The following is a 112,419-nucleotide window of genomic DNA, read 5'->3' on the forward strand; positions in this document are numbered from 1 at the left end:
TCCACCAGTTTTGTGCATTTTCCTGGAAATGACGTTTTGCCTGGTTTTCAGATCCAAATTTGTCACAAAGAATCAAGTTGTGTTTTGTATCTGCTCGGAACCTCTAATCTCGGATCTGTCGGATTTCTCTGATTCTGAACCGAGAGAGAAGAAAAGAGAGAGAAGAGAAATAAAAGATAAGAGGGAGACGAGAAAGAGAGAAGAGAAATGAGTGAGGGAGGGAGAGAGAAGGGAGAGAGAGAAGGGAGGGAGAGAGAGAAGGGAGGGAGAGAGAAGAGAGGGAGAGAGAGAAGGGAGGGAGAGAGAGAAGGGAGGGAGAGAGAAGGGAGGGAGAGAGAGAAGATAGGGGAAGAGAGAAGGGAGGGAGAGAGAGAAGGGAGGGGGAGAGAGAAGAGAGGGGGAGAGAGAAGGGAGGGAGAGAGAAGGGAGGGAGAGAGAGAAGATAGGGGAAGAGAGAAGGGAGGGAGAGGGGAGAGAGAGAAGGGAGGGGGAGAGAGAAGGGAGGGAGAGAGAGAAGGGAGGGAGAGAGAGAAGGGAGGGAGAGAGAGAAGATAGGGGAAGAGAGAAGGGAGGGGGAGAGAGAAGAGAGGGGGAGAGAGAAGGGAGGGAGAGAGAGAAGAGAGGGGGAGAGAAGGGAGAGAGAAGAGAGGGAGAGAGAGAAGGGAGGGAGAGAGAGAAGGGAGGGAGAGAGAAGGGGGAGAAAGAAGGGAGGGGGAGAGAGAAGGGAGGGAGAGAGAGAAGATGGGGGAGAGAGAAGGGAGGGAGAGAGAGAAGATAGGGGGAGAGAGAAGAGAGGGGGAGAGAGAAGGGAGGGGGAGAGAGAAGGGGGAGAGAGAAGGGAGGGAGAGAGAGAAGGGAGGGAGAGAGAAGGGAGGGAGAGAGAGAAGATGGGGGAGAGAGAAGGGAGGGAGAGAGAGAAGATAGGGGGAGAGAGAAGAGAGGGGGAGAGAGAAGGGAGGGCGAGAGAAGAGAGGGGGAGAGAGAAGGGAGGGAGAGAGAAGAGAGGGGGAGAGAGAAGAGAGGGAGAGAGAGAAGGGAGGGAGAGAGAGAAGGGAGGGAGAGAGAGAGAAGGGAGAGAGAGAGGGAGAGAGAGGGAGAAGAGAGAGAGAGGGAGAAGAGAGAGAAACGAGAGAGAGATAATCTAAACCTGTGCTGTGTGATAACTGTGCACTCGCATGTCTGCAGGGACTAAGGTTGCTTTAATTACCGACAACACTTGATGGACCCCAGGGATACATAAAGCTCAGATCAACTGTATTCAGTGGAGACTTTTCTAGATAAATTATAGCTACACCTCTACTTCTCATATATATATATATATATATATATATATATATATATTTATTTTTCCTTCTCTCCACTGGCCTCCTCGATGGCCATATCAGATATCTCCCCTGAGAAATGACTCCATGTGCAGATAATGGCCATCTACCAGACACAAGTAGGTTAGATGGTGTCCATTTCACTGTTAATTAACTAGTGCTCCTGTCTGTTTTATTGTTTGTTGTGAGTCGTTTCCTGCTGCCGGAGTCCAATTTCCAAAACATTGCCTGTTTCCATCCCGTGTTCAGTTCCCCCCCTTGAGCTCAGCCTTCGTCACTCAAACACACAGACAGACAGAGAAAGGGTCAAATTTGATAGGAGCCAATTAATCTACCAGTATGTTTTTGGACTGTGGGAGGAAACCGGAGCACCCGGAGGAAACCCACGCAAACACGGGGAGAACATACAAACTCCACACAGATAAGGCCATGGTCGGGAATTGAACTCATGACCCCGGTGTTGTGAGGCAGAAGTGCTAACCACTGAGCCACCGTGCTGCCCAGAATCCTTTCAGAAAGGCTCGAAGAAGCCGCTTGTTAAACACTTACAGCTACATTAAAGTCCTCACAATAATGTGTTTACTGAACTTTGTTATTAAGGCAAATGTCTTATTTTAAACCAGCATCTTCAATAATTATGTATAAAGATTTGTCCCTACTTTCTGATATTGACTAACTGATATTGACCAACTGCACTCCTCTTTTCCTGTATGTTAGATGTAATAATGATCAGGGCACTTGTCTCTCGAAATACTCAATACTCAATAATTCACAAACACATAGAGCCTGAGTCATTAAGAAAAGTAAGACAAAAAAAGGAATAAATGTTCAATGGGACAAACCATGTTACAATACAAGGGGTGCTAATTAGTTTACTCTTTTGCACATAAGATAAATACTTTCTGTCTTTTCATGTAGCACACAAAGACTTGATAACTTTATTTTTACACTGAAATTGATCCAGGACATGGCCTACCCCAACTATAAATCTTTCCCCACATGTTAAATTTACCACCCCCTCCAATGCAACATGGTTTTGCCCAGGTGCAAAGATGCTCCTTTTTTTATGCTTTGCTCTCTTTATATCTCTAATGACGCAGGCCCATAGAGTCTAATTCATGTCCGAACATAACTTGCATGTAAATTTCGTGCTTTTGTGCGTAGTTACGCCCATATTCAAAGCAAGGCGTGTCTCAAGATACATTTCCATTTGAATCTAGGTGTAAGTATGCTCTGGCATAGCATTCTGAAGCTGTGGAAGGCTACTTTAGTAGAAAACGCTGTTCTCACCTCACATGTCAGCGCTTCAGCTGTTTTCCTGTGTTGCGAGTGCTTCAGCTGTTTTCCTGTGTGTTGTGAGTGCTTCAGCGGTTTTCCTGTGTGTTGTGAGTGCTTCAGCGGTTTTCCTGTATGTTGTGAGTGCTTCAGCTGTTTCCCTGTATGTTGTGAGTGCTTCAGCTGTTTCCCTGTGTGTTGTGAGTGCGTCATCTGTTTTCCTGTGTGTTGTGAGTGCTTCAGCTGTTTTCCTGTGTGTTGTGAGTGCTTCAGAGGTTTTCCTGTATGCTGTGAGTGCTTCAGCTGTTTCCCTGTGTGTTGTGAGTGCATCATCTGTTTTCCTGTGTGTTGTGAGTGCTTTAACTGTTTTCCTGTGTGTTGTGAGTGCTTCAGCTGTTTTCCTGTGTGTTGTGAGTGCTATAGCTGTTCTCCTCTGTGTTGTGGGTGCTTCAGCTGTTTTCCTGTGTGTTGTGAATGCTTCAGCGGTTTTCCTGTGTGTTGTGAGTGCTTCAGCTGTTTTCCTGTGTGTTGTGAGTGCTTCAGCTGTTTTCCTGTGTTGTGAAAGCTTCAGCTGTTTTCCTGTGTGTTGTGAGTGCTTCAGCTGTTTTCCTGTGTGTTGTGAGTGCTTCAGCTGTTTTCCTGTGTGTTGTGAGTGCTGCAGCTGTTTTCCTGTGTGTTGTGAGTGCTTCAGCTGTTTTCCTGTGTGTTGTGAGTGCTTCAGCTGTTTTCCTGTGCGTTGAGTGCTTAAACTGTTTTCCTGTGCGTTGTGAGTGCTTCAGCTGTTTTCCTGTGTGTTGTGAGTGCTTCAGCTGTTTTCCTGTGTGTTGTGAGTGCTTCAGCTGTTTTCCTGTGTGTTGTGAGTGCTTCAGCTGTTTTCCTGTGCGTTGTGAGTGCTTAAACTGTTTTCCTGTGCGTTGTGAGTGCTTCAGCTGTTTTCCTGTGTGTTGTGAGTGCTTCAGCTGTTTTCCTGTGTGTTGTGAGTGTTTCAGCTGTTTTCCTGTGTGTTGTGAGTGCTTCAGCTGTTTTCCTGTGTGTTGTGAGTGCTTAAACTGTTTTCCTGTGCGTTGAGTGCTTCAGCTGTTTTCCTGTGTGTTGTGAGTGCTTCAGCTGTTTTCCTGTGTGTTGTGAGTGCTTCAGCTGTTTTCCTGTGTGTTGTGAGTGCTTCAGCTGTTTTCCTGTGCGTTGTGAGTGCTTAAACTGTTTTCCTGTGCGTTGTGAGTGCTTCAGCTGTTTTCCTGGGTGTTGTGAGTGCTTCAGCTGTTTTCCTGTGTGTTGTGAGTGCTTCAGCTGTTTTCCTGTGTGTTGTGAGTGCTTCAGCTGTTTTCCTGTGCGTTGTGAGTGCTTCAGCTGTTTTCCTGTGCGTTGTGAGTGCTTCAGCTGTTTTCCTGTGTGTTGTGAGTGCTTTAACTGTTTTCCTGTGTGTTGTGAGTGCTTCAGCTGTTTTCCTGTGTGTTGTGAGTGCTTCAGCTGTTTTCCTGTGTGTTGTGAGTGCTTCAGCTGTTTTCCTGTGCGTTGTGAGTGCTTAAACTGTTTTCCTGTGCGTTGTGAGTGCTTCAGCTGTTTTCCTGTGTGTTGTGAGTGCTTCAGCTGTTTTCCTGTGTGTTGTGAGTGCTTCAGCTGTTTTCCTGTGTGTTGTGAGTGCTTCAGCTGTTTTCCTGTGCGTTGTGAGTGCTTAAACTGTTTTCCTGTGCGTTGTGAGTGCTTCAGCTGTTTTCCTGGGTGTTGTGAGTGCTTCAGCTGTTTTCCTGTGTGTTGTGAGTGCTTCAGCTGTTTTCCTGTGTGTTGTGAGTGCTTTAGCTGTTTTCCTGTGCGTTGTGAGTGCTTCAGCTGTTTTCCTGTGCGTTGTGAGTGCTTCAGCTGTTTTCCTGTGTGTTGTGAGTGCTTTAACTGTTTTCCTGTGTGTTGTGAGTGCTTCAGCTGTTTTCCTGTGTGTTGTGAGTGCTTCAGCTGTTTTCCTGTGCGTTGTGAGTGCTTAAACTGTTTTCCTGTGTGTTGTGAGTGCTTCAGCTGTTTCCCTGTGCATTGTGAGTGCTTAAGCTGTTTTCCTGTGCGCTGTGAGTGCTTCAGCTGTTTTCCTGTGCGTTGTGAGTGCTTCAGCTGTTTTCCTGTGTGTTGTGAGTGCTTAAGCTGTGAAAACACTGCATGCATGTTTCACCAGCCCAGGAACATGCGTAGTTCAGTTTGACAGATCGAATTGGAAGCCAAACATGCCTGTCTAGGAGAGTGCATGGTGTGCTGGATGTAGTTTCATCTCCTGGGTGAATGGGTATCCAGTATAAACAAGTAATAAAACAAGAAAATAATTCTAGAAGACCTAGTGATGGATCCGCTTTAAATGGGAAATAGTATTTTCCTTTCATATGTCACCACCAGAGGTGTAGCGTTGGCGGAACAAGTGGAAAATGTTCTCTGAGCGACAGATGCGCTAAGAAAATGGTCGCTGCTGGTCAACACTGGTTTATTCTTATATATATGTATATAAAGGGGCTCCAGTTATGGAAATAGCATCCACTATACCTGCACCAGTGTCTCTGCGTTATACCAGCACCAGTGTCCCTGTATTATACCAGTGCCCTTACATTATATCAGTGCCCCTGTATTAGACCAGTGTCCTTACATTATATCAGTGTCCCTGTATTATACCAGTGTCCTTACATTATATCAGTGTCCCTGTATTATACCAGTGTCCTTACATTATATCAGTGTCCCTGTATTATACCAGTGTACCTGTATTATACCAGTGTCCCTGTATTATACCAGTGTCCTTACATTATACCAGTGTCCCTGTATTATACCAGTGTCCTTACATTATATCAGTGCCCCTGTATTATACCAGTGTCCCTGTATTATACCAGTGTCCTTACATTATATCAGTGCCCCTGTATTATACCAGTGTCCTTACATTATATCAGTGTCCCTGTATTATACCAGTGTCCTTACATTATATCAGTGTCCCTGTATTATACCAGTGTCCTTACATTATATCAGTGTCCCTGTATTATACCAGTGTCCTTACTTTATATCAGTGCCCCTGTATTATATCAGTGTCCTTACATTATACCAGTGTCCCTGTATTATACCAGTGTCCTTACATTATATCAGTGTCCCTGTATTATACCAGTGTCCTTACATTATATCAGTGTCCCTGTATTATACCAGTGTCCCTGTATTATACCAGTGTCCTTACATTATACCAGTGTCCCTGTATTATACCAGTGTCCTTACATTATATCAGTGCCCCTGTATTATACCAGTGTCCCTGTACTATACCAGTGTCCTTACATTATACCAGTGTCCCTGTATTATACCAGTGTCCTTACATTATATCAGTGCCCCTGTATTATACCAGTGTCCCTACATTATATCAGTGTCCCTGTATTATACCAGTGTCCTTACATTATATCAGTGCCCCTGTATTATACCAGTGTCCTTACATTATATCAGTGTCCCTGTATTATACCAGTGTCCTTACATTATATCAGTGCCCCTGTATTATACCAGTGTCCTTACATTATACCAGTGTCCCTGTATTATACCAGTGTCCCTGTATTATACCAGTGTCCTTACATTATATCAGTGCCCCTGTATTATACCAGTGTCCTTACATTATATCAGTGCCCCTGTATTATACCAGTGTCCTTACATTATACCAGTGTCCCTGTATTATACCAGTGTCCCTGTATTATACCAGTGTCCTTACATTATATCAGTGCCCCTGTATTATACCAGTGTCCTTACATTATATCAGTGCCCCTGTATTATACCAGTGTCCTTACATTATATCAGTGTCCCTGTATTATACCAGTGTCCTTACATTATATCAGTGCCCCTGTATTATATCAGTGTCCTTACATTATACCAGTGTCCCTGTATTATACCAGTGTCCCTGTATTATACCAGTGTCCTTACATTATACCAGTGTCCCTGTATTATACCAGTGCCCTTACATTATATCAGTGCCCCTGTATTATACCAGTGTCCCTGTACTATACCAGTGTCCTTACATTATACCAGTGTCCCTGTATTATACCAGTGTCCTTACATTATATCAGTGCCCCTGTATTATACCAGTGTCCCTACATTATATCAGTGTCCCTGTATTATACCAGTGTCCTTACATTATATCAGTGCCCCTGTATTATACCAGTGTCCTTACATTATATCAGTGTCCCTGTATTATACCAGTGCCCTTACATTATATCAGTGCCCCTGTATTATACCAGTGTCCTTACATTATACCAGTGTCCCTGTATTATACCAGTGTCCCTGTACTATACCAGTTTCCTTACATTATACCAGTGTCCTTACATTATACCAGTGTCCTTACATTATATCAGTGTCCCTGTATTATACCAGTGTCCTTACATTATATCAGTGTCCCTGTATTATACCAGTGTCCCTGTATTATACCAGTGTCCTTACATTATACCAGTGTCCCTGTATTATACCAGTGTCCTTACATTATATCAGTGCCCCTGTATTATACCAGTGTCCCTGTACTATACCAGTGTCCTTACATTATACCAGTGTCCCTGTATTATACCAGTGTCCTTACATTATATCAGTGCCCCTGTATTATACCAGTGCCCTTACATTATACCAGTGTCCTTACATTATATCAGTGTCCCTGTATTATACCAGTGTCCTTACATTATATCAGTGTCCCTGTATTATACCAGTGTCCCTGTATTATACCAGTGTCCTTACATTATACCAGTGTCCCTGTATTATACCAGTGTCCTTACATTATATCAGTGCCCCTGTATTATACCAGTGTCCCTGTACTATACCAGTGTCCTTACATTATACCAGTGTCCCTGTATTATACCAGTGTCCTTACATTATATCAGTGCCCCTGTATTATACCAGTGTCCCTACATTATATCAGTGTCCCTGTATTATACCAGTGTCCTTACATTATATCAGTGCCCCTGTATTATACCAGTGTCCTTACATTATATCAGTGTCCCTGTATTATACCAGTGTCCTTACATTATATCAGTGCCCCTGTATTATACCAGTGTCCTTACATTATACCAGTGTCCCTGTATTATACCAGTGTCCCTGTACTATACCAGTTTCCTTACATTATACCAGTGTCCTTACATTATACCAGTGTCCCTGTACTATACCAGTGTCCTTACATTATACCAGTGTCCCTGTATTATACCAGTGTCCTTACATTATATCAGTGCCCCTGTATTATACCAGTGCCCTTACATTATATCAGTGTCCCTGTATTATACCAGTGTCCTTACATTATATCAGTGTCCCTGTATTATACCAGTGTCCCTGTATTATACCAGTGCCCTTACATTATATCAGTGCCCCTGTATTATACCAGTGTCCCTGTATTATACCAGTGCCCTTACATTATATCAGTGTCCCTGTATTATACCAGTGTCCCTGTATTATACCAGTGCCCTTACATTATACCAGTGTCCCTGTATTATACCAGTGCCCTTACATTATATCAGTGTCCCTGTATTATACCAGTGTCCCTGTATTATACCAGTGTCCCTGTATTATACCAGTGCCCTTACATTATATCAGTGCCCCTGTATTATACCAGTGCCCTTACATTATATCAGTGTCCCTGTATTATACCAGTGTCCTTACATTATACCAGTGTCCCTGTATTATACCAGTGCCCTTACATTATATCAGTGTCCCTGTATTATACCAGTGTCCCTGTATTATACCAGTGCCCTTACATTATATCAGTGCCCCTGTATTATACCAGTGCCCTTACATTATACCAGTGTCCCTGTATTATACCAGTGTCCTTACATTATATCAGTGTCCCTGTATTATACCAGTGTCCTTACATTATATCAGTGTCCCTGTATTATACCAGTGTCCTTACATTATACCAGTGTCCCTGTATTATACCAGTGTCCTTACATTATATCAGTGCCCCTGTATTATACCAGTGTCCTTACATTATACCAGTGTCCCTGTATTATACCAGTGTCCTTACATTATATCAGTGCCCCTGTATTATACCAGTGCCCTTACATTATATCAGTGTCCCTGTATTATACCAGTGTCCCTGTATTATACCAGTGCCCTTACATTATATCAGTGTCCCTGTATTATACCAGTGTCCTTACATTATACCAGTGTCCCTGTATTATACCAGTGTCCTTACATTATACCAGTGTCCCTGTATTATACCAGTGTCCTTACATTATATCAGTGCCCCTGTATTATACCAGTGCCCTTACATTATATCAGTGTCCCTGTATTATACCAGTGTCCCTGTATTATACCAGTGCCCTTACATTATATCAGTGTCCCTGTATTATACCAGTGTCCTTACATTATACCAGTGTCCCTGTATTATACCAGTGTCCTTACATTATATCAGTGCCCCTGTATTATACCAGTGTCCCTACATTATATCAGTGTCCCTGTATTATACCAGTGTCCTTACATTATATCAGTGCCCCTGTATTATACCAGTGTCCTTACATTATATCAGTGTCCCTGTATTATACCAGTGTCCTTACATTATATCAGTGCCCCTGTATTATACCAGTGCCCTTACATTATATCAGTGCCCCTGTATTATACCAGTGTCCTTACATTATACCAGTGTCCCTGTATTATACCAGTGTCCCTGTACTATACCAGTTTCCTTACATTATACCAGTGTCCTTACATTATACCAGTGTCCCTGTATTATACCAGTGTCCTTACATTATATCAGTGCCCCTGTATTATACCAGTGTCCTTACATTATACCAGTGTCCCTGTATTATACCAGTGTCCCTGTACTATACCAGTTTCCTTACATTATACCAGTGTCCTTACATTATACCAGTGTCCCTGTACTATACCAGTGTCCTTACATTATACCAGTGTCCCTGTATTATACCAGTGTCCTTACATTATATCAGTGCCCCTGTATTATACCAGTGCCCTTACATTATATCAGTGTCCCTGTATTATACCAGTGTCCTTACATTATATCAGTGTCCCTGTATTATACCAGTGTCCCTGTATTATACCAGTGCCCTTACATTATATCAGTGCCCCTGTATTATACCAGTGTCCCTGTATTATACCAGTGCCCTTACATTATATCAGTGTCCCTGTATTATACCAGTGTCCCTGTATTATACCAGTGCCCTTACATTATACCAGTGTCCCTGTATTATACCAGTGCCCTTACATTATATCAGTGTCCCTGTATTATACCAGTGTCCCTGTATTATACCAGTGTCCCTGTATTATACCAGTGCCCTTACATTATATCAGTGCCCCTGTATTATACCAGTGCCCTTACATTATATCAGTGTCCCTGTATTATACCAGTGTCCTTACATTATACCAGTGTCCCTGTATTATACCAGTGCCCTTACATTATATCAGTGTCCCTGTATTATACCAGTGTCCCTGTATTATACCAGTGCCCTTACATTATATCAGTGCCCCTGTATTATACCAGTGCCCTTACATTATACCAGTGTCCCTGTATTATACCAGTGTCCTTACATTATATCAGTGTCCCTGTATTATACCAGTGTCCTTACATTATATCAGTGTCCCTGTATTATACCAGTGTCCTTACATTATACCAGTGTCCCTGTATTATACCAGTGTCCTTACATTATATCAGTGCCCCTGTATTATACCAGTGTCCTTACATTATACCAGTGTCCCTGTATTATACCAGTGTCCTTACATTATATCAGTGCCCCTGTATTATACCAGTGCCCTTACATTATATCAGTGTCCCTGTATTATACCAGTGTCCCTGTATTATACCAGTGCCCTTACATTATATCAGTGTCCCTGTATTATACCAGTGTCCTTACATTATACCAGTGTCCCTGTATTATACCAGTGTCCTTACATTATACCAGTGTCCCTGTATTATACCAGTGTCCTTACATTATATCAGTGCCCCTGTATTATACCAGTGCCCTTACATTATATCAGTGTCCCTGTATTATACCAGTGTCCCTGTATTATACCAGTGCCCTTACATTATATCGGTGTCCCTGTATTATACCAGTGTCCTTACATTATACCAGTGTCCCTGTATTATACCAGTGTCCTTACATTATATCAGTGTCCCTGTATTATACCAGTGTCCTTACATTATACCAGTGTCCCTGTATTATACCAGTGTCCTTACATTATATCAGTGTCCTTACATTATATCAGTGCCCTTACATTATATCAGTGCCCCTGTATTATACCAGTGCCCTTACATTATATCAGTGTCCCTGTATTATACCAGTGTCCCTGTATTATACCAGTGTCCTTACATTATACCAGTGTCCCTGTATTATACCAGTGTCCTTACATTATATCAGTGTCCCTGTATTATACCAGTGTCCCTGTATTATACCAGTGCCCTTACATTATATCAGTGCCCCTGTATTATACCAGTGCCCTTACATTATATCAGTGTCCCTGTATTATACCAGTGCCCTTACATTATACCAGTGTCCCTGTATTATACCAGTGTCCCTGTATTATACCAGTGCCCTTACATTATATCAGTGTCCCTGTATTATACCAGTGCCCTTACATTATATCAGTGTCCCTGTATTATACCAGTGCCCTTACATTATACCAGTGTCCCTGTATTATACCAGTGCCCTTACATTATATCAGTGTCCCTGTATTATACCAGTGTCCCTGTATTATACCAGTGCCCTTACATTATATCAGTGTCCCTGTATTATACCAGTGTCCCTGTATTATACCAGTGCCCTTACATTATATCAGTGTCCCTGTATTATACCAGTGTCCTTACATTATACCAGTGTCCCTGTATTATACCAGTGTCCTTACATTATATCAGTGTCCCTGTATTATACCAGTGTCCTTACATTATACCAGTGTCCCTGTATTATACCAGTGTCCTTACATTATACCAGTGTCCTTACATTATATCAGTGTCCTTACATTATATCAGTGCCCTTACATTATATCAGTGCCCCTGTATTATACCAGTGCCCTTACATTATATCAGTGTCCCTGTATTATACCAGTGTCCCTGTATTATACCAGTGTCCTTACATTATACCAGTGTCCCTGTATTATACCAGTGTCCTTACATTATATCAGTGTCCCTGTATTATACCAGTGTCCCTGTATTATACCAGTGCCCTTACATTATATCAGTGCCCCTGTATTATACCAGTGCCCTTACATTATATCAGTGTCCCTGTATTATACCAGTGTCCCTGTATTATACCAGTGCCCTTACATTATACCAGTGTCCCTGTATTATACCAGTGTCCCTGTATTATACCAGTGCCCTTACATTATATCAGTGTCCCTGTATTATACCAGTGCCCTTACATTATATCAGTGTCCCTGTATTATACCAGTGCCCTTACATTATACCAGTGTCCCTGTATTATACCAGTGCCCTTACATTATATCAGTGTCCCTGTATTATACCAGTGTCCCTGTATTATACCAGTGCCCTTACATTATATCAGTGTCCCTGTATTATACCAGTGTCCCTGTATTATACCAGTGCCCTTACATTATATCAGTGTCCCTGTATTATACCAGTGTCCTTACATTATACCAGTGTCCCTGTATTATACCAGTGTCCTTACATTATATCAGTGTCCCTGTATTATACCAGTGTCCTTACATTATACCAGTGTCCCTGTATTATACCAGTGTCCTTACATTATACCAGTGTCCTTACATTATATCAGTGTCCTTACATTATATCAGTGCCCTTACATTATATCAGTGCCCCTGTATTATACCAGTGCCCTTACATTATATCAGTGTCCCTGTATTATACCAGTGTCCCTGTATTATACCAGTGTCCTTACATTATACCAGTGTCCCTGTATTATACCAGTGTCCTTACATTATATCAGTGTCCCTGTATTATACCAGTGCCCTTACATTATACCAGTGTCCCTGTATTATACCAGTGTCCTTACATTATATCAGTGTCCCTGTATTATACCAGTGTCCTTACATTATATCAGTGTCCCTGTATTATACCAGTGTCCCTGTATTATACCAGTGTCCCTGTATTATACCAGTGCCCTTACATTATATCAGTGCCCCTGTATTATACCAGTGCCCTTACATTATATCAGTGTCCCTGTATTATACCAGTGTCCCTGTATTATACCAGTGCCCTTACATTATACCAGTGTCCCTGTATTATACCAGTGTCCTTACATTATATCAGTGTCCCTGTATTATACCAGTGTCCCTGTATTATACCAGTGCCCTTACATTATATCAGTGTCCCTGTATTATACCAGTGCCCTTACATTATATCAGTGTCCCTGTATTATACCAGTGCCCTTACATTATACCAGTGTCCCTGTATTATACCAGTGCCCTTACATTATATCAGTGTCCCTGTATTATACCAGTGTCCCTGTATTATACCAGTGCCCTTACATTATATCAGTGTCCCTGTATTATACCAGTGTCCCTGTATTATACCAGTGCCCTTACATTATATCAGTGTCCCTGTATTATACCAGTGTCCTTACATTATACCAGTGTCCCTGTATTATACCAGTGTCCTTACATTATATCAGTGTCCCTGTATTATACCAGTGTCCTTACATTATACCAGTGTCCCTGTATTATACCAGTGTCCTTACATTATACCAGTGTCCTTACATTATATCAGTGTCCTTACATTATATCAGTGCCCCTGTATTATACCAGTGCCCTTACATTATATCAGTGTCCCTGTATTATACCAGTGTCCCTGTATTATACCAGTGTCCTTACATTATACCAGTGTCCCTGTATTATACCAGTGTCCCTACATTATATCAGTGTCCCTGTATTATACCAGTGTCCCTGTATTATACCAGTGCCCTTACATTATACCAGTGTCCCTGTATTATACCAGTGTCCTTACATTATATCAGTGTCCCTGTATTATACCAGTGTCCCTGTATTATACCAGTGCCCTTACATTATACCAGTGCCCCTGTATTATACCAGTGTCCTTACATTATATCAGTGTCCCTGTATTATACCAGTGTCCTTACATTATATCAGTGTCCCTGTATTATACCAGTGTCCCTGTATTATACCAGTGTCCCTGTATTATACCAGTGCCCTTACATTATACCAGTGTCCCTGTATTATACCAGTGTCCTTACATTATATCAGTGTCCCTGTATTATACCAGTGTCCCTGTATTATACCAGTGCCCTTACATTATACCAGTGTCCCTGTATTATACCAGTGTCCTTACATTATATCAGTGTCCCTGTATTATACCAGTGTCCCTGTATTATACCAGTGCCCCTGTATTATACCAGTGTCCCTGTATTATACCAGTGTCCTTACATTATATCAGTGTCCCTGTATTATACCAGTGCCCTTACATTATATCAGTGTCCCTGTATTATACCAGTGCCCTTACATTATACCAGTGTCCCTGTATTATACCAGTGCCCTTACATTATATCAGTGTCCCTGTATTATACCAGTGCCCTTACATTATATCAGTGCCCCTGTATTATACCAGTGTCCTTACATTATACCAGTGTCCCTGTATTATACCAGTGTCCCTGTATTATACCAGTGCCCTTACATTATATCAGTGCCCCTGTATTATACCAGTGTCCTTACATTATATCAGTGTCCCTGTATTATACCAGTGTCCCTGTATTATACCAGTGTCCTTACATTATATCAGTGTCCCTGTATTATACCAGTGCCCTTACATTATACCAGTGTCCCTGTATTATACCAGTGCCCTTACATTATATCAGTGTCCCTGTATTATACCAGTGTCCCTGTATTATACCAGTGTCCCTGTATTATACCAGTGCCCTTACATTATACCAGTGTCCCTGTATTATACCAGTGTCCCTGTATTATACCAGTGTCCCTGTATTATACCAGTGTCCTTACATTATATCAGTGTCCCTGTATTATACCAGTGTCCCTGTATTATACCAGTGCCCCTGTATTATACCAGTGTCCTTACATTATATCAGTGTCCCTGTATTATACCAGTGTCCCTGTATTATACCAGTGCCCTTACATTATATCAGTGTCCCTGTATTATACCAGTGCCCTTACATTATATCAGTGTCCCTGTATTATACCAGTGTCCCTGTATTATACCAGTGCCCTTACATTATATCAGTGCCCCTGTATTATACCAGTGTCCTTACATTATATCAGTGTCCCTGTATTATACCAGTGTCCCTACATTATACCAGTGTCCCTACATTATATCAGTGTCCCTACATTATTCCAGCACCCGTCTCCATTTTTTCCACATCAACTTACCCCAACACGCTAGCCATGGACCCTCCCCTGGCACACTTCAGTTCTGGGGCACGCACTAATTTCCTGTAAGCCACACCCAGGTTTCGCCCAAACTCCACCCCCAGATTGACACATTTGTGGGGATACCATGCCCACTTTTCTGTCAAGCCCCGCCCCAGTTGTGGCCTATGAATCGGCGTAAAAAATGGAGACAGTTGGGAGGTATGTCTGATGCTTCCTTTTTAACTGCACATTATATGTCTCAGCGAGAGTTAATTACTAACAAAGTACAACCAGCCAATCACACGTCTTCTTTCATTGTCTTACTCAGTGATGGGGGCGGCTCTAGGTCTGAAAGTGGCCCTCCCAGCCTCCTGCTGATTAAACATATTGCTTTAACTTATTACTGAGGTTAAAGGTAACGTGTGGCCCTTTTGAAGGTGAGAGGGCCCCACCACGCGGCCCTTGAAGGGTGTCAGGTTGCCCGTCACTCTGACACACCTTTTTGTAAGTCAAGGGTATAATTGGTTGCTAGAGGTTACCACACTGTTGTGTTTGTGTTTTTAAATATCCCTGTTTAACAATACCCCGTTTTTTAATCCTTGTCCCAGGAAGATGTGTAACTTTAGTAATATTCCCCGGTGACCCGACAGACAGCACCTGTCAGTCATGTGGGTAGTATTTTGGTTTCTTTTACCACATGATAGCATGAGTAATAGCTGTGCGGATAACTGCTGAAGCCAAGGGAAGATATATAATTATGGCATAAGACTCAGAAGTATATATTATGTATAATTATTCCCTGTGTTGTTTACAGATAGACGGCAGTCTGGGTTAACCCCTACCTGAGCAGTGCATTGTGGGGAACTAATGATGGTTTAGAACCTACAGGTTGATCTGAAACTTAGCGTAACCCAGGACCTGTTCAGCTTCGGCTGTGCAGGGCATGCTAGGACTTGTAGTTCTGCCACAACTAACGTTGGTGTTACGTTTTATTCTGTTGTTTTGTTCAGGGTTTTTTTTATACTTTGCTGTAATAGGCTAATACGTAGTTTATTGCAAACTGTTGGGCTCTGTCTTAAGCCATTGTCTCCTAAAAAAAAACAGGTGTATAGACTGCGGTGGGAGGAGAGTGCACAACACTGTTTCCTGTCCAGCAGGCTATTGAGTGTTAGCAGTAGTATCTTGTTATGGAGAACTATAAAACAGTGTTACAGCAATCCCATGAAAGAAAATCAGGTGCTTTTTATTTTATTTTTTTTAAATTTTCCTTTTTTTTCTTCTTTTGTCTTCAGGCAACTATTAATGATTTTTTTCTGTACTACCATGGCAACCACAGTCACATGGCACATCATATAGTGAGCAGAGAGGCTTTGGAATGCCCCTCTGAGCTCCGTCTGCACTGTGACATCCTCCTTCTCCCCCCTCTGGCATCACATGACATGCTGAGAGCCTGTGTCTGTATCTGGCAGCCATTTATGTCTGCCCTCCAGAGAGCTTTTGAAAAGGAGATAATAATTTGTAGAGTCAGTCCCGATTTTAAATGTCCTGATTTTAAGTTTTGACGTCTTTTCCACAATCCAGATCTGTCCTGCCCCCCATGTACGTGGTGTTTTCAATCCATTCTATTTGCCACTATTGACCGTTCCCTGTGTTTGTGTATTTCAATCCTGTATTTCCCCTACATAATTCTAGTCTGTTTTTGCAATCTCAGTACCAGGCTTCCTGGCCATTGCTTTTGATCTCTGTGTGATATTTCATCCATTTTCACTTAGACCTCTCAGATATCCGATTTACTGCTGTTTCTTTCTTTCCTGCTCTTATTCTTTATACGTTTGTGAAGTCAACCCATCTGATTGGTTTGTATTTCGCTTAAAAGCAGTAACTGAGCGGTAGGCAGATTAATTTCGCACTGTGATACTTTTATATCTAGTTCTGATTGGTTGGCCTGCCTCCTCCTTCACTTTGATTGGTCCTGGTGGCTGAGAAACAGGCAGGGGATAATAGACATATGTAACGTGCTGCTAGATGGGACGATTGCCCGATAATTTTATATCTAATTCTGATTGGTTGGCCCGCCTCCTCCTTCACTTTGATTGGTCCTGGTGGCTGAGAAACAGGCAGGGAATAATAGACATATGTAATGTTCTGCTAGGTGGGACGACTTCCCCGAATGCCACCCCCCCCCCCCCCCCCCCCCCACCCCGCCAGGTACAGTTGTCAAATATACATCCTGGTATCTGAAGCCAAAATGAGTTGAGCAAACAATACCACATACACAAGAAACACGCGTACAAAGTTTGGGTGTTACCGAATTTTCTTTCTTTACCATTCAACATTGTGGGACTTTTTACGCATGTGTTTTTTTTTTCTCCCCCCACAAAAGTCACAGTAGAGAACTGTTTTTAAGACCTTGACAGTGATACATGAATTTATATACTGGATTCTCATGAAACTTAACATTTTTTGGTTTATCAGAAATAAAATTTTGTGCAAATGTCCAAAAATAATATTTTGTGCAAAAGTCAAATGTCCAAATTTGTATCTACATTGGAGGTAAAGGATTTTACATGGGATATAACGTATTAATAGCTGTTCTCGTATGGCCTCGATCGAGAAGGATTAACATACCACTGTGAAGTGTTAAATTACCCGCATATTATATGCAAACAATATGGCCAGCCAAAAGCTGGGATCAAAATAAGATGGGCTTTCAATGTTCTGTTTTCCTGTGCATTTTTGTAGCAGTAAAAAATGGTTGGATAGAAGTCAACGTACGTACTTGTCAGCCTGTGCTCATTGGGTTTGTAGGACATGGGATCAGAGGTTGTTTAGATGGCTTCCATTATCTATGCAATTATGAATCTAACATGGTTATTCATTATAGTAGGAAAGTACTTAATTAAATACTAGACTTACTCAATAAATAACCAAAAATGTTTAGTCTTGAAAACCAATTTTTGCAAATTTACTTCGGCAGTTTTCTGTAAATTGTCTTGAATTAAATGTTTTTGTATATGTAAGTAAGTCAGATTATCGAAATAGGCAATGAACATGGATTTCGGGAGGCTAGATGGGCGTCAAGGGGTGACTCTTATATTTTACAGAACCCATCCTGTTTTAGATGCTCTTTGTTTGTCCAGTGCTCTGGATCAACCATGTTTTTTGCGTTTTAAGGTTTTCAAGATTGGAAGCAGGGGTTAATCTATTGGGATCTGTTTTAAAGAGAAATTAGCTTTCAAGAATTCATATAAAAATATGTAGTTACTAAAGTCAGATTTTTGACGTGTGAATAACGTATATATAATCTAGTTAGATGCTAACGACTTAATCAATGACTGTTTAGTCATCGTCGTCATCGTCATCGTCGTCGTCATCGTCGTCGTCATCATCATCATCATCATCGTCATCGTCATCATCATCGTCATCATCATCGTCATCGTCGTCATCATCGTCATCATCATCGTCGTCATCATCGTCATCTTCGGTGTTGATATCTCCGTCCAAAACATCTTCAATCCAATCTTCCAATTCATCCACTGAAGGCAAGTCCTCTTCATCATCCATATCCATCCAGACACTATCAGCCTGTGGGGAGAAATATGAGATTTTGTCGTTTTTCCAAAAATGTGGAAATTAAACTTAACTATCAACTTTGAGGCATTATACTGCATGATAATTATGCTGAAGTCCTATTCTGTTTATGGAGCTCTTAATCCACATGACCTCCACTGGATTCTCAAAAACAACGTGGCTCTGAAGATCCCTATTGAATATACTGCCCAATTTTAGACCAATTTTCAGACCCTTATGACACTGTAAGCCTCTCGTTTTATAGATTTCAAGATTTTATTGTGTGCTTTATGAAAATATAGATCAATCTGTCCGAGGAACTGCTTTAAAACCATGTTGACCCTCGACACACTTCTTTTTCCATCTGTTTAGGGAATTTCACAAATAAGCCACATTGTCAACCGTACGTCATTAATAATAACAAAGATTCATGGCGGGTAATGGTGTGTCTGACTCAAATACCAACCCCTGTGTGACAGCCGAAATTTTAAATTGAGAAAGGAAGACATTTTGTTAGGTAATGGGTTTAAGCTCGTAAATGCATTCTTGGTGCCTCTGAATTGGCGATTCCAGGCATAGATTACTGGTAGGTAATTATGAAGGTCCGAAAGAGAAAGAATTGAAGCATTGGTTCTTATTTTTGTGGAGTAGAGGGTAGCTTGTACTGCTGAGTGTAGAAGTCAGTACTCAGTCTTTGTAAGTGAATAATAATTATTATTATTATTGTTATAATTTATATATTTCCAGCATTTTCTGCAGTGTTCTTCAGTTGGGACAGTAATAAAATAAGACTGGATATTAACAGACAAAAACATAAGAGTGTAATGCTTGCAAGCTTACAATCTATAGGAAATTAGGGGGTAAATGTATCATACTCCGATTTGTACAAGTCGCCGGAAATTGCGAGTTGACAGCTAAAATTTAAAGCGGCGCTGCCTTGTAAAGGGAAGCTTCAACTCGCAGATTTCCGGTGACTTGTACAAATCGAAGTATGATACATTTACCCCTAGATGTTTGTTATATGAGCAAGTGCAATATAGGACATATTGGTCCAGCTAGATTGCAATGGGAGAAAGTACTAGGCGGGGGTTTATGATGCAGTCACACAGCAATCTTGGTCAGGGGGTCCGCTGATTGTTTGAGTACAGAAGGAGGATAAATGTAAGTCTGAGTGAACTGTGTAGAGGGATGGTGAGTGTGTAGACTAGGCTATGGAGGTTAAGAAGGTGGTTTGGAATTTGGTAACCTTGCCTAAAGAGTTGAGCTTGGAGGTTGGGGTAAAATCTTGTCCTACGAGGGAGTGGGTGCAGCCCAAGTAAAGTTTAGTAATCGGGATTGGCAACGAATAATGAGCGTGGAGGAGAGGCGATGGTCATGACCTTGAGTCAAGTACGATTTTGTGCATCAACGCTACAACCACATACGTGTCTTCATTTTAAACATTTCCTTTCTCAAATCAAAGAATCGACTTGAAGAGGTAACTGTACGGCTGCAGTTTTATTGTTACACGGCAGAGCTGTTTGGTCTTCAGATTACGAGCGCTCGGCGTTGTCACACAGCATTACTGAGGGACAAGAGGCAGCAGGAGAGAGCAGCAATTATATTGCGAAGAAAGGGCGCAGTGTTTCCATTGGGATGAAAGGGCCGCTGAAATGGAAATGATGAAGGCAGAGGGAACAAAAAGGAAAGTGAGGATGCTTTTATCTGCACAAAGCCCGAGATACATCAAATTTAAAACCTTGCTGAGTAAATGGGAATTAAAATGAAAGAAGCAACAACGTTACTGATGGTAGGCTTAAAAGAAAAGACGGTACTTGGGGTGTTGGAGCGGCTGCTGAATTAGGACACGTGCATAAGCATATCTGCATTGGTCAAAAATGGACCAGCTACTTCAGTGATGGACAACAGGAGGAACTAGGTGCAAATGCCTTCACCTGCGGCTACTAGCTCCTTCCTGCTGAAGTGTTTGTTATGTCACGTAACACTAATATGTTATTACAGATGGGTGTCTCTTTCTTTTATTATATTCTTTGTTTTTAACGTATTACTGAGATTAAGGGGAATGTGCGGCCCTTTTGAAGGTTTCTGGGTATCACCACGCAGCCCCCCAAGTGAATCAAGTTCCCCATCATTAAGCTAGTTCATTAGATGTCTGTACTGAAGTATGACATAGTACAGGTCTCATTGCATGTGATCGTCTTTAACCAGATGGTCAACTCATTCAAAGACAGCAGTAAGAGTGACATGCAAGTACATTTTGCCTCACTAGACGACATCCGTGAACATTGCGAACCGTGATTGTAGCTGTAACAAGTAGACCTCTCTGAGTGGGAAGCCGAGGGCTGTTATTAGTCTGATGGATTGAACAATGGTCATGGTGACCTGTTGTGTTAGACGTCTACGAGAATGGGTTGACATATGGACATCCACTTGAAATGATCTCAAATAGTTTTGGGAGAAGATGTGCGATCTCTGGAAAAGCGGACATCTTCTTCAAGTGAGTTTTTCAGGGGTTGTATTAAATAAGAAAAGGTTGTACTCATTGGATGGATGTTGTAAAGTTTATGTATATTTGTTTTATTAACTAGGGGATTCTTCTGGTCTTCCAGGACCGGTTTTATATTAACTTTTGACATATCGACTGCGTAGAGCCAAGAACTAGCACAGGGTCTGTGATCACCAACTCCCCAGAGCCAGGAACTAGCACAGGGTCTGTGATCACCAACTCCCCAGAGCCAGGAACTAGCACAGGGTCTGTGATCACCAACTGCCCAGAGCCAGGAACTAGCACAGTGTCTGTATCCACCAACTGCCCAGAGGCAGGAACTAGCACAGGGTCTGTATCTACCAACTGCCCAGAGCCAGGAACTAGCACAGGGTCTGTATCTACCAACTGCCCAGAGCCAGGAACTAGCACAGGGCCTGTATCCACCAACTGCCCAGAGCCAGCAACTAGCACATGGTCTGTGATCACCAACTGCCCAGAGCCAGGAACTAGCACATGGCCTGTCATCCCCAACTGCCCAGAGCCAGGAACTAGCACATGGCCTGTCATCCCCAACTGCCCAGAGCCAGGAACTAGCACAGGGCCTGTATCCACCAACTGCCCAGAGCCAGGAACTAGCACAGGGCCTGTATCCACCAAATGCCCAGAGCCAGGAACTAGCACAGGGCCTGTATCCACCAACTGCCCAGAGCCAGGAACTAGCACAGGGCCTGTATCCACCAACTGCCCAGAGCCAGGAACTAGCACATGGTCTGTGATCACCAACTGCCCAGAGCCAGGAACTAGCACAGGGCCTGTATCCACCAACTGCCCAGAGCCAGGAACTAGCACAGGGCCTGTATCCACCAACTGCCCAGAGCCAGGAACTAGCACAGGGCCTGTATCCACCAACTGCCCAGAGCCAGGAACTAGCACATGGTCTGTGATCACCAACTGCCCAGAGCCAGGAACTAGCACAGGGCCTGTATCCATGAAACGTATCGCCAAATTTACAATTGTTATTCCGCTACCTTATGTATCAATTGCTCTTCACACCTTCTAGATTACAGGCTCATTTGGGCAAGGCCATCTTTACCTTGTGTTTCATGTCATTGTATGTTGTTTGTATCATGATCCCTCAATGTATAGCGCTACATAATATGTTATTTATTTTATAAATAAAATGTAATACTAATAATTATGTATAAATCACGGGGAGACAGATCTTTATTAGATCTCCAATTTTTGTTGAAGCAGAAAACTGGAACTAGCTCTATCATGAAAATTAGGACTGTTTTGGAAGGGGGGGGGGCTTGATTACAAGCTATAGTCTAGGACGGAATCGGTGCTGTGACTAGGTGAATCTGTGTCTCCACGGTTAGTGCCGGCCACTGAGTTTAATGGACAAAAATTCAAATTTATAAAGGAGCCCAGTGGTAGCTAGTTACATCCCTGCCGAGAAATATATTCTCCTTTTGGGCTTCAAGATAATTTGAGAAAACTGATTGACTTAGCAACACTTATAAAAGGAGGAGAAAAAAACTGTGTGTGGGAGCAAGAGTGTCTCTTAGAGTCTTCGATAGGTTATTTAAGGCAGAAGTTCTGTTTCAAGTATCAGTAGTGTTCCAATAAATTGTGGCATCCAGAATAATCATTTTAATTCAGCAGCAACATTTTAGAGTGGAGTTACCCTTTAACAGTTGGATTAGCCATTAGAACTCTAGTAGTTGATGACCGATCTCTTGGTTCTACTTACGTCTGTCACATTCACCACGCCGATATGAGGTCGAGACAAGTCAATGCCAAACTTCTCCTCCCAGTAGGGAATAAGCTAAAAGAGGGGAGAGCAAAGAAACGGGGGAAGGGGGTTTAGTAAATGGTTCACTCAGGAACAATTTCGCACATGTCTTTTTCAATGCTTCACTCTTTACCATTCCATTGCCCGTTCACAGTGTTCCCACACTCTGAAAAACAAGCAGAGCGTGCCAAGATCGTGAAGGACACGTCGCTCAGCTATTCTGAGTGTGCAACCAAGGTTTTGTTGTCCTGTATACTATTTAACTAGAATGCAGTCTTTGTTATCCTTGCAACTCTCAGTCCTTGTGAGCAAGGGAATGAGATTACAGCTTGCCTGTAAAGGATACAATTCGGTCATTCTCACAGTGCTAATTATATGAATTTATAACGCCATGGACTCAAGCGTAAAGTGATATTATAATGAATTCTGTTGACACAAGTAAAATGGCATTAGAGAAAGCCACTTAATTATTCAGCATGATTTAGTTTATTGGTAAGTACCAATGCAATACCCCTGTATGCAACTATGCTTTCTGAAATAAATGCAGATTTTTAGTTAACATTAAAATATTTGAAATTCTATATCTGGCTGCAGCTTCCTTTGCACCTGCTAAACACTGAGCTCTGCCCAGAGCTTTTAAAAACAGAACGGCACTGTAGATACTTTCTCCTCCATAAGGAATCCTCGTTGAGTAGCAGTCGCAGAGGAAGCCATTCCCCGTAGGCCCCCACCCGAGTCACATTATCACCACTGGTGCCTCTGCAGTTTTTGAGTCTTGAAGGGTTTAGAAATGCTGGAAATCATTAAAATAGAGTTGTGTAATGAAGGCAATACCTGATGTGACCGGTGCATTGGTCACCCAGGGCCGGATTAACCCGAGGTCTAACTGGGCTATAGCCCAGGGGCCTCGGGCATCCAGGGGGCCCTTCAAACTCCTCAGCAGCATTATTGATCGGTCGGGGGCGGGGGCGCCCCCGGCCCGATTGATGCTGCTGAGTACTGTCAGTGCAGTCCTCCGTCCCGGCGCGCTGTAGTCTGCTTACTGAGGATATCTCGCGAGAGTTCATGAACTCTCGCGAGATCTCCTCAGTAAGGAGGTTACAGCGCGCCGGGACGGAGGACTGCACTGACAGGTAAGTGCTTGGGGGGGTCCTCGCGGGGGGTGGGGGGCGGCGGACGGCTCACATTGGGGGCCTCGCGGGGAATGGAGGGCCCCTTAGCCCAGGGGCCTCCATTCCCTTAATCCGGCCCTGTGGTCACCCAATTGTGTAGGACATACAACCCAGGTTACCTTCGACAACCATTTTAACGGTCCCAGCATCTACAGTTCTCCAGTGCAGTCGTCCTAATTTTGAGATCATTTAAGGAATTAGTAACCATTAAGGACAAATTTAACCTGTTTTTCTGGGGGGAAAAAAGTGCTTCCTGGGCAGCTTAATTTAAATCCTGATTGGTGAAATCATTTGTTAATGGCTAATTTGGACACTGAGGTCTATGCAATTCCTAGGAGTCTACTGTTATATTCATATTGTTACGAGCCGCAGCGGTCCGCGGCTCGCTACTCCTCGCGTTTCGGCTGTCATAGCAACAGTCGGGACATCACTTCCAGTTTTCTCATCCCGGCCATCACCATGACAGCGGCCAGGATGCTCTGCACTCACGACTGCGACCTGATTAGTGCATGTTAGTATATGTGGCTTAGCCTCCCTGACGGTTATTGTGTTCAGTGTATTACACAAATTGCTCACCAGCTTCCCTGTATCTATGGATACTTGGCTATCTGTGACCTGATTTTCATGTTGTGACCTTGGCTTGTTTTTGGACTCTTGTATTCCCCTGGCCCTTTGACCTCTGCCTATTTTCTGGAAATTCTGTGTCTGCAACCTGCCCTGACCTTTGGCCTGTACCTCAACTTTCCTGCTTGCTACTGACCCACGACCTAGGCCTGTCCCCGGTTCCTGCCTCCAGTATTCCGGTTTCTCCACCATGCACCGCGGTTATACTGAAGAGCTTCTACTACCATAGAGTTAAGTCCTGGTGGCATCAGAGTACCTCCGAACATTTCTAGTTCTACGGGAAAAGGTGGCTGCTAAAGGTGAAGAACTCTACTAGTCCAGTTCTGGAAGCTCATTAAATAGCCGTGGTCCTAACAAGTATCAAATATATTTGGCTTGAACATAATACAACACATAAATATAAAGAGATGTGGTGAACAAACAATGCAAAGAACTGAGGTCCAGGTTTTCTACAGTTTCTAAATATCGATTTGATCGCCTAACGTTCTACATTTTTTTTCATATCATTGCATTATGGGTGAGATGAAGGAATTATAGAAGAAAGAAAACGGCTAGTTTTGGGTGGTGTACACCAAGTTATGATAAAATAGGGTGTGGTAGTATTCCAAAAAATAGAGGTCCTTTCTGCTGGTAAGGTGCGTCTGCTTCTAATGCTCAACTGTGGACCATTGAAGCCTACCAGTAGAGTCTCCAAGATGGGTTTAGGACAGAGTCCAAGAAGTAGGAGTCTGGATTATCATAAGTTAGTGAACTCCATCCGAAACTTCAGTTTTAAGACAGCTCACAGCAATTAATGGATTTATACGATCTATTTTCAGCTCTACTGTATCTTTGTGTCAACCCTTACATGATCTTAACATCCTATCACGGTAGAACCTCATTGAACAGCAGAAGGTACCAGAGAAGATCACTAGTACGTAACACAGCTTTGACTATGAAACCAGTGGTCATGTTCTACTTTGAGATGTTTCGTTTTCTCACCAATGGGAAGTCCTCTGGGTCGATCCAAATAATGCTAAGGTCTGGGTTATCGGTATTGTCTTCTGCAACCTCTTTGATGATCTGCAGGAACTCATAACCATCTGTTTCAAAAAGAGCGGTTGATCAGTAAACAAGACCTTTCGACAGAAACAGTACTTTCATTTCCTCACAGTCAAAACCATGTCTAGTAAATTCCGAGATGTGTCTACAGTTTTGGTTCCTTTATTTGTCTATATATTTCTTTGTTTTACATGGTTGTACAAAACTATTGGTTCGCAGTGTGTGAGGAACTTAAATCAGGAGTTCACATATTTAATTTCTAATGCTAATTTAAAAGCTTCCGTTCATTTATGAAGATTCTACTTACGTTATGAGTAATCATGGATTATAGTTTACAGCTACTTTTTGTGTTTTGGAAAAACAGCTTAAAATCTGAAACATTACCTGGGTCATCCTCTTCTGCAAAAGCAACAATGTGGATGCCATCCAAATCATCTTCCTGTAATTAAAGAGGTAAAAACAATTTGTACGTCAGTCTAGTATCCTCATTTTCAAGGTCAGACAAAACAGGATTGCGTCTTGACGCAATGATTGGTAACTCTTGGATTCGGTTCAAGATTCCGATGAGTCCTAAAGGTTTTTTTTAGGCAAGATTTAGGTGGGACAACTTAGCCAATTACCATGACTAAATGTAAAGATACCATTTTATCAATTGGGTTCCTGATACCAAAACCCTTTGTAACAGGATTTGGTATACGACTGGACATTAAAATACTGGTTCCGTGCATCCTTAAGTAAGATACATTATCCCGATATTCCAGATAGCTAACATTAGGCTTATAAACACAGCAAAAATCTTTTTTATTTGTCTTCCTAGTGGACTGCTGAGGAACAAATGTGCAGATTAAGGGTGAGATTCAATTGCTGGCTATGTGTGTAGCCAGACTTTGCAGTGATTTCCGAGCGACACATCGCCAGCCATTACGGTAGGGAATAACCGCTCAATTCTACTGCACTCCTCTACGAGATGCCAGCAAAAAATGAGCAGAGAGTCCTGACATATCATCGGTGCAGTGTGCATTCCGGAGACCCTTGGCGCCGAATTGTATCCCCCCTCTAATGTCGTAAATCAGAAAAACTGGGCAGCACGGTGGCCTAGTGGTTAGCACTTCTGCCTTACAGCACTGGGTTCATGAGTTCAATTCCCGACCATGGCCTTATCTGTGTGTAGTTTGTATCTTCTCCCCGTGTTTGCGTGGGTTTCCTCCGGGTGCTCCGGTTCCTCCCACACTCCAAAAACATACTGGTAGGTTAATTGGCTGCTATCAAAATGACCCTAGTCTGTGTGTGTGTGTGTGTGTGTTAGGGAATTTAGACTGTAAGCTCCAATGGGGCAGGAACTGATTGAATGAGTTCTCTGTACAGCGCTGCAGAATCAGTGGCGCTATATAAGTAAATGATGATGAAAAACGAGTGAGAATGCATTGTAAAAAGTTTGTAAAGCAAATGCTTTCATTTAAAAACTAGAACCGATTCGGAAGCACGGCAAAGCTTCGGAAACCATTGTTACGGTTTAAGGGGGAAAAAAATAAATTAATTCTGGTGTTCGAATAATCTATACGGGATGAGCCTGGAAATGATGGAATCTGCAAGAGAGGAAACTGGGGGCGGTATAGATTTTGTATTTAAGGTTCCGTTTGTAAGCAACGGGATTTAATAAGGAGTTTGTGAGATCTCTGTCCAGATTTTGTTCTCTCTATATCCCACCTCTCTTCGTGGTTGAGAAAACATTATATTTCACTTTTACTTTTCATCATTAGTTTTGTTTCGTGTCACCTGGATTAATCATTGTAATTACACGTAACAGACACCTTTTGGACTGCGTCAGTGAATCACAGCAGCCTGTGATCGTTATATTACTACATGGAATGTTCATCCTAATTAGTAATCGACTTTACCGAGGGTGTGAGGTGTGGGAGGTTTGTGAATCACATTTCTTTTATTTCATTATTACTCAGCTAATTAATTGGGGACCCTGGTGAATAAATCACACATCAAAATTATTTTAGAAAATAAACATCACATCTAGGGCTAGATTTACTAAGCTGCGGGTTTGGAAAAGTGGGGATGTTGCCTATAGCAACCAATCAGATTCTAGCTGTCATTTTGTAGAAGGTACTAAATAAATGAAAGCCAGAATCTGATTGGTTGCTATAGGCAACATCCCCACTTTTTCAAACCCGCAGCTTAGTAAATCTAGCCCATAGTATGCAGAATAAATGATTTACTGGATAGCGAATAAATTGTTACTTTAAGATCATCTGTTGACTCCCAAGTATGTGGGACTTACCCAGGTCTCGTACATGCTGTCTGGCTGAAGTTTCCTGAGTGTGGGTCTGGAAGAGAGAAAAACGTGGATTAGGGGACACGTTGCAAGGGCTTTTTATGTATCTTTGAGAACCATGATGGGAAATGTAGAGGACGCCTTTTGGATTACGTTTGGAAAGTTTAGCGTCTCCCAATTTAATGTATCAACTCAATTTTTCCTACATCAGTAGCTTATGTGGATATTTAGTAATTAATTAAGATATTAAAGGAGAGCTGCCTGCAAGCTAAACCAGCGTGGGCGCAAAGCGGCAAAGTATTGCCAGCGGGACCTGTTCTATGGCCAAGCAAAGTCGTCCTTTGCCAAGTATCGCTCAGATGACCCGGCCATGTTGTGTCAGTGGCCTAGCGCAAGGTCTCCTCTGCCAGGCCTAGCTGTATTAATTCAGTACCTATGCCCATGCCCGCGAACATATTTTGAAACGTTGTGAGGTAAGTTAGCATGTGCTACTGCTTTGAAATAGAAATAACTGTAAAATAAGAAGTTCTCAGGAAGAAAAAAAAAATGGACGGCGTCGTGGCACAGGTCAGAGGTCTCTGGGGGCGGCCATTTTAGGTTTCGTCATTGAAATAGTTTCTTGGCAATGTCACAGAATTAATCTTTCCCGCTGCGCTGCAAACCCGTGCACCACACTGAGGTAAAATAATGTGATATGGAAAGAAATCAATTTATATATATATATATATATATATATATATATATAAAATGTGTGTGTAAAAAAAACAATAATAACGTATTTGCTCTACGCGCAGTGTAAAGGCCCCGCTACCATGGCAACGGTGGTCTCTGAACTGCCAATATTTAAAGCGTGTCTGCCAAGCTGCGCTTTCATCGCCCGTACTCAAAAATAGGATGCTTAGAGAGGTCTCTTATCTGCTTTTAACCCTCGAGAGAGAAATTGTGACGAGATGAGAGAGATACTTCTGATAGATCGCTCCTCAAGGAGTCCAATCTTTTTTCATTTTTTTTTTTAAGACATGGACTTATAACCCCCCTCTGATTATTGTAAAATATCCCTGACTTCTTGGTCTTTGATCATAATATGTGGCGTAATCTCCACCACGTTGGCCCCAGTACCACATCTTGGTGCCCCCTCAGTTTACCTCCGTGCCCCTCCTCCCGCCCCTCCCCCAGACATTGCATAGTTTAAGAACTCATCGAGGGACTAAGGTAGATCAAAAGGCAGATGAGTCATTAAGATTAGTATTGTACATGTGGGCCAGCGAGTGGGAAGCCGGGAGTGCTGTAGAAATTTGCACAAACAGCTAACACTCTAAAATGCGGCCTATGAAGAAAGACAAGGAGATTGACCAATCTTTCACAATATTTGATCTGTTTTGTTAAAAATAAATATAACTTTAATTAAATTTTTTTGCTATTTAGTTTATTATAAGAGTACAGAATATGTTGGCGTTATATATATAACAGTTCAAAATAAGTTTACACTTGATATCACACGATAGTTAAGTGTTCTACCTTATTCTCCTATATCATAAGCATTCCCGTTTGTCTTAACCATTCATATCAAATGCTTGCACGAGAAAAGCTTTTACCAATGCTAGTAATGGGTTAACGACACCAGCAAATAAGGACACAATACTAATCCTAAAAACAACAAACTGTGCACTAATGACAGCATGTAAGCCAAAGAATATCCTGGTATATAGAAGTGCAGTGAAAGGATTTTAAGGTTACTGATTCTGCAGCTGAATGAGCCTGATTATCCAGTAGGCTGCAGCTTAGGGTGCAAGGCTTTTGGGGGACTCAAAATTTTTGGTAGTTGTGACAAGGAGAGGCATGAACTGAAATTCATTTTATAATATATACTAGAATAGTTGTTCTCCAAAGTAAAAGGAAAAGTGTAGTAAGGTTTTAATCTTGACGTATTCCCATGGTAAAGGCTGAAGGCGTTGAGTCATCCTCCGGTTGGGCGCTTGAGGATAAGCGAGTAGGAGAGACAGGGATGGCAGCAGGCGTGTGAGTGACAGCCCCCTTCACCCTCAGTAGCGAATCTAACAATCGTTCATGCCTCCTATACAGTCCTGATTTGTATAAAAATTAAATTAGTGGTAATGATTGCTGTGACCCTTTTTAAAAAGCCAAGTGGAGGTCGAAAAAGCGTCAACATAAACACTGGAGCGGAATAGGTGAACGAAGCCGGATTTAATATTAAGGACGCATCCAACCTGTCATGGAACGAGAGGGGGTGCTGCAAGCGTATTAGTCTAGGGCGGATTGAACCCTTAATGAGCCCCTGATAACCTCACGAGAGACTGTCAGCTCTTTAGTCAAGTGATGTACTACAGCCTGTGAGATGATAAATGTGATTCATACTACCCTGTGTTATGAGGAGACAACAACAGGCATTGAGATAAGTGAATTTAACTGCAAACTAATTTACCGCAACTAAGTGATTTGTGCTGGAGAGGAGAAAGACAAGAGACTACAAATATATAACGTGTCCTTATTTATTTACCCAATCATTAGATGACCTGGCTTCCTGTTCATATCACCAGAGTTAACTGTGCAGAGCTTTTAGAGGGTGCTAAATTACTCAGTTTTGCTGTACGCAAAGAGGACTATGGGTTGATTTAAGGTAGTACACATCCAGTAGAGGGGGTACATTTATAACAATAATAAAGAAGAATGCATTGTTAAGATTAGAGTGATTTTTTTTCAAGTGGGATAGATTACAGAGTTCTGTTTTGGAGTCAGAACGATGAAATCAACATTCAACTCGATGAGATCAACATTCCCTGGAGTTATGCTATTTGCTGTTCGATAAATGCAAATTTCCGATCTCATCCACCCTTTTCGTGGTCACCTATATAGCAGAGGAGGTAAATCAACCTCCATGCACAGTAGAGGAACATTATATTGGCCGGGTTATTTCAAATGTTTCTATGGCAGCAAAACTGTTTTGCCAGATGCCATGGCAACTTCACCGGTGAACACAACTGCCTCTCGACCCTCGTTGAAGACTGACAGATAATACTGTAAAAAAAATCGCACATTGCTAATTATCCAGGACACAGGCTGCTCTAAGAATTATGCTTCAACTATTACATTTTCTAAGCTCTAAATAATATAATTCTTAAAACAGGTCGTTAGTAACTTTGTTTTGTACATGAAACATAAAGGTCTGTTTATAATGTGTGTGCAAGAAGCACTTTTGTAGCTGTTTAGCTCGAATAATGTTCTTCCATTCTACTATCGTGTTGTTTGGCCAGGTTTACTCAAGAGTATCTCCATTCTGAACTTCTGCCGAGCCAAATGGAACTCATGTCCACTTTCAGTTATCAGATAACAGAAAGTGCAAGAATTTGGGAATAGAACAGGTACTGGTAGACTCACCCACCAGGGTGATGGGACAGTTGACAAGTTGACCTACCTCTTGTGCTCATGGAGGAATTCTACAATCTCCTTTTCGCTGTTGGGCTTGTTGGGAATGGTGACAGGCTTATCATGGAAGGGTTCGTAGTAGTCGATCTCGTTCAGCTTCAGAGTCAACTTCTTGGCAACCTGAAGACCGTAAAGAAACACCAGACCATTTAACCTGTAAATAACGCTAAAGCCAAGTGTACAAAATCTACTAAAACATTACGTGGCGCCCGCTCTGTATTATTATGACTCTTAAAGGGTCATCCGTTGCCTACGCACAACGGAAGCCAACAAGTATATTAACAAGAGACCGTCATATCACTGTCTCCGTTTTGTGGGCTGAACCAATATCAGTTCAGCAAATCAATTCACTAGAATGTAGTGACATCACGGAGAGACACAGTAGAGGAAGCCATCTTGTGCGCCAATGGTCATGAGAATGTTGCCAATGAGTTTGCCGGGAGCCATAACTATTGGTCCAGACCACAAAATGTCTGCTTCTGCTGTGTGTAGACAGTACCATTTTATATTACTTTAAGTATTATTATTTATAATCTTCTTACTAAAATGGGTTTCACTTACCCTCTTTCTGTGAGGGCAAGGAAGTCCATTCTGGAGGACAATCCCTTGTTGCAAGATTAATAGTTGCTTACATTCTCCTTCACAGACACTCGTGATAGTTGAGCTTTAGATGGGTTCTGTTCTCTACCTCCCACATAATCATCTTCTCACCCTTCTGCTCCATGAGAGGTTTCTGTCCTCCCTAAGCTCACCTTAGAACCCTGCGTTACGGTTAAACGTGTGAAAGCACAAAGACAGGCTTGGTTAGAAGATCTACTGAGTACCGTTTCAGTTCAGCTGCTGGATTACGGAAGCTTAACTGTCATTGCAGTGGCCATCATCGTTCTTCCTTTGTTGATCACCATTGTCTCCTTGGTGACAGAAGCTGCCGCCGTACATGAGGGACAAGTGACCTGGCTCTGTTTCCATCAGTGAACGTGATGCTAGAGAAGAACACCAGGCTACACACAGCTACTCCAAGCTGGCAGATAGCCTCTCCTCACTCCAACCGCACCACCAGTAATGTCGGTCTCCAGTGGCTGTTTAATATTAGTGGCTGATAATCTTTCTAGCTCACATTAGTCGCACGCACCCCCCCCCCCCACACACACCAGGTACAATTGTTATTCTGATACCCCAAGTGATCCCCACAACTCTTAGATTGTAAGCTCATTTGGTCAGGGCCTTTTTTACCTTCTCTCTCTTGTCATTGTATCTAATTTATCTGTATTAAGATTCCCTCAATATACGGCGCTCCCGTGATAAGTTGACGCTTTGTAAATTAAGTGTAAAAATAGTAGAATGGTTAAGTATTGTAAAACGTCAGCTATCATCCATCGTTGAATTCTTAAAATGTAAATCTCTATTTATCAGAACTGACCTTCTACCGTCCAGTTAAAGTTTAGTTCACATCGACATTGTGTTGAACTAATGCTTGCTTTAAAAACAATATATATTTTATGGTGCTCTCCCTGTTGATATTAACCAAGGGTGCTCCATTGTAGTGGCATTTTACTGTTCTTTTCTAAATTTAATCAAGTCTGATCAGACATCCCCTATCACTGTCTAGCTTGCAATAGATCGTTGACAAGTAACCGGCCGCTGATTGATTGCCGGGAGTTCCTTGCTACAAGTCACTGTATGGTTTACACTTTGTCAGCAAACAGCTCCCAGGAAATTAAGAATTGTCTCGGACAGTTAGACAGCCAGATCCCAATATAGCAGAAACTCAATCCTTGTTCTGTTATCGAAAATCTTTGAATAAAATGCTTTATTCTTAAAGTAATTTAAGGGAAAAGTGCATTAATTAAAAACAAGGTTGCAAAGCTGATCCAGAAACGTAAGTCACACTCCACTCTCGTCAAAGTTGCGTTGGCCAAAAAGTTGCCGTCTAGTCTTCTAAACCTGTTCGCAACCACTGTCTTCAAAAAGCACAGATAGAGAACAGTAGATTGAGCCTTGTGTTGGGTACTACATGTAATCTACCATAGTACACATGAATCTCTAGATGCCAGGCTGAGTTATATGTTGGCTTTTTCTCCGACATGTATCACGAGCAGGGCGCGTGCAGCTAGTCAACAACCCAAGCAGGAATCAATTGGGATGCGCTGGAGTAATTATATCTGTTTTATAACACTCATATAGACGAGATAGTCGGTGTAGCTTATAAAGCAAAACAGCTTTTCTGTTTTGCCTTTTGTTCAACGTGCTGTGGTGCGTCACAGCTAATCCCGGCCACTGATTGTCAGCTCTTTAACCCTTTCTAGACACTGGTTTACGAGAAAGGAAATTATTGTCTTAGATTGGAAAGAGGTGAATTATTATGTGTTTTGGTGAATCTGGGACTTTGAAAGGTTTTGTCCAAGAAAATGTTACGGCCCTAATTTTTCATTCGGCAAGACCGGGAAGTCTTTACACTTTTCTCCCCATGTGCTTCCTAAAAAAATTAATTTCCATCCTCATTTTCTGGGGGTACTTTTCCCAAAAGCAGGACGTTTGACGCGGTCTTACGCATGCGCTGGTGGGACAAATAAAAGCATTTGGGCCAAAACAAATGACACTGCTGACGTTTATGGAAGTTAACCCTCAGAAAATGGTCATTGCTGAAGGGGCCAACTCACATTAGAGAACACATTCAGCTGTCTATTATCAATGGGTAAAAGAGCCCTAAATCTGGAAAAAGGCGGGGGGACATTTTAGAAACTTTCAAATATATCAAGGGTTTTAACAAGGTACAGGAGGGAAACATTAGAACACGAGGACATGCATTGAAACTGGAGGGAAATTTGAGGAAAAACTACTTCGCTGATAGGGTAGTGGATAAGTGGAATATCCTCCCATCAGAGGTGGCAGAGGGTAATACATGAGTAGTTTAAACATGCTTAGAATAGACATAAGAATATCCTTACAAAGAATAAAGGATCAACTAGGTTTTGAGGTTACCATAGGTGGCAAAATGGGCAGACTAGATGGGCCAAGCGGTTCTTAGCGGCCGTCAAATGTTGCTATGAAAACGGGTTTTAAATGAAAAAAATTTTTTTTTCAATTTTAATCAGCCTGGGGCCATTTTCTTGATAAACTGCGCATTTTCTATCATTGCGTCAAGCCAGCGCAGTGGCAAGGTGGTTAGCATTGCTGCCTGACATCACCGAGGGTCATGGGTTCAATTTTTACCACGGACCTATCTGTGTGAAGTTTGTATGTTCTGTCCAAGTTTGTGTGGGATATCACACTCCAAAAACATACTAGTAGGTCAATTAACTTCCTGGAAAATAAAAATGGCCCCTAGGGCTAGATTTACTAAGCTGCGGGTTTGAAAAAGTGGGGATGTTGCCTATAGCAACCAATCAGATTCTAGCTGTCATTTTGTAGAAAGTACTAAATAAATGTAAGCTAGAATCTGATTGGTTGCTATGGGCAACATCCCCACTTTTTCAAACCCGCAGCTTAGTAAATCTAGCCCCTAGTGTGTTTAGATTGTAAGCTCCAACGGGGCAGGGAATGATGTGAATAATCCATAGAATAGCAGATTATTATTCTATATAAATAAAGAACTATTATTAATTTAGTCCTACTGTCCCTGAAAATGGCTTCATCGTACCCCCATCATAAACGACGCTTACCTTGCTGTCGAAGGTGGCGAAGAATGGTATATAAGGATGGAATTCCTCTGCGGCGTCCTCATAGGCCTTGTAGTCTGAAAGTAGAGGAAAAGAAACATTATAGCCCCCGGTTAGATGTTCCGGATAACGTTAAGTCCTGTGGATAAAGTCAGGAATGGAACTGTACCACAATGAGCTGAACTTGGAAAATATTCTCTAACAAAATGAATCTACTCAAAGCATTTTGTATGAGGGTATTATGGCTTTGAATACATTACACAGTTCAATTTTAAAGGACGTTTTGGTTGAAATTGTTGCAGATTGGCTTTGTACGAAGGACTTTATGGGTATGAATGAAATATATATATATTTTTTTTTACTGTGAGTAAGTAAGTATCGATGTTATAAAATGGTTCACGACGGTAGACATGTATGGTCAGTCGGTTACTAGATATGTAGCCAGATTGGCCGTGCAAAATCGATAACTGAGCAGCTCGGTGCCACAGTGGTCAGCATTGCTACCATAGCGCCGGGGGCAAGGGTTCGATTCTGACCAGGGCCCTATCTGTGTGGAGTTACCGCATACTTGCCTACTTTTTGCAACTTGTTTCTGGGAGAGGGGCGTGACTGGAGGGCAGGGGACACGGCCAAAACGCGTCATTTTTACTCCGTAAAATGCTGTTTTGTCCCGGGGGGAGGGGCCAAAATGACGAAATTCACGGCGAATCGCGTCATTTTGGTACGACAGTAGCGGGATGCGGGAGATTTGCCAGCTCTCCCGGGAGTACGTGAGACCGACCCGAATTTTGGGAGTCTCCCGGACATTCCGGGAGAGTTGGTAAGTATGAGTTACCGTACATGATGGTATATCTAACGATTAGTCACTTAAGTACACCTGTGGTTGAGTAACTAGACACTTGTCATAGATGGCAAACCAATTAATCATGGATTTCATGGGTTATAGAACATAGTTATAAAGGGATCGTGACTGTTTCAAGGACCTGTGATTCTGCGATTAGGTCCACAATCGTCTCTGTTCCTCGTCCATCTGTACATTATAATGAAGAAATACCAGGATGGCTCAGTCTCAAAGGGACCAGTCATCCATTCTTGTTCAAGTTTTAAATTTAGCATCATTGCATTAGGCTCTTGCATTATTAAGAGCCGTATGGCCTGAGTCAGCCGCTCTCTCTCTCTATCCATCTCTTATCATTACATTACACATGTTGGAACATTAAAACAAATAATTTATACGCTGAAGTCTCGGATAAGTCACTGTGACTGGTGCAGAATCCGATAACCCGGCCGCTGCCAGGCTAAAAGCTTGGGGGGGAGATTGTGTTTTGTAGTAACTACGTTATTCATCTGTCTCCTCGTCCATTGTGACCCTTCATCATCTTTCTCTGCCAAGTGCACATTGAATTATGGGCGGCACGGTGGTTAACATTGTTGTCTCACAGTGCTGGGGTCGTGGGTTAATTTCCCACCCCAAAGACATACTGGTTAATTAGCTCTTGACAAAATTAATAGTAGTGCGTGTATGTCTGATTGGCAGGGAAGATAGATTGTAAGCTCCATTGATGTGAATAATTAAATGTTCTCTGTGCAGCGCTGTTTAATAGGTTGGCGCCATATAACTTAATTACGCTCCTCCACTAAGACCATGGACCAGAAGACGCCCCCTAAAGCTGAGGCTGTTTTAGCCCTCTGCACCCTTGGATATAAGTACAGCGGAGATCGCTATCTCAGGTGTCTTATTCTAAAACAGGCCCTGGACAAATCCTTGGAGCTAGTAAGGTAACGCGCCTGGAACAAATTACTGCTGGTGCCTAAGTTTTAGGAGTCATGGACATCTTCCCTGGCTCCTTTAAAAAACCCTGGCTTCTAGATTTGATTGGCATCTGAATTATTACATTATTTTGTTCACTACCGAAACACTGACAAATCAGTCATGATAACCGTGCTCCACCTCATTGGACGAAAGCACAACCTTGCTCCACCTCATTGGATGAAAGAAAAACCTTTGCTCCACCTCATTGGATGAAAGAAAAACCTTTGCTCCACCTCATTGGATAATAGGACAACCGTGCTCCATCTCATTGGATGATAGGACAACCTTGCTCCACCTCATTGGATGATAGGACAACCTTGCTCCACCTCATTGGATGAAAGGATAACCTTGCTCCACCTCATTGGATGAAAGGAAAACCTTGCTCCACCTCATTGGATGAAAGGATAACCTTGCTCTACCTCATTGGATGATAGGACAACTCACCCACCCCTTCTTACTAAATCTAAACCAATCAGGGTAACTTTGCAAGTTTTATAGTCAGAGATGCCTACACAGTTCAATTTGATGCAACCATCGCCTGTAGACAGCGGAGGCAGACATTTTGTAGGCTGAACATATTGTCCATGACAATGCAGCCTATCGATTCGCTGGGAACTAGTGACAACCCTGAGGCATGAGTCATTGGTTTCAAATGAGTTCGTAGGGTAAATATTGGTTCAGCCCACAAAAATGATTGCTTACTTATGTGAATGTTTCTATGTCAAGTTGGATGCGTTTTGAGATGTCTGGGCCCATGTTATTTGGGAAAGGCTATGTGAATTACATAATCCCAACATTCCTGTTTTTCCTTCGGACTCTCCCAGTTACTTGAATTCCCAAATAGTAAATATATTTCCGATATGAAAGTCCATTTAGAAATGCTCTAAAGTGGACGTAGACTAATTACTGCTTAACAAAACTGTTTGTTAAAATAATAAATCTGTTATTTACATCCAAAACGGACTAATGCTATTTTCTTCTTTTAAAAGTTGCTCTCACCATTATTAAACTGTATATCTGATGCACATTATAGGATGTACAAGACTTAGAACTTTACAAACAGAACCTGATGGAATCTAAGGGATAGATTTACGAAGGCTTCTAAAAAGTGGAGGTGTTGCCCATAGCAACCAATCAGATTCTAGCTATCATTTATCTCATACATTCTAGAACACGGTAGCTAGAATCTGATTGGTTGTTATGGGCAACACCTCCATTTTAGAAGCTTTAGTAAATCTACCCCTAAAACTCTACCAACTGTTTACCTGTGTTCATTTTGTTAAAACCCAGAGGTATTACTGATCCTAAAGGGTCTATTTATCAATGAGAGAAAAGCGAAAAAGGCTGTGATAAGCAGTGATAGAAAATCTTCCATATTGCCAGTAAACAGACTCCGGAATGTTCTATAAGCAGCGATTCCTCTTTATATCTCCAGTTGGTATCACAAGATGAAACGGAATTATGTTCGGGTTAAGTTTGTAAAATGTTTGAGTTGTACACGGAGGCCGTGATATACGTTACGGATCGTTTAGCTAAAGTGCCGGCTGAGCGGTGACAAATGGTAAAAATTGTTCATAACATCATACATTGCATTTACACGGTATCACAGATCTGTCTGCTCCCCTCGTCTTGTTGTCTAAGCAGGTGCTAGTCACGCTGTGGCTTACTCATTACTCTGGGAGCGCGCTCGCTGCACGCTTGTCATGACTGTGTGGGTAGGGGATGGGGAAGATATGCAAATGCACAAGGATTTAATGTACTGCGAAGCTGAAGTCGCAGCCGCATGTTATTAGAAAACAAACTGATATCTCCAATGGGGGTTGGTTGTGGCAGGGAAGTTCAATGCTGAAATTTCATTAACCCCTTTATATGAAAACAGGGAGCCAGCAGTGTTGAGGTCATGCCAATAATCCCTTTCCCGTGATCCTTTGGGGCAGTTCCAGTGGCACCCATTGTCTACGTTTCCGTTCCCATGTTTGGTTGGAAAGTTGCTCAGGCCATGTGCTGCTGGCGTAGATCCGATACGCTGCTGAGCCCAGCAAGCTGTCACTCTAATGATGCTAACAAGGCCAGATGAAGATTATCTCCCAAAACACAGCTCTCCTAATCGATACAGGCTTTTTCGAGGAACAAAGGCTGGCTGTTCCCCTGCCAGACGCCCATTACGAAACTCAAGGGCGAGCGGCTCTTGGTATTTGGAAAATGTGCACGTTTTATATTGTAAACACAGTTTACATTACAGCTACTCTTCAGACATTATAAAAGACAAGCTTGTGCTCTTTAGAATGGGGGTAGGATTGGAGGGGTTTCCCATAACCCTTAGTTCCCTTAAATAGTAGAATGAAATGGGGTTGATATCTTGCAATCACTACCATTAACACTATATAGCTACCTGTCCTACTTTACTAAAGCAGCATGGCCAGCAAACATCCCATCTTCCTGGGTGTGAGTTAGTTAGGCCTGGGGTGGTATATTAATGTCAGTACGAGCTCGTGGGCATGATAGAGAGTCGTGGTTGAACAAAACTCCGGCGTGCCCTAGGGTAGGATTCCATTTGTAACCTTCAAGGTCAGAGGGCTTACCTTTGAGATACATTATTATTATTAATATTAATTTTTATTTATAGGGCGCCACAAGGTGTCCGTGGCGCCGTAAAGGGACAAAACGAATTACAATACAAGGTGAGACAGCACAGTACAGTAAACAGTAAGCACAGTAACTCAGTAAGCTCAATGCACAGCTAGAGAGGGTGGGGAAAGGGGGAGGGAGGATTGGCAAACAACGGAGCCCAAGAAGGAGGGCGCGGAAGACAGTGAGACCCCCAGAGGGGACGGGGGGAGGAGGGTCGTCGAGGAGGAGGGCAAAGTAGCTGGAAAGCAGAGTTAGAAGTGGTGGAAACAGGAGGAGAGATGGCCCTGCTCAGAGGAGCGTACAATCTAAGGGAAGGGGTGGACAGACAAAGAGACGCAGGGGAGAGAGGGAGAATAGGGGGACAGGGGCGGGGAAGGGGAAAGAAGGAGGAGAGGCAGCAGAAAAGGTAGGGAGTTAAGTGGGAGACTAAAAAGGCTTTAAGAAAAAGGTGGGTTTTTAAAGCCCGTTTAAAACTGGACAGATTAGGGGAAGTTCTGATGGAGGGAGGAAGCTTGTTCCAGTGGAGGAGGGATGTCACTATTCCCTTTTGACTATAGCCGAGACAAGTGATTTTTTGACTATAGCAAATTGTTGAGTGCCAGAACGAGCTTGAGTTCCGAAAGTGAGACTCGGGGTGTTGTTAGCCTGGCCTGTTGGGGACTCAAGTAGTGTGAGCTTAGAGGTTCGCCCTCCTGCAGATGCATATATTCAAAGACTGACCGTCCAAGAGTCCCAAACATCTCTGTGAGATAAAAGGGGGAGATCCCTGTTCTGTGTAGGAGATGTAGAGGACAACATGGTCCAGTAGTGCAGAGGGGAGGAAATGTGTAACAGAGTGACCGCTCCTCCAGAGTCTAGTGATGAACTTTGTGATAAACTGACGTTTAGTAATGAATCTAAGAACTGTGTTCAAGAGTAGAATGGAAAATCTAGTAAAGTTATTGGGTTATTGGCACAAAGCTTTGTAGAAAAGAATTTACAGTCAAACCAGCTGGAGAAAACACGCTTGAGGCATATAGTCTGACCATCTCTAGATGTTTGAGGCCAACAAAGGTTTCCTACAGGGTGATGCCCTACTAAAGCATTGATAAAGGAGTTCCAAGCCTTTGAGATCGTGAAGGTTTTCTGTCTACTGCTGCCAGGGAGGTCACTTTTCAATAATGAAGAACTTTAATAAGCAGCAGAGAATGTGGGGAAAGCACTGAATGTCTTGTCTTCACAATATCTGGGGCTGCTGAGAGCTCCCCAAAAAGTGAGACCATGAGGAGTAAGACATGGGTCAAACTGCTCTCCATACTGTCAGGGGGCAGGACCGAGAGAGAGAGAACCACTTGGGGCTGTGTTGCGAACTGTATACTGTCTCATCTCTCAGGATCCAGAAGTTTATGGGTTTAAAGACTCGTTTTCCAGGTTCCCCAAGAAGCCAAGGTCAGGTCAGAGCTCAGGACTGTGTGTTCTACTCCCACTCTTCCCAAATGCAGCGGGGTGAAGAGCGAGAGCCGCCCTGCAAAAGGTGGGCATGGAGGACCAGACCCTGAAAGAGGTCTCATCTGTGGCCAAGTTGGAGGCTATTTCCTGCCATTGTGAATGGTGATGCTAAGAGTGGATGGAGAGAGTCCAGGGCAAATGAGGATTTTGCCACATGACAAACATCGTTACGATACCCACAGCGGTTTTAACAAATGCTGGATGGACCGATGTACTTTTAGTGCCTTGTTTCTTAGGGATATCAGTAGTTCTTTTTGAACTGATAACTTGTATTCTCTTGAATTGTGGCTCATCCCAGACAATGGCTAACTCCAGTGTGTAGAGAAGACAAGTAAACTTTAAGTGATGACCTCATTGTCCAACTGATGCCGATTAGCACAAGTGGAAATAACTTGACTCTTCTCTACTTCATACAGATAAATCGTAGACTGTTAATTTGCATACATAGAGTGTTGTGTTTGTCGGTGGTTGATTTTTGAGGGTTTTAAGAGGATGTTCTTTAATTTTATGAAATAGTTGATTAATGGGAGGTCTTGTTTAATGGGTCCTCTGTTTTGTTAATCTCAAAGGTTCTATGAACAGGCAGACCCATGGTGCTGCGGAAGCAGGTTTTGTTTACGGGGACAGAGTGAATGGACTCTGCTGACTCACTAAATCCCTTAATACCCCCCTTTTTATCGGCCTTACAGATGGGCAATTAACCCTGTAAGAGAATAGTTGCAATTTCTGTCATCAGCCTGTTGTTGCTCACTGGTGCCCACAATAGTGGATGGTATAGTCCCAAAGGGGCACGGTTTAAAGATGCTAAGTTACGTATATAGCCCAGAGGAAGCAAGGCGTTTACTTCTGTTTTCTGAACTTCTTTAGAACAATGGTAAATGGAATCTGGTTGCTATGGGTTACAGAACCTTTCTCTCTGTTCTCTTTGTTTAATTCAGAAAATCTTCTTACTAATTTGACTGATGTAAAACACACAAGGCTTAAGTAATCACAAACCTCTGCATTGGGGCTTGAAAGTAGAGATGTTCACTGACCCCCGTGTTCTGGTTTTGGTTTTGGATCTGGATTAACTTCATGTTTTGGCATAACCGCCCTTGTGTGTTTTGGTTTTGGATCCTGATTTTTATTCCAAAATCCATTTTTGCTAAAATGACATATTTTTGCTTCCCCCCCCTACAGTATTATTAACCTCAATAACACTCATTTCAAGTCATTTGCAGTCAATTTTGACTACCTCACAGGTCACAATATTATTTTCATACACTTTCAAACAAAGACTGCAGATTTAGAAGACCAAGCCTGCCAGACCTATTATTTGTATTTCAGCAATGACAATTAGCAATGGAGCTCTCCTGAATGTCACTGTAGACTTTGAAGAACACTGCTACCCCTCCTCTTTCTATTCTATCTATGACGCTGCCCAACTGCACTAGAGACTGCCAAGAACTGTGCTACCCCTTCTGTGTCCCTCTGCGAAATGGTGCTGGATCACCGTGGAGGGCGGTGCTTATAGAATCCAAAACTCCTGAGATCCGTTATCCGACGACGTCACAATGACGTTTTGCCTCGTTTTCAATTCCAAGGGCGCGCGAAAGTACCGAGCCGTCTCGGTACTCGGATCTGCTCATTTCGGGTGTGTTTGGTTTTTGGGGAACCGAGCCTGAGCATCTCTACTTTGAAAGTAGTAGTTACTGGAGTTTGTGTAGTAATAATAATCATATTTTTTTATATAGCATTTTTCTCCCAGTAGGATTCAGTGTGTTTACGCTATATGATAACTTTGGCGCTAATTAGCAGAAAAGCACCCGCTAAGAGTTAGGCAACGGGACATGACCATTGCGTGGACCCTTCGAAGGTCCTGCTGCTACTGTACTTGCAGGGGAGGTCACATTGGTCCAGAGGGTCGGCTCCGGAAGACTTCCTCTGTGATTGGACAGTGAGATATTGCTGGCCTTGAGCAAGTCCTGGCGAAGGTGGGACAGGAGGAGGGAGTAAGAGGTAGGGGGGGGGTGCAGTGTCCTGTCTGGCGCTGAAAGGGCCGATATACCTGGGTTTGGCGCACTCACGACCCTCTTGAAAAAAAAACATGAAAAGAAATGGAGAATTTATACTAGAGTTTTTTGTTCAAGATGATGCAGCCTGTGTTGAGATTAAGGGGAGGGGGCTTGTTAGTTGTCCGTGTTAAAAGGGGGTATGTCGTGCCGATAAATTTGAGGGCATACCTAGGTCCCGGCCTTGATCACACCTCTGCTTGTGATTGCCATCGCGTCTGAGCGTCAGGTGGAAGGGCACTCAATCCGTGACCCTGGGAGATGGTAGTTGGACATAGTATACGTGGCTCTTTGGGGGGCATTTAATTGCCTGGTACACCCCTACCCCTTAAGTTTAAGTTGTTTACAGTTTATTTAAAGGCCGTGGCCAAATTCTCTCTACTGCTAAGTTTGTTGTCATTTTTTGGGGTTAGTTACTACTTTGGACACAATCTTCTCCATCTTCGGCCCTGGCGGTGAGTAAATTCTTAGAGGCGCACAGATAATAGATTGTATGTGAGGGCTGTTCAATAGACTGCCCTCCGCCCGCCCTGTGCCTACCGGCCCACGCTCTCCAACCCTCTCATTGTGCCGTGGATCTGCTGAGTATCATAATCTGGATTCATCCCCTGCTCACAGGGCTTCACGGATAGAAAATTCCTCTAACAGACTGCATTGAAAAGCCGCCGTCAGCATTTTACAGGCCTCAGTTTTTAACCCCCGTAACCCAGCAAATTTGTGTTGTCGAAGAGAGAAGATCGTACAGTATGAACCTAAAAATATTAACAATACCATAAAAACTGAGTGGTGTGTGTATGTGTATATATATATATATATATATATATATATATATATATATATATATATATATAATATAGAAATATTTTGTGTATATAGTTACTTTCATACCGGGTGCATTTTTGCTTCACTGACATTTCCGCATTCCATCACGGAACACTTTCATTCCATCACGGAACACTTTCATTCCATCACGGAACACTTACATTCCATCACGGAACACTTTCACAATGAGTCAGAAGACACAAGTGACATCACTAATCTCCAAATATAAGGCTATGCTATGTGTGTATGTGTATATAAAGCCTGAACAGTCAATATTTAAAGCAACCTGCACTTTTTTAATGTATTATACTGTGGGATATTTTACTCCCAATTCTTTTAAAATGCCAAATGTTTCATTTTTTTTACATCGAGCGCATAAAGCTAAATATTTCATCACGCAGCATTGGCGTTTAGCCTATGTAAGTCTGCCTGCTTTATGCAATATTTATCTGCCACCAGTTGGTGCCTCTTTTATTAATGTTATTTATATTATATTGTTTGGGACTCCGCACAACCCCGATAGACCGTCCACATTACATTCTCTGCGCTGAGCCGTCATTTTTCAAGATGGCAATTTTATTAAAGACAAAGTCCATCGGGGGTTTTGCCTTTAATAAAATTGCCATTTAAAAAAAATGACGACCAGCCGTCGCTTAGTCAATATACCCCTTTAGTCTATAATGGTACTATCCAGTACAGCTATATTGTTGTCTTGTTTATATTGCTAGTAATGCCAATTTTTTCTTACAATCATGATGGTTTTAATTAGCAAACGTTAGACTTTAATGAATGGATATTGCTAATATCATTAACCTGTCCTGCTAAATCGCAAACGGTAAAACATAAAAAGGCAGCTAAATTGTTTATTATACAATCAAACTAACCAATAGTGGAGGGTCAATTCAATGTATAATTTCAATCAGTAGAAGATGTAAGAGACATCTCTTCATAAATGTGAGAGTGATAAATGTGTATATTATAGTGAATTATTTTAGCATTTGCAGACTGAATAGCTATGAAAATGTATTTTATAGTAAGAGGTATTTGGCTGGAAATTCAAAGGGCAAAGACAATTCGATAACAGAGATTGCTAGTTCTGATTGCCTTTTTATTAAAAATATACGCGTACAAAGGTTATTATAGAGGTAAAAAAAACTTAAATCCAGCACATCTTACTGCTATTGATTCCAGTCAGCAATTTGGGATGTGAGGCAAAGTTTCAGGGAAATATGGCAGCAAGCGTGGAGTAACTTGTGAATGATTTTACAGGATAACAGAGCTGCTGTGACAATGTGTATTTAAAGCAGCGCGTCGCTCCTTTTCCTTTTCTCGGGCCTCGTGTGGATAATTTGGATGTGTTGATCAGCCAGAAATAATATAATGTACTAAAAAAAACTAGTTACCCATGTGGAAAGTGTAGTGTCTACGTAATGCTTATTATTACTGTAAATAACATGAAACAAAACGGCAGATTCACAAAAGGCAGCACCTTTTTTTATGTTTAAATGCAAAGTGTTAAAAATCTCCGTAATAATGATATATTTGCAAAAGAGCTTACATTCATTTGGGAAAACATCATTTCTAATAAGGTAAAAAAGCGATTTTCTTTTTTAACGCATTTGTTATTTACTAAACTGCAGGTTTGAAAAAGTGGAGATGTTGCCTATAGCAACCAATCAGATTCTAGCTGTCATTTTGTCGAATGCACTAAATAAATGACAACTAGAATCTGATTGGTTGCTATAGGCAACATCTCCACTTTTCCAAACCCGCAGTTTAGTAAATATACCCCCATGTGTTTTATAGTGGAGCTAGTTTTTCTTAAATATAATTAATGCCAATATAATATATATATATTTTTACAAATATGTTAATATAATTAAAGGATAAATATATAGCAAAAAAGCATGGCAACAATACTTTGCTATACTAAAAAGTGTGAGATGATATAGATTAAGCAAATTATAATATTTGTCTTGCAATAATGACACTATATATAGCTAATGTACTCTCTCTACTGTAAATTATAACCCTATAATGAACACGGATCTCCCTGGTCACTTCTATTATCTAAAATAAATTACTTTAGGGGATGAAGTTATTCTATGCAACATACAAGTTCTAAAGAACACTGAACTCATGACCTCAGAACTCACCGATTTATACAGATATTTTTATTTGTCCATATAAGCATTACTAATATATTATATTATTATATTATATAACATTATATAATTATTACACATGCATGTTCTGGATAGAGTCATTGATCAATATTAGTTAATGACATTTTCTATTGAAAACAGTCCTAATTTTGGTGTACTTTGCATAAACTACCAGTTTTTGTTAAATTGATTGTACCCAGGGGCAGGGGGGTCATCAGCCCCCTAGGTCAGTCCATAGCGGGCTACCCAGGGGCAAACATAGGATTTGCAGAGGGGGGTTTCCACACGATACCGCCAGTGGGCGTGACCAGCATGCATGGGGGCGTGGCTATAATTTTAGAGAGTGCTTGGTTGCTCTCCAACGCTTTCTATCCCCATAATATACATGGTCAATGCTACGTGCACTACTGTTAGCTGCACGCAGCTCTCTCTTTTCAAGCAGAGCCGTGTGAAGCGAGACAGGGTCCAGCCACCTCAATTATACACTGCCCCAGGCTTGGAAGGGGGTTTCCAGGCACTAGGAACCCCCCCCCCCCCCCCCCTCGGTTTGCCTATGCTACCTTGGGCTGGGTCACTGGGCCAACTGCATTTTTTTCCCTTTAAAATATTCCTAATAGACTGTTGAGTCGAGTCTAAAATTTGCTAGCCTTACCCTGATTGTGCCCGAATTTTAATCCTGTTCTTTAAAATGATGTTTATGGCATTCAAACTGGCCCCATAAATTGCTGAATATAATGTTCTTCGAAAACACTGGCCCTGCATATCATAGCGCCACCTCCGTGAATTCCATCCTTTGTGTCTCAACGTCCACCAATAAACTTGTACTTACGTTCGGAATCTTCGTTTTTGAAGTATCCAATGAGCTTAGGTTCATCCTCAATGTTCTCAAAGGCAGCAAGTTCATGGCTTCCATCGATGAACTCCACGGGATCCTCAAGAACCTGGTAAAGGACAACGACTACTTTAGTAAAGTCCTTCTGCTGGTAGACTTTTTGTGGGGGGATTTTGGGAACCACTTATCCCTTCCCGAGTGTTTTTAGGCCTGTTTCTGATCCGCATGCTGTTTGAGCTATATTCAGAATGCAAGAGGAACCACCTTTGACTTTGTGAATTATGGAGGCAGTCGTTATTTATTGATTGTGGGGGCCAATCATATTTATATTAAGGGTCAAAATTATTGTATTATATTATGGGGGAAATATGAATATATAATTACATTAAGTGGAAATGCTATTTGATTGCTAATGGGGGCAGTATTTAGTTTTGATGGTGAGATATTGTATTTGATATACTTTGCTGTTTAGCCCTTGTTTTGTATCACATATAACGATTGCACATTCTGGGCCATGATTCAACTTCAGAAGCAAGACGCTTTGCGTGCCATATTCTGCTTGGAACAGCTCTTCTATCGAAACGCATCTTGAGATCCGCTCGGATTGGAATGTGGTTGGACATACGCTCAAGTTCTGCGCTCGTTTCTTAAACGTGAGTTGCATGCAGGTTGTGTCCGAAGTTGAATCGGGCCCTCTATCCCCGTGTGTCTGCAATAGTGGTCACAAATCGGCTTTTGCAGATTTGATGATGTGTAATGTAATATATAAAGCAAGCACAAGTTTCCTATTATAAATGTCATTACTTAGACATATATTTATCTGATGTTTTACAGACGTCGTTATAACTTTATGTTGGAATGAAAGTTGGTTCCAATTCTCCTATCTCCTGGGGTCATTGTTTCACTTAACGTGCTGTGTTCTGAATGCTCTAGTGTTCGGTGAAATTCATAAATTAGGATTCCTGCGCAGCCGCCAAGTCTGACAAAGAAAGTTAATTGCCAAATTGAGCATTAATAATCTTTCCGGGTCAGACCGTGTTTTTCAAAACCTATCTCTTTCCCAGGAACTGGATTTCATTCGCACTGTGCAATCTTCCCCCTTTAGTTCTATTCGGGAGGTGTAATTGGGGTCAGTTGGGATTTAATTCTGTAAACACGGCCAGGATTTATTTTCGGTGCCAAACAGAGTGTGTCCTCTTTAAATAATTCAGCCGGTAACTAGTGGCGGGAGGAATCTTAATGATCAACAAGAGGTGTTTGCCAAAATGTTGTCGATTTAGCTTGAAATGTGGCATCTACCTACAGATAAAGCCTCTTCCATCACAGATACTCATGTCTCACTCCTCACCTCTAAAATCATCTCTATTTTCTCTCCCAATCTGCCCTCCCACCGTCATCTGTCTCTTTACTGTGCGCTTAGTGATGTATGTCTTCTACTAATGCTGCAATTCTGTCGCTTCTCCTCCTGACTCTCTCATCACCTCTTAGTTACTGTCCTCCTCATTTCTATCTGCTGTCTCTTTCCTCAACGCCTGCCCTTCTCTTCACCTGTTGTTTAATTCAGTTACAGTCTCTCTTATTTCTCGTCTCCTCTCGTTACCTCCTGTCTCCCATCTCTCACTCTTTTTTTTGACACTTGTCCACCTTGCAATTTCGTTTGCTGGCTGTCTCTACTCTTTCTCTTAATGTCTGTCTCTTTCTTCTCCCATCACTGACAATCTACTTTCTCTCTCTCTCTCTGCATCACCTGTGCCCCTTTATTTCTTTACTGCCTTTCATCACTCTCTTCACCATCTGTCTCCCTCCTCCCTCTATTGCACATCGAACTACTCTCTCCTTCTCCGTCTCTTTACCCTCTATTCATCCCCTGTTTCTCTTGTATGTCTTCACCGAATGTCTCCTTTCTCTCTCTGTATCACCTGTGTCCCTTGATTTCTTTACTGCCTTTCTTCTTTCTCTTCACCATCTATCTCTCTCCTCTCTCTATTGCACATCTCACTACTCTCTCTCCTTCTCCGTCTCTTTACCCTCTATTCATCCCCTGTTTCCCTTGTATGTCTTCACCTCCTGTCTCCTTCCTCTGTCTTCCCTGCCTATATACCATCCCTCTCTTCACATCTAACTCTTTAGTCTTCACATTATATAACCCTTCTTCCTCTTAACTGCTGGCTGTCTCTCTTTCCTTTCTTCTCTGTCTGTCACACTTCTTTCTCTTTCCGCCCTCTCTTCGCTCTCTACACCTTGTCTATCCCATCTTTACTGGACCTCACAGAAAAATTATGACCAGCCTCTCCAAACACTGCCTAACACTCTGCATGTTTGGCTCCATCCACGATACACACCAACTGTTTTTTTTAGATCTAATTGGATGCAAATCACAGAATGTATTGGCCACGTAAGACTGTAGTTTGGATGGAAATGTAATTTGCTACAACAAGGAACCAAAACTCTGTATCAACAGCAAATGTTCCGTAGCATGAAATCCCACAATTCTAATTGTAATCAGTAGGAATCATAAATCATATGGTGTAATTTTGTCCAAGTAGTTGAAAAAAAATAGTTGCATAGTTTAGCCAAGGAAACTCATGACTTACGTCAAGTAAGAATTCCACCAAAGTATCTGCTGAAAACTCCCCATCATACTCAATAACTTCGTCGTCCTTGAACACGTAGATGCTATCTTCTTCATCCAGTCCTGAGAGACGAGACAAATAAAAACGAGAAAAGAAAATTTAAAATACTATTGTCGTTCTGAAAATTTTGGCAAATTCCGACTAATTTTGCAAGTTCGTCAAAAAAAATTGTGCTTATAACCATATTAGCAATCATTATATGAAAATTGGATTCCAACTGTCTGCAGCAGATTACGTTTGCATCTATGTTAAACGTACGAGCCCCTTATCTTATTTTATCGTACACATTGACTTGTTTCTGCTTTATCCAATGCAGCCTCACATAGGATATGACACATCTTATCCACTGTCCACATCGTAAATATTAATATGGTAATATAACCTTTGTGATGATTCAGTGGAATGAAATATAAACATACAGACTGAGAGTTCGTGTTTGCACCAAGACAATTGCATTTCATCTCAAGTATTATATTGCTATAGTTACTGAGTTGTTTATTAACACACATTAAGGGGCAACTGCACTAACCACTAAGTGGTTTGCAGAAGTCCAGCTTTGTGCTCTTTTGCCCCACCTAGTGCATTATAAGGTGTACTACCATATTGTTCTTTTGGGAATTGCCCATGTTCAGTTTGTATACATCCACTTTCACGGGTTTGCAGGTAGTCATGACCATATGTGAGGTGAAAAATGAAGAGTAGTTGTTTTGAAGTCTACCTGTTTCGGCTATACCATCCTGTTATGGCACTTCCCGTAAAGACCTATAAATAAGCACGTGACCTCACAAAATTCCAATTTCAAAGTGGAAGTGATGTTTCCTATGACAATTAGGGGTCTATTTATTAATTATTTTTTTAATCGCTCTTCAGATGGGTTTCCAAAAACAGTTCAAAAACAAGTCTTTTGATAAATATGCCCCTAAATGTCTAAATTCCACTTCAGTCAAAGCCGGTTGCTGATTGGTTGCCCCGTGACTTCTGAAACCCCTATGCACAGAACTAGTTGCCTAATGCTAAATATGTCCCTTGCAAGCTACTGTACAACGCAATAATTGCATCATGCACGCTAATTATATAATTTCATCCTTGAGGCCGTGGTCCCAACCGCTTCACCGGTAAGAATTTTGCAGCAAGAAAGTGTTTTTATTTTTTTTACTTAATACCACAAAAGAAAATCCGACTGAGACTGTTGTCTTATTCACCACCCTTCCCTCATGTGCTATTCACCATTAATGTTTTGTGACGTGCAATTGTGTCTTTTGAAACCCAAATCTCATTATTTTCTTTTCTTCTGCTTGCAAGATTGCAAGCACCGCTGTTAGCTGTGCTATAAGCATAGATTAGCACCAGGAGTTACTGCCGCCAGCTGAGCCCGTTTTGTCCGCAGGATTTCTGCCGAGAATTCTTATGAAGTAAAATATTTGATCAGATGGGTCATTTGTATTAGGATAAATAAAAGCTCTCTGCAAGCGGCTGGCAGGAGTGCAGGAATCAATACAGGAGGAGAGCCAAGCAAAGGTGTTAAATATAGATCTGAAATGTCTTCTGTGCGTACACTGTGACACAGGATGGCGTGACTGGACAGTACGTTCTAGAGGAATTGCATCTTAGTCCAGCCATTTTGTTTTGGCTGCCATTTTGTGCTCCGAACCAATATGTAAGAGAAAGCAGGCTACTAACTCACTGGGAAATTGATGCAATGGGGCGGTGGCCATTTTGTGTTCTGAAACAAAGCATAGGAAAAAGCAGACTACTAACTCACTGGGAAACTGATGCATTGTGGTGGTGGCCATTTTGTGGTCCGAACCAATGTTTTTGAGAAAGCAAACTATGTCTACAGAACCTTTATGGATGCCAAAATAACTTAAATCCTCTAGGTGGCAGCGATCAGACACTGGCCATTACCATAAATATAATGCCTTTTAACCCCATCCGAGTACATATTAGATCAGGCCTGTCCAACCTGCGGCCCTCCAGATGTTGTGAAACTACAAGTCCCAGCATGCCCTTCCAGCTATCAACTGGTTGTCTACCTGCAAAGCATGCTGGGGCTTGTAGTTTCACAACACCTGGAGGGCCGCAGGTTGGACAGGCCTGATCTAGGCTAACCAGCCGACTAGTTGCAAAACAATTTACCCAGCTGTAAGCAATGTGATGGTACCAGAAGCTACGTATATCCCATGCAGTGTTTATCAGAGTGCCATTCACATCTCCTCTCTAATTACAAGCCATATCGGGAAATAATTATTGTAGCTGTCATACCAGGTGCGTGCATAAAGCTACAATGACTCTCTGCCTCAATAAAAAAATCTCCCATTCTGGGCATACGAGGGAACGCTGTGCGGATAATCATGTTTAACAACAAGCAACAAGCGAGGCTTCACAAAAGGTGTGGTGGATGCTTGGTATAGTGCTTCAACAGATGTGAACAGTGCTTGGTTTCAGTAGACATATGGTACCTTGAAACTGTTTATACGGTAGAGGCATAGGCAAACCAGGGGGGGGGTTCCTAGTGCCTGGAAAACCCCTTCCAAGCCTAGGGCACTGTATAATTGAGGTGGCTGGACCCTGCCCCCGCTTCACACAGCTCTGCTTGAGAAGGGAGAGCTGAGTGCACCTAACAGTAGTGCACGCAGCATTGCCCATGTATATTATGGGGATAGGAAGAGTTGGAGACCAGCCAAGCACTGTCTAAAATTGTAGCCACGTCCCCATGCATGCTGGTCACGCCCACTGGTGGCGTGGTGTGGAAACCCCCCTCTGCAAATCCTGCGTTTGCCCCTGAGAGGGACAGTGACTTTGCAGAACATGCATCACTTTTCCCTTCCATAGCTTCCCTATTTTCCTATGAAGTTTAGTATATGTTAGATTATTATAGTTACATTCTTAATAATAGCTTATTTCTCTATTTTGTTACCCTGTTTTTTCATACATTAAGCTTTGTGAGTATTTTCTCATATTGAACCTTATTTAATAAGGTTCTGCCTTTGTGTTCTTACTGTACTACACAGTATTATTTGGATTAAGGATAACTCTATCGCCTATGAAGCGCTAAGCTACCCACAACCGATTGAGCCTCCATTGCACGGCCAAGTGCGTGCAGCCCCCAATTCTTTCTCTTTCTCTCTATCTCTCTGTCTCTGTAATATAAAGTCAGTATTTATAATTGCATCTGTGTTAGTGCCAGATAGCAACAGATCAAGTGAGTCAGGCCGACTCATGACAATTGCTCCCATGTGTACGCCGCGCACTTGTAATTATGACCGAGGAGAGCTGTACGCCCGCTAGTTCCAGCCAGGAAGTTAATGTAGTGTTAATTTCACTGCCTTTTAATTATGTCAATAAGGAGCAGTAATTCAGGCTGAGTTGATGGAGCGCTGAGTGTCACAGCTGAACCATGTGCGGTCTGGAGCTCAGACGCTTGGGACTATCCTGCGTCACTGTACGCGGCGGCTATTTCTGTCCACAGCTAATCGGGGGATGTGGAATCGTTTCATAAATACGCTATCAAAGCAGTACCCAGCATGTACCTACATGATGCCAGCAGTGCCCACAGTGTCAAGCACATTATATCAACAATGTCCAGCATATACCAACAGTGCCCAGCTCATTATATTAACAGTGCCCAACAGGTGCCAGCAGTGTCAGACACCATATATCAACAATGTCCAGCATATACCAGCAGTGCCCAGCTCATTATATTAACAGTGCCCAACATGTGCCAGTAGTGTCAGACACCATATATCAACAATGTCCAGCATATACCAGCAGTGCCCATCTCATTATATTAACAGTGCCCAACATGTGCCAGCAGTGTCAGACACCATATATCAACAATGTCCAGCATATACCAGCAGTGCCCATCTCATTATATTAACAGTGCCCAACATGTGCCAGCAGTGTCAGACACCATATATCAACAATGTCCAGCATATGACAGCAGTGCCCAGCACATTATACTAACAGTGCCCAGCATGTGCCAGCAGTGTCAGACACCATATAGCAACAATGTCCAGCATATACCAGCAGTGCCCATCTCATTATATTAACAGTGCCCAACGTGTGCCAGCAGTGTCAGACACCATATATCAACAATGTCCAGCATATACCAACAGTGCCCAGCTCATTATATTAACAGTGCCCAACATGTGCCAGCAGTGTCAGACACCATATATCAACAATGTCCAGCATATACCAGCAGTGCCCATCTCATTATATTAACAGTGCCCAACGTGTGCCAGCAGTGTCAGACACCATATATCAACAATGTCCAGCATATACCAACAGTGCCCAGCTCATTATATTAACAGTGCCCAACATATGCCAGCAGTGTCAGACACCATATATCAACAATGTCCAGCATATGACCGCAGTGCCCAGCACATTATACTAACAGTGCCCAGCATGTGCCAGCAGTGTCAGACACCTTATATATACAATGTCCAGCATATGACAGCAGTGCCCAGCACATTATACTAACAGTGCCCAGCATGTGCCAGCAGTGTCAGACACCTTATATATACAATGTCCAGCATATGACAGCAGTGGCCAGCACATTATATCAACAGAGGGCAACATGTACCAGCGGTGCCCAGCATATTATGCCACACAGAGCCCATCATTTACTGACTATAACCAACAAATTTAACCAACTGTGCCCATATATCTGCCCTACACTTTAAACAATGAACCCCGCAAAACCTTTCTCCTGAGCTTCTTTTTTTAGTTCAGTTAACATTGAACAGAGTGGAAGGAATCTCAGACGGGACATTAAGTAGGGATTATTGATCCCTAGAATGACAATGGGACATTGGACACAAGACAAGGAGGATGCAGGACATAGCATGAGCTCTCCATTCAGCATTCTCCATCAGCTGCCTCAAGCGTCCGTGGGAATGGTCCTTGTCCAAGGATCCCTATTTAAAGCCCTCTCCGCGTTGCTTTCCATTCTGAAAGGTGAGAGGATCCCAGATGTATCTTTTACCATCTATCTAAATATCCTGAACATTAGGGGAGAGACGTGCGTTAGGCGAATGACGTGGCCAATAAGATATCCCATGTTTGGAGTGCTAAAATGTCATGAAAAGATAGATACCACTCCACGGTACATGAACTCAGAAAGAGCTTTTTACCTATTCACTTTCTTTGTTCTCTTAATGATGCTCCAGACCTTTCTGCATGTAAACAGCGGCTCTTATTGAGGTCACCTGTTACTGTACCATCATTTCTCTTTCATACAGGCGGATTATGCCTCTGCTTTGTGTAATAATAGAGGCCCCTCAATTGCTATGCTCCTGAAATTCTCGGAAATCCCGATGGCGGGGAAGCAATCCTGTTTCCTAGAACGCTTCTCATCCAGCTCTCTCAAGAAGACGTAATTACAGCCACTTACTCACTGAGGCAGGTAGATAATATTCGGTTTGGGATTTTTGGTCTGCTGTAACTCTATTTATTCTCTCATATTTGTTGGGCCAAAGTTGCGTATCTCCCAATGCAAGCTAGAATCTGATTGGTTGCTACGGGCAACATCTCCATTGTTCCTTCGTAAGGTTTGATAAATCCAGCCCTGAATCTGTATTTATGACAGTGCAGCCTGGTCGTTCAGCAGCAACTAGTGACGTCACGGACGCCCGAGGTACTTTGCTGAGCGATGGGCAGAATATTGGTTTTGCCAACAAAATCACATAATTTGGGCATAAACAGTGGCTCAGTGGTTAGCACCTCTGCCTCACAGCACTGGGGTTATGAGTTCGATTCCCGACCATGGCCTTATCTGTGTGGCGTTTGTATGTTCTCCCTATGCTTGCGTGGGTTTCCTCCGGGTGCTCCGGTTTCCTCCCACACTCCAAAAACATACTGTTAGGTTAATTGGCTGCTATCAAACTTGACCTTAGTCTGTGTGTGTGTATGTTAGGTAATTTAGACTGTAAGCCCCAATGGAACAGGGACTGATGTGAATGAGTTCTCTGTACAGCGCTGCGAAATTAGTGGTGCTATATAAATAACTGATGATGATGATGATAATTTGGCTCTTTTTTTGTTCCTACATTATTATTATTAACCTCAATAACATTAATTTCCAGTCATTTCCAGTCAATTTTTGTCAAGTGACAAGAACACTGCTAACCCTCCTGTTTCTGTATGAGCAATGGCACTGAGCAATGTCACTGGAGACTGGAGAGTGGCAAGAACACTGCTACCCCTGTTTCTGTATGATCAATGTCACTGAGCAATGTCACTGAAGACTGGAGAGTGACAAGAGCACTGCTACCCCTGTTTCTGTATGATCAATGGCACTGAGCAATGTCACTGAAGACTGGAGAGTGACTAGAACACTGCTACCCCTCCTGTTTCTGTGTGCGCAATGGCGCTGGATCTGCTGGAGAGGGAGGTACTTATGGAATCCAAAACCTGCGAGATCCGACAACGCAACAATGACGTTTTGCCTCAATTCAGATCCGGGGATGCGCGAAAGTACCGAGCCGGTTCGCGAGCCTACTCAGATCCCCTAAGTTCGGGTGGGTTCAGTTTTCAGACAACCGAGCCGGAACATCTCTAGTAATAACTTGTTAATAAGTTTTTTTTTCATGTTTTAAAGAGACAATGTAACCCAGCCCTTAACCAGGGGCACAATTTAAAGGGAAAGGTTCTAGCTTGAGCCGGCATCATGGCAATCCTACAGAAATAAAATATCTGCTTTCCACCCTTCATCAGAAAGTTCACGGCCCTGTTCTGTGACATGAGGAACAGAAGATTAGCAGAGATGTTGTCACTCTCCTTGCAGGGTTGCCAAGGAGAACGCAGCAGGTCGGGGAACCTTTTCTGTTTGTCTCCCGTTATTGATGGGAATTCATCCTCATTGCACAATTAGGATACAGTATATATTGTGTATGTGTTGGTGGAGCCAGGTTGTACATCACTATAGAAGTAGTTTCCATGACAATGCTCCGCGATCCCCCCCCCCCCATCCCCCAATTCCTGAACTTCAGGCCGTCCTTTGTTGAGCGAAGAAGCAGGATATCTACATGCAAATTACGGGCACACAAGTCTACAATGGGTCCATTCTGAGCTGTATCCATCTCCAGCGAACAGAGCGGCAGGATTGAACACGTTACACGTAGTTCTATAGTATACGACTATGGTTCATTCATCGTACGTTCCTAATGGTCTTCACGTTTGTTTACAACCCAGATACACATGCAACCTCTGTCTGCGATATGCACGTATTTTAAATAGGGATTTCCACCTGCCTGGTTTATTAAAATCAGAACTATGTAGCAGAATGGAGGCATGAGCGAGCGCTCCTTGTCTTTCCTACGCTCTTATCCTCAAGCTCCCGACCCATTGTCTTCGGACATTACCGTAGGAATACGTCAAGATTAAAACCTTACTGCATTTTTCTTTTGTGTTTTCTTTTACTTTGGAGAACAAATATTCTCTTATATTTAAACGTCAATTTCAGTGTATACCTTTCCCTGTCACAATTTTGCTCTCCCAACCAAAAGCCTTACGCCCTAGGCTGCATCCGAGTCAGCCTATTGGTTAACCAGGCCACTGTTGAAAACTGAACACACTTTAAAGTCATGACACCCTGAAACGATTGCTTACAAATGCACATATTAGAAGAAATGAGGGGAAAGAGATTTAGGAGACATGGTGATCCCTAACTATGAAAGGAGCAGCAGTAATCCCAGGTGATCACCTGGGTGGGTTAGATAATTCCGCATCCCGGCTGTACTATTTTTGACAGGTGAATAGAGGGCAGATGGAATCTCACATGGGGGCCTAATTTAGTCGGGGTAATAAGTCCCGCTAAAAGGTGCAAATTTGCTTCTGGATAAACTATGTTGAGTTTGGAATACAAAATATGGCCTAGTTTTGTATGTAGCCTCATAGATACTGGGCGCCTTTATTTCTACGGCAACCCCCTCTCAACTCTAGATCTGTCAGCACACTTCAAATTTGTCTCTCTGCAGCTCATCATTGTACCTACCAACATTTAGATTCTTATCACTTAGCTGAAGCCATATGTGAAGGTTTAATCCCTATCTGGGATACCCTGAGTAAATCAATTTGGGATAACTGGAGCTTCACCAATGTTTGAGCCGACGTATAATCTGAAGTAGAGGTGCTAATATTTTTATTCACTCTAGCCTCAGTGCTCATTGCTGGCGTCCTATTTGTCTTTTACCAAAAGGTGGCAACCCTAATTTAAAGGTATGCTGTCGACGGCTAGACATTCATTTGGTCGACATTCAGAAAGTCGACAACATAAGGTCGTCCATTCGAATGTTTACAGTATTATTAGATCGACAATTGAAAACTAGACAGTATTATTCAGTCAGTAGTTCGAATGTTGACCATAATATAAGGTCAACAAGTCAAATGTTGACATTGTTATTAGGTAACAATTTGAATGTATACAGTATTGTTAGGTCCATAATTTGAATGTTGACAGTATTGTTTGGTCGACAATTGAAATGTAGCCAGTATTATATGGTTAGGGTTAGGGATAGGGATTGAGTTAGGTTTAGGAATAGAGTTTGGGTTAGGCTTAATGATAGGGTTAGGTATAAGGTTAGTGTTAGGGATAGGGTAGGGTTAGAGTTAATGATAGGTTTAGGGATAGGGTTAGGGCTAAGGTTAGGGTTAAGGATAGAGATAGGGATAGGATTAGGGTTAGAGTTTGGGATAGGGTTAGGGATAAGAAAGGGATAGGGTAGGGTTAGAGTTATGGTTAGGGATAGGATTAGGGTGAGAGTTTGGCATAGGGTTAGGATAGAATTAGGGTTAGAGATAGGGGTAGGATTAGGGTTAGAGATAGGGATAGCATTAGGGTTAGAGTTTGGGATAGAGTTAGGGATAGGATTAGGGTTAGAGTTATGGATAGGGGTAGGATTAGGGTTAGAGATAGGGATAGCATTAGGGTTAGAGTTTGGGATAGAGTTAGGGATAGGATTAGGGTTAGAGTTATGGATAGGGGTAGGATTAGGGTTAGAGATAGGGATAGCATTAGGGTTAGAGTTTGGGATAGAGTTAGGGATAGGATTAGGGTTAGAGTTATGGATAGGGGTAGGATTAGGGTTAGAGTTATGGATAGGGGTAGGATTAGGGTTAGAGTTATGGATAGGGGTAGGATTAGGGTTAGAGTTATGGATAGGGTTAGGATTAGGGTTAGAGATAGGGATAGCATTAGGGTTAGAGTTTGGGATAGAGTTAGGGATAGGATTAGGGTTAGAGTTATGGATAGGGGTAGGATTAGGGTTATGGTTAGGGATAGGATTAGGGTGAGAGTTTGGCATAGGGTTAGGATAGAATTAGGGTTAGAGATAGGGGTAGGATTAGGGTTAGGATTAGTGTTAGAGATAGGGATAGCATTAGGGTTAGAGTTTGGGACAGAGTTAGGGATAGGATTAGGGTTAGAGTTATGGATAGGGGTAGGATTAGGGTTAGAGTTAGAGATATGGTTAGAGTTATGGTTAGGATTAGGGATATTATTGTTGACCTAATAATACTGTCTACATTCGAACTCTCAACCTACCAACACTGTCTACATTTCATAATACTGTTAATGTATTGTTGAATTTTGAACTCTGTCTATATTATGTTGTCGACCTTATCAATATGGATCACGCCCAGTTTCCATTAAATTGTGTAGCACATTGAAGCAGCCCTTTGGGGAGTTGAACCAAATGGCCACGAATGCAGCAAATCTACAAGGAAACCGTGACTTGTAGACACTGCCTGTGCCTATAATGCCGAATATTAATTCACCAGGAAGCAATGACATCACAGAGGCCACGGGCCACCGTTCCATCAGAGTCCTTACCATCCAGACCACACATTGCTAATTACTGTGTAGTGTTCTGTGAGATTCTGCACGCAGAGCGCACACCAGGAGCTCTCTCACATGTGCAGAAACATGTATACTAAGAAACAGATGCTAATTGTTGAAGATTTTCATTAGTCAGAACGAGTAAACATTCCCACGTTATGACTAACGCACATCTGACAATGCCATACTATCAAGGACACGGCATTTCAATTGGCGGCCTTGTTAAATTAGGAACTCTGCTCTTTCTAATCCCGTCTTAAAAAGTTAATTTCGACTGTTATATGGATTTCGTCTTCTGAAATAATATTTGTTATGCTCTGAGCCGTCTTTTTGCTTTATTTTAGAATCTACAGACGGCGCCCAGTTAAAACTAGGCGATAAAGACGGCGCTGAGGTGCCGTAGCTTGTGATACCCTACAACAGACGTCGGTCACCCTGCTGCGTTGCCCTGCGATGCGTTTTGTGTGGCGTCGCAACAGGGAAATAGCAGCTTTCATTGAGGAGCCTCACGGAGGGGTAATGATTCCAAATGCCGCCGTTTCACTTAGATATGACAACGTAAGCGGAACAGCAGCCCTCGATCTCTGCTTGTCACCATAGATACTGTAATTTTGGCAGGTTTCAGCAAACTCAAAGTTACGTAACTCTTTTATAGTTGTGTTTTAGTATTAAATGAATACTTTTGACCAGCGCTAATCAGGCAGCGTCACCTCTGGCATAAGGACAGCTAACCGAGTCATTACTCCATCTCGTCAGTGACCACTTGAGGTTCAGCTCTTGACATCCATATCACATCCCCGCGGCTACTCCACTCTCCCCGGCTAATCACGCCCGCTGTAGAAATACACAGCCATTTCCAATTTACAGACTTCTGATGTCCGTGTCAGACCGCTCTGGCTCTGAATTATGCCAATGTAACCTTTTAATGAAGAAACGTTTGATCGGCGAGGTTAATGCAGCCTGGTCTCGAGTCCTTCATCATTCCGACAAAACATCTTGTTCTCCTCCAATCCTCCCTGCCAGGGGCCCCCACCCTAATTTTTATATTTTATTTTAGTAAAATAGGGGTCTCTATGGCAACCAGCCGCCTTACTTTTAAATGTAATTAGACCTTTAATCTTAAATTTCGATAGGCTGTTCCTTCTCTGAGATTGTTTATGAATATATAAAAAAAAACAACAGCAGTACTTATAAACGAGGAAGTATGCGCATAATAGTGGTGGCCATTTTGGGTACGCCACTGAGGCGGCCATTTTAAGGGAAAATGGCAAATTTGGAGGTTCTAGCAAGGATTTGGGAGTTACCTGCTGAAGCCAGAGTTTTTATACTGTTTTCCTGCTCCTAGAGCCGGAAGATTTGGGGCGTATTAAGAATTATCAGGCTATTGCCACCGTTAAGTATCATCTGTCGTTGCAAACATGACTTTTCTTGGGCAATTTAATATACAAGTCATGTTGGGACTGCTGTGAGAGAGAAGTGCTAACCACTAAGCCACCGTGCTGACCTGGAGTCTTTACTGTAGATGCGTCACCTAGTATAAGTGGGACTGCGGTTTAATGCGGTACTTTGACTAATGCAGGAGATATCTCTGACATCTACTAGTACCAGACCCCTCTCTGTACAAAGTGCCCGTATTATATTATTAATGGGTTACAAGTGTCTCACTCATTAGGTGGGAGTGGAACACACAAACGTGACTCTGTATCCAGGTATGACTGTCTTTTTGTGTATCTCAGGGATGATAGTCATAGCAGCCGTACAAAGGACAAGTCCTGTTGCCTTGATATTAGTCACACTCGCTGCGTATTCTTCTCCACTTTGGCATAGCCATCTAAAATTGTCCCCACACAATAGAAGGGGGGCTGAGCCAACTCACAATAGAGTCAATGTCTATCGCCATTATCATAAAATACCTTTGTGCTTCGTATTGTTGTACTGTAAGTGACGGTGACTTATACTGCTTGAAAATATAAACGTTTAAGCTTAAGTGGGAAATGCCTAAGATGGACCATTGCAGATATTCCAGTCTTGCCCACTAAAGGGCGGGCTGAGTCTTCAGCAAAATGTTCGAAACCGTACCGGGAAATATTCGCAGAATTTGTCCGTAACCGTTCCCAACCGCACCGCACAGCAGAATGAATTGCCCACATTGATGGTGTACAATTGTATGAGATATGGAAAGCAAAGGGCGCCTGTCTTATGGCTGGCTATCGCTCTGGCTGGCTATTTAACGTCATTACATTTTAAGAGCGTTTTTATCGAGTGGGTGGGGCTTTTTTGACGCTATTTGAGTCATCAGACCACGCCCACTGCTGTGCAATCAACCCTCCCCCCTAGCCCCAAACTACATATATGTTTAAATTCGGATCAGCTGGGTAACATCCCTGCCTGTTTCTTAGCTGCCAGATCCAATCAAAGTGAAGGAAGGGGACGGGCCCACCAATAAGAATAAAGGAAGGGCGGGGCTATGCTAAATTGTCCGTTCTACAAAATAGTTTAGGTCCACCCCTGTCATAAACAAAATGCACTTATAGTTGTGCTAGATTGGGCAGACTTTTCCCTTTGCCCTGTTTGGATAACTTGTACCCGTGTCCTGGATGCAGGGTGAAATTGTGCCGAAAATAGTCTGTTTGCACCACTGTACTAATAACAGTGCCACTAAGTTACTTAATGTAAGAGTCACATTGCTATAACTTCTATTACTATTATTATTATTATTATTATTATTATTATTATAAGATTGGGTTTGTTTTGACTGACTGAATGTTGGAGCCCCAGTGTGGCAATATAATTTGTTAATTCCTTTTTGAAATCCCTTAAGGTTTGGTGCTAACTGCTCTTCAACTCTGTCACCAGACATATAGTAAATTATTCCATACCTTGCAAGAGTCTCTAAATTTTGTGCAAACACTTTACTCTAATGTCTGGGAACTGTATGAAGCTTGACTCCCCCTAGTGTTTATTTTTATGTAATGCAGTAGTAGAATCCACAGACTTTAGCGTGTAAACAACTCTCAAATGGAACAAGAGGTAATTAATGCATGTGCCATGTTATGAAAGCCAAAAGTGTATACAGGAGACCAGAATAGGCCCTTTTATATGTGCAGATAAAACTGTGATTGAATTAGTTTACAGGGATCCAATACCACACACCTTTAGTTCTGCTATATACCGGTATTAATTTATTATTTTGTTCTTCTATACATTAATTTAATTCTTTTCACCAGATCTCCACTTCAGACAAAAGCAAAATTTGACGGTGTGGTGCAGGTTAGTACAGTATGGTTATTTTTTATTACCTTCATATTGCATGGTATTAAATCATAAACAGTATTCTGCATTGTACCCCAATATTACATACAGCGTATGCTTGCATCCCAGTTATGGTGGATAAATACTGCAAATCACCTGTTCAGCGCGACTTCCGCTGAAGCATTAAGGAAGCACCCCAACAACCTATACACAAAGATCTGCATTCATATTTTAGACCACTCCTCATTTTCTCCCTTAACTCGGAGGAGAGAGAAGCCACATTTTCATTTGTATCATTATATCTCACAGAGATTGATAAACACAGGGCTGTTTCCTGAAAGAGTGCGCTAACTGTGATTGGTGATGTCATTAGGGCGTGTCCATATATAGCCACACCTTAATCTAATATAGGACCTGAATCATCAAGGAACGTAAATGCTGTTGCGTGCCGTATTTTGTGTAAAGAGGACCCTTACTGCAGCTTTCGATTTCATGGGTGGAACGGGGAGGGGACGTATGCACGTAGTCAACGTACAGTAAGGGCGTACCAGGCTGGAGCGCACACAGCAGCGTCCGATTCAAGCTTTGGGTGTCTCTCATGTACGTGATTTTCAGTCGTATCACTTGTGTCCCCTACAGGTCAGGTGTAAGTGCTGATTACTAGTGATGACGGCTGTGTGTACATGCTAGAACATGTGTATGCAGCTAGAACATGTGTTTGCAATCAGAAGTAACTGTAAAAAATGCATTTAATAACATCCTGATAAATGTATTTGTTTAGGGGGGGTGTGAATGTAATGTTATGTTTTTTTCATTAATGACTATATTATTAACAGGTGACATTAGTTGATTTTTTATTTTCTGTTTGTTCTTTTGTGACTTTATATTCCATATATATTGGACGTATCCTGCAGTGTATTGTCTGTATTGTACCTAGACCCGTGTTCATCAACAGACGTATCTTCAGATCCGCAGCTTCTCGTTGAATACGGACGCGTGTATACCCGATGTACGTGCGTGTAAAAATACCCCCCACACATTACGTTGTTTTGCGTTCCTTGATGAATAAGGCCCATGAAGAATAGCAAACGTTAGCTGTGCCATTTGTTGGTTCTTTCCAATTAATGGTCAGATTCAGTTAAGAGCGAAATCCCTGGGTAAAAACTTCGCTCAGATGGCTAGATTTAATAGTATTTTCATTTATTTTTATTCGAATATCGAACGTTATTGTGTTTGAGTCCGACATTTCCCTTTCAAATTGCAGCCATCGGAATCACGGTGGGGCGGCCATCTTGTCGCGTTTTGCATCTATGGTGTCGCTAATCATAATTCTCGCCACAAGATGGCTGCCTCCACTGCGCTTAGCTGACAGGAAAACGATGAAGAAAAGAGGGACAAGCTACTCTAATGTATAGCCTGTCCCGTAATATAGCTACACTAGTAAGTTACAACAACACGACTCTTCAGTCCCCCATCCCTGACCCCATCACCAGCTCACCTAGTTTCTGTCCCTGTCCCCATCACCAGCTCACCTAGTTTCTTGGCTACAGCGGCGTCATGTTCGGAGTCTACCAATCCAAATCCCACGCCTTTATCCTCTAGGACTTGGGCAGCTAACTAGGGAAAAAGACAAAAAAAAGAGAGACAGGAGAGAGAGAGAGAGAGAAAAAGGAGAGTGTTTTAGGGATGTGACACAGGACATGGCATAAATTCATAGCAATATACAGAATATATTCATGATATCTTAATATAGCTCCAGCAATTTAGCGACACACGGAGGGGAAGGCGACCATTTCTGCGCTATCAGTTGTTCAGGTAGCCACTCAAGCTTGAGATATGTGACTACAAGTCCCAGCAGAGGCTTGCAGGGTTCCGCAACAGCTAGAAGGACACAGGCTTCTTAAGCTCGGTGCGATATTTGTACAGAGACGTTTTAATCTTCAATATACCGCGTGTATTATTCTTGTAGAAAGATCGTTACCAGTGATAAAGCTTAGGCATTCGCTAGTGTGTATTATTACTATTGCAGATATTTAATACAATTTTCTAATAGACATGAATGGACCATTTGTATCTTGTTTCATTGGAAAAAAATAAATAAAGTGATTTGGTTGTTTTATTTTTGGGATGGTTTTGTTTTGTGTACCCTGCATACGTTATCGCTGTTAGTGCGATCAAATGAGAGGATTAATCTGTCATTCTGTCCACAGACTGAAACATAATAACAAATAATATATAAGCACTTATAGTTTTCTATTTGAGAAATAAAGCAATTTAAAATAAAGTTACTTTTGTTTTTTTTTACTCTGTTTTACATTTCCCCCTGCTAACTTCACTTGTAATCATTGTGAAAATTTAAATCTGCAATAATGATTTAAATAAAATCCGCTGATGTTAGGGCTGAACACCCCCATCATTTTCCCTCGTACCCCAAAGAGGTCAAGTTGAATATTTCACAAAACACTTTTGAAAAATTCACTCCTCTCTACTCATCAAAATGCGTTGAGTAAAATTTGTCCAGTGAATCTCCCCCATATTTGTCTTCTCTCCTGGAATGTCCGTGAGATTACTGAATTTTGGGGAACACTCCTGAGAGAGTAGACCACCCTCCCCTCAGCTGCCTTCCCTCCATGAGAAATGGACGGGGACTCGATGACGCGATTCACTGAGAAACGTGTAGTAACGATAGTAACTTTGTCTACGTACAGAGTTCAAATTTGATTGCACGATTAACGTAATTGGCACTGCAGATAATTTTTAAGTTATTTTGGCGTCTCATGGATAATTTTCCTTGCTTGGTAACATGACAAATAAACTGTGGCTCTCTAGGTGTTGGGAAACTACAAGCCCCAGTATGCTTTGCCCCTAGATAGCAGCTGAGAGCTGGCAGTGCATGCTGGGACTTGTAGTTTCATAACACCTGGAGAGCAACGATCAGCAGTTTTTGCAAATAAAAACTCACTTTGTGTCATCACTGCAGTGACATAATATAACTGCCTGTTCTATAGCGATCAGGTGTCAATAGACAGCCAGTAACTGCAGGTCCTACTCCCTGTACACAACGGTCTTTATGGTATTCCGGCCATGCAGACAATGTGGCTATATTTAGGGGCAGAATGTTTGTGCTAATGCAGCAGGTTCAGTGTGTGTCTGTCATACTAGCTCTGGGTACAAACACTTGACTTTTGCTATCTCACCTTCTAATTTATATCTCCAATAAATCCGAAGCTTTTTTAGCAGTGAAAGAGATACACGATCATGATATATATCGAGAGAAAAGATTCCTATACATCGCCTTTCACAATTCGGAGATTTATATCTTGATGGCTCCGGCTTTAATTAGTGTTTTGGCCGAGAAGCTCCGGAAATGCAGGAAGAAGCGACTAATTTTCTGGATTTCCGCAGAACTAAAACCCTTTCTTTTTTTCTGTCAGTTGTCTCCTTTTTTATACACGAACACTTATATATTGATGCAAATAAATAAATTTTTACAAGACAATATTCTGATTTGCTTACAACGACACCTCTCTCTCTGTCTCGTGACGCCGGTTGTAAACCCCACTGTAGATCATTAGAAGTGGCCGAGGAATTTTGTCACATATGTTAATCACAAAATTCATAGGTGACTTCAAATATCCATATTATCTATAGCAGGGTTTCCCAAAATCCAGTCCTCGGAGAGCCTAACAGCGCAGGTTTTCCATATCTCTCCAGGTGTATTCATTAAGGTTTGACGGACAGATCCACAGGTGATATAATTAGTTGACTTGTCACCCGGAAAACCTGCCCTGTTAGAGCTCGCTGTGGATGTCATTGGTTCCTCGTCAACTGATGGGTGGAATTTTGGTTCATTCCACATAATCCCATCTCCTCTACTCCTCTATGTGTAGGTAAACAGGTGGACTTTATGATCCATGAGATGTAGGAATCCCTCTTATGGAAAAATGAAGCATTAATGTAATTGTCACAGATTATATATGGCTCTGGCTCACCACCTGCACTGTGCGTTTCGCATTACTCTCTACATTTTAAAATGCAAAATTGGGATAAAATATAGCTCCTCCCACGATCCGCCCAAAGCGCGCATCGATTCGGCCAGATTCGCCAAACCGCATCTCCTGAAGCCGCACCCCTTCCTGTTGGTTAAAACGCGTTTCAGTGTATCTGTAAGTAATATATTTTTACCATAAGGCTTACATTTTTCCTCCCATTTTGAGTGGCCAGTAATAGTCACTAAAATCTATCATAAAGGTCCCTCTAGATGTCTTCAGTGTTGAAGTGCTTGGTTATAGAGCTCTTCAGACCGGGGCCAATGCCCTAGAGCCCCCTTCCCCTCTTGTGCCACTCCAGACGCTTCATTGTCCCCCAGCATCTTCCTTAGTTCGGAGCGGGGGGCGGGCGGCATCTTGTTGGGAGTGTGTCGCTCAGCTATGACATCATAGCCTAGCGCCACATCCCTAGCCCATAAGAAACATGGAGGAGCAACAGGTAGGAAGCTTACGTCTGTTGCCCCTCCATGTTAGCGCCCCATGCTCAGTGTGGGGGCCGCCATGGTGGCAATAAAGACATATCACTCATTGAGTGCTTTTGTTGCCCTCTACACCGTGGCGACCTAGGCATACCATAATGAGGAGTTTGTATGTTCTCCCCGTGTTTGCGTGGGTTTCCTCCGGGTGCTCCGGTTTCCCCCCACACTCCACAAACATACTAGTAGGCTAATTGGCTGCTATTAAATTGACCCTAGTGTCTGTCTGTGTGTATGTTAGGGAATTTAGACTGTAAGCTCCAATGGGACAGGGACTGATGTGAGTGAGTTCTCTGTACAGCGCTGCGGAATTGGTGGCGCTATATAAATAGTTGATGAGGATAATTTATATTGCTAAAGAGGTACAACAAGTCATATGCTCCACATAATACAAATCTTTGCTGGTCCGTTGGGGAATCGCTTATTTTAATATTTAAATATTATTTAATATTATTATTATTAATGGTTATTTTAAAAAAGATACCTTGTATAGAGCATAATACAATGTGAAAACCCTGCAGGTTACTCCGGCAGTGTAACCCACAACTAAAAACCACACTGTCCTCAGTGCATAATATACCTCAATATACAGACAAGCAGTGTATTCCAGCTGCTATTTGCTGCACTTGCTTCATGTATACAGCCCATGTGACTCAGTATAACTGGGATGCACTATTTACCTTGTACCTTCATAATACCTGTTCAGTTATCACTATCGCAGAAAGCTATTTTTTTAAGGTTCTTAAATACTATTTGTTTACATTTTTGTTTTTTTTTGTTTTTTTATCTATTTTTAAACTTTTTTTTTTTTTCTAATAGTTAATTAGTTCACAACAATAGAGAAATAAGTGGGAAAATCAGGAACTAAGCCTTTTGTACCAGGTGAAATTGCTCCTTACGGCTGCGTATTTGCACATAGACAAAACCTATTGCGGCGCAAAAGGTGGAGCTACATTTTATGCAGGCAGAGAACCAGAGCCGTAACTTAGAATTCTCGCGCCCGGGGCGAGAAAGACAAATGCCGCCCCCTTAGCCCTCAATTTTAACCAAATGTACCTAAAATATTCCTAAATTGCGCCCCCCTTAAGCGTTGCGCCCTGGGCGGTCACCCCTGTCGCACACAGCCCTAGTTACGGCCCTGCAGAGAACACACAGGCTGCTTTGCACGTAAGACACAAATACTGAGCAATAGTTTAACGCTGCGACTGCAAAATTGCACCTTAAAATGAGACTCTATTATGTATCTGGTGGTCAACTAAATATCCATGTCAAGCTACAGTATATATCCAACTAGCACACAGCTATATTAATTTTATTAGATCTCATCAGTGCAAGCCCATAAATTGCAACCATATATGTGCTATTAACCAGTGCTTCTGCATGGTTAACCAAGACGGACATTTAAGGAGCAATGTGCAAATCTCCCCTTGCAATCCCTTAACGGAGGACGACATACCCCAATTTTTATAAGCAGGGGCATATGCATACCTTCTGTTTAAAGCATGCACGGGTGTTTTAAAGATAATTACAGTAGATTGTTTCAATAAACTCCTCTATGTATCGCTCCAGCAGTCATATTTATATATTAGTGTTGTACTCATAATTTTAGTGCCAGGGCTTACTGACGGTGGACTAGATTGGCAGTAGGTGAGATACCAGGTAGGAGACTTGTCTGTCTCCTTCTGTTGAACTGCATGTCCCAGCAGGCCTCTGTCAGCCAGAGGCTGGTACTTGTAGTTCCAAAACTGCTGGAGAGCCACCACTGATAGACTATTCATGTATTACTGATCCAGCCTGCCCCGGCAGGGCACACTGGGAGAGGCCAGCTTGTACTTAGCACAAGCAAAGCATCATATTGCCCTCCTGTCACTTGCAAAAAGGAGGACTTGTATCCTGAGGGTTATGTGTGCTCTAAAAGCGTCCGTTGGGAGACAAGGCTGTGTTACAAGCGCACTTTATAAAGTCTATTTTTGACCGCCTTGGAAGGGACTCCAGGTTCAGTATGAGAAGGGCTATTGACTCCTTCTAAGCCTTTAGCTGCTTATTCCAGAGAGGAGACCATCTGGAGCGGCCGTGCGAGAGCCCTTTTTCCCTGAATACGCACTAAAGAGTGTAACTTAAGGAGAGCAGAGGGTGAGGTATGCCAGCCAGCTCCACTCAACACATCTCCCATTCCAGACTCATCTGCCACCGGCCAGCCTTTCTTGGCCACAGGGGACTGACCTCCCCCCCCCCATTGGCTGGCACTCCGATACAGAGAGGTGAGAAACATTTTACTGGAGTCAGCGAAGACGCTGCGTCCAGTCCTACACAACATACCTTATAAAGGTACGGCCAATGTCTGATATGGCGACGTCAATTCTTAATACATCACAGGGGGCTGCACTACGGAAATAATTTTAGAAACATCTATTTGTAAGGTTGTCTGGACCTTTATTTGAATGCACTTTCAATGCTTACCCAAAATCTAAAATACCACTAAATAAGATATTATTAACTATTAATTGCACCTTTTTCCCAATAATACTGTCCATGGATAAAGTATTATTTAATCCACCAGAAAACTATGTAAGCAGCACATACTGTACTGTAACCTGAGAAGCTGCAAGCGTCAGCCTTTCTACAGAGCCCGGAATGTGGTTTCATGGTCTTATATTTCCCTCTATTTTTACCCCTTAGCATAGAATGCAAAACATTACCCCTGTGGTGTTTTCATTTTAATTGGTCTGACAAGTTAGAGACTCGGGGGCTGATTGAGAGTTGCACGGAAGTGTATTTGCATTTGCACCCCCCATTGCGCTCGGACACTTGCACCCCCCATTGCGCTCGGACACTTGCACCCCCCATTGCGCTCGGACACTTGCACCCCCCATTGCGCTCGGACACTTGCACCCCCCATTGCGCTCGGACACTTGCACTCCCCATTGCGCTCGGACACTTGCACTCCCCATTGCGCTCGGACACTTGCACCCCCCATTGCGCTCGGACACTTGCACCCCCCATTGCGCTCGGACACTTGCACTCCCCATTGCGCTCGGACACTTGCACTCCCCATTGCGCTCGGACACTTGCACCCCCCATTGCGCTCGGACACTTGCACCCCCCATTGCGCTCGGACACTTGCACTCCCCATTGCGCTCGGACACTTGCACTCCCCATTGCGCTCGGACACTTGCACTCCCATTGCGCTCGGACACTTGCACTCCCCATTGCGCTCGGACACTTGCACTCCCATTGCGCTCGGGCACTTGCACTCCCCATTGCGCTCGGACACTTGCACTCCCCATTGCGCTCGGGCAAGGGCGCTCACGTGGAAGTGCAGTACAGTACGGGCGTGCAGACACAAGTGAACACTATCAAAGAGGCGTCTTATTTTTGACATAGATTCCTTACCAAGCTTAATTTCCGTATAGTCACACAAGGTGGGTGACTTTTTAGAATTGATGATGACGAAGGCTGTATATTTGCTGCGGAAGTCTCTACATGCCCAGATTTAAAGTTGCACGTATGGTAAAGCCATCTAGTACCTCAAAACAAATTTAGATGATGTGAGCTAACCTCTCTCATTGGTGAATTGTGTTTTACACTGTGTGATCCGCCATTTAAATCTATCTTAATTATCTGCCAATGTAATTAGGAGGTATTTTAATACTACATTGTTTAAATCAGTGTTTCCCAAATCCGGACCTCAGGGATCCCTAATAGTGCAGGTTTTTAAAGGGACAATTAAAATAATTATACCACCTGTGGATCTATTAAAATGTGTCAGTCAGTAATGAATACACCTGTGCTCCAGCAAGAAGATAGGGAAACATGCACTGTTAGGGATCCCTGAGGACTGGATTTGGGAAACGCTGGTGTAATTCCTTGCAGTAATAAGTCATGTTCGGGATGTTCGGGAGTTTAGGTGAGATGCACGATTTATTTGTCTTTATAAAGACTGAGTTTAATCAAACTAAAGATTAGTTACATTCTCTTAGTTATCTGGACCATATTTTATCTGCCAATTTGGTCAATGGGTTGGCCCAAGACTATCTGTCGTAGACCTTCAGTGAATGGTTTGATGTGAATTAGCCATTTACAATGGAGAATCCTGTCCTCTAATGTAATGATTACATTGACATATGTGCAAAGGCATTGGTTGGCAGGAAACAGACTCTCTTGGGATCTATTAATGTAGACCACACAGAGGGCAACCAGATTGGACCAATTTGGCAATCAGGACAAATAACTGCATACCCGCAAGTCCTTGTGACATGTTACTGTGCTATTAGCCCTGTATAATTGACCAATGCAAAGTGAAACTCAGTTTACATATTATAGCACAAAATTGTCAGTCCTAAAATTATAGACGAGCGAAAATTTCATTGAAATAATTGACTAATTTCACAATTGGCTCCAGAATTTCGAATGTTTCTCTGGTGGAATTTGGCTTTAACTGTTCCCCCTCTCTCACTAGATTGTAAGCTCTCTCATGAACAGGACCCCCCTCTTGTTTTCATGTCTGCATTTATTTTGATGGGTGGTCATGGACACAATACCAGGCTTTTGAATGCCTACCGAGGACTAAACCACAAGACACACATCTAACCAACCTAAGTGGGGGACGGGACAAATCTTGCTGTATTTTGGTGTTTTAGAGGCACAGACTGTCTCCATTACCATCTAGCCGTAAGTCACCTCCTCAAAGTCTACACTCACAACGTACTATAAAGTTTCTCAGCCCGGATTTACCAAATTTGTGGGTAATTTTGCCATATGCTTGATTATGCAATTTGGTTGCACAATGATTGGAGCAGATCACAAAGACCTATGACCTCATGTTCATGTGGTCATTGACCAACCAGATTGCCAGCCAAGTCAACCGAAATCCAGCCAATTCCAGCTTTACTGCCCCTCCTGCTTTCGATTTGCTGTCAATGAGCTATCAACTAGCCCACATACACCAAATCAAAATGGGACTAAGGAACCGGATTAGCCTTGAGGCTTACTTAAGATTTCACCTGTATAGGGCCTTCTGCATATCATCAATCACACAAATATCAGTCAATCACTCTCTACCAAAATGTCCAGGAGACTCCCGGAATGTTTGGCAGGGTAGGCCAGCCTCCCAAATCCTGTGCCCTCCATTGCGCAAGGACGTGAATCACATTGTTGCACAGTGGACAGGTGGGGGGCCTGATGACGCAATTTGCCGCACTTGTCCCAGAGCGGAGGTCCATAGCGTTCCACTCGGAGAGGGCAGGTAGGGAAAAAAGAGGTGGGCATGACTTGATGATGTCATTCTGGTGGATGGGGCAACGTCTACGATGACGTCTTGTGACGACCATGTGTCCACCGAGGTGGGCGGGGCTTTATTATGCGATTTGCATCACAATGGCACGCCCCCACCCACCAGGGTAAGCTGCCTTTGGAAGAGAATTGTCTGTTCTCTCCAGTGTCCAGGTCTCACCCTAATTGGGGTGTCTTCCAGATATTAATAGGCAACTATGAAGTATGTCGTCTCAACAGTTTATATGCATCCTGTTCTGGATTTGCCCACAATGCACTATGCCCTGCTAAAAGGAGTATATGGGGTGTTGCAGGAGTTGATGCATAGAGCAGACACCCTGTAGAGTTGGTAGGGCCAAGATAGTAATATCTACTGTCATCAGCCTCGGTAATGTTTGCTATGTGTCCTATAAATCATTCCTGTAATGCTAGCCAATCAGCTTCACCGGCTCAGCAGAACTTTCACATTCCCCAGATACGAGGGCTGCGATTGGTGAGAAAAACTTGGGACACCATGAAACTTCCTTCCAGTATGTTGGAATATTACATTCCACAAATTATCATGGGATACGCCTCACTGGGAGATATATTTTCTAAACTGCGGGTTTGAAATAGTGGAGATGTTGCCCATAGCAACCAATCAGATTCTAGTAATCATTTATTTAGTACATTCTACAAAATGACAGCTAGGGCTAGATTTACTAAGCTGCGGGTTTGAAAAAGTGGGGATGTTGCCCATAGCAACCAATCAGATTCTAGATTTAATTTATTTAGTACTTTCTACAAAATGACAGCTAGAATCTGATTGGTTGCTATAGGCAACATCCCCACTTTTTCAAACCCGCAGCTTAGTAAATCTAGCCCCTAGAATCTGATTGGTTGCTATAGCAACATCTCCACTTTTTCAAACCCCCAGTTTAGTAAATATTCCCCTAGAGGTGCAGTTGTAGAGTAACCCATAGCAACCAATCGGACGCTTGCTTCCATTGTCTATCCATCAAAGCTAACTACGGATTGGTTGGTATGAATTGTACTTTGTAAAACAAAATTGCAGTTTGCTATTTTTTAAAAAAAATTAAAATATATATATCTACCCTTTTACTACTGTATAAAAGGCTACTTTATATAGAAACATGGCACATATAGCATGGAATGAGTCTCAGTGGGAGAGAATTACAAAGGCAAATATATAGAAAGACAGACAGAACAGATATAACATATGGTGTACTTATGGGAAATCCCAGTCACTGGCTTCTTATATGTGCTCAGCCTTGCTCTACTAATTATACAGTCTGACAGACGGATACAGGTATTAAAATACATTTTGCTATAATTAGCTTTTTAGTATACCAAACATTAACAGTGTCATACTGAATATTCTATGCATTTTCTGCTTCCATTATACCCCTTAAAATAACTTGTGTATACATTTCATGCAGTGTAATCTGATTTATATCTATTTATATCTCCTGGGAATGGCTGTCTGCACTTCAAGTGTGTTATGGGTCAGCTACTGATCAGCTTTACATTGATTTCGCACCCTCGCCCCACTTTGATCTATTGATTTGTACAAACCCTCTTGCGACTTTGACTAAACGGGCTTAAAACAACATCCTACCCTTTGCGTTTTTCAGCCAGGTCTATATATTATCAGGCATGGGCTGTTTATTTTCATGCCACTTGGATACACCTCGATGCTGCTCTCTGATGACCGTTATATTTAACGCAGAGCAGGACCAAGTGCGGCTGAAATAAGCAACTCTACGTGATTATAGAAATGCCTGGCTGAAAAACACAGAATGGGGCCAGATGGATGAATCCATCTGAGAGTATGTACAGTACAATAAATTAAAGTTATCTGAAGGTGCAGGGCTCATTTAAGTCCTGGAAACTGAAGTGGGTACTAGCAAGTTGTGATGCCTTTCAGTGGAACAACACACAAGAATTCTGAGAATTTAGGTTTTTGTTCTGGTCCACTAAAAGATATCATAAATTTCAATGTACCTACTCATCGAGGCTTTTAGTCCTTTCTGTGTCTGTGCAACCATATCTACAGGAAAGTTGTGGGCAATGTGTTTTAAAAAAACAGAATCTCCTCGTGCCTCTTTGTACCTCCAGAATAAGTTCCTCCATCTCAAACTGTCTTTGCGAAGCTTTGTCATCCTCAATAGGTTCATGGTACAGCAAGGCCAACACTTCATACTTCTTCAGGGCGGCCTTGTAGTTTTTCAAGCTGATGTGGATGACCCTGTCCTCTCCGTCATACTCTGGGAAGTCGAGCCCGTCGTCTGCCCAGGCCCCCAGGTTGGCCAGGGCGAGGAACAGAGCTGCTAGAACCAGCCACGGCCCCTTCATCCTCTCGCACTTTCCAAGTCAACGGGTCACAAATTCCCGGTTCCCAATATAAAGTCAAGGGGGGGGGGGACGGTGGGAGGATTAAAAATAAAAACCCCTTCTCCGCCCCTGCAGGTAGAGGAATGGCGTTGGACGGACGGGTAGTTCCTTGGGATTCTTGGTGCAGAGGCTCCACTCTTACTGCTGGGGGTTTCGGGACAGCTCCCTGAGCTGGTTGAGATGGGTGCGAGAGTCTGGGGAAGAGTGGTGGACAAGTTCCCAATGTGCAGAGACTGAAAAGCAAAGGGAAAATCCGACACCCAGGCCATAAAAGAGGATGAGTGGGCTGGATAGGAGGAGGTCAAGAAGTTGGGAGTGACATCCTATACGGAAGGTTTTGGCAGACTGGACATTCGTCACTTACCCTCCCTCCTTCTGTTCCCCTGTCTATATATGTCTACATGAGATCGTTGTCCTAATATACTGTCAGTCCTCAATTATACCATTGGCAGGAGCAGGACACAGATACAGGCAAGGGAGACAACTCACCCATACGTTGCACATCCAGAAATCAGGGGCTTCTATAGCAGAAACTGCCTCAAAGAGGGGCCTCATAAGGAACGGCGTGATCTCTGCTTAGGCGTCATCTATCAGGACATCACTGCGTTCCTCCTACGCAATTTACAATGCAGCAGTCATATTAATATAATGATAAAGATTCCCAATCTCCCCAACTACTAGCCTGTGCTCTAGCGGATCTCCGATAGAAATTGATCCATATCCCAGTATGCTTTTAACATTTCACTATTTAAACCCCTCTGGAACTTGGTTCCAGAGTTCCGCCACCATTTATGTAAAGACTGATTAAACTGTATATTCAGTTTTGGGTGGAGTTCCATGTACAATATCACAGAATGTTACTTACCTGGGAAATATTATCCTTGTTCCAGCTGAGACAGATCCTCACTCCTAATGCCCAGTAGGGCCAACGCAGGATATCACTATGTCCAGCGCTGCCCACCTGTTATATAGGCAGCAATGCCCAGAACAAAATACTTGGCACATTATATATCCAGCATTATATAGCCCAAATTGTCCCATATTATTTAATGACACAGTGCTAGAGGCAGAAATGCACTGTAACCCATAGCAGCCAGTTAGATATATTTGTTGCACATTCTACCATGATAGATAATAAGTCCCATTATGCAGCCGGCAGTGCCCAAAACAGTACCCTTAGCATTGCTGAATACATAACGGCCAACGATGCCAAGTTTACCCAAGTAACATTATGCGGCCACAGATCACTGCTCCAGTTATAAGTAATTACAACTATTAATATTCTGCCATTGATCAACTTGCAAACTCTATTCACATTGAGGTCCAGCATTCACAATTGCGCTCCATTTCCTGAAGTCTGATTGGCTGCTGGGGTTGCAGTGAAGGAAATGCAGAGGTACGGTAACATTTTGGCCAACGACAGCACTTACTGTGTTGTGTAACTAACAAATAAATATTCCGGTGGGCTGTGTCTGGCAGTCAGACAGATATTGTATGTAATAGAACCAACACAGAAGGCGATTAGGGTCCTGCTCTATGGACCTCTGACTGGATCCCGGTATAGAGTGGTTAGTACCTACCAAAAGTGGTCCAAGGAAGGACAACCGGGGAATCGGCAACAGGGTCATGGGCGCCCAAGGCTTATTGATGCATGTGGGGAGCAAAGGCTAGCCCGTCTTCACCAATCCCACAGAAGAGCTAATGTAGCACAAACTACTGAAAAAGTTAATGCTGGTTATGACAGAAACAGGAGAGGGCTGTCAAATTTTAGCCCAGGGGGGGGCCAAGACTCGAATCGAAGTCTTGAGAGGATTAATAGAGAATGAAGGTACAAAAACATGCTACTATGTGAATGATAACGCATCATTGAGTGTCGAAATAAAGATCGAATAATATTGTGACCCCCAAAAAAATATTGAAAAAAATATTTCTTAAAAGGGGAATTTTAAACCCCTATGTTGCTCCTTAGAGAGGGAATTTAATCCTTATCATTAAAAGAACAGCTCAAAATGTCAGCTTAAGAAATAAATAAATGTAGACAAATGGATACATAAAAATACAACCAGATTTTAACATGACCGGACATGTACAATACAGTGATTGTTCAAAAACGATTCTTCAGGCACATTAGTCTAAACCAGGCCTGGCCATCCTGCGCTCTCCAGGTTCTGTGAAACTACACGTCCCAGCATGCTTTGCCAGAGTTTCACCACACCTGTCGAGCCAAATGTTGGCCAGGCCTGGTCTAAACATTATATACAGTAATGTTAACCTCATCATTAAAAACTGCCTGGGTACACTTGTTTTGAAACCATATATGTACTTTTTTTCTTTTGGGGATGGGTCCCCCTGTACGGGCCCTGTTGCCTTCGCATGGACTGCTACGACGATAGTTACTTGTGTAGACTTTTTTACACTGGTGGGGAGATGTGGGTCCTTATCGCATATCCATCTACCACTTGCTCTGGTTTACTTTAGCAGGGGCAAACGCAGAATTTGTAGAGGGGGGCTTCCACACCGCGCCACCAGTGGGCGTGACCAGCATGCATGGAGGCGTGGCTATAATTTTAGACAGTACTTGGCTGGTCTCCAACTCTTCCTATCCCCATAATATACCTGGGCAATGCTGCGTGCACTACTGTTAGGTACACGCAGCTTTCCCTTTTCAAGCAGAGACGTGTGAAGCGGGGGCAGGGTCCAGCCACCTCAATTATACAGTGCCCCAGGCTTGGAGGGGGGTTTCTAGGCACTAGGAAACCCCCCTTTGTTTGCCTACGGGGGAATGTAGGTCCTTATCCCATTTTCACCTACCACTTGCTCTGGTTTACTTTAGGTTAACTCAGTCCTCTTTTGGGGGCTCGGTGGGGATTAAAGTGTAAATGCTTGATAAACATCACATGGTATCAGAGTTACATATAAAAACAGGGAATATGAGGGACGCAACTGTTAAAATTTAATCTTAAATGATGATATTGTGTCAATCAATCGCATCAGAAAAAACACTACATGTATGGGTTCAGTTAGTCTGGTAGTTGTTTGTATAACGTTCGATTTCTTGAATTTGTTTTTCTGCTCACTGACAGCATTTGACTTAATTTCCAATGATAGCAAATTCGCCGACAACAACCTTGAAATAGACGCACTCACTGCGCATACTGCCAGACCTTTGGGAAGCCACATTTGTTTATTTATTAAAATCCTGTTAATGACTTTATTGCCTAGTATTATACTTGGCAGTCATTTTTTTTCCAACAATAACTTGGGCGGACGGAGTGTCACTAAGACAAACGTTTGTGCCTTTGTTTTGTAAGGGACGCCCTTTTACTTTTGATGTTGAATGCTTGCAAATACAGTTGGTCTATGAATATTATTTTGCTGATCTCTAAAAACTGTTTCATTGTCTTTTAAAGTTTAACTTTTTAGAAGATAGAAGATTTATGTTGGAGTCCTTTAGCGATCCATATTTATAAACTTATTTCATATCAGTTTGAGAAGGAACAGAGGAAGAGATGCGCACATGAGATGGGAGCTTGGTCAAGCTAGACGGGGGCATGGCCACTTCATATTGTGGCCTGCCGGTCCCCCCAGGGCATGCCCAGCTCTTCAGGGATAAACCTTTTCATGGTTCAGCTGGGCAACGTACTGAAAATGGACATTCTTTTATGTTTTGCAACTCTTACCTGTTGGAGTCACAATCTCTTTCGCTTGTAGAGTTCAATCAGTTTTCATTAAATTAATTTGGGCTAACGGCTTGTGCTGGCTTTGTTCATCACCCTGAAGGAAAAGGGCACGCCACTACGCTAAATACAGGAGTAGACTGGCACTTAAGCGATAAACATAAGACTTGGATTGCCCTTGAATGAGCGGCTCTTTGAGGGACCAGACATAACTCTATACGGATATTCCTGACCATCCTTTTATCGGACTTTATCTTGCTCCCTACTCGGAGAGAAGGAGGCTCTTTGAGGGAACAGACGTAACTCTATACGGTTATTCCTGACCATCCTTTTATCGGACTTTATCTTGCTCCCTACTCGGAGAGAAGGAGGCTCTTTGAGGGAACAGACGTAACTCTACACGGATATTCCTGACCATCCTTGGATCGGACCTTATCTTGCTCCCTACTCGGAGAGAAGGAGGCTCTTTGAGGGAAAAGACATAACTCTACACGGATATTCCTGACCATGCTTGGATCGGACCTTATCTTGCTCCCTACTTGGAGAGAAGGAGGCTCTTTGAGGGACCAGACGTAACTCTACACGGATATTCCTGACTATCCTTTGATCGGACCTTATCTTGCTCCCTACTCGGAGAGAAGGAGGCTCTTTGAGGGACCAGACGTAACTCTACACAGATATTCCTGACCATCCTTTGATCGGACCTTATCTTGCTCCCTACTGGGAGAGAAGGAGGCTCTTTGAGGGACCAGACGTAACTCTACACGGATATTCCTGACCATCCTTTGATCGGACCTTATCTTGCTCCCTACTCGGAGAGAAGGCGGCTCTTTGAGGGACCAGACGTAACTCTACACGGATATTCCTGACCATCCTTGGATCGGACCTTATCTTGCTCCCTACTCGGAGAGAAGGAGGCTCTTTGAGGGACCAGACGTAACTCTACACGGATATTCCTGACCATGCTTGGATCGGACCTTATCTTGCTCCCTACTCGGAGAGAAGGAGGCTCTTTGAGGGACCAGACGTAACTCTACACGGATATTCCTGACCATCCTTGGATCGGACCTTATCTTGCTCCCTACTCGGAGAGAAGGAGGCTCTTTGAGGAACCAGACGTAACTCTACACGGATATTCCTGACCATCCTTGGATCAGAACCTTATCTTCCTCCCTACTCGGAGAGAAGGAGGCGCTCGTCATACCCCCTCAACCGTACTCTCAAAGCAAAATGATCCCATTCCTGGTCAACATCCCATTTGTAAAATAATGGTTAGGTTAGGACTTCATATTTCAGGGCTCTAGGAAAGATCGTACTCCCACCTTATGTTGAGGCCTTGATTTTGGAAATAACTACAGCACTTCCTCTCCCCAGGACAGGAGCAAATTGATAAGGTCCCCCACAGCTTTCAAATCCACCTGTTTAGACACTTCAAGGCACCATATTTAGTTCATATGTAAGAAGTTTGGGTTAGTGAAGAATATCCTACATTCATCCTACATTCGCAAATCGGAGTGCAGAAGAACTTTCACTGCCAAAGAATGGTGAAAAAATGTTTAATGACAGACAAATGTTTGATCAGCTCGGTCACATGGCTACCTGCTTTTTTACCCTTTAAAATGTTCCTAATAGACTGAGTCTTTCCCCCTGGCCTAAAATTTGCCAGCCAGACCCTGCCTCTCGTCCCCTATACTCCTCTGCCATGAACACACCATCCCCTAATTGCAGAATTAGGAAATAGTACATTTTCCCCTCTGATTTTTATGTTGTGAAGTACATTTATAAACAATTCTATTATGTTTTATACATTTTTCTAGATATGACTGTTTTCTTTATCTCTTTTCTTTTTCGAATAGTTTGCAATCACTTTATCATTTTAAAAATTACACATTTATAAATTTTGGACACAGAATGGAACATGGCGTCACAATTTACCGGTCACTTTGGCGTTAAACCGTTTACCTAACGCCTTTTGTAGTATGAATAAAAGTAATTTAACAAATAAAAACAGTCCGCACAGTAAGTCAGCTTTAGTCGATACAAAGAACGGGTATTATTAATATCTTATAAAGCACCAACATAGGACTCAGTGCTGTTATATTGAGGAGATCTTGGTACAATGACCTGAAACAAGGTAAAGACGATAACACATAAATAGCGCAAAAAGACACAAAGCAAAAACTGTTATTATTCAAAAGTGCAAGGTTCTCTTTAAGTGCTACTAAATAGTTATTAGAAACACCCAGAACATCAAAATGATCTATTGCAATAGACGTCAGAGTTAAACCAGGTCCAGCAAGCGCAACAGGGAAAACAGCGCTATTTTGTGACACTACATTAGTGAGAGTTTTTATGCTTTGCAATGTTTGTAGTTGTGTTTAGTGAGATGCTTTTTAGAATAATTTGTATCCAAATGTCTTGTGAGTTGTGTTTTATTTTTACATACATGTTACTTTTTTTTACTATTTAGAACATTGTGCACTATACCTCTACTAAGTAACCAGGGCTTAGTAAGTAACCAGGGCTCTCACCCTACATTGAAAGATCCTTTCAAACATTGTAAGCGTCTTTGTGTTAATATAGACAACAGCGTTTATAGTGTTGAGAAATGAATTCTCCCTGTATCGCGTTGCCGACCATAAAGCCTCTTTTAGGCTGAGTTAGGTTAAACGTCCCACCGAATTATCCCTTTCTTTTTACAGCCCTCTATTAATTCAGTGACCCTAAGCAGTTCTCCCTGCTCGCTGCTGAAATACAGATATATATTTTTTTACAATCACCATATTAAGAAGGGAGACAGCGTTGGTTGGATCTAAATATAAGTTGAGATGAGCCCAGAGAAAGATTAGAAGGGACTTATGCGGATGCTGGGTAATTAGAGATTGATCGAGAGGAGTAGGGGAGAGATTGGGGAGTGGAAGGAGACACAGGAGGAAAACACTGCGTGGGAGACGTACCATAAGGCCCCCAGAATTTGTCTTTAATTACCGTGTCAGCTCAGAGCAGACAGTCCTCACACACCAGCAAGACGTTCCTTGCTCTGCAGTGGGATTAAGCAACCTGTGGATTGCCAGCATGCTGGGGGTTGTAGTTCCACAGCAGCCTGAGAGCTCTGGCACGCTGTACACCTCCCTTCGTTCATTCTGTATGTAGCCAAATGTCTTCTAAAATGTGTGTATGTGGGGGGTTTTATTTGAAATAATAAATAAGTTTTAGAAACTTTTCCATAGTTCTTTCCCAAATCCTTCATTGATCAATGATTGCGTCCATTTAAAGGCCATCTCGATTAAAGTCTGGAATAAATTGGGCACTATCTCTGGTTTTCAGATCGCTTTGGTTAATGATTTAATTTTGCCTGCGTACAGTAACTTGTAAGTCCCCCCCTCGTAAATCAAAGGCTCCCGTAGGACCTCAGATAGCGGCTTAATCACTGTAACCCAACACGGATGGGCTGGTGGATCAGCATTTTAGGGTGTGAGTTATCCAACCAAGTTTTATAATCAGATACCGCTGACGTCTATGACATAAGACCTACAGGAGGACAAGTTTACAGTAACGGCACAGGGATATTCTGTAATGTATGTCTGCTTTACTTCAGCTCAGAGACAAGGTTGTTATACACCTGTAAGGACTTTCTACAGCCAGAAAAGATCTTAATGAACAAGAGCCAAGATTAGGCAAACCAATGGCCAGGAAATCATCTCATTACCCCTACAGTCTGCAGATTGGATAGGAGTGACTTGTGCATTTATTCTTACGACTGTCAGTTTTAAATCTAATTCGGACACTTACATAATCTCTGGATCACCACATCTCTATTGATATGACATTCGCTTAAAGGGTTGCTCTACTCGAAAAATGAAATTATTTATGCTGGTTACAATAGCGTAGGCTCTGTATCTGTAAATTCACAATCCAGATTTCATGGCATTTTATAGTATATAAATATTGCTGGGCTGACAATGGTGTCAGTCTATTCTGCTCTCTGGTGTAGTTGTCTCTAATAAGCGAGACGTCCGCGTGGAACAAAAATGGTATAGGAATTCCACACCAAACAAAAATATAGGGGGAAATACCATGTCAAATACCATATGGGGTGACTGTCCTGTAGAACAGTTTAGAAAAATTCGCTCACCTGTCCTTGATACTTGAAATAGGACATCTGCCGGAAATTGTCTGCTGAAAACCCAGAATAACACTGTTGATCTCATTTTACAGATAGGTTGTAAAGAGCTGACTCTCCTTGGCAAACTCTGCAACCATTTAAACAGTGCGGCATTACAGATGTTACTAAGGAAGGTTAGTTTTTCACAACCGATCTGTCAAGTGACAACAACACTGCCCGTTCTGTGTTTTCAACAGTCGATTTCAGGCAAAAATATTATTTCATGGATATCAAGGCTTTCAAGTATTAGTAGTTATTCCAGTTATTTGTAGTGTTGAGTAAAGTTATCCTTTATCATCATCATCATCATCATTTATTTATATAGCGCCAACATATTCCATAGCGCTTTACAATTGGGGACAAACATAGTAAAGTAATAAGCAAACTGGGTAAAACAGACAAAGAGGTGAGAAGGCCCTGCTCACAAGCTTACAATCTATGGGACAGTGGGAGTATGACACATGAGGTTAAGTCTACATTTGCAGTTGGCCCAGCCAGACTGCAAAAGTGACTCATATGATCCTGTCACACAACAGTGTTGGTCAAGGGGTGGTTGTATAACGGGTGGTAATAGGGTAATGTAGTGAGGTTAAGAGGGTGGTTGAGGAATATTATAAGCTTGTCTTTATGATATACTATGTCTTGAGTTGGGTGTAACTGGTGATGGAGTTATCTCAGAGGTTTTGGACTGTAAATAAACATAGTTCTTGACATTAGTTCATACCAGTAATCCATCCAACTCTAAATTAATGCAATTAGCACTTTAAAAACCATCCGTATTCTAGACTGTGCATTTATTGTGTACTTCCTAAAATATTTTTACCTGACCAGGGGACACTATGACTGAATTAACTGATAATCCCAAAACAGTTGTAACAGAACAGGTATTGTGGCAGTACAAGTATTACTGTGCTACTCATGGAATCATCAGTGAACGCCAGCAAATTGTATCTCTGGCACTAACGCTTTCATGTATTGTATAAGATTGAAAAAAAGGCCTATGGAAAATCGTGACCTTTGTGTACAAGCAAAATGCCTCTATACACTTAAGATACGTGGAACTTTAAACAGAGCACATAGGTACATCCGACGCAAAAAAAGTGGCTGCCTTCAACGACTCAGAAACTCATTGGCCATTGGTGTCCAACCGTGCCAGGAGGTTCGAACCATTGGCACACCGGATTGACTACAACGATACTGCCAATATTTGCAGATTGCTCGCACCCTGTCGGTCTATGACACATCCCTACTAGATAGACACCACAGAATTTGATACATCCCTTCAAGAGTGTCATCTCTGCGTTCTGTTTCATAGAGCTTGTTGGATCCGAGCCTTCCAATGTGTCGAACCCCCATTTTTTAAAATTTAAATCCTGCTCTTGAACATTGACATTTGCAGAGCAGCTGTTTAATATCTCGTGCATCTCAGTTTTCCCGAAATATTGCCAAAAGAGCCCTCTGCCACCACTAACGGTCGGGAAGCTAACGCGCCTGCACCTCAAGACATTTGGCTTCCTCTCGATCGGCTCTTTACAAACCCACATCCCTGCCCCCTTAATAATGTCCCAAGATAGCATCGTTGCTTATGTTCCTCCAGATTGGTCATTTCTAGAGGCGCTGGCTTTGTGGGTCAGATATTATTAAAATCCCTTTGTTAACTGATAGCTTCATTCACAGGGAACATTTGTAAAGGGTTTTTAATTATTGAGGTGGGAATATTTATAGAAACTTGAATTACTTACGGCTTGAAAAGTACAAATCGGCTGACGGTCTGTTAACACATTCATGACATATTGTTTTTTTCTAGTGAAAAATCCCTTGAACAAACTGAATGTGTTACTGCACATATCGAACCAACACCTAGATTGGCCAATAAAAATGATTATGGAAGAAATGCATGATATTGACGAAACGGCAGCTAATCAATTCCCTAGGAACAAGCGATCCTGTCAGTCATATTTCGAGCGATATCCCTGGTTGATTGATCGACCATTTTGTCATGAATATCGCTTTATCTCACAAAATGGCCGCCTCACTTTGCTACAGGTTTGTCACTGGTTCTTACTGAACTGATAGGCTGTTTTCTCCTGAATATGGTACATCCTACAAAATGGCTGCCTTCGCTCTGTTTCAGTGATATCACCGTTTCGTGGGGAATTGATCGGCTGTTTTCTACTGGATATGGTTCGTCCCACAAAATGGGCGCCTCCATTTTGCTTCAATGACGTCATGTTCTACGCTCCAAGTAAACAATCAGAGCCCACTGTAGAAGAAGGCAGCAGCCATTACAATTAAAGGCACTCTAAGCCTATTTGTTTAGATGTCAATGTGTAATGTCATGCTTATGATAAGACTGTTTCTGTTTTCTATGACGGTGGCTCGCCGTTCTACAGAATGCATTCTTTTTACTCTCTGTCCCATAATTCCCTTACACCAGGCCTGGCCAACTTGCGGCTCTTTAGGTGTTGTGAAACTACAAGCCCCAGCATGCATTGCCAGTAGATATTCAGGTGATAGCAGGCAGGGCAAGCTGGGACTTGTAGTTTTACGACACCTGGAGAGGCACAGGTTGACTAGGCCTGCCTTACACAACCCTCCCAGAGCCCTCCTATAACTCTCATTTATGAGAGAAAAAGCTTGGGGCATTGCCAAGTGGCAGTCAGTGGATATAAAATAGGGTGGAGGGGTGCAGGTACAGACCCAAAATTTGCCCCATTGACACATGGTCTAGCAGTCACATCACTGCTGGAGAAATCTGTTTCTGTCAGGTTTCATTTTTGTCCCTGGCAGCCATGTTTGACCATTGGAATTGTTCCAAGTGTTTATTCCATGGCAACACAACAAAACCCCCCAAAACCCCGGAAATATCCCAGAGCCGGCCAAACACATGCCTGTGAGTGTTCAGATTCCATCTGACGGTGGTGCAAGGCTAGGTGATCTCTATACGCTGCTCACCCTGAGGTCTCTGCAGATTCTAGATGACTGAGAGTGATTATATTTAGACCCAGGGCGATTTGAGTCTCTGAGTTGTAATGTTATCCAGCTCCCAGGCCCACCGCAGCCTCCCTGCCTCTTCCAAAAGATTATTTTTGTTTTCTTGCAAGTCAACATGAATGCACCCTTAACCCCCTGTCAGCCCTCTTGTGCACTCTCTCTGCTGCGGATTGAACACAAACTGTGCGATGCAAGTGGGGGCAATTTTAACTTTGTACTGGTCTGATGTAAATATTAAGGGATGGGTGTAAAAATATAATCATGTTACGGACCTAATTTCTGCCTAGCTGGCAGAGCTCACTCTTTAGTACAGTTCCATTGTTTGCTTTCCTTTTTCTAAAATCCCATTGTAACTTCTCCCGCTCCGAGCCATCTTATTTGATAATCCTCTGGCTATAAACAGATTGGGGGCATGGCCTAGCAACAAAAGGATGTGTGTGTCATTATTGAGGGCCCGTACCAGGTCCAGAAAGATTCGAAAGCTTGGCAAAAGGGAGTCTCACGATCTGAAATGTTGCTCATTACTTGCAAAGAAGGAGGATGTAAATGTAAGTCTAGTATATACACATTCTCCCGTGCTTGGCAAAATTGTAGTTTTTTTAAGGTTAGTGTCTCTTTAAATCTGCATACCTCTGTCCCGAATTAGACAGGACGGTCCCAGTTTGAGGGGTCTGTCCCACTGTCCCTTCCAGAATAGCTTTGTGAGAATCAAGACTGAAGTTTGGGTGGTATATCCCATTCACTGCTGCTCTGCATAACACTCCATGGGTGTTTATTTGGAAAGGGGGTGGGGGGCAGCCCAGTGCAAAAGTAATAGGATCATCAATTAGCCTGGCAGTATCTAAGTGTGCTTCATAGACCCAATGGCTTATTGTGTCTGGGATCACAAAACCGTTGACGGACCGCACACAGCCATCTCTATTGCATAAGAAAGTTCTATAGCTGTGTGGTTAGATACACCCTGCAAGAGAGTGTATCTCACCTAGTAAACAAGTTAGGCAGGAGTTTCTGATAGTACAAACTGACCCTGTGGTTCAATTAAGCATAATAAGGGAATAAAAATCCACAGTGTGTGCATTTTATTTTGGGTATTTTTATTCTCTGCCTTAAAATCGACAGTATCCGCAAAGACCGGCCATTGAGGAGTGGTAAGTTATCTCTTGCCCCTCATCATCATCATCTATTTATATAGTGCCACTGATTCCGCAGCGCTGTACAGAGAACTCACTCACATCAGTCCCTGCGCCATTGGAGCTTACAGTCTAAATTCCCTAACACACACACACACAGACAGAGAGACTAGGGTCAATTTTAATAGCAGCCAATTAACCTACTAGTATGTTTTTTGGAGTGTGGGAGGAAACCGGAGCACCCGGAGGAAACCCACACAAACACGGGGAGAACATACAAACTCCACACAGATAAGGCCATGATCGGGAATTGAACTCATGACCCCAGTGCTGTGAGGCAGAAGTGCTAACCACTGAGCCACCGTGCCACCATCGCAGCATTACATCAACCCAAAAAGGAGGGGGGGGGGCACCTGGCAAATACAATATATTACACAATAATATTTGGCTTATACACTGTATAGCCTCACTAATCGGCTGAATGATGGATTTTTATATGCAGAATACACAGATGAGTGCGTTAAGGTGGCGTATACGGCATGGGACCAAAATGTTGCTCTTTCCAAGGATCGAAGCGTCCCTTGCAAAATGCAGGAAAAAAGTATTCTGAGTATTCTATTTAGTTAGATATTCCAATTGTTTATGATGTCTGTCGTTCCTTCTTAGCCCCAAATAAACTACTTGAATTTTTGCATATATACTAAAAACCCAGCGATCCATATAAACAAGTGTAAAGAAAACATAAAGGGCCTGATTCATGTTCGTACGCAAGTTGCGTTTTAAAAAGAGCGCGGAACTTGAGCATAGTTCTGACCGTATTCATGTACAAATAGGTTTCAAGATACTTGATTAGAATCTTGGACGCCCTGTCTAAATGTTACTCGCTGTTTGTAGACAGAACAGACTGCTGTATGCACACAAACGTCTGTGCACTAAAAGGTCACATCAAAACACATAAAAGAATGTTAAATTCTAAAATAAATTAACAACCGTTAACAGTATAATCATTACTAAAAATATGGACTTTTTTATTTAATATTAACTGCGTTAATCAGGATGCGTTAATCAGGATGTCCTTAATGCATTCTGCATGCTTACCTAATTTCAGTAGGGGACGTCCGGGTGAGGGGCGTGACTAATGGGCGGGAGGGGGGGGAGGGCGCCTCGAATCGCGTAATTTTGGCCCCGCCCCCACGATTAAAATGACGTTTTGTCGCGGGATGCGGGAAAAATGCCAGCTCTTGCGGGAGCCTGGGAGTCTGACCCAAATATCGGGAGTCTCCCGGACTTTCCGGGAGAGTTGGCAAGTATGGCGTACTGTACATACAGTCCCTTTAGTCCCTTTTTTAAAGTCTCACTTGCTTACACATGTTCTGTGCTGTTTACTGCCACGCATATGTGTAGTTTTTAATACGAAGACTATGCCGTGTTATTCATCGCTATCAGTCGGCTCTTACACCTTGTCTGCCCTTTCTTCCCCCTTTCCGCACTTCTAGTCATAGGCTGATGTAAGTGTCCTTGGCGTAATGTCCGTTTCATGCAAGATACGGCGCACAAAGGGACTTATGTCGGAAGATGAATTGGGCCCTAGATGTACAAGTGTTATATATGAAATGAAGACTGTTTGGTGACCTAAGATATAAGTGAGGCTCCGGCGATCAGTATTTTAGAAGAAAAAAATAAAATATTGTCATTTTTTTGATGGTCTTGAAATCCCAATATAGTTTTATTATCATACCCCCCGACTGTGCCAAATGGTGGGCCCTGAAAAGGGTGGAGCTTAGGCATAAATGGGCGGAGTTTCCCATGTCCAGAGAACAGATGTATGTATATAATGCAAGTAATTCCTGCAGGCTCTTGCATCAGTCACTGATTGTGGATTGGGAATGTCAGGCTGAGCGGTGCGACAAATCCACACAGCTGTATTCTCCTATCTGCGGGGTGTGATGACAGCTAGAAAATGTCCGACTACTGAGCAACAAGCTGCTGCCTTTGACGATCCCCAGCCCTTGGCTGAGCTAATGCACAGGTTGCAGATTGTAAATGTTTTCATGATACAGCACAAGATATTTACAAAGTGTGCAAGTTTTTCCCCGTCATACATATTTTTAGAAGAGCAGGCCCCACTTCTAACCATACGCTGATAACTTGTCTGTTCTCCGTTGTAGAAGCCCCATAAATGTAATGTAGAACACCCAGTGTTTTCTGGCTTACTATATCTTACCCGCACACAAGGTCTGGTTCGATCTCTCATGTACGTTAGAGCTCTCGGAATCTTCAGGTCTCTGAGAGTAGAGAAGTTCTAATCACTTTTGCTGATTTTTGGTTGGTTGGTGGCAGTGGCCAATCAGGAGGGGCTGTTGTCCTACAGGCCAATCCCTGGTTTTTCTCAGCCGTGGAAATGGTCAGACCTGGATTAGATCCTGACAGGAGGTTTCTCAAGATCTATGGCCAAGCCCAGGTTTTATAGTCATTGCCGGCAGTTACGGTAGAAATCTCCGCTCATTTATCCTCGCACCTCTATGGGGTGTGAGGAAAAGTGAGCGTAGATTTCTGTCAAAATGACCACCGCCAGGTGTCTCTGGAACGTTCATGAGACACTTCGCGGCTAATTGAATTCCCCCCATAATCTCCTGGACTAGGAACCATCACTAGCATGTAACATGACTGGAATAATACGTTAGACATATGAACGTTATTTCATATAGAAATGTTTTCCTTACAATAGTGTTCTTGCGTCGGTAATTCGGGTGTTTCACATCACTGCACTGTGCTGTTGAGGAACCCGCTCCTTCTACTATATAAGGTGTAAGGGACCTTGCAGATACATCTGTTTTAGGCAGAGATGGGGCTTTTCTCTACTCAATAAATAGGCCTGTTAATGAATGGGGTTCAAGCAGCACGTCTGGAAAGAAGGTCCAAATTAGGAAGCAGGCCGTGCTTAGAAACAGTCCTCTGGACGAGCAAAATCTAGTTTTAAATTCACAAATGGTTTATAAAAAGGTAATTTTAGAAAATGGTTCAATTGTGTAGAAAGTTGATTAAAGTTTTATGTTCTCTTATTTATTTATTTCACTTTATACTGTGTTCAATGAATTTGTTTTTTTCCAAAAATAATTTTATAAAAGAAAAAACGGGGACGGAATATATACATGAGATTGAAGAAGTGGAGCCGGGTGTACAGCGTTTTTCTCTCCACAAAAGAATTTAATCTTTACAAGCCTTGGAAGATGACGGAGGTCTGTCCTTAGCCTGTTCTTTCAATAAGGAACCATTTGCGTCTTCCAGTCTCACTTGACCGTAGAACTTGCATTTTCGCTGCTAAGTGCTCGGTGGAAAATAGACGCATTTGCGCAAACAAGAAAAGAAGAGATTGCTTTTTTTGCAGCACGTAAATGACCATTAATGTACAGTGAACACCTTACTTATTCCCCGTTATGACATCCGTCACCTATCAGAATCCCGGGCCCTCCGTGACTTCCCGAGGGATCCATCCCTGAACCCCGGACATAAGCACCTCTCGGAGGACCAATCTGTCACCCCCCCACCCCATTCCGTATTACGGTATAATTATCATCATATATGTAGTTTTGGCTGTACAGCTGCTATTTTAAAAAGTGTGAAATGTTTTCTGCCTGACAGCTCCCGACAGAATTTCAGCTCTTTATGCTGACCCCGGGGTCTTTATTTTTAAAACGCAACTTGTATCCTCTTACCCTGATTAGCACTTCAGCCTGATTAAAAAAAAAGTTAGAATCAGAGTAAAGAGAGTGGAATGTTCTGTCCTGAAGATTCCGAATCAGAATGTTCCCCGAGGTAAGTGTTCCGCAGACAATCGCGCTGATTATTCTGCATTCTACACATTGTTAGGCTGCTCAGCTCTCTTCCATTTTATTGTCATCAATTAAAAGAGTGTGGTAGGTAGGCTGTAAGACGATACGGTTATTTCTATATACATATCCATATTCATTCTGGGCCTCTTTTTTAATCCGAATACACCTGTTACTTTCTAAGTGTCCCTTTTAAAGTGTAATGTAGCTGACAATTAAGTATAAATTATAAGGGTGTTTAAGGATAACTCTGCCACCCACATCGTTTTATATAGTAGATGGCGTATCCGCTACAAGGTAAAAATAAACACAACATAAGAAAACACTTATTTTAAAACTCCATCAAATTAAGCAATTTAATTACAGTTTCTGAGTGATTAAGGAGAGCAAAGCAAAAATAAAGGAGCAGATTTGCTCCTGGACAAACCATTTTATAATGCAAGGGGTGCAAATTAGTTTATTATTTTGCACATAAGATAATGCTGGCTGTTTTTTTCATGTAGCACACAAATACTTGATAGCTTTATTTTTACACTGAAATGTAAGGTTGATCTAGGACAGTGTTGGTTAACCTGTGACACTCCAGGTGTTGTGAAACTATAAGTCCCAGCATGCTTTGCCAATATATATAGCAGCTTACTGCTGGGAGGGTATGCTGGAACTTGAAGTTTCACAACACCTGGAGTGTCACAGGTTAGCCAACACTGATCTAGGACATGCCCTACCCCAACTATAAATCTGTCCCCACTTTTTAAATTTACCTCCCCCTGCAATGCAGCATGGTTTTGCCCAGGTGCAAAGTTACTGCTTTTTTCTGGCTTGCTCTCCTTACTGACTCAGGCCCTCTATATGTAGAGGAGGCAGACATTTTGTGGGATGATCCAGTATTCAGGAGTACGCAGCCTAGCAATTCAGTGATCAATAGCTCAAAAAATGTCACCGCTGCGAATAGATATACTACAAGAAAAGGGGTGTGGTTGCATCTGGCTGGGGGCGTGGTCACATCACATGGAGGGCGTGTCTAGAGCTTCTGAAGCATTAGGCTTCTTGCAATCTTCCTACCCTGAAAACACCTCTGCACTGCCGAGTGCACCTGTCGTTGTGCAAAGCGTCTGTGGGCGGGGCCTACCTCCCAGCATGCTCGGCAGACGGGGCAATAGTCCTGGCTGTCGGGGCGGTGGGATAATCCCCTAGAATTCGGACTTGTCGATCATATGAACCAGCCCCAGTCTGATCACGTGGCTGAATTCCTTAAGGGAACCAGGCCCACAAAAAAACGTAAAGGCCCCTCCCCTATGGATAACCAGCCAGGTGCTAGGGCAAATTAGTTGAATTTAGAAAATTATTAGTTTAGTGTGTGAACCTGCAGTTCCCAGTGAGCTGCCGTTAGATTGGCACACTGGCATTTGAAGAACTACAAGTGAAGTTCATGTGTGATCCTTGTGCCCATGTTTCTCCCTGTCCATGACCTGCACATGTTGTGGGATTGAGTTTAATTGAAACATATTGATGCCATAAGAGTTAAAATATAAATGACGTGTCTCATGCAGTGCATCCAGTTATTATAAATGTATAATATATATATGGGCAGCACGGTGGCTCAGTGGTTAGCACTTCTGCCTCACTGCACTGGGGTCATGAGTTCGATTCCCGACCATGGCCTTATCTGTGTGGAGTTTGTATGTTCTCCCCGTGTTTGCGTGGGTTTCCTCCGGGTGCTCCGATTTCCTCCCACACTCCAAAAACATACTAGTAGGTTAATTGGCTGTGATCAAATTGACCTTAGTCTCTCTCAGTTTGTCTGTGTCTGTGTGTGTGTATGTTAGGGAATTTAGACTGTGAGCTCCAATGGGAAAGGGACTAATGGGAATGAGTTGTCTGTACAGTGCTGCGGAATTAGTGTCGCTATATAAATAGCTGCTGCTGATGATAATATAACATCTGGTTACTGATGGTAAAAGGAACCCCAATACGCCACTTTCCCTGCAGACAGGGTGACAGAGTAATCCTGTCACTGAGAGAATATGAAAGGGTTCTTTACGGTTAGGGCTGTTAAGCTGTGGAATTCCTGCCTTTATTACAAAAAATGGTACATGTAACCACAATTAGTATATGACATTCTAGGGGTGATTGATCCAGATTATTTATCCAAATGACATATTTGGGGCCAGTAAGGATTTTTATTTCCCCCTAGGATGCTAAATTGGCAACTGTCACACAAGCGGTGGAATGAGGAAGGTGGGGGGGTGTTCTGCTTTGCTCTGCGTGAAAGCAATTGGAATTTATAAAAGGTTTTTCTCAATGGTCTGGTTTCTTTTTCTCAACTTTACTATTTATAGATAGTATTTTTGGTGTAGATTCACACGTATGTGAAACGCGTTGTTCCAATGCGACATTCAATTTGCATAAAGTTCTACAATGTGGCTCATCTCGATGATGCCCTAGTTAGTCATTATTATAAACACCCACAAAATTTGTCGCTAGGCCGCTAAGTGTATTATAATTTGGAATGGAGCAGTTTTTTTTTACTTACTCCAAATGTTGATGATGTTCATCTTCAAGGCAGCCTAAATTCTTTTGTAAAGGCTTTCCAATATAATGTAATTATTGGTGTAATACCCATATGCCTTCAGGCTGATGCGATTTTAGCCTTTGGGGCAAAGGTTAAAATTTCAGCCAGTTTTCACACAAACGTCAGCTAGATTCAGCCACGTTCAGCCTGCTCCCAAACAGGCCACATGGCTTTCTGGATTAACAATTCAAGAGTATTAGGAGGTATGATGCAGGTCCTGTGCCACGGTGTGTGTAGCTGATAAGGACACATTCCCTAATCCACCAAAACCACTAATATATAACTCATACTTTCCCACCGTCCCAGAATGTTCAGGAGAGTTACGAATTCCAAGAGCAGGACATTCTCCCACTTCCTAGTGGTGTCACGTCCCTTTCCGTCCTCACACTTCACCTCCCCTCCGAGATCTCCCAGTGGGAACAGTAAAAAGATGGAGGGTATGATATATGGGCGTGAGGTCATTTTATTTGGATAAAATAAATGAAGTAGATTCATTCAATATACAATCACCTGTTTGCAGCTTTCAAACTTTTTATCGAGCACAAATCACTTCGTTAGCAAATAAGTTATTTGTTATTATAAATACTGTTGTCTCTTCTCATCACATAGCAATAATATTCATATTATTTCATCAATACAATGTGGAACTCAACACTTGGCTGAAGAGCTGACACTCACTCGAATGACTCTCTCATCTTGCTCCAGACTACACTGACGACTCAGGGAAGTGCAGTCTACACTTTTTAATCACTCGGGCCCTATGAATGCTCTCACTATGCCGCCAAGGGATTCACACCAGGCTTACGCCTCAGGGGGCCAAAATGTAAAAAAATAAAGCACTCTCATACTGACACACCCATCAGCTGTCCCAATTCCTGCAGCCAAAAAGGGATGGGGCCTTGAGGTTCAAGGGTGTGGTTTGGACAGGCCTAGCGAGTTGTTTAAGCAGATGGAGGTGTGGGTGGGCTAGCTTGCACTCTCCTATTATTTAGTAACAGGTGTGCCTTTGCTAATGATACATAGGTGTCATAAAAAATAATATCTTCATATTCATATGTGGTTTACATTTTGCTACACTCTACCACGTTTTCCACTTTCAAACACATGAATGCTATTGGATTGAGCAACACAATTTTCTATATAAGATGTCTTCAACGCCTATAATAATTAATGACCTGCAAATTGTATTCTTCATTGTGGTGTGAATTTAATTACTTTTATTGTGCATAAAAAGACACTGAAAATTGGTGGCTGAGGAAATTGCACAGAGTTATGCGTTACGAGCAATAATGCATTTTAGGCCACGGTATGGACAGATACTTATGGGTTTTGAGCAGGTGAGGTTATAAAAGGTCACGGTTTTACATGCATAGGAGGAGTTGGCATATTGGAGTGGTGTAATAATACATACTTGGTATGAAGCACACTTTATCCAAGCCAAGCTCTTCATACTTAATTTCAGAGAGTGCTACATATTACAGCTGCCAGCCAGGCCGGTGTATTAATAGACAGAGAGAGGAGAGGAGAGGGACAGTCGGGGATAAGAGGTCTCATCAGGAATCTGCAGACTGGCTTCATTTTCACCGTATGTTGTATTTTCCACTATCCAATAGTTTTACATGAGAGATGCATGATTACGTTTCAGAAAAGGATTCTGGGAGGAGACAACATTGCATGGTGTAAAGTATGTGGACACCCTCTAATGAGTGCGTTTGGCCATTACAGATACAGCCATTGCTGACAGGTGCTTAAAATCCTGCATACAGCCAGCAATCTCCATAGTCAGATATTAGCATTAGAATGGAATGTGCTTAAGAGCTCAGTGACTATGAGATTGGTAATGTTATAGGATGTCACCGTTCCTTCAAGTCAGTATACATGTCTGTCCTGTTACAGCTGCCTGATCACCTGTAACTGCTGTAACACCGGTAACTGCTGGCTCTCCTATTATTGGTATTCCTCAATACAGAGCTATTCCTCCATCCCTACATACAGCTATTCTTCCATCACTATATACAGCTATTCCTCCTTCACTACATACAGCGCTATTCCTCCATCCCTACATACAGCGCTATTCCTCCATCCCTACATACAGCGCTATTCCTCCATCCCTACATACAGCTATTCCTCCATCCCTACATACAGAGCTATTCCTCCATCCCTACATACAGCTATTCCTCCATCCCTACATACAGCTATTCCTCCATCCCTACATACAGAGCTATTCCTCCATCCCTACATACAGCTATTCCTCCATCCCTACATACAGCGCTATTCCTCCATCCCTACATACAGAGCTATTCCTCCATCCCTACATACAGCGCTATTCCTTCATCCCTACATACAGCTATTCCTACATCACTACATACAGCGCTATTCCTCCATCCCTACATACAGCGCTATTCCTCCATCCCTACATACAGCGCTATTCCTCCATCCCTACATACAGAGCTATTCCCCCATCCCTACATACAGAGCTATTCCTCCATCCTACATACAAAGCTATTCCTCCATCCCTACATACAGCGCTATTCCTCCATCCCTACATACAGCGCTATTCCTCCATCCCTACATACAGAGCTATTCCTCCATCCCTCCATACAGCTATTCTTCCATCACTATATACAGCTATTCCTCCTTCACTACATACAGAGCTATTCCTCCATCCCTACATACAGCGCTATTCCTCCATCCCTACATACAGCGCTATTCCTCCATCCCTACATACAGAGCTATTCCTCCATCCCTACATACAGCTATTCCTCCATCCCTACATACAGCGCTATTCCTCCATCCTACATACAGAGCTATTCCTCCATCCCTACATACAGCGCTATTCCTCCATCCCTACATACAGCGCTATTCCTCCATCCCTACATACAGAGCTATTCCTCCATCCCTCCATACAGCGCTATTTCTCCATCCCTACATACAGCTATTCCTCCATCCCTACATACAGCTATTCCTCCATCCCTACATAAAGCGCTATTCCTCCATCCCTACATACAGAGTTATTCCTCCATCCCTACATACAGAGCTATTCCTCCATCCCTACATACAGTTATTCCTCCATCCCTACATACAGAGTTATTCCTCCATCCCTACATACAGAGCTATTCCTCCATCCCTACATACAGAGTTATTCCTCCATCCCTACATACAGCGCTATTCCTCCATCACTACATACAGCTATTCCTCCATCACTACATACAGAGCTATTCCTCCATCCCTACATATAGCGCTATTCCTCCATCACTACATACAGAGCTATTCCTCCATCACTACATACAGAGCTATTCCTCCATCCCTACATACAGAGCTATTCCACTATCCCTACATACAGTTATTCCTCCATCCCTACATACAGAGTTATTCCTCCATCCCTACATACAGAGCTATTCCTCCATCCCTACATACAGAGTTATTCCTCCATCCCTACATACAGCGCTATTCCTCCATCAATACATACAGCTATTCCTCCATCACTACATACAGAGCTATTCCTCCATCCCTACATATAGCGCTATTCCTCCATCACTACATACAGAGCTATTCCTCCATCACTACATACAGAGCTATTCCTCCATCCCTACATACAGAGTTATTCCTCCATCCCTACATACAGCTATTCCTCCATCCCTACATACAGCTCTTCCTCCATCACTACATACAGAGCTAATCCTCCATCCCTACATACAGCTATTCCTCCATCACTACATACAGCTATTCCTCCATCACTACATACAGAGCTATTCCTCCATCCCTACATACAGCGCTATTTCTCCATCCCTACATACAGCTATTCCTCCATCCCTACATACAGCTATTCCTCCATCCCTACATACAGCGCTATTCCTCCATCCCTACATACAGAGTTATTCCTCCATCCCTACATACAGAGCTATTCCTCCATCCCTACATACAGTTATTCCTCCATCCCTACATACAGAGTTATTCCTCCATCCCTACATACAGAGTTATTCCTCCATCCCTACATACAGCGCTATTCCTCCATCACTACATACAGCTATTCCTCCATCCCTACATATAGCGCTATTCCTCCATCACTACATACAGAGCTATTCCTCCATCACTACATACAGAGCTATTCCTCCATCCCTACATACAGAGTTATTCCTCCATCCCTACATACAGCTATTCCTCCATCACTACATACAGAGCTATTCCTCTATCCCTACATTCAGAGCTAATCCTCCATCCCTACATACAGCTATTCCTCCATCCCTACATACAGCTATTCCTCCATCCCTACATACAGCGCTATTCCTCCATCCCTACATACAGAGTTATTCCTCCATCCCTACATACAGAGCTATTCCTCCATCCCTACATACAGTTATTCCTCCATCCCTACATACAGAGTTATTCCTCCATCCCTACATACAGAGCTATTCCTCCATCCCTACATACAGAGTTATTCCTCCATCCCTACATACAGCGCTATTCCTCCATCACTACATACAGCTATTCCTCCATCACTACATACAGAGCTATTCCTCCATCCCTATATATAGCGCTATTCCTCCATCACTACATACAGAGCTATTCCTCCATCACTACATACAGAGCTATTCCTCCATCCCTACATACAGAGTTATTCCTCCATCCCTACATACAGCTATTCCTCCATCCCTACATACAGCTATTCCTCTATCACTACATACAGAGCTATTCCTCCATCCCTACATATAGCGCTATTCCTCCATCACTACATACAGAGCTATTCCTCCATCACTACATACAGAGCTATTCCTTAATCCCTACATACAGAGCTATTCCTCCATCCCTACATACAGTTATTCCTCCATCCCTACATATAGAGTTATTCCTCCATCCCTACATACAGAGCTTTTCCTCCATCCCTACATACAGAGTTATTCCTCCACCCCTACATACAGCGCTATTCCTCCATCACTACATACAGCTATTCCTCCATCCCTACATACAGAGTTATTCCTCCACCCCTACATACAGCGCTATTCCTCCATCACTACATACAGCTATTCCTCCATCACTACATACAGAGCTATTCCTCCATTCCTACATACAGCGCTATTTCTCCATCCCTACATACAGCTATTCCTCCATCCCTACATACAGCTATTCCTCCATCCCTACATACAGCGCTATTCCTCCATCCCTACATACAGAGTTATTCCTCCATTCCTACATACAGAGCTATTCCTCCATCCCTACATACAGTTATTTCTCCATCCCTACATACAGAGTTATTCCTCCATCCCTACATACAGAGCTATTCCTCCATCCCTACATACAGAGCTATTCCTCCATCCCTACATACAGTTATTCCTCCATCCCTACATACAGAGTTATTCCTCCATCCCTACATACAGAGTTATTCCTCCATCACTACATACAGAGCTATTCCTCCATCACTACATACAGAGCTATTCCTCCATCCCTACATTCAGAGCTAATCCTCCATCCCTACATACAGCTATTCTTCCATCACCATATACAGCTATTCCTCCTTCACTACATACAGAGCTATTCCTCCATCCCTACATACAGCGCTATTCCTCCATCCCTACATACAGAGCTAATCCTCCATCCCTACATACAGCTATTCCTCCATCCCTACATACAGAGCTATTCCTCCATCCCTACATACAGCGCTATTCCTCCATCCCTACATACAGCTATTCCTCCATCCCTACATACAGCTATTCCTCCATCCCTACATACAGCTATTCCTCCATCCCTACATACAGCGCTATTCCTCCATCCTACATACAGAGCTATTCCTCCATCCCTACATACAGCGCTATTCCTCCATCCCTACATACAGCGCTATTCCTCCATCCCTACATACAGAGCTATTCCTCCATCCCTCCATACAGCGCTATTTCTCCATCCCTACATACAGCTATTCCTCCATCCCTACATACAGCTATTCCTCCATCCCTACATAAAGCACTATTCCTCCATCCCTACATACAGAGTTATTCCTCCATCCCTACATACAGAGCTATTCCTCCATCCCTACATACAGTTATTCCTCCATCCCTACATACAGAGTTATTCCTCCATCCCTACATACAGAGCTATTCCTCCATCCCTACATACAGAGTTATTCCTCCATCCCTACATACAGCGCTATTCCTCCATCACTACATACAGCTATTCCTCCATCACTACATACAGAGCTATTCCTCCATCCCTACATATAGCGCTATTCCTCCATCACTACATACAGAGCTATTCCTCCATCACTACATACAGAGCTATTCCTCTATCCCTACATACAGAGCTATTCCTCCATCCCTACATACAGCGCTATTCCTCCATCCCTACATACAGCGCTATTCCTCCATCCCTACATACAGAGCTATTCCTCCATCCCTCCATACAGCGCTATTTCTCCATCCCTACATACAGCTATTCCTCCATCCCTACATACAGCTATTCCTCCATCCCTACATAAAGCACTATTCCTCCATCCCTACATACAGAGTTATTCCTCCATCCCTACATACAGAGCTATTCCTCCATCCCTACATACAGTTATTCCTCCATCCCTACATACAGAGTTATTCCTCCATCCCTACATACAGAGCTATTCCTCCATCCCTACATACAGAGTTATTCCTCCATCCCTACATACAGCGCTATTCCTCCATCACTACATACAGCTATTCCTCCACCCCTACATACAGCGCTATTCCTCCATCACTACATACAGCTATTCCTCCATCCCTACATACAGAGTTATTCCTCCACCCCTACATACAGCGCTATTCCTCCATCACTACATACAGCTATTCCTCCATCACTACATACAGAGCTATTCCTCCATTCCTACATACAGCGCTATTTCTCCATCCCTACATACAGCTATTCCTCCATCCCTACATACAGCTATTCCTCCATCCCTACATACAGCGCTATTCCTCCATCCCTACATACAGAGTTATTCCTCCATTCCTACATACAGAGCTATTCCTCCATCCCTACATACAGTTATTTCTCCATCCCTACATACAGAGTTATTCCTCCATCCCTACATACAGAGCTATTCCTCCATCCCTACATACAGAGCTATTCCTCCATCCCTACATACAGTTATTCCTCCATCCCTACATACAGAGTTATTCCTCCATCCCTACATACAGAGTTATTCCTCCATCACTACATACAGAGCTATTCCTCCATCACTACATACAGAGCTATTCCTCCATCCCTACATTCAGAGCTAATCCTCCATCCCTACATACAGCTATTCTTCCATCACCATATACAGCTATTCCTCCTTCACTACATACAGAGCTATTCCTCCATCCCTACATACAGCGCTATTCCTCCATCCCTACATACAGAGCTAATCCTCCATCCCTACATACAGCTATTCCTCCATCCCTACATACAGAGCTATTCCTCCATCCCTACATACAGCGCTATTCCTCCATCCCTACATACAGCTATTCCTCCATCCCTACATACAGCTATTCCTCCATCCCTACATACAGCTATTCCTCCATCCCTACATACAGCGCTATTCCTCCATCCTACATACAGAGCTATTCCTCCATCCCTACATACAGCGCTATTCCTCCATCCCTACATACAGCGCTATTCCTCCATCCCTACATACAGAGCTATTCCTCCATCCCTCCATACAGCGCTATTTCTCCATCCCTACATACAGCTATTCCTCCATCCCTACATACAGCTATTCCTCCATCCCTACATAAAGCACTATTCCTCCATCCCTACATACAGAGTTATTCCTCCATCCCTACATACAGAGCTATTCCTCCATCCCTACATACAGTTATTCCTCCATCCCTACATACAGAGTTATTCCTCCATCCCTACATACAGAGCTATTCCTCCATCCCTACATACAGAGTTATTCCTCCATCCCTACATACAGCGCTATTCCTCCATCACTACATACAGCTATTCCTCCATCACTACATACAGAGCTATTCCTCCATCCCTACATATAGCGCTATTCCTCCATCACTACATACAGAGCTATTCCTCCATCACTACATACAGAGCTATTCCTCTATCCCTACATACAGAGCTATTCCTCCATCCCTACATACAGCTCTATTCCTCCATCCCTACATACAGCGCTATTCCTCCATCCCTACATACAGAGCTATTCCTCCATCCCTCCATACAGCGCTATTTCTCCATCCCTACATACAGCTATTCCTCCATCCCTACATACAGCTATTCCTCCATCCCTACATAAAGCACTATTCCTCCATCCCTACATACAGAGTTCTTCCTCCATCCCTACATACAGAGCTATTCCTCCATCCCTACATACAGTTATTCCTCCATCCCTACATACAGAGTTATTCCTCCATCCCTACATACAGAGCTATTCCTCCATCCCTACATACAGAGTTATTCCTCCATCCCTACATACAGCTATTCCTCCATCCCTACATACAGCTATTCCTCCATCCCTACATACAGCGCTATTCCTCCATCCTACATACAGAGCTATTCCTCCATCCCTACATACAGCGCTATTCCTCCATCCCTACATACAGCGCTATTCCTCCATCCCTACATACAGAGCTATTCCTCCATCCCTCCATACAGCGCTATTTCTCCATCCCTACATACAGCTATTCCTCCATCCCTACATACAGCTATTCCTCCATCCCTACATAAAGCACTATTCCTCCATCCCTACATACAGAGTTATTCCTCCATCCCTACATACAGAGCTATTCCTCCATCCCTACATACAGTTATTCCTCCATCCCTACATACAGAGTTATTCCTCCATCCCTACATACAGAGCTATTCCTCCATCCCTACATACAGAGTTATTCCTCCATCCCTACATACAGCGCTATTCCTCCATCACTACATACAGCTATTCCTCCATCACTACATACAGAGCTATTCCTCCATCCCTACATATAGCGCTATTCCTCCATCACTACATACAGAGCTATTCCTCCATCACTACATACAGAGCTATTCCTCTATCCCTACATACAGAGCTATTCCTCCATCCCTACATACAGCTCTATTCCTCCATCCCTACATACAGCGCTATTCCTCCATCCCTACATACAGAGCTATTCCTCCATCCCTCCATACAGCGCTATTTCTCCATCCCTACATACAGCTATTCCTCCATCCCTACATACAGCTATTCCTCCATCCCTACATAAAGCACTATTCCTCCATCCCTACATACAGAGTTCTTCCTCCATCCCTACATACAGAGCTATTCCTCCATCCCTACATACAGTTATTCCTCCATCCCTACATACAGAGTTATTCCTCCATCCCTACATACAGAGCTATTCCTCCATCCCTACATACAGAGTTATTCCTCCATCCCTACATACAGCGCTATTCCTCCATCACTACATACAGCTATTCCTCCATCACTACATACAGAGCTATTCCTCCATCCCTACATATAGCGCTATTCCTCCATCACTACATACAGAGCTATTCCTCCATCACTACATACAGAGCTATTCCTCTATCCCTACATACAGAGCTATTCCTCCATCCCTACATACAGCTATTCCTCCATCCCTACATACAGCTATTCCTCCATCCCTACATACAGCTATTCCTCCATCCCTACATACAGCGCTATTCCTCCATCCTACATACAGAGCTATTCCTCCATCCCTACATACAGCGCTATTCCTCCATCCCTACATACAGCGCTATTCCTCCATCCCTACATACAGAGCTATTCCTCCATCCCTCCCATACAGCGCTATTTCTCCATCCCTACATACAGCTATTCCTCCATCCCTACATACAGCTATTCCTCCATCCCTACATAAAGCACTATTCCTCCATCCCTACATACAGAGTTATTCCTCCATCCCTACATACAGAGCTATTCCTCCATCCCTACATACAGTTATTCCTCCATCCCTACATACAGAGTTATTCCTCCATCCCTACATACAGAGCTATTCCTCCATCCCTACATACAGAGTTATTCCTCCATCCCTACATACAGCGCTATTCCTCCATCACTACATACAGCTATTCCTCCATCACTACATACAGAGCTATTCCTCCATCCCTACATATAGCGCTATTCCTCCATCACTACATACAGAGCTATTCCTCCATCACTACATACAGAGCTATTCCTCTATCCCTACATACAGAGCTATTCCTCCATCCCTACATACAGTTATTCCTCCATCCCTACATACAGAGTTATTCCTCCATCCCTACATACAGAGCTATTCCTCCATCCTACATACAGAGTTATTCCTCCCATCCCTACATACAGTGCTATTCCTCCATCACTACATACAGCTATTCCTCCATCACTACATACAGAACTATTCCTCCATCCCTACATATAGCGCTATTCCTCCATCACTACATACAGAGCTATTCCTCCATCACTACATACAGAGCTATTCCTCTATCCCTACATACAGAGCTATTCCTCCATCCCTACATACAGTTATTCCTCCATCCCTACATACAGAGTTATTCCTCCATCCCTACATACAGAGCTATTCCTCCATCCCTACATACAGAGTTATTCCTCCATCCCTACATACAGTGCTATTCCTCCATCACTACATACAGCTATTCCTCCATCACTACATACAGAGCTATTCCCCATCCCTACATATAGCGCTATTCCTCCATCACTACATACAGAGCTATTCCTCCATCAATACATACAGAGCTATTCCTCCATCCCTACATACAGAGTTATTCCTCCATCCCTACATACAGCTATTCCTCCATCCCTACATACAGCTCTTCCTCCATCACGTACATACAGAGTTAATCCTCCATCCCTACATACAGCTATTCCTCCATCACTACATACAGCTATTCCTCCATCACTACATACAGAGCTATTCCTCCATCCCTACATACAGCGCTATTTCTCCATCCCTACATACAGCTATTCCTCCATCCCTACATACAGCTATTCCTCCATCCCTACATACAGCGCTATTCCTCCATCCCTACATACAGAGTTATTCCTCCATCCCTACATACAGAGCTATTCCTCCATCCCTACATACAGTTATTCCTCCATCCCTACATACAGAGTTATTCCTCCATCCCTACATACAGAGCTATTCCTCCATCCCTACATACAGAGTTATTCCTCCATCCCTACATACAGCGCTATTCCTCCATCACTATATACAGCTATTCCTCCATCCCTACATATAGCGCTATTCCTCCATCACTACATACAGAGCTATTCCTCCCATCACTACATACAGAGCTATTCCTCCATCCCTACATACAGAGTTATTCCTCCATCCCTACATACAGCTATTCCTCCATCCCTACATACAGCTATTCCTTCATCACTACATACAGAGCTATTCCTCTATCCTACATTCAGAGCTAATCCTCCATCCCTACATACAGCTATTCCTCCATCCCTACATACAGCTATTCCTCCATCCCTACATACAGCGCTATTCCTCCATCCCTACATACAGAGTTATTCCTCATCCCTACATACAGAGCTATTCCTCCATCCCTACATACAGTTATTCCTCCATCCCTACATACAGAGTTATTCCTCCATCCCTACATACAGAGCTATTCCTCCATCCCTACATACAGAGTTATTCCTCCATCCCTACATACAGCGCTATTCCTCCATCACTACATACAGCTATTCCTCCATCACTACATACAGAGCTATTCCTCCATCCCTACATATAGCGCTATTCCTCCATCACTACATACAGAGCTATTCCTCCATCACTACATACAGAGCTATTCCTCCATCCCTACATACAAAGTTATTCCTCCATCCCTACATACAGCTATTCCTCCATCCCTACATACAGCTCTTCCTCCATCACTACATACAGAGCTAATCCTCCATCCCTACATACAGCTATTCCTCCATCACTACATACAGCTATTCCTCCATCCCTACATATAGCGCTATTCCTCCATCACTACATACAGAGCTATTCCTCCATCACTACATACAGCTATTCCTCCATCACTACATACAGAGCTATTCCTCCATCCCTACATATAGCGCTATTCCTCCATCACTACATACAGAGCTATTCCTCCATCACTACATACAGAGCTATTCCTCCATCCCTACATACAGAGTTATTCCTCCATCCCTACATACAGCTATTTCTCCATCCCTACATACAGCTCTTCCTCCATCACTACATACAGAGCTAATCCTCCATCCCTACATACAGCTATTCCTCCATCACTACATACAGCTATTCCTCCATCACTACATACAGAGCTATTCCTCGATCCCTAAATACAGCGCTATTTCTCTCATCCCTACATACAGCTATTCCTCCATCCCTACATACAGCTATTCCTCCATCCCTACATACAGCGCTATTCCTCCATCGCTACATACAGAGTTATTCCTCCATCCCTACATACAGAGCTATTCCTCCATTCCTACATACAGAGTTATTCCTCCATCCCTACATACAGAGCTATTCCTCCATCCCTACATACAGAGTTATTCCTCCATCCCTACATACAGCGCTATTCCTCCATCACTACATACAGCTATTCCTCCATCACTACATACAGAGCTATTCCTCCATCCCTACATACAGAGTTATTCCTCCATCCCTACATACAGCTATTCCTCCATCCCTACATACAGCTCTTCCTCCATCACTACATACAGAGCTAATCCTCCATCCCTACATACAGCTATTCCTCCATCACTACATACAGCTATTCCTCCATCACTACATACAGAGCTATTCCTCCATCCCTACATACAGCGCTATTTCTCCATCCCTACATACAGCTATTCCTCCATCCCTACATACAGCTATTCCTCCATCCCTACATACAGCGCTATTCCTCCATCCCTACATACAGAGTTATTCCTCCATCCCTACATACAGAGCTATTCCTCCATCCCTACATACAGTTATTTCTCCATCCCTACATACAGAGTTATTCCTCCATCCCTACATACAGAGCTATTCCTCCATCCCTACATACAGAGCTATTCCTCCATCCCTACATACAGTTATTCCTCCATCCCCTACATACAGAGTTATTCCTCCATCCCTACATACAGAGTTATTCCTCCATCACTACATACAGAGCTATTCCTCCATCCCTACATTCAGAGCTAATCCTCCATCCCTACATACAGCTATTCTTCCATCACCATATACAGCTATTCCTCCTTCACTACATACAGAGCTATTCCTCCATCCCTACATACAGCGCTATTCCTCCATCCCTACATACAGAGCTAATCCTCCATCCCTACATACAGCTATTCCTCCATCCCTACATACAGAGCTATTCTCCATCCCTACATACAGCGCTATTCCTCCATCCCTACATACAGCTATTCCTCCATCCCCTACATACAGCTATTCCTCCATCCCTACATACAGCTATTCCTCCATCCCTACATACAGCGCTATTCCTCCATCCTACATACAGAGCTATTCCTCCATCCCTACATACAGCGCTATTCCTCCATCCCTACATACAGCGCTATTCCCATCCCTACATACAGAGCTATTCCTCCATCCCTCCATACAGCGCTATTTCTCCATCCCTACATACAGCTATTCCTCCATCCCTACATACAGCTATTCCTCCATCCCTACATAAAAGCACTATTCCTCCATCCCTACATACAGAGTTATTCCTCCATCCCTGCTACATACAGAGCTATTCCTCCATCCCTACATACAGTTATTCCTCCATCCCTACATACAGAGTTATTCCTCCATCCCTACATACAGAGCTATTCCATCATCCCTACATACAGAGTTATTCCTCCATCCCTACATACAGCGCTATTCCTCCATCACTACATACAGCTATTCCTCCATCACTACATACAGAGCTATTCCTCCATCCCTACATATAGCGCTATTCCTCCATCACTACATACAGAGCTATTCCTCCATCACTACATACAGAGCTATTCCTCTATCCCTACATACAGAGCTATTCCTCCATCCCTTCATACAGTTATTCCTCCATCCCTACATACAGAGTTATTCCTCCATCCCTACATACAGAGCTATTCCTCCATCCCTACATACAGAGTTATTCCTCCATCCCTACATACAGTGCTATTCCTCCCATCACTACATACAGCTATTCCTCCATCACTACATACAGAGCTATTCCTCCATCCCTACATACAGCGCTATTCCTCCATCACTACATACAGAGCTATTCCTCCATCACTACATACAGAGCTATTCCTCCATCCCTACATACAGAGTTATTCCTCCATCCCTACATACAGCTATTCCTCCATCCCTACATACAGCTCTTCCTCCATCACTACATACAGAGTTAATCCTCCATCCCTACATACAGCTATTCCTCCATCACTACATACAGCTATTCCTCCATCACTACATACAGAGTTATTCCTCCATCCCTACATACAGCGCTATTTCTCCATCCCTACATACAGCTATTCCTCCATCCCTACATACAAGCTATTCCTCCATCCCTACATACAGCGCTATTCCTCCATCCCTACATACAGAGTTATTCCTCCATCCCTACATACAGAGCTATTCCTCCATCCCTACATACAGTTATTCCTCCATCCCTACATACAGAGTTATTCCTCCATCCCTACATACAGAGCTATTCCTCCATCCCTACATACAGAGTTATTCCTCCATCCCTACATACAGCGCTATTCCTCCATCACTATATACAGCTATTCCTCCATCCCTACATATAGCGCTATTCCTCCATCACTACATACAGAGCTATTCCTCCATCACTACATACAGAGCTATTCCTCCATCCCTACATACAGAGTTATTCCTCCATCCCTACATACAGCTATTCCTCCATCCCTACATACAGCTATTCCTCCATCACTACATACAGAGCTATTCCTCTATCCCTACATTCAGAGCTAATCCTCCATCCCTACATACAGCTATTCCTCCATCCCTACATACAGCTATTCCTCCATCCCTACATACAGCGCTATTCCTCCATCCCTACATACAGAGTTATTCCTCCATCCCTACATACAGAGCTATTCCTCCAATCCCTACATACAGTTATTCCTCCATCCCTACATACAGAGTTATTCCTCCATCCCTACATACAGAGCTATTCCTCCATCCCTACATACAGAGTTATTCCTCCATCCCTACATACAGCGCTATTCCTCCATCACTACATACAGCTATTCCTCCATCACTACATACAGAGCTATTCCTCCATCCCTACATATAGCGCTATTCCTCCATCACTACATACAGAGCTATTCCTCCATCACTACATACAGAGCTATTCCTCCATCCCTACATACAAAGTTATTCCTCCATCCCTACATACAGAGCTAATCCTCCATCCCTACATACAGCTATTCCTCCATCCCTACATACAGAGCTATTCCTCCATCCCTACATACAGCGCTATTCCTCCATCCCTACATACAGCTATTCCTCCATCCCTACATACAGCTATTCCTCCATCCCTACATACAGCTATTCCTCCATCCCTACATACAGCGCTATTCCTCCATCCTACATACAGAGCTATTCCTCCATCCCTACATACAGCGCTATTCCTCCATCCCTACATACAGCGCTATTCCTCCATCCCTACATTCAGAGCTAATCCTCCATCCCTACATAACAGCTATTCTTCCATCACCATATACAGCTATTCCTCCTTCACTACATACAGAGCTATTCCTCCATCCCTACATACAGCGCTATTCCTCCATCCCTACATACAGAGCTAATCCTCCATCCCTACATACAGCTATTCCTCCATCCCTACATACAGAGCTATTCCTCCATCCCTACATACAGCGCTATTCCTCCATCCCTACATACAGCTATTCCTCCATCCCTACATACAGCTATTCCTCCATCCCTACATACAGCTATTCTCCATCCCCTACATACAGCGCTATTCCTCCATCCTACTACAGAGCTATTCCTCCATCCCTACATACAGCGCTATTCCTCCATCCCTACATACAGCGCTATTCCTCCATCCCTACATACAGAGCTATTCCTCCATCCCTCCATACAGCGCTATTTCTCACATCCCTACATACAGCTATTCCTCCATCCCTACATACAGCTATTCCTCCATCCCTACATAAAGCACTATTCCTCCATCCCTACATACAGAGTTATTCCTCCATCCCTACATACAGAGCTATTCCTCCATCCCTACATACAGTTATTCCTCCATCCCTACATACAGAGTTATTCCTCCATCCCTACATACAGAGCTATTCCTCCATCCCTACATACAGAGTTATTCCTCCATCCCTACATACAGCGCTATTCCTCCATCACTACATACAGCTATTCCTCCATCACTACATACAGAGCTATTCCTCCATCCCTACATATAGCGGCTATTCCTCCATCACTACATACAGAGCTATTCCTCCATCACTACATACAGAGCTATTCCTCTATCCCTACATACAGAGCTATTCCTCCATCCCTTCATACAGTTATTCCTCCATCCCTACATACAGAGTTATTCCTCCATCCCTACATACAGAGCTATTCCTCCATCCCTACATACAGAGTTATTCCTCCATCCCTACATACAGTGCTATTCCTCCATCACTACATACAGCTATTCCTCCATCACTACATACAGAGCTATTCCTCCATCCCTACATATAGCGCTATTCCTCCATCACTACATACAGAGCTATTCCTCCATCACTACATACAGAGCTATTCCTCCATCCCTACATACAGAGTTATTCCTCCATCCCTACATACAGCTATTCCTCCATCCCTACATACAGCTCTTCCTCCATCACTACATACAGAGTTAATCCTCCATCCCTACATACAGCTATTCCTCCATCACTACATACAGCTATTCCTCCATCACTACATACAGAGTTATTCCTCCATCCCTACATACAGCGCTATTTCTCCATCCCTACATACAGCTATTCCTCCATCCCTACATACAGCTATTCCTCCATCCCTACATACAGCGCTATTCCTCCATCCCTACATACAGAGTTATTCCTCCATCCCTACATACAGAGCTATTCCTCCATCCCTACATACAGTTATTCCTCCATCCCTACATACAGAGTTATTCCTCCATCCCTACATACAGAGCTATTCCTCCATCCCTACATACAGAGTTATTCCTCCATCCCTACATACAGCGCTATTCCTCCATCACTATATACAGCTATTCCTCCATCCCTACATATAGCGCTATTCCTCCATCACTACATACAGAGCTATTCCTCCATCACTACATACAGAGCTATTCCTCCATCCCTACATACAGAGTTATTCCTCCATCCCCTACATACAGCTATTCCTCCATCCCTACATACAGCTATTCCTCATCACTACATACAGAGCTATTCCTCTATCCCTACATTCAGAGCTAATCCTCCATCCCTACATACAGCTATTCCTCCATCCCTACATACAGCTATTCCCTCCATCCCTACATACAGCGCTATTCCTCCATCCCTACATACAGAGTTATTCCTCCATCCCTACATACAGAGCTATTCCTCCATCCCTACATACAGTTATTCCTCCATCCCTACATACAGAGTTATTCCTCCATCCCTACATACAGAGCTATTCCTCCATCCCTACATACAGAGTTATTCCTCCATCCTACATACAGCGCTATTCCTCCATCACTACATACAGCTATTCCTCCATCACTACATACAGAGCTATTCCTCCATCCCTACATATAGCGCTATTCCTCCATCACTACATACAGAGCTATTCCTCCATCACTACATACAGAGCTATTCCTCCATCCCTACATACAAAGTTATTCCTCCATCCCTACATACAGCTATTCCTCCATCCCTACATACAGCTCTTCCTCCATCACTACATACAGAGCTAATCCTCCATCCCTACATACAGCTATTCCTCCATCACTACATACAGCTATTCCTCCATCCCTACATATAGCGCTATTCCTCCATCACTACATACAGAGCTATTCCTCCATCACTACATACAGCTATTCCTCCATCACTACATACAGAGCTATTCCTCCATCCCTACATATAGCGCTATTCCTCCATCACTACATACAGAGCTATTCCTCCATCACCTACATACAGAGCTATTCCTCCATCCCTACATACAGAGTTATTCCTCCATCCCTACATACAGCTATTTCTCCATCCCTACATACAGCTCTTCCTCCATCACTACATACAGAGCTAATCCTCCATCCCTACATACAGCTATTCCTCCATCACTACATACAGCTATTCCTCCATCACTACATACAGAGCTATTCCTCCATCCCTACATACAGCGCTATTTCTCCATCCCTACATACAGCTATTCCTCCATCCCTACATACAGCTATTCTCCATCCCTACATACAGCGCTATTCCTCCATCGCTACATACAGAGTTATTCCTCCATCCCTACATACAGAGCTATTCCTCCATCCCTACATACAGAGTTATTCCTCCATCCCTACATACAGAGCTATTCCTCCATCCCTACATACAGAGTTATTCCTCCATCCCTACATACAGCTCTTCCTCCATCACTACATACAGAGCTAATCCTCCATCCCTACATATAGCGCTATTCCTCCATCACTACATACAGAGCTATTCCTCCATCACTACATACAGCTATTCCTCCATCACTACATACAGAGCTATTCCTCCATCCCTACATATAGCGCTATTCCTCCATCACTACATACAGAGCTATTCCTCCATCACTACATACAGAGCTATTCCTCCATCCCTACATACAGAGTTATTCCTCCCATCCCTACATACAGCTATTTTCTCCATCCCTACATACAGCTCTTCCTCCATCAACTACATACAGAGCTAATCCTCCATCCCTACATACAGCTATTCCTCCATCACTACATACAGCTATTCCTCCATCACTACATACAGAGCTATTCCTCCATCCCTACATACAGCGCTATTTCTCCATCCCTACATACAGCTATTCCTCCATCCCTACATACAGCTATTCCTCCATCCCTACATACAGCGCTATTCCTCCATCGCTACATACAGAGTTATTCCTCCATCCCTACATACAGAGCTATTCCTCCATCCCTACATACAGAGTTATTCCTCCCATCCCTACATACAGAGCTATTCCTCCATCCCTACATACAGCTCTTCCTCCATCACTACATACAGAGCTAATCCTCCATCCCTACATACAGCTATTCCTCCATCACTACATACAGCTATTCCTCCATCACTACATACAGAGCTATTCCTCCATCCCTACATACAGCGCTATTTCTCCATCTCCCTACATACAGCTATTCCTCCATCCCTACATACAGCTATTCCTCCATCCCTACATACAGCTATTCCTCCATCCCTACATACAGCGCTATTCCTCCATCACTACATACAGAGGCTATTCCTCA

At 42.8% G+C, this 112,419-nt stretch overlaps 1 protein-coding gene across 1 annotated transcript; it reads right to left on the bottom strand.

Moving 5' to 3' along the window:
* Positions 1 to 17,148: 17,148 nt before the first annotated feature.
* CASQ1 (calsequestrin 1) lies at positions 17,149 to 74,914 on the bottom strand. Its single transcript, XM_075192551.1, has 11 exons — positions 74,360 to 74,914; positions 63,984 to 64,068; positions 49,326 to 49,426; positions 46,729 to 46,840; positions 34,933 to 35,006; positions 31,260 to 31,390; positions 27,833 to 27,878; positions 25,927 to 25,981; positions 25,483 to 25,583; positions 22,664 to 22,738; positions 17,149 to 18,437 (listed from the first exon to the last, which is right to left on the bottom strand). The coding sequence occupies exons 1-11, from the start codon at positions 74,600 to 74,602 to the stop codon at positions 18,192 to 18,194; spliced, it is 1,269 nt and encodes a 422-aa protein (XP_075048652.1). The 5' UTR covers positions 74,603 to 74,914; the 3' UTR covers positions 17,149 to 18,191.
* Positions 74,915 to 112,419: the final 37,505 nt, after the last annotated feature.

Source organism: Mixophyes fleayi, chromosome 12, assembly GCF_038048845.1.
Source record: "Mixophyes fleayi isolate aMixFle1 chromosome 12, aMixFle1.hap1, whole genome shotgun sequence".
Lineage (NCBI taxonomy): Eukaryota > Metazoa > Chordata > Amphibia > Anura > Limnodynastidae > Mixophyes > Mixophyes fleayi.

What these genes read in the sequence shown, in the direction of transcription:
- CASQ1 (XM_075192551.1), bottom strand. Translation starts at nt 74,602, where the DNA reads ATGAAGGGGCCGTGGCTGGTTCTAGCAGCTCTGTTCCTCGCCCTGGCC. An exon ending in TGGTGGAATTCTTACTTGAC is followed by an intron (nt 46,841 to 49,325) that starts GTAAGTCATGAG and finishes GTCCTTTACCAG; the next exon opens with GTTCTTGAGGATCCCGTGGA. An exon ending in TCGCCACCTTCGACAGCAAG is followed by an intron (nt 31,391 to 34,932) that starts GTAAGCGTCGTT and finishes TACGGTCTTCAG; the next exon opens with GTTGCCAAGAAGTTGACTCT.